Source organism: Tursiops truncatus, chromosome 4, assembly GCF_011762595.2.
Source record: "Tursiops truncatus isolate mTurTru1 chromosome 4, mTurTru1.mat.Y, whole genome shotgun sequence".
Taxonomy (NCBI): Eukaryota; Metazoa; Chordata; class Mammalia; order Artiodactyla; family Delphinidae; genus Tursiops; species Tursiops truncatus.
Genome location: NC_047037.1, coordinates 32,987,136 through 33,131,314, shown reverse-complemented (window position 1 = coordinate 33,131,314; position 144,179 = coordinate 32,987,136). Strand labels below are relative to the sequence as shown.

Below are 144,179 nucleotides of genomic sequence, written 5' to 3'. Positions count from 1 at the left end.
TCCTAGATCATCTTCACTATCATTATTCTGAATTCTTTCTCTGCAAGGTTGCCCATATCCACTTTATTTAGTTTTTTGGGGGGGTTTTATCTCATTCCTTCATCTGGTACAAAGTGCTCTGCCTTTTCATTTTGTCTGTCTTTCTGTCAATGTGGTTTTCCTTCCACAGGCTGCAGAATTGTAGTTCTTCTTGCTTCTGCTGTCTGCCCTCTGGTGGATGAGGCTATCTAAGAGGCTTCTGCAAGCTTCCTGATGGGAGGGACTGGTGGTGGGTAGACTGGGTATTGTTCTGGTGGGCAGAGCTCAGTAAAACTTTAATCTGCTTGCTTGCTGATGGGTGGGGCTGGGTTCTCTCCCTGTTGGTTGTTTGGCCTGAGGTGACCCAGCACTGAAGCCTACCTGGCTCTTTTGTGGGGCTAATGGCGGACTCCGGGAGGACTCATGTCAAGGAGGACTTCCCAGAACCTCTGCTACCAGTGTCCTTGTCCTCATGGTGAGGCACAGCCACCCCCCACCTCTGCAGGAGACTCTCCAACACCAGCAGGTAGGTCTAGTTCAGTCTCCTGTGGGGTTACTGCTCCTTCCCCTGGGTCCCAATGTGCACACTACTCTGTGTGTGCCCTCCAAGAGTACAGTCTCTGTTTCCCCCCGTCCTGTCAAAGTCCTCCAATCAGATCCTGCTAGCCTTCAAAGTCTGATCCTCTAGGAATTCCTCCTCCCATTGCCACACCCCCAGGTTGGGAAGCCTGATGTGGGGCTCAGAACCTTCACTCCAGTGGGTGGACTTCTGTGGTATAAGTGTTCTCCGATTTGTGCATCACCCACCCAGCCATTATGGGATTTGATTTTATTGTGATTGCGCCCCTCCTACCATGTCATTATGGCTTCTCCTTTGTCTTTGGATGTAGGATATCTTTCTGGTGAGTTCCAGTGTCTTCTTGTCGATGATTGTTCAGCAGTTAGTCGTGATTCCATTGTCCTCGCAAGAGAGAGTGAGCGCACGTCCCTCTACTCTGCCATCCTCTTAAATTGTCTTTTTAATTATTTTTTTAATTGTCAGCAAATGTTTAGTTATTGTTTACTATGGGGCTGGCACCCACTCAGCAGGAAATGAAGACCCAGTAATGAGCCGCAGGGTCAGAGAGGACAGATAAAGGAACAGTCACCAAAAACCCCTATGCAACTATAAATCATGTTACATGCCTTAGTAATAACAAGAATACTATTAATAATAATAACTAACAGTAACTGGGATGACTCTGTGTCAGACACTGAGCTGGGTGGGCTTCAATTCCATCCTCTCATTGAGTCCTCACAGCTCCACAAGGCAGGTGTGTTTATCATCCTTAATTTACAGGTGAAAAAACCTGAGATGCAGAGAAGCTAAGTGACTTGCAAGGAAGAGGCAGAGCTGTGATTTGAGTCCAGGTCTGACTTTAGAAAACAGGTGCTTGGGGCTTTCCTGGTGGTGCAGTGGTTGAGAGTCCACCTGCCGATGCAGGGGACATGGTTCGTGCCCCAGTCCAGGAGGATCCCACATGCCGCGGAGCGGCTGGGCCCGTGAGCCATGGCCACTGGGCCTGCACGTCCGGAGCCTGTGCTCCGCAACGGGAGAGGCCACAACAGTGAGAGGCCCGTGTACTGCAAAAAAACAGGTGCTTGATCATGAAGTAAAGAGCAAGGTGCTTGTGAGAATGTAAAGGACTTGCCTTTAGTATGGGAAGCTCTCTCTAGGCTCCCTACACCCTCACCCTTTTCCTGCTTTTTTAGTCCAAGGAGGATGACAGTACTATTGACCTACTGACTTGGTAACCAAGACTGGGCTGGCTCTGATTCAGAAGCAGAAAATGTCAGACAATTTCACATTTACTTGTTGGGTCATGAAATAGGATTAGGACCGGAGTTAAGGTCAGGGATAGGATAATGGTACCTTGCCAACATAATTATATCCTTGCACTCTATGATCAAAACGATTGAGTCAGAAGGTTTTGCATTGTGCCAGAGTCATCTGACTGGCTCCCAAAGAGGCCACCCAGGGTAGTTTTACCTTGATCAATTTACCACAGAGCTGAAACTGTTTCACAGCCAAGTCAGTGTTCTGAGGTTTGTCTGCCTAGAGAAGACTGACTCCCAACAATCCAACGCATAGGAGGCTGAAGTATATAACCAGATGCCCATGTATTCATTAACAGTTGGTGTTAGTCCTCCAGTAACTGGCTGTCTCCTCCCTCAACCAGAGCACCCTTTTCCCAATATAAGCAATCCCTGGGAGCCAAATCAGTCATCAGCAGGCTGGTTGGTGAGTTAAGGGAGGCAGATGTAATAATCCAAGTCAGGGTGGGGTTTGGAGAGTCATCTCCACCTCACAGCAGGGTACCGTGTGAGCTCCAATTTCATGTTGCTCTTTCCTGGACAGTGGTAGGTAATAAGTGCCAACTTCTAGCCTCTTGGCTTTACCCTACTTCTTTTTCCTTCCTCTTTCTATATGCCAGCCTCATTCTTTCTCTTTGTTTCATGCATTCTCCATAGAATACAATTGATTAGATTGCTGATTATTCAACTGCCATCACATTCCAGCCCTTCCACCCTAAGATTACATCAAGGACATCACCTTAATGGGTGGGTTGGTTGTTCCCAAGCTCTTCATTCATTTACATAATTTTTTTGTTTATTCTCAGATATATTAGGTTGAACCATATGGAACTGCTATTTTGGTAGGTTAAAAAACAGAGAGCTGCAATTTCGTGTGGTTCAACAAACAGCAGACCTGATCCACTAGGGGTGGGCTTAATGAGTCCAACTCCCTTTTGCAAGCCTTGGTGGTAGGTTTATATATGGTGGGGGGGGGGTGCAGGGTCATGCATGGCAACCCTTTACCTCTTTCTGGAAACAGGCTCTTCTGGGTAGCCACTGGTGTCTGGGACCTCATTCCTCTTGTTAACCATTTATCCTCCAACTAGAACCTTAATGTCAAGGACGAGCTAACGAGGGACTTGAGGTTGAGGAAGAAGGTCAAATTTTTGGCTACACACGACTGGCTATGTATTCTAAAGCCAACAAGGAAAGATGTTAAGGAACACTTAGATAGTCCATGGTTTGTGCAATCCCCTGTTAATGTGGAAAACTGGGGACTAGTGGAGACATTTTACAAACTTCGGTCAAATGCCTCTGTGACATAGGCTGTATGCCCAACACCATTCTTACCTTCAAGTGTTTTTGTTACTGAACACAAGGCCGTGTGTCCAATGCATAGTGAGGCGAAACAATACCAAAACATCAGAGTTTGGAGCAGAGAAAGGTTTATTGTGGGGCCACGCAAGGAGAGGGGTGGCTCATGCCTTAAAAACCCCAAACTCCCCAAAAGCTTTCAGCAAAGCCCTTTTCTAGGAAAGGTAAGACAGAGGCATGGTTAGTTGCTGCAAACTTCTTGGTGTCAGATCCTTTGTTCTTGAGGTCAGGTCACCATGTTCCTGTAAACCGCCACCAAAACAAATGTTATCCTCTGTTCCACCTAAAAGGGGCAAGGTTCCAAGGCTCAACTTTCGCCCTCCAAGGTCCAGGCCCTGGCTAAGGGGAGGGGGTCCTTGCATAGGCCGGTTACCCTGCCCAGGAGCATTTGTCCGGCACCCAGTCTGGGTCCTCCCTCCAGTGCCCAGGCCGGGCTGAAGAGGCAGATCTCAGCTGGTGGCGCCCTCAGGGCCAGGTCCCCAGACCCGCCCAGCCTTCATCACTGAGGGGGCAAGGTGCACAGGACCCCACAGGCCCTCATGTTCCTCAAGCCACCCAAACGGGGGCCAGGTCCTGCAGAAGACAGCCGCTGCCATTAGATCACAGAAGTGGGGATGAGGGAGAGGTTCTCGGCTGTTTCAAGGCCTGGGCCTGGCCAATGGGTGCCTGTGGCGAGGACTCTGGAGCCCCGCAGGACACAGCCCTGTCCCCAGGCCCCCCAGCTCACCTGCTGGCCCCGAGGCCGGAGGGCCTGGAGGGTCCCAGGGAGAAAGCCGTGATCCCCCTCTCACCGCACTCTCTGCTGCAAGGACCACTGCAAGGATGTTGGTGGAGTGGACCTCTAACCCAGGCTCTAAGGGCTGCGCACCCACCCGGCCCCTATTACATTTTCAATGTGCTATAATTGTATGTATACCTGTGTGCTTCTGGCTACCAGTTTACCATACAGTAAGCTCTGTGAGGGAAGGGCCTATATCTGACTTATACTTAACTCCTAACATCAGACCTGGCATACAGTAGGTACTCATTAAATAAATGTTTTACATAAATGAATGAGTTAATGAGTGGATGAATAGTTAAACAACAAATCATACAAATACCAGGAAAGCATCAAATACCCATGCCAAACAAAAGGTCTCTGGGCCTTTAAAGGTCAGGAACCAGGCTGCCTGTAGAAGTCAGTAGAGGTTTCACCAGAGGAAGTGACCTGAAAGTAGCTGCTCCCCAACTGGAAAAGGTCATCAGTGGAACAGGCCAGGCAGTAGCTCACAGATCTGAGAGAGGAAGCCACAAATGAAAAGTTACTCCTCATTTCCTGGCAAGTCTTTGGCCAGCATGAGCTGCATTCCTTTGAGCTGAGCGTGTGTAGAATTTCCAGCCTAGGTAGCAGAATGGAACTTGGAATGAATAGCTCAGCAAAAAAGAACCCAGGGATAATGGGGCTGGGCCCAGCTGCCCTGTGCCAGCTCTTGAGCTCATGGAATATTGGAGCTCAGTGGGCCTTGTCGAGGGAGATAAATGATGTCCTTTGGATTATACCACTTCAGAGGACTCAGAGAGAAATTTCCACATTCAGACAGCATTAGGATAGTTAGAAGATGTGCTGAAATACCTGGTAATGTTCCGAGTGCTCGCCACTATTCAACTTTCCATCTACTGAGTACAAATGAAGGTCTGTTTTGCTTTAAAGATGGGGAAGGTCCAAATATCGAGAGAGCTGGATGATGCTTCATGATGAGGACGGGGTGAAGATGAGGATTCAGGGCTCTGTGTAACCCATCTGGAGGAGGGTAGCAAGGGAGATTTAAGAGGAAAACCTGGTAGGAATATATGCTGTCAGTTTCAGGTCAGGGGATTCAAAGTGGAGGAGACCAGCTCCATGCGGGAGACTATTAACTACAGATAATGACACAACCACAAAGACCCTTGTCTCTCTACTGGCCTGACCTGAGTTTTCTACATATGATCAAGTTTGGGGAGCATGCCATCAATCACACTGAAAGATGTAGTAGAGAATTTTACTGCATTAACCCTCAACTGCTGTACCTTCTCTGCTTTTTTCCCATCATTACTTCTTTCAAGACACGGATACATTGATGGGGACCTAAGAAAAGGAGGACTGAATTTCAGTTATTCATATCTAGATCTTTTCTTCTAGATTATAACGGAGTTGAAGGCAGGAATGACAAATTACTCTGCCTGGAACAAAGGACATTGCCTTAAATATAGCTAAATAGGTCCTTCACAGATGATGAAAGAAAGAACAAAAGGAAGGAAGGGAACGAGGAAGGAGGAAAGCAAGGGAGGGAGAGAAAGGAAGAAAAAGAAATTGGATCAGAGATGTTAAGGAAGGTGGGGGAAGGGCAATACTGAACTTGGCCTGCATCACAAGAAGATACCTGGTGTCACAGAAGGAAGTTACCTAGAGACCCATCCCAGATGGTTGAGGGCAGTTTATGTTTGCGGAATTATACGTAAGCTTGCTGTTGGCCAAGGCCAGGCCCTTGATTTGCTTCTTTGACATATTCTAGGCTTAGTACGTTAATAGTGTAGGTGGAGGGGGCATGGGGGAGACAAACTTTAACGGAAAAACTGTAAAGGAAAAGACCAAGAAGTAGCTCCATTTATTGGCTGTGCTCTATCTACCCCACAAGGCTACTAACATAAGTCTGAGTCATTTCCTCAGTGGTTGTGACAGTTCTCTGTCTTTAGAAGGAGGAAGTGGAAAGTTTAATACCTTACATTAGAGGCCCTTTTTCATATGCAAGGATTCATTTCATTCTCAAGGCCAAAAAGGTACTTAAATGGCACAACCACGTATAGCATGGGCACATTTGGTCCCCATTACTATGGTATGCCATTCCCCTCCTCTTATCAGGGATAAAAAAAAAGATAGATTACAGTCATCTCGTCAGGGCAGGGGATACTATTTAAATGTAAAATCATTTATCGCATCCAATGTGTATTAAGCACTGCAACTAAGAGGTACTCTTTCCCCAAGTATCTTGCAAGAGCTAACATCTCCATTTTACAGATCAGGAGCTTGAGGGTCAGATTTAGCTTGACCTTGGTAGATAAATCAATATCTAGTAGAGTATAGATAAAACCAATAGATAAAACCAATCTCCTTTTAACTACCTACTGGCTTACTAAGATCTTTTAGTAAATGAGAACTAAACTTCAAGGCCACTGCTCCTCACTTTCATAACAATCATCCCCTATGATGAAAATGAATAGTTGCCAGACCAGAGAGGGTGAAAGTACAGAGGCCAGCAGAGCGGGTGGTACCATCTTTAACATAGCTAGCTTAACACAGGGCCTTTCCGTCTCGCTAAAGTTCAAACGACTAAAAGGCCCCAGCTGGCCCCTGACGAGCAGACACACGTGTATCGTACGCATGCGCCCAGACGGGACCTACCCGCCCCTTCGACCGGACCTCTTTAGCCAAGTCACCAACCAGCCCTCTAAATGCCCGCCCCCAAGGCTAAACCTTCGACCAATCGGGAGGCAAGAGTCATCAGGCACGTCACATTTAGCATATACCCTCTCCCCGCCCCCAAGCCATGGCCCCGCCCCGTCCGAGACAGGGATGGTCGCCAAAGCACTTCGTTCTGGCATATGATTAGCTCCTTTTCCAGCCCCGCCTCCGTCTCCTCCCGCCGCCCTCCCCTCCACTCTCCCACACTGGCGGGTGGAGCTAAGTACGCAGGCGTGGGTGTTGCCTCTCTCTTCTGGGGGCCCGCCCGCCCTCCTCCCCCTCCCCCTCCCTCCCTCCCCAACCCCCTTCCCCTCCTATCTGGGCCTGCGTGCGCGCGTCCTCCCCCTTCACGCGCCGCCGCTAGCCTAGCACTCTCGCTGGAACCTCTGGCCCGAACGTTCCCTTTGCCCTCCGGCTGCGGAGCAGGCGGGATCCTGCACCGCTGTCGCTGCAGCCCGGGCGGGCGGGGCGGCGGCAGCGGCACGCGAGCCCGGAGGAGGGCCGTACCACCATTCGCCAGCACGCGGGGGGAGCCGCTCGCCCCGCCGCAAACGCCTCGGCGACCCCGCGGGGCTGAGGCGTCGCCGCGCCCGGGAGCTTGAGCGCCGAGCCGGCCTCGACCCCGAGCTCGGAGCCCCGCGGGCTGCGCCCGCCGCCGGCCCCACCCATCCGGGCCGAGGAGGCCGCGACCATGGCTGAGATGGAGGAGCGGAGCCTGGACAACTTCTTCGCCAAGAGAGACAAGAAGAAGAAGAAGGAGCGGAGCAACCGGGCGGCAAGCGCCGCGGGTTCGGCGGGCGTCGCCGGCGGGAGCAGCGGAGCCGCGGGCGCGGCGGGCGGTGGGGCGGGCGTGGGGACCCGGCCGGGCGACGGCGGGACCGCGGGCGCGGGGGCCACGGGCCCCGGGGCCGCCACCAAGGTTGTGACAAAGGTGAGGGGCCAGGGAGACTGGGAGTCGGGGCCCGGGCCGCGCGCTTGCGCCCATGTGCCCGCCCCCGCCCGCCTGCCTGCTTGCCTGCCCGGGGAAACGGCCGGGAGGGGCGGCCGGGGCCCGGCTGGCGGGCTGATGGGCGCGGAGGCTGCCACGTGACGCGGGCTTCCCACGGCGGGCCGCCTCGCGCTCCCCGCTGGACCCCCGGCACCCCGCTCCCGACCCGCGTCGCTTGGCTCGGGCGAGGACGCAAGCTGGCGGCGGCACCCTCCCGGGGAATCGGCCCGGGTCGGAAGTGCATCTATCGAATGACGTCTACTCTGAGTAATTTAGCGTTCTGATTTCAGACCAGTAGTCTGAGCTGAATTTTCTAACAATCACATTTGTGGCAGCGCTAACTGGCACGACTTGGTCCCGAAGTCCGTAAAAGAAAAGTCTCATGGCAAGATTGAGCTAGACGTTTAGTTGTGGGCTTCCTGTTGATTTCATCTGGCGTTTCCTGGTTGCTTTTAAAGTAACAGGTCTCATGAAGGAACGCGGTGGAAGTAAAGTTTACTCACGTTTGTCCTCCAGCCTAGTTGGCCTTGGGATTGAGCAAGGGCTTTGGCCAGAAAACGAGTCCACACTTTAGGTTCCAGCCGCTTCATCCCTTTTTCATAGTCTGATAGTTGTCTTAGTTGTGTTTTTACAAGTAGCTTTAATTGACTAAGTGGTACCTGTTTTACAGGATGAAGATGAGTGGAAAGAATTTGAGCAAAAAGAGGTTGATTACAGCGGCCTAAGAGTTCAAGCAATGCAAATAAGGTATGGTCTGGTTACAGACGTGCTTAGATAACTCAAGGGATAGATACTGTATGTTTGGGGGTTTTTAGCCCCAAAACAGCATCACAGTACTCTTGTGCTTTAGATATGCTTATTAGGACTCTAATGGATTGTGCCTATTCCTCTGATGGCGGCCCTTCTATATGCTGATCAAATTAGCTGCCAGCTCTAAAATCCTGTGAGAGCTTGCCTGCTTCAAATCTTGGTTAGGCCTTTTTGAGACAGCTAAAATGGATTTTGTGGTTTCAAAATTTTTACTTTTAATATTGGTGGGTCGAAGTTAGTTTTTCTTTTTGTTTCAAAAAATAACAGGGGTGGTTTTCAGATCCTCTGTGACAGACAAGTTATATATGTATTTGTAATTGAAGCATAGTTAGAGGGAAATAGCAGATTTTACAAACAAGTTATATATGTATTCGTAATTGAAGCATAGTTAGAGGGAAATAACAGATTTTATGTATTCACACAGTGAAACCAACTTGTGTAATTAGCACTGAGGTCAAGAAACTGAACATTACTGGTAGAGGAGAAAGCCCCCTCATAGTCACTGTTTTCACCCCTCAAATGACCACTAACCTAACACTAGATTAATTTTCCTAGAAACTTATAGAAATGGAATCATACTCTAAGTATATTTTTAAAGTTCAAGAAAACAGTAATTTCTGAAAATTGGATTGGTTGGCTTAGAGAATTTGAAATTAACGTATTTTATCAAGTCCAGTCTATGGTAGTCACATGGACTTTAGATTCATGTAAATAAATGTCATGTTTTTGAGGGTCTCATGAAGTAGAAAATCCATTGGTTTAGATTAAAAACCCTTTATTCTCAGTTTCAAGAAATAAGTGATCCCTGGAAATTCCCTGGCAGTCCAGTGGTTAGGACTCAGCACTCTCACTACCAGGGGCCTGGGGTCCATCCCTGGTCAAGGAGCTAAAGTCCCGCACGCCACACAGCACAGCCAAAAAAAGAAGTGAACCCGATGCACTGCCTTCCAGTTTGAAGTCTGTGATTTATATATGCCCGTGACTGCCTGGCACAGTGGAGGAAATACTTTTCCTTAACAAAATACTGTCTTTTGACCTCTCTAGATGGTAACATTTATGGTGTTAAATAACTTATTAAAAAACCAGGGCTAACTTTTATGACATTTGTTGGATACTTACCACAACTAGGCATTTATGTCCTAGGTTCTTTCACGTCGCTGTGTGAGCTTAAGCAAAGTGAAACCTGATTGATAGTGGGAAACTTTTAGGAAATGCAGCTTCCCCACATTTGAAATACCTTCCGTGGTGGTGTGAAGTAGAGGTGATTAGACTGGAGGTTTATTCCCAGCCACTTCCTGGCTTCCTTCGTGTGTTAGATGTTTTTTGTTTTTTCTTTTTTTGGTTGTGTTGGGTCTTTGTTGCTGCGCACGGGCTTTCTCTAGTTGCCGCGAGCGAGGGCTACTCTTCATTGTGGTGTGCGGGCTTCTCATTGCCGTGGCTTCTTTTGTTGCAGGGCATGGGCTCTAGGCACACAGGCTTCAGTAGTTGCGGCACACAGGCTTCAGTAGTTGCAGCACACAGGCTCAGTAGTTGTGGTAAGCGGGCCCTAGAGTGCGTGGGCTTCAGTAGTTGCGGTGCACTGGCTTGGTTGCTCCGTGGCATGTGGGATCTTCCCGGACCAGGGATCAAACCCATGTCCCCTGAATTGGCAGGAGGATTCTTTTTTTTTTTTTTTTTTTTTTTTTTTTGCGGTACGTGGGCCTCTCACTGTTGTGGCCTCTCCCGTTGTGGAGCATAGACTCCGGACACGCAGGCTCAGCGGCCATGGCTCACGGGCCCAGCTGCTCCGTGGCATGTGGCATCTTCCCGGACTGGGGCACGAACCCATGTCCCCTGCATCAGCAGGCGGACTCTCAACCACTGCGCCACCAGGGAAGCCCAGACCAGCTTTTTTGTACTGCTTTTTTCATTATTTAGCATCTAGTCATTGCCCCTCAGTGGCCATCCAGAGATCTTTCTCTTACCTGCTAACATTGAGAAACATACCTTCTTCAGGAAGCTGCTTTTGTGGATTCTCAGTCACTGTGGAGTCTGGGGTCTGTCTCCGTTGCCTTCATAAATCAACAGGGGAATCTAATCAACAGAGGGCTTCCAGGAAAGGTTTGAGAGTGAGAAGCCATCAGAGGGTTAATAATAATGACAAAAACTTTCACTTTATACAGCTGACGCTTGAACAACATGGGTTTGTACTGCATGGGTCCACTTATATGCAGATATTTTTCAATAGTAAATGCTGTATTACACGACCTGCGGTTGGTTGAATCTACCGATACGGAAGAACTGCAGATGAGGCATGTTAACACCCCTGTTGTTCAAGGGTCAACCATGTACTGAATATCTTTATAAACTTTGTATTAAATGTTCTTGACATTGACTCAGTAGGAGTGGGAGTCTACAAGGAAAGACACATTGGTTCAATAGAATGGGAAGTAGGTTACTCACACAAATAGGATATAGTTGATAATGTGGCAAAAACATGGACTTTAGGGAAAGACAGACCTGGGCTTGCATTTTAGCCCTGCTGCATATGTGTGACCTTGGGCGAGTTACTTTACTTGTGAATGTTATCTGCAAAATTGAGATGACTACTCAGGATTTTTGTGAGGATTTTGAACAGGATGTTCATAATATATCCACTTGGTTAATGTTAATCAACCTCTGTTTAGTGGGTAAATTAGAATGTCTTACTCTTGGGAATTTCTCTGCTATTTAACCATGAGGCACCTGCTTTATAATACCAATATTTGAGGAGAAGGGGTAATGGAGGCACATAATATTATCATGACTAAAGTCCTACTCTGGTGAGTCAGTTCACTATGGACTTAATAGGAGAACATGACATGTTCAGGTTGGCATTAGTATAACCATATAAAGAAAAATCCTTCTCAGAGTTGCTGGAGATCTTGAATGATTGTCTTTTATGACTTGGTCTTACCTTTTGTGCAGAAGCCCTCAGAAGGGGAGAGAAATGAGATCTCTCTCTTCTGTGGAATTGGAGGGGGGTGGTTATGCCTTTAGTTTGTTACCTTTTCTATCCATGAGAGAGACAGCCTTGCTATTTCAATATGAAACAAGGGAAAATGACACTTTGAAGTTGACTTAAAAATATCTTGAAATTCTCCATCTATAGTCTTAATTGTTTTTCTCCCAACTTATTGTGTTGAAAAATTACAAACCTCAGAAAAGTTGCAAGAATAGTAGAATAAGTACCCTTATACTCTTGCTGGAGATGTACAAATCATTTTTGCCACACTTACTTTCTCTTTAGTTAGCTGCATACAGTCTTAAAAGTTTTTGACACTAGTCCTCGTAGTAAGTTAGCATGCTGGACGTTTGTTGAAGGTGAGTGTGCAATTGAAAGGGGGAGAGTTTTCAGCAGCAGCAAGCATACTGTATTAACGTCCTAGCTCACATTTACCCATTAGCTCAAGATTTAAGGACCAAGAGTATTATGAGGTCATGTGTCAAGTTTTGTGTCTAGGTTAATCTTATTCAAGATCACATTGTTTACAGACAAGTTCTGAGAGGGAAGCCATTGAGATGGTGATAAAAGAAGGGGCCTAGCGCTTGAGCTTAGATTATTGGTTGATAGTAGGACCTATAGGCCTTTCCCATCTTTAAAATGGATTTGAGGAAGAAAGATTTCATTTACTACTTATTACTAAATGGTGAGCATGTGTCATGTTTCAATAAAAAATTGAGTCCTTGGATCCCAGTGGTTTTCTAGGAATCTTAAGAAATCTAGACTTTTAAACCCATTAGGTAGAGCTGGTTAATTTGTCCTTTGAAGAGAAGAAATTATTCCAGCATCCAAGCTGGATTCGTAGTAGCAAATATTTGTGGCACTGCTTTGTCCTGGATATTGGGCATCAACTGCTGGGTCTTGGAGTTGTAAAAAAAAAACTCATGCTCTACTGAACACTAGTAGATCATTTCAGTGATGTGCAGGGGCCGTGGAGTCCAGGAGAGACGCTTAGGTCTACCATGAACAGGTCAAGAAAGAGTCCTTGGATGAAATACAGTGACATTTTAAGCTGCCAGCCATGGCTCATCAGGCCATTTCTATCCCCCCAGTTTACTGTTGTAACAGTGATTGGATAATAGGGTCAAATCAGTGGTGCTGCCCAGCATTCTGGCAAACGTGCAGTCAAGTCTGGATTTTGTTTTAGCTGCTTTTGGGGAAGGGGGAGTTAGGATACATAAATTCTCCTGTAATGTCCCTTGAGATAAGGAGGTAAGAATGTTCAGTTCTTTATAGATACACCGCTGTAGAATGTGTGATCCTGATCAGTCTTACTAAAAAAAAGTGAATTTCTCAAATCTCAAAATAGGGAAAATTTTTGTTTCATATTTTAGAGCTATAAAGAGAGTGAAATGAAGTAATAGGCAACCTGAAAGAATATGGGCTCTGGAGTCCCACTGACTTGGCTCTGCTACATTGTAGCCCTGGTGAAGGTACTTAAGTATCTGAATATCAGTCTCCTCATATGTACAATGGGTCTTCTCCCCGCCTTAGTGTTCTTTCGATTTTTAACTTTGTAAAACGGGTACAACACTGCCTGGTATAGTAGATGCTCAGTAAATATTCCTTTTTGTAGCATTATCATTCCCAGTACCCCAAAATAGTGCCTTACAGACTAATGCATATTCAAGACAGTATACTTTGGATTGTGATAATGAATTTACAGTAACATTGTAGTTTTTATTTTTATTTTATTTACTTATTTTTTAAGCATTGTAGTTTTTAAAACATCAAATTTAGCTGATGAGACGTTGTATATTATATTTGGATCAGACGCCAAATTTTAGCCTAGTTGTCTTCTGTGGAAATAATTCTCTGCAACATGATTTTTGTTCTTTGGCATTTGGAGGTTTGACATTTTCTGGAATATGTAAATATGAAAGAGTAGTAGGCTATTTAAATTATTTCTATCCTGCCATTGTTACTATAGCACTTGGGCAAGGCTCTTAGCATCTCTGGGCCTTATTTCCCTCTGTTGGGTGAAGTGTCTTGACTAGACAATTTCCAATGTTTAGTTTAGCTGATATTTCAGAATCTTATGAAGCAAAATACTAAGTTGTCTTGTGCCTATTATCAATATACAATCCCTCTAATTAAAACAGATCACTCTTATTTTCTAGTAATAGTTTGTAATCTAGAGGTATTTTAGATTTGTGATTTTTTAAATTCATTTCTTCACTTGTCTCTGAGGGTGAAAAGGTGATGAACACTAGACAGTAAAGGAATCTTCTTTTCTTTGAGACTCTCAGCATTCTATCAGACCAAATTGGAGTTTTTCTTCAAAGTTTATTTTTTTGCAGATTAGGAAAACAATGTTTTTGTTCTTTAGAACATTTGAAGAGTATAACAGCATAAAGAAATATGCAAGAATTATTCATAATCCCTTCTGCTTAGGGATAATCAGTGTTAAAATTTTTTTGATTTTCAGTTTATTGCAAGCTGATAATTCTGGAGTTTAAATATTAAAATAATTTAAGGGAAAAGCTATTTTAATTCAGTGCATTGTTGAAATTAACCATTTCTAAATGTAACTGATCAAATGAAAGCTATCACAGTTTGGGGATATAAGAATGTAAAAGTGCCATGAAGTCACTTAAATCTTTGTGGGGATCTTATCACCCAGTCTGGCATGGATTGGGTTGCTGCGACATTGCTAACTACATAGTCAATTATAGCTAGTCAGTTATACCTGTGCTTTTACTCATGGACCAAGCAAATTACATTTTAGTGTAATTACATAGGTGTGGCTTCAGAGGTGGGTAACTTTTTAAAAAAACTTCTTTTGGGACAATTTTGACATTTGGATACCACTGTTAGACTCCTGGATAAATTATGACTTTCATACTCTTACCTGATCATTCTACTTAAAAGCTTTAGGAAGCAAGATCATACTGCTTAGTGTCCATTTTAAAAGAACATGTTTTCATGTTGCTTTTTTTTTTTAATGAAAACTATGTTTTTTCTTATTATAAAGGTGGTATATGTGGTGCTTATATGAAAACCTAAATATGAAAATGCTGGAGAGGGTGTGGAGAAAAGGGAAACCTCTTGCACTGTTGGTGGGAATTAATACAGCCACTATGGAGAACAGTATGGAGTTTCCTTAAAAAATTAAAAATAGAACTACTGTATGACCCAGCAATCCCACTACTGGGCATATACCCTGAGAAAACCATAATTCAAAAAGAGGCATGTACCACAATGTTCACTGCAGCTCTATTTACAGTAGCCAGGACATGGAAGCAACCTAAGTGTGCATCAACAGGTGAATGGATAAAGAAGATGTGGCACATATATACAATGGAATATTACTCAGCCATAAAAAGAAACGAAATTGAATTATTTGTAGTTAGGTGGATGGCCGTAGAGACTGTCACACAGAGTGAAGTAAGTCAGAAAGAGAAAAATAAATACTGTATGCTAACACATATATATGGAATCTAAAAAAAAAAAAAAAAAAATGGTTCTGAAGACCCTAGGGGCAGGACAAGAATAAAGACACAGATGTAGAGAATGGACTTGAGAACACGGGGAGGGGGAAGGGTAAGCTGGGACGAAGTGAGAGAGTGGCGTGGCCATATATACACTACCAAATGTAAAATAGATAGCTAGTGGGAAGCAGCCGCATAGCACAGGGAGATCAGCTCGGTGCTTTGTGACCACCTAGAGGGGTGGGATAGGGAGGGTGGGAGGGAGACGCAAGAGGGAGGGGGGATATATGTATACATATAGCTGATTCACTTTGTTATAAAGCAGAAACTAACACCATTGTAAAGCAATTATACTCCAATAAAGATGTTAAAAAATAATAAATAAAAAGCATGTAATACCAAATGCTTACGGCACTTACCATGTGCCAAGCACTGTTATCAGTGCTTTGTGTCTGTTAATCTTCATAATGGGGCTGTTACCCCCTTTTTACACGAGAAGACTGAGGCATACAGAAGTTAGATGCCGTACCTAGTCTTCCTGGCTAGTAAATGGCAGAGCCTGGGTGTATTGAACCAGCCAGTTTGGCTTTAAAATCTGCTCATAACTGCTTGCTCCATGAAGAAAATAAAGTCATGCATTCTAGCACCCACTTTTTAACATTTACCCAAGAAATCATTCTAATTGTCTTTCTATCTATATTAGGTGCATAGATTTTTAGTATTGATACGTTGTTGGTTTATGTGACATGATTATTACTTCCATGTTAGTGTAGGCCTAACATTTTAAATGGCTCCATAGGATTCTATTATGTGTTAGCAAAAAGGAAGACTGAAGGCTGGCTTAGCCATACTCCCCACGCTTTTTTCCTCTCAAACTATAGTCTTTAGTAAAATCGGGCTCTAAATGCAGATTGAAGGTAAGTTTGTTCCCTTTCTCGCTTTCTGTTGCCACCCTAGGCCTCTAAATTCTGGAATCATCTCTGGTTGGTGGACAATAAGTGATGATACTATTATCTGAGTGTCTTTAAAGAAGACCATTAGCTATTCAAGAAATTTGTCATATAGCCAGAACTTATTTTAATAGACATGGAAAGAAAGCACCCTTAGATGTCATTTTGCAGAAACCAGGATATACCCTGATGTTCCCAAGGTCACAGTCAAGGTAGGAGTCATATATACGTTGTTATGGCCATTGTCATGGATCAGATATCAAAAGGAGAAAATGTCTGAAAGAGTGGAAGGCCAGGGACAGAGCTTTAGGCAGCAGCATGTAGCATTTTCTTTTTTCTTTTTGTTGCGTTGGGTCTTCACAGCCGCGCACGGGATTTCTCTTTGTTGCGGTGCACAGGCTTCTCATTGCATTGGCTTCTCGTTGAGGAGCATGGGCTCTAGGCACACAGGCTTCAGTAGTTGCAGCATGCAGTCTCAGTAATTGCAGCACATGAGCCCTAGAGCATGGGGGCTTCAGTAGTTGAGGCACATAGGCTCAGTAGTTGCAGTGCGTGGGCTTCAGTAGTTATGGCACACGGGCTCTAGAGCACAGACTCAGTAGTTGTGGCACATGGGCTTAGTTCCTCCGCGGCATGTGGGATCTTCCTGGACCAGGGATCGAACCCATGTCCCCTGCATTGGCAGGCAGATTCTTAACCACTGCTCTGCCAGGGAAGTCCCGCAACCTGTTTTTTTTAATAGAGGAAAGGACAGTTAGATTGATGACAGAGATTGATAAGCTGAAGACCTAGGAAACACCACCACTGTCATGGAAAGTAATCCAGGGAGAAGGTTGGTGGTCTGTGCCAGGTGCATCATCTGCAAGGGCAAAGAGTTGCAAAAAGGAAGTTTGATTTGGCAGTTATCTTTGTGCTGTCAAGCCAGCGGTATAGAGGCAAGATATATGTACTTGATAATTTAGCAAATTCAGGCTTACATAAAATAGTAATAAGTAATCCAACACAAGGAGAAATAAAGATACCTTGCAGAGATCACAGACTTCTGACTCAAGTCGATTCAAGAATAAAAAAATAGGGACTTGCCTGGCAGCCCAGGGGTTAAGAATTCGCCTTCCAGTGCAGGGGATGTGGGTTCAGTCCCTGGTCGGGCAGCTAAGATACCACATGCCTTATGGCCAAAAAACCAAGAAAACATAAAACAGAAGCAATATTGTAATTCAGTAAAGACATTAAAAATGGTCCACATCAAATCTTAAAAAAAAAATTAAAAATAGGCATTAAATAGAACAGTTCAGTCAGTCTTAGAATGGTATGTCACCACTGAGGATATATTTTGCATTTATAATCACTAGTAAGCCAAAGACTCTTCTTTAAATGCGTGACACATCTCTGATGTTAGGGACCAGTTCTATGTATTTCCTATGTCTAGACAGTAGAGACTGACACTAATAAAGTATGAAGCACTGATGTAAATACTGAATGCTAACTTGTTTTCCTCTGTTGGAATGTGAATTAATTTTGAGAGTATTTTTTTACATGTACTAAAGGATTAGCAAATGAAATTATACAACTTTTAAAACCCATACATTTGATCACTAAAAATATGCTTACCGTAAGTGCCTGTTTGTACACTTTGGTCCTGGAAAAAAATCAAGTAATTGTACTTTTAATCTTTCAAGTTGCCCTTTTCTCTACATTTCAGGTTAGATTGACCTCTCTTCCCTCCCTCAGTAGGGGCTGCTATAAATAATCAACACAGATTGTTAAAAGCCTGGCATGTCAGTGCGTTAAATATTTCTAGATATTCTTGAGTGTATGGAGTTTGCAAAAAGGGAAATGGAGACTGTCAGACAGAGAGGTTTTCTCAACCTTTTTCCAGCGATGAATCCTTTTACATGAAGTCCTAATGCATAAAATAGATTAAATCCCCTAATTCTTCCTCTCTTTTTTTTTTTTTAAAAGCAAGTGAGGCATTTGGGCTTGAAGAGGTTAATAAGTACCTTCTCCAGAATCACAGATCATTATTGATAGAATTAAGGATTTGGACTGACAGTTTTCCTGGTGTTTCTGTAATTGAATTCACTTGTTTATTTTCCAATAGTGAAAAGGAAGAAGATGAAAATGAAAAAAGAGAAGATCCAGGTGATAACTGGGAAGAAGGCGGAGGAGGTGGTGGTGGTGTAGAAAAATCTTCAGGTCCCTGGAATAAAACAGCTCCGGTACAAGCACCTCCTGCTCCAGTAGTTGGTAACCTTCATATTTCATTTTCATAAAGATGTCTATTTGTGTATAATTTTATATGCAGTCAGCTTTCAACTAAATGCATGCTTGCACTGGGTGAGTAGGGTCTTCTTTCCATTCCTAGGAGAGAGACTTGTGTCTGATCTAAAGACTTTCATATCCTCAATAAAGAAATTTGGAAGTTAAGGCTGTAGGCTGCTTAAATCTTACTGCAGCCCTATAGCTTGCCAGATTTACATGTTTAAGCATTTTTTTTCAATGTTTGACGGCTGACTAAGGAATATTGGGTACCTGTGTCTTTTTTTTTCCATTCCCTATTTTACTCTCTCTGAAGAATGAATTCTCAGACAGGTGGATTTTATCACTCCCAAGAGGATGAAAAGTGCTTCTTGGCTCGGGGGAGAGTGGGAATGGTAAAGAAATCTTAAAGGGATCTTACAGTGGTTTGTGGCCCATCAGAGGGCCAGAGTATGTAAACATATGTACAGTGTATCTATGGTATTAACATTTTTTGCTTGGGGCGTGGGGACAGTACTGTTTAGAAGAAAGTTGTCTAAAAAGGCTCTTTTAGGAAGGCAATAAAGAAAAAATGTTGAGAAATAATGCTCTGATGTATACCCATTTTATACAGAATAATATAAAGGATAACAAATCACCCCCAAATGTTACTGTCCAAAGATCACAGATTACTACCATGCATAGTTTTTCCTTCTAGCTGCATTACACTTGAGCTAATGAATGATGTAGAGATGTTCATTTGAAAGGAAGCTTTGGATAACTAGAAAACGTGTGTAAAACACTGAATTCATGTTTAGGATGGGGGGCGGTGAATGGTGTGTAAGAAAAGCTGAAAGGCTGTGTCCTCAAAATCTTGGTCATGGTACAAGACTTTGGGCTGCTTAATTTTTTCTCCTGTTTTACTAGAAAATAAAAAATTCATTGATGATGTAAAAGTGGTCATACTTTGAAAGGTAGTCCCTGATGAGACCTGTCTCCCAGGAACAGCAGATGCCTTTCCCACTTCCAATAAGTTGACTTAATAGAACTCACTTACATAGATAATTAAAATTGTACATGGAAGAGAAATTGGAAGACTACTTTTACCCTAGAAAAATAGGCCTTTGCTTTTGGACATTTCCTCAGATAACTTTCCTTCTGTTGTTCAGAGACCCTTAATGTAAGTATTGTTTTTTTCCATACTGTTAAAATGATCAGGAATTCAGGAGTAGCTTATTAAAACGCCAAGCACTTGAATAGTTTCTCTAAACTGTTTTGAAATGTTAGTTACAGAAACCCCAGAACCGACAATGACTAGTGGCGTGTATAGGCCTCCTGGGGCCAGGTTGACCACAACAAGGAAAGCACCCCAAGGACCACCAGAAATCTACAGTGATACACAGTTCCCATCCCTGCAGTCCACTGCCAAGCATGTAGAAAGCCGGAAGTAAGTATTCTCAATATTGTGTTTTGGAGCCCTATCCTTTGGCCAGGGAGTGGGGTTTTTGGGATTTGAAAACCCACCTGGGGTGTTGCAGTAAAGCCCAAGCTGCAGCTGAGAGGCAACTGAGAATTAAGGTGGGACTTATATGCCCAGGACTGGGGGGAGAAGGGGGGAAGGACCCGGGGCGGGGGGGCGAGGGGAAAGAGCACCAAAGACAAACTTCGTCTGCAAGTTTCCCTTATCCCTAGTTTATGTCATTCTGTAGCCATGACAAGTCTCATCTAGTAAGAATTCTTAATAAATATTAAGTACATTATTGCTGCTTCTGTGTTCCTTGTAATATAGAAACTAGAAAAGTCAGCAATACTTCATTATATTCCCAGTTAATATGAGTAGATGACAGATGTTGGCATTTATAAATCTAATATTAAAAATAATCTTATTTCAGCAGGTACTTAAAATGAATGCTACCTGGAGTTAAATGACCACATATGGCACATCCACATCTTATTTAGGGACATGAATTTTTTACAAAGTAAATAAAATGGGAAGAAATGTAAATGACATCAGATGGAAATTTTTCGGGGTGGCTTTTAAATTAAATCCCAGCGTTTTTGCCTCTTTGAGAGCATAGCTGGCTTGAATTTAAGCCTCCACTTGACTTGTTCCTCTGCTCTGTCCTCCACGAGAGGCAGTGATTCACCACACTCATCTTTATCTGACCCACTCCCATAAAGTAGATGCGTGGAGAGTTCTTTGAATAATGAGTAGAACTTTACTTGAATGAGGAAATTGTTGTTCTTACTTTATGCATAAAGAAAGAGATGTGTATTGTCTATTATTTGCTAAGAGTAACAATGAGTCTTAGAAGGAATCACCATGTCATTAGACAGCTTTTTAACTTTCCAGTTGTCTTGAAGTTGGTCCCAAAATAGGTCTTCAGTTAATAGTATTCAGTAGATTTGCTACCACAGAAAATAGGACCCTAGAGCTTCAGTACAGTATTCTATATTTTCTGTTCATTTGAAACCTTAAAAGTGGTTTTGGTAAGGATTTATATACCAGTTTCCCCCTCCTGTCCCTTCCTCAGGATTTTTCTAAGGGGTGGCTTTTTTTTAAATTCAAGGAAGGATATTTTCAAAACAACCTAGTGAAGAAGAAATATTTACTGATTACATTTCTTTTCCCTTAGGGATAAAGAAATGGAGAAGAGCTTTGAAGTAGTAAGACACAAAACTAGAGGTAGGGATGAGGTTTCAAAAAACCAGGCCCTTAAACTTCAGCTAGACAACCAGTATGCTGTGCTTGAGAATCAGAAAAGCAGCCACACACAGTACAATTAAGGAATGGTGTTTGCTAACCCTTCTAAGGTAACTAGACCACAGCTAACCACCACGGACAGCCATCATCATCTGATCTCTGCTGGATCTACAACTGATGCAGACCACTCGGTATACGGGACCGGCCCTATTGCACTATGGAAGTTTAAAGTATCACAACTGCTCTTTATGTGTATTGGATTTAGGGGGATTTTCATTGTTATATAAATGTGTCAACTAGATTCAGCAGTGTTCTTTCAGAGTTACTCTGCAAATACAAAATAATCGAAAACTGCAGCCAGTGGTCATTTCAAAATCTTTTTATGTTCAGATACTGAGCCTTCGTAAGGGTTGACTACCTCAGATTTGCTGCACTCATTGTGGACTTCATGTGGATCACAACTTCTGGATAAGAAGGTTACAGCTTTTAAGTGTCGATGTGAAACTTGAAACCAGCTCTACTGGATTCCTATCAGAAATCCTGCAGAAAGTCAGCCATCTTCTGGGTTCTGATCTGCTGTAAAAGATGAAGATTTAAGTGACCTTAATTAACCTGTCCTGTGCCCCATTCATAAGGAACACTCTGTAGTGGGTATTAGACTTCCTGGAACATGCCGCTCTCTAAAGAACTGATGTGTTCAGATAATCTGTGTAGGGCTGTGATTTATAATTTAAACTTTGAGTTGTATTCTGAGGTAACCACAAATTAAATTCAACCAAACTCGGGTCACCAAGTGGGAAAAGGGGTGTGGGGGGGGGAATAATCTTATTTTTTTAGTAATTTTTTATTTGGGTAGTACTTTTTCTGTGTTCCATATTAAGGCTTTTTTTTTCTTTCTTTCTTTCTTTTTTTTTTTGCTTTGACTTGGAATAGTTCTTTGACAGAGCATATTGCTTGGCTAAGTAACCTGAAATATGCATTGGAATTGTGAAACGTCTCATGAATTTGCCAATCCCTAGAGCAGAACCAGATGGCCTTTGATACAAAGGGCAGTAGATGCAGGGGGCTCTACTTCAGGTGCTGCTAAAGCTTCCTCTAATCAGGTCTAAGTTGTATAGTAAACTTGTGGAAAGAGTATATTTTCTGCTCAGGCCAAGGGAGTCACAGATGTGTCCTTATAAATTCAAAGCAGTGAGAGCAGAACCTCAACCTAAAACCCACTGAAGTTTCATGGATCTTGCATGATCTCTGACAAGAATTCCAGATGCACTTGTGCCCAAACGTTTAAGGTATTAAGACGCAGTGATTGTCTCAGCCTAGCTCTGTCATCAACCTCCTGGTGTGTCTTTTTACGTTGTTCATTTGGAGAGTCAGGGGCGAAAGACAGGTGATGTAGCACTTCTGTTTTTAATGATTACAGCTTAAACTATCCAGTAATTTTTAGTCCTGGAAAAGGACATCAGGACGCTACCCAGGATTACTGAAAAGTCTTTCCATCTAATGAGATAGTCTGGTAATTTCCTAGTTTTGTATCTTCGGTTCAATAGAAATATTTCAAAGTGGCATGTGACCACTTGATGCAGAGTCTGGATTTCTCTGTAATAAAATCCCTTTGCCAAATGTAGGAGTTGCAGACTTGCTACTGGCAAGAGTGAAGCAAATGGGTGAGTAAAACTATCCTGATGTGGGAGCATTTTCCTCTAGGAGTTCAGTCTTGATAAGTGTCAGTGCAGGAATCGCACTCCTAGGAGTGTTACAGAGTCATCTGCTGTCAGATGCGAACCATATCTGGGCAATAATGTTGGCATTATTTGAAGTGGCAGGCAGGATGCCTACGTTCTGGTGTACTTGGGTGAGTAGCTGAGCCAGCCAAGGAGAGGTTGGATGAGTGAGAAACAAAGGTTCTTGGTTAATCTGAAGACTTCATTTGAGAACCAAAAATCTTTTAACAAATAACCTCTTGGACCTTGAGCCACATATTTCCCCTAAAATATGCATTTTTTTCCAGCAAAATTTCGTTGGGGGTTATGTTATTGAGGAATGAACTGAGACGAATATGTGGAAATGTTACTTAATGGCATAGAAATCTGAAGACCTGCAGGAGATTTAAAATTCCAACCCTTCTTATAACTTTTTAAAAGATTGTGAAATTATCAAAATGCACATGAATCAAGTTTTAATATGCTGTATGATGGGTGGATGAGGCTGTCCATTGTACCATTTCTTTCCCATTTCTTTCTTTGAATTCTCAGGCATGGTTTGGCAGTGCAAAAACTCTGTAACATTAACAAATTCAATAAAAAGTAAATATGTAGATTTTGGAGTCTGGTGGTTTTTACTCTTAACTGGTAACTGATTATCTTTGAAAATGGAGAATTGATGACATTCCTCCTTTGCTCTAGGAGGCTGATAATGTCATCTCGAGTGACCTTTCCATTTGAGAAATGTTTGTAGAGTACTCTTAATGTTAAAACCAGACCTGGAATGAAACTGGCTGTGAACCTGTGATGAATATTATTTTCCAAAGATAAACATTGAAATGTATTCTTGTCTTCATTGCTGTATTAAATTGTGTTATCTTAGACCATAGTAGGGAAATCTACAGTCTTTACTATGTAAACTAAAGATTTCAGGGCTTGTCCTCTGAGAAGCTTACAAATTTCTCAAATGAGAGCCATTTTAAATTTCAGGATTTAGTCTGGATTATAGTCCCTAAATTTCTAAACTAGAGGAAGTATATTTTCAGTCATTTTTGGTTGGAGTGTGAAATTTTTGAAATATCAAAAATCAAATACAAGTGCTTTTTTAACTGAACTGTTCATTTTGGAATGTAAGTATATGTATTTTTTTCATACCTACAACTCATTTATTTTGTAACTGGAAGTATGTACCTGTTAATGTTCCTCATCTATTTCACCCATCCCCACACACACCCCTCCCCTCTGGCATGTGTTGTTCTCAGTATCTATGACTGTTTCTTTGTTTTTGTTTTATAAATTCTACATATAAGTGAAATCACTATTTGTCTGAACTATTTCACTAAGCATAATACCCTCCAGGTCCATCCATGTTGCTAATGGCAAATTTTCATTCTCTTTTATGGCTGTTATTTCATTGTATCTATGTAACACATTTTCTTCATTAGGTTGCTTCCATATATTGGCTGTTGTAAATAATGCTGCATTGAACATAGGGATGTACATGTCTTTTCAAAATAATGATTTTACTTTGCTCGGATAAATACCCAGGAGTGGTATTGCTGGGTCGTATGGTAGATCTATTTTTAATTTTTTGAGGAGCCTCCATACTGTTTTCCATAGTGGCTGCACCAATTTACATTCCCACAAATAGTGCATGAGGGTTCCCCTTTCTCCACATGCTTGAGAACTCTTGTTATTTGTTGTCTTTTTGATAATAGCCATTCTGACAGGTGTGAGGTGATAACTGTGGTTTTGGTTTGCATTTCCCTGGTGATAGTGATGTTGAACATCTATCTGCATGACTTTTGTGGGAAAATGTCTTCTCAGGTCCTTCAGGTCCTCTGTCCATTTTTATTTTTATTTTTATTTTTATTTTTATTTTTGGCTATGCCATGTGGCATGCAGGATCTTAGTTCCCTGACCAAGGATCGAACCCATGCCCCCTGCAGTGGAAGCGTGGAGTCTTAACCACTGGACTACCAGTGACGTCCCTGTATGAGTTCTTTTTATATTTGGATATTAACCACTTACCTGATACATCCTTTGCAAATATCTTCTCCCATTTAGTAGTTGGCCTTTTTATTTTGTTGGTAGTTTCCTTCACTGTGCAAAAGCACAAAAGCTTTTTAGGTTTATGTAGTCCCATTTGTTTATTTTTTTTTTTGTTTCTTTTACCTGAGAAGACAGAAGATATATATATATACACACACACACACACACACAAAACTGAGACCAATGGTAAAGAGCATCCTCCCTATGTTTTTTCTTCTAGAAACTTTATGGTTTCAGGTCTTACATTTTGAGTTTATATATGGTGTGAGAAAGTAGTCCAGTTTATTTTGCATGTAGCTGTCCAGTTTCCCAAATCATTTATTGAAGACGCTGTCTTTTCTGTTGTATATCCTTTATCATAAATTAATTGATGATAAAAGTGTGAGTTTGTTTCTGGGCTCTCTATTCTGTTCCATTGATCTGTGTGTGTTTTTATGCCAGTACCATTCTGTTTTGATTACTATACCTTTGTAGTATACTTTGAAATCAGGGATCATGTTACCTCTAGCTTCGTTCTTTCTCAAGATTGTTTTGGCCTTTTGGGGTCTTTGGTGTTTCCATACAAATTTTAGAATTATTCTAGTTCTGTGAAAAACAGCATTGGTATTTTGATAGGGATTGCATTGAATCTATAGATTGCCTTGGGGGGTATGGTCACTTTAACAATATTCTTCAATCCATGAGCACAGTACATCTTCACATTTGTTAGTGTCATCAATTTCTTTCATCAGTGAATACAGGTCTTTTACCTTCCTAGTCAGATTTATTCCTGGTATTCTTTTTGATGCAACTGTAAGTGGAATTTCTCTTTCTGATAGTTGTTAGTGTATAGCAATGCAACAGATTTCTGTATATTAATTTTGTAACCTGCAACTTTACTGAATTCATTGATAAGTTCTAATAGTTTTTTGGTGGCATCTTTAGGATTATCTGTATACAGTATCATGTCATCTGCAGACAGTGAGAGCATTACTTCATCCTTTGAAATTTGAATTCCTCTTATTTTTTTTCTTGTCTGATTGTTGTGGCTAGGACCTACAATACTATGTTGAATAAAAGTGGTGAGAGTGGACATCCTTGTTTTGTTCCTGATCTTAGAGGAAATGCTTTCAGCTTTTTACCTGTAGGCTTGTCACACATGGCTTTTATTATACTGAGGTATGTTCTCTTCTGTACCCACTTTGTCGATAATTTTTTTTAAATATTTTTGTATTTATTTTGGTGTCTCCAGGTCTTAGTTGTGGCATGCATGTGGGATCTAGTTCCCTGACCAAGGATCAAACCCGGGCCCCCTGCATTGGGAGCACAGAGTCTTACCCACTGGACCACAAGGGAAGTCCCTTTGTTGAGAATTTTTATCATAAATGGATTTTGAATTTTGTCAAAAGCTTTTCTGCATCTATTGAGATGATCATGATTTTTATTCAGTTAATATGGTGTATCACATTGATCGATTTGGGGATAAATCATCCTTGCATCCCTGGGTTAAATCCCACTTTTATCATGTTGTATGATCCTTTTAATGTATTGTTGAATTTGATTTGCTAATGTTTTCTTGAGGATTTTTGCATCTGTGTTTATCAATGATATTGGCCTGTAATTTTCTTATTTTCTTAATATCTTTGGTTTGGGTATCAGGGTGATCGTGGCCTTGTAGAATGAATTTGGAAGTGTTTCTTCCTCTGCAATTTTTGGAATTTGAGAAGGGTAGATGTTAACTCAATGTTTCGTAGAATCAGCTGTAAAGCTGTCTGGTATTGGACTTTTGTTGGAAGTTTTTGGGGTTTTTTCTTTGTTTTGTTTTTTTGTTTTTATTACTGATTCAATTTCCATTACTGTTAGTCTGTTCATGTTTTCTCCTTCCTGAATCAGTCTTGGGAGATTGTACATTCCTAGGAATGTATCCATTTCTTCTAAGTTTTCCAGTTTATTGGCATATAAGTGTTCATAGTATTCTCATGATCTTATATTTCTGTGGCATTGGTTGCAACTTCTCTGTTTTCATTGCTGATTTTTACTTACTTGGGCCTTCTCTCTTTTCCTTGATGTATCTGGCTAAAAGTTTATCAATTTTATTTATCTTTTCAAAGAATCAGCTGTTTCATTCCTTTTTTTTCTATTGTATTTTTAGTCTCTGTTTCATTTATTTCTGCTCTGATCTTTATTATTTCTTTCCTTCTACTTAACTTTGGGTTTTGTTTGTTCTTTTTCTACTTCCTTTAGGTATAAGGTTGTTTGGGTATAGGTATAAGATTTTTCTTGTTTTCTGAGGTTTACCTATAGGTATAGGTATACCTATAGGTATAGGTATAAGATTTTTCTTGTTTTCTGAGGTTTGTATTACTATAAACTTTCCTCTTAGAATGGCTTTTGCTGTGTCCCATGGATTTTGGATCATTGTGTTTTCATTTGTCACCAGGTTTCTTTTTATTTCCTCTGATTTTTTTTCAGTGACCTATTGGTTGTTCAGTAGCATATTGTTTAGCCTCCATGTGTTTGTACTTTTTGCAGTTGTTTTTTTTCTTGTAATTAATTTCTAGTCTCATGGCATTATGGTTGGAAAAAATGCATCTGTTAAGTCCATCTGATCTAATGTGTCATTTAAGGCCAGTGTTTGTTGATTTTCTGTCTGGATGATCTGTCCGTTGATGTAAGGAGAGAGGGGTGTTTAATTTAAAGTCCCCTACTATTGTGTTACTGTCAGTTTCTCCCTTTATGTCTGTTAAAATGTGCCATATATATTGAGGTGCTCCTATGTTGGGTGCATGTATACTTACAATTGTTATACATTTACAATTGTTATATCTTCTTGGATTTACAGTTGTTATATTTACAATTATTATACCTTCTTGGATTGATCCCTTGATCATTATGTAATGTCTTTCTTTGATTCTTGTTACAGTCTTTGTTTTAAAGTCTGTTTCGTCTGATATAAGTATTTCTGCCCTGGCTTTCTATTCATTTCCATTTATATGGAATACCTTTTCCCATCCCCTCACTTTCAGACTCTGTGTGTCTTTAGATCTAAAGTGAATCTCTTATAGGCAGCACATAAATTTGGGTCTTGTTTTCTGGTTGTTTTTGTAGTTCTTTTTGGTTCCTTTTTTTGTTCTCTTCCCTTGTGATTTGATTGGCGTGTTATATTTGGCTTTTGTGTTATATTTGGCTTCCTCTCTTGTGTATCTATTATAGATTTTTGGTTTGTGGTTGCCGTGAGGTTTATACATAACTATATATATATATATATATATGATTAAGTTGATTATCTCAAGTTTGAACACATTTTAACAGCCCTGCATTTTCACTCCCCCATGTTTAATGTTTTTGACACCATATTTTACATTTTCTTGTTTTATGTATCCCTTAACTACTTGTGGATATAGGTGATTTTACTACTTTTCCATATAACATTCCTAGTAGCTTCGTAAGTGATTGATCTACTACCTTGACTATATTTGCCTTTACCAATGAGATTTTTCTTTAGTAATTTTCACATTTCTAGTTGTGGTCTTTTCTTTTCCACTTAGAGAAGTACCTTTAACATTTCTTGTAGAACCAGTTTAGTGGTGCTGAACTCTTATCTTCAAATATGTTCCTTGCCTCTTTATTCTCCTGGGACCTCTATCATGAGACCGTTAATACACTTGATGTTGTCCCAGAGGTCTCTTAAACTGTCTTCACTTTTTTTTTTCTTTTTTCTGTTCAGCTTGGGTGATTTCCACTACTCTGACTTCCAGTTTGCTGGTCTGTTCCTTTGTATCATCTCGTCTCCTGTTGATTCCATCTAGTGTATTTTTTTTCAGTTACTGTATTCTTCAGATCTTTTTGAGTCGTCTTTATATTTTCTCTTTGTTAAACTTCTCACTGTGTTCATCCATTCTTCTGAGTTCATTGAGCATCTTTATTATTACTACCTTGAACTCTTTACTGGGTAGATTATCTCCACTTCATTTATCTCTTCCTCTGAGGTTTTATCTTTTTCCTTGTTTGAAACATATTCCTCTATTTCCTCTTTGCCTGATTTGCTGTTTTTATTTCTATGTATTAGGTAGGTCTGTTATGTTTCCCGATCTTGGAGAAGTGACCTTATGTAGGAGATGTCCTGTGTGTCCCAGCAGCACACTGCCCTCCGGTCAGCAGACCTATATTCTCTAGGGGTGCCCGCTCTGTGAACTTCTGGGATTTTCTGTTGTGGTGGAGCAGACTGCCGTGGGCATGCTTGTAGTCATGACTGGCCCCTGGTCCAGTTGGTCACAAGGACCTGCTTAGTGCACAGGCCACCAGCCACTGGTGGGCAGGGCTGATTCATGGGCAGCTGGCTTCAGGAGGCGGGGGGGCGGTTCTAGGCCTGGTGCCAGCTTGCTGGTGAGAAAGCTGAGTCCTGGGATGGTTGCTTGCAGGCCCAGGTGTCCCAGAGCTGGTGTTAGACTGCCAGTGGTTGGGGCCAGGGCCTAGGGCTAGTGCTGGCCCACTGGTATGTGAGGCCAGACCCCAGGCTGCTGGCTGAGGGGCCCAAGGTGTCTCGGAGCTGGTGTCCAACACTGGTGAGTGAGACCAGGTCCAGGGCTAGTGCTGGTCTCACTAAACCCCCACTAAAGGGTGGAGCTGGGTCCTGGGGTCTCTGGTAGGGGCCCAGGGTTCTGGAGCTGGTATCAGCCCACTGGTGGTCAGGGCCAGGTCCTGACATGGCTGGCTTACGGGCTTTGGGGGCCCCACGAGTGGGTGGGGCCAGCTCTTGGGTTCTATGTTATGAGGGGCCAGGTCAGGGACCTTGGGGGCCTCAGGCAGGCCCACATCTGCTCTTGGTCTCCTGATGGGTAAAGCTGTGTCCCCATGCAGATAGCTGCTTGGCTTGGGGGGGCCCAAGGACTGGTGCCGACAAACTGGTGTGTGGGGTGGGGTCCCGGTGCTAATAATCTAGAAGGAGGATTCCAAAATGGCACTTGCCAGCACCAGTGTCCTTGTGATAGAATGAGGTCCCCAGAATGGCTGCTGCCAGCCATTAATGTTAACGATTTACTATTTGGTCATTCTTTGTATTTGATTGAGATTATTCTCAAAGCCCTATTTAAAATAGAACACACACAAAAACACACTTCCTATCACTCTTCCCTCCTCTAAGTTCCTCCATGGATTTTTTAACCAACTTTTTTTTCTGAGATAAAAGTCACCATTTTAAATTGTACAATTAAGTAGTTTTCAATATATTCTCAAAGTTATGGAACTATCACTACTTTTAATTCTGGAATGTTTTCATTATCCCCAAAGAAACCCCATACTCATGAGCAGTCCTTTCCTACTTCCCTTCAAATCCCCAACGCTAGGTACCGACTATTATTTTTTCTCTATAGATTTCTCTATTCTGGACATTTCATATAAACTGGGCTTTATAATATGTGGTCTTTTTTGACTGGCTTCTTTCATTTGGCATGTTTGTTTTTTTGTTTATTTATTTTTGGCTGTGTCGGGTCTTCATTGCAGCACATGTGCGTCTCTCTAGTTGCGGCACACGGGCTTCTCTCCAGTTGTGGCATGCGGGTTTTTTTCTCTCTATATTTGTGGCTTGCGGGCTCCAGGGTGCATAGGCTCTGTAGTTGTGGTGTGTGGGCTCCAGAGTGCATGGGCTCTGTAGTTTGCGGCAGGTGGGCTCTCTCATTGAGACGCGTGAGCTCAGTAGTTGTGGCACAAGGGCTTAGTTGCCCCACAGCATGTGGGATCTTAGTTCCCCATCCAGGGATCGAACCCGCATCCCCTGCATTGGAAGGCAGATTCTTTACCATTGGACCACCAGGGTAGTCCCAGTACTTCATTCCTTTTGATTGCCAGACTTGTGTGGATATACCATATTTCATTTACCCGTTCATCATTTGATGAACATTTGGATTGTTTCCACTTTGTCCTTGTTATGAATAATGCTGCTATGAACTTACAAGTTTTTATGTCAACATGTTTTTCAATTCTCTTGGGTATATATCTAGGAATGAAATTGTTGGGTCACATGGTAACTTTTTTTGAGTAACTACCAAACTCTTTTCCAAAATGTCTGTGCAGTGTCTGAGGATTTTGATTTCCTCATAGCCTCATAATTACTTGTTACCTGACTTTTAATTCTAGTCATCCTAGTTGGCATGAAGTGATATCTCATGGTTTTGATTGCATTTCTGTAATGATTAATGATGTTGAATATCTGCTCATGTGCTTGTTGGCCATTGATATAACTTTGGAAAAATTCGTCTATGCAAATCCTTTGCTAATTTTTAAATTGACTTTTTGGCTTTTTATTATTGTTATAAGAGTTATATATATATATATATATATGTATATTCTGGATACTACTCCCTCATCAGATACATGATTTGCAAACATTTTCTCCCATCTTCACTTTCTTAATAGTGTCTTTTGAAGCACAAAAGTTTTTAATTTTGATGAAGCCCAATTTATCTTTTTTTTTTAATTGCTTATGTTTTGGGTGTATCTAAGAAATTACCTACCAAAATCACAAAGATACTTGTTCTAAGAGTTTTGCAATTTAGCTCTTTCATTTAGAACTTTGATCCATTTTGAGTTACTTTTGAATATGGTGTGAGGTAGGAGTCTAACTTCATTCTTTTACACGTGGATATTCAGTTGTCCAGCACCATTTGTTAAAAAGACTCCTCCATCATTAAGACTCCTCCATTATTTTGCACATTAAACATCTTGTTTATCTCCCTCCACTAGAATGTGAAATTGGAGTAGAAACATATGGGAAGTGATGTCAGGTTCGGAGTGTGGCATAGGATTTGGGGAGAGAGGTCAGGTGGAGGGTGGTAGACATGAAAGGATTGTGATCAGAATCTGTATTACAGGGACTTCCCTGGTGGCACAGTGGTTAAGAATCTGCCTGCAAATGCAGGGGACACGGGTTCAAGCTCTGGTCTGGGAAGATCCCGCAAGCCGTGGAGCAGCTGAGCCCGAGGGCCACAACTACTGAGCCTGTGCTCTAGAGCCCGTGAGCCACAATTACTGAAGCCCACATGCCTAGAGCCTGTGCTCTGCAACAAGAGAAGCCACTGCAATGAGAATCCCACACACCATAACAAAGAATAGTCCCCACTCGCCGCAACTAGAGAAAGCCCGCACAAAGCAATGAAGACCCAACGCAGACCCCCAAAAATGTTTTTAATAAAAAATTTTAAAAATTAAAGAAAAGAATCAGTATTACACAGTGGAGACAGAATTTAATGGGATAATCAGAGCTAGGAAGGAGAATCAAGGAAGTAGAGAATCATATACACAGATGCTCTAATAACCAGTGTCTTGAAACTGCAGGCGTATAATAGTTTTATCACCCAGCTACTTTGACAAGGCATAATGAGGCCTGCAGAAGGCAGGCAAGTTATGAATTGCTTCTTTTGTTTGTTTGTTTTTTGGCCATGCTGTGCAGTTGTGGGGTCTTAGTTCCCCAACCAGGGACTGAACCAAGCCCTGGCACTGAAAGCTCCAAGTCCTAACCATTGGACCACCAGGGAATTCCGATGAATTGTTTCTAGAGCTTGATATAAAGGTAAAGAATATTATGAAGAATAAATTAATCAAAAGACATAGATAACTGATCTAAATAAGTGTTTTTATTATCTAAAAATCAATGAGAAGGGATTATATCCACATCAAGGATTTAGAATATATATATATATATATATATATATATATATAAAATCATTAAGGTATTTTAAGCCTTTTGAAATTATAACCCAAGTGAGAACTAGCATTTTAGACAATAACTGGATATAGTAACAGAAGATGCGTTGAACTTAAGTTGTCAACTATTATTTCACCTGCGAATATCCTCCCCACTGAACACCCTCCTGCAACTGCACTCCACAGGAATCCAGTCAGAGCAGGCAGCAAGAAACTTGTGTGTAAGAATAAGATCCTTTGTCTCCAAATAGATGGAAGATAGTGTGTAAGTATGAAGGAAGTGGCATCCATAGTCTGTCTTAATTGGTAATAGGCCTGAGCAGACAGCTTTAATATCAGGTGAAAACATCTAAGGAGGTGGCCACATTCTCCTTAAAAAGCATAGCAGATTCAACTGAGGGGATGATTTTAAAAATTTATTACAAATATTTAGGGACTTCCCTGGTAGCACAGTGGTTGAGAATCCATCTGCCAACACAGGGGACACAGGTCCGATCCCTGGTCAGGGAGGATCCTGCATGCCATGGGTCAACTAGACCCGTGCACCACAACTACCTCTAGAGCCCACCAGTCACAACTACTGAAGCCCATGCACCTGGAGCCCATTCTCCATAACAGCAGAGGCCATCACAGTGAGAGGTTTGCACACCGCGGGCCCCCGGCAGCAACGAGGACCCAGCGCAGCCAATAATAAATAAATAAAAATAAATAAATTTATTTTTAAAAAATTATTGCAAATATTTAGTATGATGTTCTACATATTTGCAGTGTCATTTTAGGAAACATGGTCTTCTGTTTTTGTTTTTCTTTAAACCTGAGAAGTTTTGACCGAAGCTCTCAGGCTTTAAATCTTAAACCAGGGTATTTACCTTTCCTTACTTTGTTATGACAAAGTGGCAATAACTTTCTATACCATCTCTTAACTCCTGTTGTATAACTTAACCTTTTTTTCCCCGAAAAACTCAAACTTTGATTTTTTTAATCTTTTTTGTGTAAGGAGGCAAAATGTACAAAATAAACTATTGATAATTTTGAATGTGAGCGTATGGAAACACAGAACATTACCTCGGGACAGAGACTGTGTCCTGGATTTTCAACTCCAAAGTTCAGTCAGTGTATCATCCCTAAAAAGACTGCAGCTGAAGTTTTTATCCTGTAGCGACTTTCTTCTTAAGAAGTGAGGCAGCTCTATGGGTTACATCCATGGTTCTCAAACTGCTTCATTTTGGAAAGCCAGGAGATCTTTCTAAAAATACTGATGTCTGTAGGAGGAGGAGTTCAAGCAAAGCAATGTATCAGAGGGCAGACAGCAGAAGCAAGAAGAACTACAATCCTGCACCTGTGAAACAAAAACCACATTCACAGAAAGATAGACAAGATGAAAAGGCAGAGGGCTATGTACCAGATGAAGGAACGAGATAAAACCCCAGAAAAACAACTAAATGAAGTGGAGATAGGCAACCTTCCAGAAAAAGAATTCAGAATAATGATAGTGAAGATGATCTAGGACCTCAGAAAAATAATGGATGCAAAGATTGAGAAGATGCAATGTTTAACGAAGACCTAGAAGAATTAAACAACAAACAAACAGAGATGAACAATACAATAAATGAAATGAAAATTACACTAGGAGGAATCAATAGAATAACTGAGGCAGAAGAACGGATAAGTAACCTGGAAGACAGAATAGTGGAATTCACTGCTGTGGAACAGAATAAAGAAAAAAGAATGAAAAGAAGACAGCCTAAGAGACCTCTGGGACAACATTAAATGAAACAACATTCTCATTATAGGGGTCCCAGAAGGAGAAGAGACAGAGGAAGGACTAGAGAAAATATTTGAAGAGATTATAGTCGAAAACTTCCCTAACATGGGAAAGGAAATAGCCACCCAAGTCCAGGAAGCGCAGAGAGTCCCATACAGGATAAACCCAAAGAGAAACACACTGAGACACATAGTAATCAAATTGGCAAAAATTAAAGACAAAGAAAAATTATTGAAAGCAGCAAGGGAAAAATGACAAATAACATACAAGGGAACTCTCATAAGGTTAACAGCTGATTTCTCAGCAGAACTCTACAAGCCAGAAGGGAGTGGCATAATATACTTAAAGTGATGAAAGGGAAGAACATACAACCAAGATTATTCTAACTGGCAAGGATCTCATCCAGATTCAATGGAGAAATCAAAAGTTTTACAGACAAGCAAAAGTTAAGAGAATTCTGCACCACCAACCAGCTCTACAAGAAATGCCAACAGAACTTCTCTAAGTGGGACACACAAGAGAAGAAAAGGACCTACAAAAACAAACCCAAACAATTAAGAAAATGGTAACAGGAACATACATATCGATAATTACCTTAAATGTGAATGGATTAAATGCTCCAAAGAAAAGACACAGGCTTGCTGAATGGATACAAAAACAAGACCCATATATATGCTGTCTACAGGAGACCCACTTCAGACCTAGGGACACATACAGACTGAAAGTGAGGGGAAGGAAAAAGATATTCCATGAAAATGGAAATCAAAAGAAAGCTGGAATAGCAATACTCATATCAGATAAAATAGACATTAAAATAAAGAATGTTACAAGAGACAAGGAAGGACACTACATATTGATCAAGGGATCAATCCAAGAAGAAGATATAACAATTATAAATATATATGCACACAACATAGGAGCACCTCAATACGTAAGGCAACTGCTAACAGATATAAAAGAGGAAATCGACAGTAACACAATAATACTGGGGGACTTTAACACCTCACTCCAATGGACATCATCCAAAATGAAAATTAATAAGGACACAGAAGCTTTAAATGACACAATAGACCAGATAGATTTAATTGATATTTATAGGACATTCCATCCAAAAACAGCAGATTAGGGCTTCCCTGGTGGCGCAGTGGTTGAGAGTCTGCCTGCCGATGCAGGGGACATGGGTTCGTGCCCCAGTCTTGGGAGGATCCCACATGCCACGGAGTGGCTGGGCCTGTGAGCCATGGCCGCTGAGCCTGCGTGTCCGGAGCCTGTGCTCCGCAACAGGAGAGGCCACAGCTGTGAGAGGCCTGTGTACCACAAAAAACAAAAAACAGAAACAAAAACAAAAACAGCAGATTACACTTCCTTGTCAAGTGCACATGGAACATTCTCCAGGATAGATCACATCTTGGGTCACAAATCAAGCCTCAGTAAATTTAAGAAAATTAAAATCATATCAAAGCATCTTTTCTGACCACAACGCTATGAGATAGAAATGAATTACAGGGGAGAAAACATAAAAAACACAAACACATGGAGGCTAAACAATACATTACTAAATAACCAAGAGATCACTGAAGATATCAAAGAAGACATCAAAAAATACCTAGAGACAAATGACAATGAAAACATGTCGATCCAAAACCTATGGGATGCAGCAAAAGCAGTTCTAAGAGGGAAGTTTATAGCTATACATGCCTACCTCAAAGAACAAGAAAAATCTCAAATAAACAATCTAACCTTACACCTAAAGGAACTAGAGAAAGAAGAACAAAGAAAACCTAAAGTTAGCTGAAGGAAAGAAATCATAAAGATCAGAGCAAAAATAAATGAAATAGAAACAAAGAAAACAATTAGCAAAGATCAATAAAACTAAAAGCTGGTTCTTTGAGAAGATAAACAAGATTGATAAACCATTTGCCAGACTCAACAAGAAAAAGAGGGAGAGAACTCAAATCAGTAAAATTAGAAATGAAAAAGGAGACATTACAACAGACACCGCAGAAATACAAAGCACCCTAAGACTCTACTAGAAGCAACTCTATGTCAATAAAATGGACAACCTGGAAGAAATGGACAAATTCTTAGAAAGGTATAACCTTCCGAGACTGAACCAGGAAGAAACAGAAAATATGAACAGACCAATCACAAGTAATGAAATTGAAGCTGTCATTAAAAATCTTCCAACAAACAAAAGTCCAGGACCAGATGGCTTCACAGGTGAATTCTATCAAACATTTAGAGAACAGCTAACACCCATCCTTCTCAAACTCTTCCAAAAAATTACAGAGGAAGGAACACTTTCAAACTCATTCTATGAGGCCACCATCACCCTGATACCAAAACCAGACAAAGATACCACAAAAAAAGAAAATTACAGACCAATATCACTGATGAATATAGATGCAAAAATCCTCAACACAATACTAGCAAACAGAATCCAACAACACATTAAAAGGATCATACACCATGATCAAGTGGGATTTATCCGAGGTATGCAAGGATTCTTCAATATATGCAAATCAATCAATGTGATACACCATATTAAGAAGTTGAAGAATAAAAACCATATGATCATCTCAATAGTTGCAGAAAAAGCTTATAACAAAATTCAACACCCATTTATGATAACAACTCTCCAGAAAGTGGGCATAGTGAGAACCTACCTCAACATAATAAAGGCCATATGCGACAAACCCACAGCAAACATCATTCTCAACAGTGAAAAACTGAAAGCATTTCCTCTAAGATCAGGAACAAGACAAGGATGTCCACTCTCACCACTATTATTCAACATAGTTTTGGAAGTCCTAGTCATGGCAATCAGAGAAGAAAAAGAAATACAAATTGGAAAAGAAGAAGTAAAACTCTCACTGTTTACAGATGACATGATACTCTACATAGAGAATCCTAAAAATGCCACCAGAAAACTAGTAGAGCTGATCAATGAATTTGGTAAAGTTGCAGGATACAAAATTAATGCACAGAAATCTCTTGCTTTCCTATACACTAATGATGAAAAATCGGAACAAGAAATTAAGGAAACATTCCCATTTACCATTGCAGGAAAAAGAATAAAATACCTAGGAATAAACCTACCTAGGGAGAAAAAAGACCTGTATACAGAAAACTATAAGACACTGATGAAAGAAATTAAAGATGATACCAACAGATGGAGAGACATACCATGTTCTTGGATTGGAAGAATCAGTATTGTGAAAATGACTATACTACCCAAAGCAATCTACAGATTCAATGCAATGCCTATCAAATTACCAATGGCATTTTTTACGGAACTAGAACAAAAAATCTTAAAATTTGTATGGAGACACAAAAGGCCCTGAATAGCCAAAACAGTCTTGAGGGGAAAAAACAGAGCTGGAGGAATCAGAATCCCTGACTTCAGACTATACTACAAAGCTACAGTAATCAAGACAATATGATACTGGCACAAAAACAGAAACATAGATGAATGGAACAAGAAAGAAAGCTCAGAGATAAACCCACGCACCTATGGTCAACTAATCTATGACAAAGAAGGCAAGGATATACAATGGAGAAAAGATCGTCTCTTCAATAAGTGGTGCTGGGAAAACTGGACAGCTACATGCAAAAGAATGAAATTAGAACACTCCCTAACACTAAACAGAAAAGTAAACTCAAAATGGATTTAAGACCTAAATGTAAGACCGGACACTATAAAACTCTTAGAGGAAAACATAGGAAAAACACTCTTTGACATAAATCACATAAATCACAGCAGAATCTTTTACCTCCTAAAGTAATGGAAATAAAAACAAAAATAAACAAATGGAACCTAATGAAACTTAAAAGCTTTTGCACAGCAAAGGAAACCATAAACAATATGGAAAGACAACGCTCAGAATGGGAGAAAATATTTGCAAACGAATCAATGGACAAAGGATTAATCTCCAAAATATATAAACAGCTCATGCAGCTCAATATTAAAAAAACAAACAACCCAATCCAAAAATGGGCAGAAGTCCTAAATAGACATTTCTCCAAAGAAGACATACAGATGGCCAAGAAGCAAATGAAAAACTGCTTAATATCACTAATTATTAGAGAAATGCAAATCAAAACTACAATGAGGTATCACCTCACACCAGTTAGAATGGGCATCACCAGAAAATCTACAAACAACAAATGCTGGAGAGGGTGTGGAGAAAAGGGAACCTTCTTGCACTGTTGGTGGGAATGTAAATTGGTACAGCCACTATGGAGAACAGTATGGAGGTTCCCTAAAAAACTAAAAATAGAATTACCATATGATCCAGCAATTTGACCACTGGGCATATACCCAGAGAAAACCATAATTCAAAAAGACGAATGCACCCCAATGTTCATTGCAGCACTATTTACAATAGCCAGATCATGGAAGCAACCTAAATGCCCATTGACAGATGAATGGATAAAGAAGATGTAGTACATATATACAATGGAATATTACTCATCCATAAGAAGGAACGAAATTGGGTCACATGTTGAGACGTGGTTGGATCTAGAGACTCATACAGAGTGAAGTAAGTCAGAAAGAGAAAAACAAATATCGTATATTAATGCATGTATGTGGAACCTAGAAAAATGGTACAGATGAACCGTTTGCAGGGCAGAAGTTGAGACACAGATGTAGAGAACAAACATATGGACACCAAGGGGGGAAAGCTGTGGCAGGGTGTGGATGGTGGTATGATGAATTAGGTAATTGGGATTGACATGTATACACTGATGTGTATAAAATTGATGACTAATTAGAATGTGTTGTATAAAAAAATAAATTAAAAAAATTTAAAAAACAAAACAAAAAAGTACTGATGTCTGACTCCCACTCCCAGGCATTCTGATTTAATTGGTTTGGGGTGTGACCTGCACACAGGGATATTTTTTCTCTTCAGTTAATTCTAATGTGTGGCAAATTATGGGAACCACTGGGCTATGTCAAAGTGAGAGACAAATGGTCTCTCTGTGACTGAGTGGGAAAACATTCACAGAGCTCATTAGACTATGTAGGAAATTCTTTCTACTGTATTCTTAGCCCAGAAAAGATTATCATATTTCTAAATGCATTATTGGAGACTGTGAAATGGGAGGAAATGGATACTGAAATGGGAAGGGGGAAGACCTGTAAGCTGAAATACTAAGTTTTTTTGATTTTTCCATACACCTTTTTATAGTTCAGTAATTATCAGCATAAAGGCTATGTTAAATATTTCCCAGAAAACTGCCTCACCATCAATATAATTACCGTAGCTACTTTGTTTTCCTTCTCATACAGTAATTTGTTTGACTTGTGTCTTGACAATAAGTCTGACCATTCCAGAAGTTACTCACTGTACATGTTAATCTGCCTTACACTGACTACTTTTAATTTGTCCTTCCATTATGTTGCCCAGTGACACCACCTCTAGGTTTTAAGGGTTTCTTTGTAATTCTGAGTTCTCCCTGGTGACTATGAAATGAACATGATTAAATTTACCAGAGACAGGCTTTAGCAACTGCACTATCCTACGGCTTACCTACTCAGCCCTGGAACCTCAGACGCTTTACTGCCCACACTCCTGGCCGGTGGTTTACTTCAGTCACCTTCTAGGGGTTTTTGGGTTGCACTGAAGCATCCTTTTGAATGGCGTGTGGGCACAGAGAGGAATCCTCTTAGGCTTGTCTTTGGCTTTAGATGGCTGGAACTAATACAGTTGTCTTCCTGGGTTTCTCTGATTTTAGAGTTCAGATGTATGCCTTTAATTAGGACCTGAATTAAACTTGCATGTCAGGGACTCCCAACCTCAGTTAACACCACGTTAGTGTAATGGGGATGAAAGCAGGTTGCAGCTTCTGTTATGTTCCTGTGTCCTTTTCTGACACTCCCTTCTTCCTTCTCTTTTTTTAACCTTAGCTCTAGTCTGGCAAGGGTGTTAAATAGCAAATCATTTGTTAGAATTTTTTTTTAGAGAATTATTTTTTTTAATTAATTAATTTATTTAGGCTGCACCAGGTCTTAGTTGCAGCACATGGAATCTTCGTTGTGGCATGTGGGATTTTTAGTTGCAGCATGTGGACTTCTTAGTTGTGGCATGCATGTGGGATCTACTTCCCTGACCAGGGATCGAACCCGGGCCCCCTACATTGGGAGCATGGAGTCTTACTGGACCACCAGGGAAGTCCCCATTTGTTAGAATTTTTAAAAATTACTCATATAGTATTTAACCTTGGGCCAGGCACTCTTCAAAACAGGTAACAAATGTTACTCATTTAATTCCTGGCAGTCCCTTAAAGATGGGAAAATAGGTTCTGAAAAATTAGGTAAACTTGCCTGAATCACAGAGCAGGTGATAAAGGAGCCAGGATTCCACCCCAGGTGTTTTGGCCCTGGCGTGTTCTTAACCATGAGGCTTTACTTCCACTCCACTTGCTAGATTTAAGGCTAGAGAAGGAAAGTGGGAAACTAATGTTTCTTCGAATTTGGCTTGAAAATGCCTTTTGCCATATTCCCATCCCAAGGTCGGTATGAATGTCCTAGAGGCTGGTTTCCTTACAGTCTCCCTCTCAAAGTAGCAGAAGATAGAGTTCCTGATACTGAGGTGAGGTGTACTACCTTTAATTTTTTTTCTGGGTGTGGGATTTTATTTTTTAGGATGTTTCATGATTCAAATACACTAGTACAGAGAATAGTATAATAGATGTCCTCAAACCCATAGCCCAGCTTCAACAATTACCAATCTGTGGGCCACTCTTATTTCACCTGCAAACACCCTCCCCATTTCCCGGATTAATTTAAACTAATCCCAGACTTAGTTCATCTATAAATGTTTCACCTAGGGATAAAGATCCCTAACCATAACACTATTATCACACATAAACAACTAACATTTTCTTTCTTTTTTAAAAATTAATTTTATTTTATTTATTTTTGGCTGCATTGGGTTTTCTTTGCTGCACGTGGGTTTTCTCTAGATGTGGCAAGTGGGGTCTACTGTTCATGGCGGTACGTAGGCTTCTCATTGCAGTGGCTTCTCTTGTTGTGGAGCACGGGCTCTAGGCACACAGGCTTCAGTAGTTGTGGTGCGTGGGCTCAGTAGTTGTGGCTCGTGGGCTCTAGAGCACAGGCTCAGTAGTTGTGGCGCACAGGCTTGACAACTAACATTTTCTTAATATCAAATATCCTATTGGTGTTAAAATTACTCTGATTTCTCCTGGTGCTTTACAGTTGGTTTGTATGAAACAATCCAGACAAGGATGACCCATTGCATTTAGTCTTTAAGGCTCCTATAATTTTCCCACTGTATTCTTACCACAATTCTGGTCATTTGGCTTGTAGAATTGTCCACATTCTGAACTTAGCAGGTTACTTTCCTATGTCTCCTATAAATGAGTCGTGTGCCCGTTATTAATTGATAGCCTTATTTTGTGGTTCAAGAACTCTGGACCCTGTACACATCTGTGCTTTGCCAACAGAGGGCGCCAGAGGAACACTGCAGAGTTAGCAAGAGGACCGTGTCTTTCTTCAGGTCCTCTGGGAGGATTGGCATGTGGAGCCTGGGATGTTCACCTCAGCAGCCCTCGCGGTTCAGCCACCCTCCAGAAGTTACTTCAGCCCATATTCCCCAGCAAGTTTCTCTGCCACTGGCAGGTTGGCTGTTGCAGTGGCAGCCATGCTCTCCCCTCACAGGTTTGAACCTCAGCCTTGGGAGGGACCCTTGCCTTTAAGTTTCTAAGTTCCTTTCTTGTTCACTCTTCCTCAGCTCTAGGACTAGTGGCTGCTTTCTGTAGTTGCTACTGCTGTACCCTTAAGCACACTCTTTTACCCTTTTTAATTGTTAACCACTTTAACTAGTTAATAATTCTTTATATTTTTCCTGTCTAAATTACTGGTTTAATTTGTTTCCTGACTGAATGCTGGCTGATGAAATGGTACCAGGAATGGTCTCAGGAGACAAATCTTCAAAGATTGGATTTGGGGATTGGTTTGGTGGTACCTTTGGACTCAAGCAAAATGATGAGCTCCTTGCCAGTGGGAAATGGGATACTCATAATCCACGACATGCATTACAGTTCAGCTACCACCTCTGTTTGTGATGAAGTGTCTGCTGAAGCAAGTGCTTTGGGAGCCCCTGGGACTTGGGCTGCACTTGAGTTTTATGGCAGTAATGATGCCTGCAAGGGCTAGTGTGGGGCTGGTTCTCCATGCACTGGAGTGCTTACAAGAAGAAATGACAAGCTCAGGTCCTGAAACTCTCAGCTCAAGTCACCGTCCAAGGACCAGAGAGCATCCATGGCAGCCCTAAGAGAATCATTTCACGGAGCCAGGGAGCTGATGTTGCTGAAAATCAAACAAGACTTAATTGTGCAGGTTGTAGAATTATGACATCAGTTGAATTCACAACCTCATTAAGTTGCTCATGTGAAATTTAGGATATTGACTGGGAGAGATGGAGGAACTTGGAATGGCAAATTCTGGTTGGACTCAGGCTAAACTGAGAGTGTTAAAAAGTCAAGTCTCTCTGAGCCTTCCTTGTCAGTGGACATAGTTTGCCCTCCTGTGTTAGCTGAGGAGGCGAACATTTTCTTGAAAATCCTGAGATTCTTCACTTGGGTCAGAGTGCCTTGCAAAGACATGCTCATTCTCAAGAACTTCTTTGATGCCAGTAATTGTGTCTGACAGGCTCTAGAGTGCAGGCTCAGTAGTTGTGGCGCATGGGTTTAGTTGCTCCGTGGCATGTGGAATCTTCCCGGACCAGGGATCAAACCCGTGTCCCCTGCACTGGCAGGTGGATTCTTAACCACTGTGCCACAAGGGGAGTCCCTTCTGCCCATTTTTTAATCAGATTAGTTTTTTGCTATTGAGTTGCATGGATTCTTATACAATTTGGATATTAACCTTTTATCAGTTATATGGTTTACAAATATTTTCTCCCATTCAGTAGGTTGCCTTTTCATTTTGTGGATGGTTTTCTTTGCTGTGCAGAAGTATTTAGTTCCACTTGTTTATTTTTGCTTTTGGTGTCAAATCCAAAGTATCATCACCAAGACCTATGTCAAGGAGATCACTGCTATGTTTTCTTCCAGGAGTTTTATGGTTTTAGGTCTTACGTTCAGGACTTTAATCCATTTTGAGTATATTTTTGTGTATGGAATAAGATAGTGGTCCAGTTTCATTGTTTTGCATGTGGTTGCTCAGTTTTCCCATCACTATTTATTTATTTATTTACTTATTTATTTATTTATTTTGCGGTACGCGGGCCTCTCACTGTTGTGGCCTCTCCCGTTGCGGAGCACAGGCTCCGGACGCACAGGCTCAGTGACCATGGATCACGGGCCTAGCCGCTCCGCGGCACCTGGGATCTTCCCGGACCGGGGCACGAACCCATGTCCCCTGCATCGGCAGGCGGACTCTCAACAACTGCGCCACCAGGGAAGCCCCTTCCTATCACCATTTATTGAAGAGATTATCTTTCCCCCATTGTATATCCTTAGCACCTTTTTTGTAAGTTAATTGACTATGTATGTGTGGGCTTATTCTGTTCCATTGATCTATGTGTCTGTTTTTAATGTCCGCACCATACTATTTTTTAAAATAAATTTATTTATTTTTGGCTGTGTTGGGTCTTCGTTGCTGTGCGCGGGCTTTCTCTAGTTGTGGCAAGCGGGGGCTACTCTTCATTGAGGTACTCAGGCTTCTTATTGTGGTGGCTTCTTTTACTGTGGAGCACAGGCTCTAGTCACATGGGTTTCAGTAGTTGTGGTGTGCGGGCTCAGTAGCTGTGGCCCACGGGCTCAGCTGCTCCACCGCATGTGGGATCTTCCCAGACCAGGGCTTGAACCCGTGTTCCCTGCATTGACAGGCAGATTCTTAACCACTGAGCCACCAGGGAAGCCCCGCACCATACTATTTTGATGAATATATCTTTGTAATATAGTTTGAAATCAGGAACCATGATGCTTCCAGCTGTGTTATTCTTTCTCAAGTTGCTTTGGCTATTCAGGTCTTTTGTGATTCCATACAAATTTTATGACTACTATATATATGTATAAAATATATTTTATATATATAATATATATTATTCTTTAATCATCAAATTATATATATAATTACATATATATTTTATTGAAATATAGTTGATTTACAATGTTGTGTTAGTTTAAGGGTAGAGCACAGTGATTCAGTCATATAGCTATATATATAGATATATGACAATATATTCTTTTTCAGATTATTTTCCCTTATAAGTTATTACAGCATATTGAGTATATTTTTCTGTGCTATATAGTAGGTCCTTGTTGGTCATCTATTTTATATATAGTAGTGTGTATATATTAATCCCAACTTCCTAATTTATCCCTCCACCACCCCTTTTCCCTTTGGAAATAAGTTTGTTTTCTATGTTTGTGGGTCTATTTCTATTTTGTAAATAAGTTCATTTGTATCTTTTTTAAAAAAAGATTCCACATATAAGCAATATCATATGATATTTGTCTTTGTCTGGCTTACTTCACTTAGTATGACAATCTCTAGGTCCATCCACATTGCTGCAAATGGCATTATTTTACTCTTTTTTATGGCTGAGTAATATTCCATTGTATACATATAACACACACACACACACACACACACACACACACACACACATCTTCTTTACCCATTCATCTGTTCACGGATATTTGTGTGGTTTCCGTATCTTGGCTATTGTAAATAGTGCTGCTATGATAAGTGGGGTGCATGTATCTTTTTGAATTAGAGTTTTTGTCTTTTCTGGATATATGCCTAGGAGTGGGATTGCTGGATCATATGGTAACTCTATTTTTAGTTATTTAAGGAGCCACCATACTGTTTCTCATAGTGGTTGCATCAATTTACATTCCCACCAACAGTGTAAGAGGGTTCCTATTTCTCCACACCCTCTCCAGCATTTATTACTTGTAGACTTCTTCTTTTTTTTTCTTTTTTTGGTCATGTTGCGCAGCATGTGGGATCTTAGTTCCCTTACCAGGGATCAAACCCGCACCCCCTGCATTAGAAGCATGGAGTCTTAACCATTGGACCACCAGGGAATTCTATTTGTAGATTTTTGATGATAGGCATTCTGACTGATGTGAGGTGATAGCTCACTGTGGTTTTGATTTGCATTTCTCCAATAATTAGCGATGTTGGGCATCTTTTCATGTGCTTGTTGGCCATCTGTATGTCTTCTTTGGAGAAATGTCTATTTAGGTCTTCTGCCCTTTTTTGATTGAGTTGTTTGGCTTTTTTTTTTATATGAAGTTGTATGAGCTGTTTATATATTTTGGAAATTAACCCCTTGGCATTATATCATTTGCAAATATTTTCTCCCATTCTGTAAGTTGTCTTTTCATTTTGTTTATGGTTTCTTTTGTTGTGCAAAAGCTTGTAAGTTTGATTAGGTCCCATTAGTTTATTTTTGCTTTTATTTTTTTGCCTGGGGAGACTGATCTAAGAATATATTTCTATGATTTATGTCGGGGGATGTTTTGCCTATGTTTTCTAGGAGTTTTATGGTGTCATGTCTTTTTTTTTAAATAAATTTATTTATTTTTGGCTGCGTTGGGTCTTTGTTGCTACATGCGGGCTTTCTCTAGTTTCGGCAAGGAGGGGCTACTCTTCGTTGTGGTGCACAGGCTTCTCATTGTGGTGTCTTCTCTTGTTGCAGAGCACGGGCTATGGGCATGTGGGCTTCAGCAGTTGTGGCACTCAGGCTCAGTAGTTGTGGCACGCAGGCTCAGTAGTTGTGGTGCGTGGGCTTAGTTGCTCCGAGGCGTGTGGGATCTTCCTGGACCAGAGCTCGAACCCATGTCCCCTGCATTGGCAGGCAGATTCTTAACCACTGCGCCACCAGGGAAGTCCAGTGTCATGTCTTATATTTAAGTCTTTAAACCTTCTTGAGTTTATTTTTGTATATGGTATGAAGGAATGTTCTTTTTTAAAAAAAAATAAATTTATTTATTTATTTTTGGCTCCATTAGGTCTTCATTGCTGCACGTGGGCTTTCTGTAGTTGCGGTGAGCGGGGGCTACTCTTCATTGTGATGCGTGAGCTTCTCATTGCAGTGGCTTCTCTTTGTTGTAGAGCATGGATTCTAGGCACACAGGCTTCGGTAGTTGTAGCACATGGGCTCCGTAATTGTGGTTGGTGGGCTCTAGAGCGCAGGCTCAGTAGTTGTGGCGCATGAGCTTAATTGCTCCATGGCATGTGGAATCTTCCTGGACCAGGGATTGAACCTGTGTCCCAAATAATTTTAGGATTATTTGTTCTAGCTTTGTGAAAAATGTCATGGGTAATTTGATAGGAATTACATTAAATCTGTAGATTGCTTTGGATAGTAGGACCATTATAACAATATTAATTTTTCCAATCCAAGAGCATGGGATCTCTTTCCATTTCTTTGAATCATCTTCAATTTCCTTTATCAATGTTTTATGATTATCAGCGTATAGGTCTAGGATTGTTTTCTTAATTTCACTTTCTGATAGTTCATTATTAGTGTACAGAAATGCAATTTATTTTTGCATATTGATTTTATGTCCTGCTTCATTACTGAATTCATTATTTAATTCTAACAGTTTTTTGGTGGAGTCTTTAGGGTTTTCTTGCTATAATACCATGTCATCTGCAAACAGTAACAGTTTCACTTCTTCCTTTTCAATTTAGATGCCTTTTATTTCTTTTTCTTGCCTCATTGCTCTGGCTAAGGCTTCCAATACTATGATGAATAAAAGTGGCAAGAGTGGGCCTTTGTCTTGTTCCTGATCTTAGAGGAAAAGCTTTCAGCTATTCACTGTTGAGTATGATGTTGGCTGTTGGCTGGTCATGCATGGCTTTTATTATGTTGGGGTGCATTCTCTCTATAACCACTGTTCTGAGAGTTTCTAAAATGGATGTTGAATTTTGTGAAAAGCTTTTTCAGCATCTATTGAGATGATCATAGGATTTTTATTCTTCATTTTAATATGGTGTATCACATTGACTGATTGTGGATATCGAACCACCCCTATCCCTTGCATCCCTGGAATAAATCCCATTTAATCATGGTTTCTGATCCTTTTAATGTATTGTTGAATTCAGTTTGCAAATATTCTGTTGAGGATTTTTTGCATCTATGTTCATTGTTGGCCTGTAATTTTCTTTTCTTCTAGTGTCTTTGGTTTTGGTATCAGGGTAATGCTGGCCTCATAAAATTGGTTTGGAAGTGTTCCCTCCTCTTTTGTTTTTTTGAAAGAGTTTGAGAAGGATTGGTATTCTTTAAATGTTTGCTAGAACTTACCAGTAGAATCATCTGGTCCTGGACTTTTGTTTGTTAAGAAGTTTTGGATTACTGATTCAATCTCCTTACTAGTAATCACTGTAATCAAATTTTTTATTTCCTAGATACACCAGAAATACATCTACACGTGGAACAACTCATACAGAGCGCCTACTGAACGCTGGCAGAAGACCTCAGACCTCCCAAAAGGCAAGAAACCCCCCACGTACCTGGTTAGGGCAAAAGAAAAAAATAAACAGAGACAAAAGGATAGGGACGGGTCCTGCACCAGCGGGAGGGAGCTGTGAAGGAGGAAAAGTGTCCACACACTAGCAAGCCCCTTCGCGGGCGGAGACTGTGGGTGGTGGAGGTAGGGGAGCTTCGGAGACGCGGAGGAGAGCACAGCAACAGGGTGCGGAGGGCAAAGCGGTGAGATTCCAGCGCGGAGGATCAGGGCCGACCGGCACTCACCAGCCGAGAGGCTTGTCTGCTCACCCGCCGGGGCGGGAGGGACTGGGAGCTGAGGCTCCGGCTTCAGTCGGAGCGCCGGGAGAGGACTGGGTTTGGCGGCGTGAACACAGCCTGCAGGGCGTTAGTGCACCGCGGCTAGCCGGGAGGGAGTCCGGGGAAAAGTCTGGACCTGCCAAAATGGCAAGAGACTTTTTCTTCCCTCTTTATTTCCTGGTGCGCGAGGAGAGGGGATTAAGAACGCTGCTTAAAGGAGCTCCAGAGACGGGCGCGAGCCGCGGCTAAAAGTGCGGACCCCAGAGCAGACATGAGATGCTAAGGCCGCTGCTGCCGCCACCAAGAAGCCTGTGTGCAAACACAGGTCACTATCCACACACCCACTTCCGGGGAGCCTGTGCAGCCCGCCACTGCCAGGGTCCCGGGATCCAGGGACAACTCCCCCGGGAGACCGCACGGCGCACCTCAGGCTGGCAACGTCACGCCGGCCTCTGCCGCCGCAGGCCCGCCCTGCACTCTGTGACCCTCCCTACCCCCTGGCCTGAGTGAGCCAGAGCCTCTGAATCAGCGGCTCCTTTAACTCCGTCCTGTCTGAGCGAAGAACAGACGCCCTCCGGCGACCTACACTCAGAAGCGGGGCCAAATCCAAAGCTGAGCCCCTGGGAGCTGTGAGAACAAAGAAGAGAAAGGGAAATCTCTCCCAGCAGCCTCAGAAGCAGCGGATTAAAGCTCCACAATCAACTTGATGTACCCTGCATCTGTGGAATACCTGAATAGACAATGAATCATCCCAAATTAAGGAGCCGTGTGGATGAAAGGCTCTTGGTGCTGCAGCCAGGAGTTAGTGCTGTGCCTCTGAGGTGGGAGAGCCAACTTCAGGACACAGGTCCACAAGAGGCCTCCCAGCTGCACATAATATCAAATGGCGAATATCTCCCACAGATCTCCATCTCAACGCCAGCACCCAGCTTCACTCAATGACCAGCAAGCTACAGTGCTGGACATCCTATGCCAAACAACTAGCAAGACAGGAACACAACCCCACCCATTAGCAGAGAGGCTGCCCAAAATCATAATAAGTCTACAGACACCCCAAAACACACCACCAGACGTGGACCTGCCCACCAGAAAGACAAGATCCAGCCTCATCCACCAGAACACAGGCACTAGTCCCCTCCACCAGGAAGTCTACACAACCCACTGAACCAAACTTAGCCACTGGGGACAGACACTAAAAACAACAGGAACTACGAACCTTCAGCCTGCAAAAAGGAGACCCCAAACACAGTAAGATAAGCAAAATGAAAAGACAGAAAAACATACAGTAGATGAAGGAGCAAGATAAAAACCCACCAGACCTAACAAATGAAGAGGAAATAGGCAGTCTACCTGAAAAAGAATTCAGAATAATGATAGTAAAGATGATCCAAAATCTTGGAAATAGAATAGACAAAATGCAAGAAACAGTTAACAAGGACCTAGAAGAACTAAAGATGAAGCAAACAATGATGAACAACACAATAAATGAAATGAAAAATACTCTAGATGGGATCAATAGCAGAATAACTGAGGCAGAAGAATGGATAAGTGACCTGGAAGATAAAATAGTGGAAATAACTAATGCAGAGCAGAATAAAGAAAAAAGAATGAAAAGAACTGAGGACAGTCGCAGAGACCTCTGGGACAACATTAAACGCACCAACGTTCGAATTATAGGGGTTCCAGAAGAAGAGAAAAAGAAAGGGACTGAGAAAATATTTGAAGAGATTATAGTTGAAAACTTCCCTAATATGGGAAAGGAAATAGTTAATCAAGTCCACCAAGCACAAAGAGTCCCATACAGGATTAATCCAAGGAGAAATACGCCAAGACACATATTAATCAAACTGTCAAAAATTAAATACAAAGAAAGCATATTAAAAGCAGCAAGGGAAAAACAACAAATAACACACAAGGAAATCCCCATAAGGTTAACAGCTGATCTTTCAGCAGAAACTCTGCAAGCCAGAAGGGAGTGGCAGGACATATTGAAAGTGTTGAAGGAGAAAAACCTGCAACCAAGATTACTCTACCCAGCAAGGATCTCATTCAGATTTGATGGAGAAATTAAAACCTTTACAGACAAGCAAAAGCTGAGAGAGTTCAGCACCGCAAAACCAGCTCTACAACAACTGCTAAAGGAACTTCTCTAGGCAAGAAACACAAAAGAAGGAAAAGACCTACAATAACGAAACCAAAATAATTAAGAAAATGGGAATGGGAACATACATATCGATAATTACCTTAAATGTAAATGGACTAAATGCTCCCACCAAAAGACACAGATTGGCTGAATGGATACAAAAACAAGACCCATATATTTGCTGACTACAAGAGACCCACTTCAGACCTAGAGACACATACAGACTGAAAGTAAGGGGATGGAAAAAGGTATTTCATGCAAATGGAAACCAAAAGAAAGCTGGAGTAGCAATTTTCATATCAGACAAAATAGACTTTAAAATAAAGACTATTAGAAGAGACAAAGAAGGACACTACATAATGATCAAGGGAATCAATCCAAGAAGAAGATATAACAATTGTAAATATTTATGCACCCAACATAGGAGCACTTCAATACATAAGGCAAATACTAACAGCCATAAAAGGGGAAATCGACAGTAACACATTCATAGTAGGGGACTTTAACACCCCACTTTCACCAACGGACAGATCATCCAAAAAGAAAATAAATAAGGAAACACAAGCTTTAGATCCATTAAACAAGATGGACTTAATTGATATTTATAGGACATTCCATCCAAAAACAACAGAATACACATTTTTCTCAAGTGCTCATGGAACATTCTCCAGGATAGATCATATCTTGGGTCACAAAAAAGCCTTGGTAAATTTAAGAAAATTGAAATTGTATCAAGTATCTTTTCCGACCACAACACTATGAGACTAGATATCAATTACAGGAGAAGATCTGTAAAAAATACAGACACATGGAGGCTAAACAGTACACTACTTAATAACGAAGTGATCACTGAAGAAATCAAAGAGGAAACCAAAAAATACCTAGAAACAAATGACAATGGAGACACGACGACTCAAAATCTATGGGATGCAGCAAAAGCAGTTCTAAGAGGGAAGTTTATAGCAATACAATCGTACCTTAAGAAACAGGAAACATCTCGAATAAACAACCTAACCTTGCACCTAAAGCAATTAGAGAAAGAAGAACAAATAAACCCCAAAGTTAGCAGAAGGAAAGAAATCATAAAAATCAGATCAGAAATAAATGAAGGAAACTATAGCAAAGATCAATAAAACTAAAAGCTGGTTCTTTGAAAGGATAAACAAAATTGATAAACCATTATCCAGACTCAACAAGAAAAAAAGGGAGAAGACTGAAATCAATAGAATTAGAAATGAAAAAGGAGAAGTAACGACTGACACTGCAGAAATACAAAAGATCTTGAGAGATTACTACAAGCAACTCTATGCCAATCAAATGGACAACCTGGAAGAAATGGACAAATTCTTAGAAAGGCACAACCTGACAAGACTGAATCAGGAAGGAATAGAAAATATGAACAGACCAATGACAAGCACTGAAATTGAAACTGTGATTAAATATCTTCCAACAAGCAAAAGCCCAGGACCAGATGGCTTCACAGGCGAATTCTATCAAACATTTAGAGAAGAGCTATCCCTTACCCTTCTAAAACTCTTCCAGAATACAGCAGAGGGAGGAACACTCCCAAACTCATTCTACGAGGCCATCATCACCCTGATACCAAAACCAGACAAGGATGTCACAAAGAAAGAAAACTACAGGCCAATATCACTGATGAACATAGATGCAAAAATCCTCAACAAAATACTAGCAAACAGAATCCAACAGCACATTAAGAGGATCGTACACCATGATCAAGTGGGGTTCATTCCAGGAATGCAAGGATTCTTCAATATACGTAAATCAATCAACGTGATAAACCATATTAACAAATTGAAGGAGAAAAACCATATGATCATCTCAATAGATGCAGAGAAAGCATTTTAAAAAATTCAACACCCATTTATGATAAAAACCCTGCAGAAAGTAGGCATAGAGGGAACTTTCCTCAACATAATAAAGGCCATATATGACAAACCCACAGCCAACATCGTCCTCAATGGTGAAAAACTGAAAGCATTTCCACTAAGATCAGGAACAAGAGAAGGTTGCCCACTCTCACTACTTTTATTCAACATAGTTTTGGAAGTTTTAGCCACAGCAATCAGAGAAGAAAAGGAAATAAAAGGAATCCAAATCGGAAAAGAAGAAGTCACTGTTTGCAGATGACATGATACTATACATAGAGAATCCTAAAGATGCTACCAGAAAACTACTAGAGCTAATCAATGAATTTGGTAAAGTAGCAGGATACAAAATTAATGCACAGAAATCTCTGGCATTCCTATACACTAAGGATGAAAAATCTGAAAGTGAAATCAAGAAAACACTCCCATTTACCATTGCAACCAAAAGAATAAAATATCTAGGAATAAACCTACCTAAGGAGACAAAAGACCTGTATGCAGAAAATTATAAGACACTCGTGAAAGAAATTAAAAATGATACAAATAGATGGAGAGATATAGCATGTTCTTGGATTGGAAGAATCAACATTGTGAAAATGACTCTACTACCCAAAGCAATCTACAGATTCATTGCAATCCCTATCAAACTACCATTGGCATTTTTCACAAAACTAGAACAAAATATTTCACAATTTGTATGGAAACACAAAAGACCCCGAATAGCCAAAGCAATCTTGAGAACGAAAAATGGAGCTGGAGGAATCAGGCTTCCTGACTTCAGACTATACTACAAAGCTACAGTAATCAAGACAGTATGGTACTGGCACAAAAACAGAAATATAGATCAATGGAACAGGACAGAAAGCCCAGAGATAAACCCATGCACATATGGTCACCTTATCTTTGATAAAGGAGGCAGGAATGTACAGTGGAGAAAGGACAGCCTATTCAATAAGTGGTGCTGGGAAAACTGGACAGGTACATGTAAAAATATGATATTAGATCACTCCCTAACACCATACACAAAAATAGCTCAAAATGGATTAAAGACCTAAATGTAAGGCCAGAAACTATCAAACTCTTAGAGGAAAACATAGGCAGAACACTCTATGACATAAATCACAGAAAGGTCCTTTTTGACCCACCTCCTAGAGAAATGGAAATAAAAACAAAAATAAACAAATGGGACCTAGTGAAACTTAAAAGCTTTTGCGCAGCAAAGGAAACCATAAACAAGACCAAAAGACAACCCTCAGAATGGGAGAAAATATTTGCAAATGAAGCAACTGACAAAGGATTAATCTCCAAAATTTACAAGCAGCTCATGCAGCTTAATAACAAAAAAACAAACAACCCAATCCAAAAATGGGCAGAAGACCTAAATAGACATTTCTCCAAAGAAGATATGCCGACTGCGAACAAACACATGAAAGAATGCTCAACATCACTAATCATTAGAGAAATGCAAATCAAAACTACAATGAGATATCATCTCACACCAGTCAGAATGGTCATCATCAAAAAATCTAGAAATAATAATTGCTGGAGAGGGTGTGGAGGAAAGGGAACCCTCTTACACTGTTGGTGGGAATGTAAATTGATACAGCCACTGTGGAGAACAGTATGGAGGTTCCTTAAAAAACTACAAATAGAACTACCATATGACCCAGCAATCCCACTACTGGGCATATATCCTGAGAAAACCATAATTCAAAAAGAGTCATGTACCAAAATGTTTATTGCAGCTCTATTTACAATAGCCCAGAGATGGAAACAACCTAACTGTCCATCATCGGATGAATGGATAAAGAAGATGTGGCACATATATACAATGGAATATTACTCAGCCATAAAAAGAAACGAAATTGAGCTATTTGTAATGAGGTGGATAGACCTAGAGTCTGTCATACAGAGTGAAGTTAGTCAGAAAGAGAGAGACAAATACCGTATGCTAACACATATATATGGAACTTAAGAAAAAAAATGTCATGAAAAACCTAGGGGTGAAACAGGAATAATGACACAGACTTACTAGAGAATGCACTTGAGGATATGGGGAGGGGGAAGGGTGAGCTGTGACAAAGCGAGAGAGAGGCATGGCCATATATACACTACCAAACGTAAGGTAGATAGCTAGTGGGAAGCAGCCGCATAGCACAGGGAGATCAGCTCGGTGCTTTGTGACCGCCTGGAGGGGTGGGATAGGGAGGGTGGGAGGGAGGGAGACGCAAACGGGAAGAGATATGGGAATATATGTATATATATAACTGATGCATTTTGTTGTGAAGCTGAAACTAACATATCATTGTAAAGCAATTATACTCCAATAAAGATGTTAAAAATTTTTTTTATTTCCTCATGACTTAGTCTTTGTAGTCTGTATGTTTCTAGAAATTTATCCATTTTTTTATAGGTTGTCCAATTTGTTGGTGTATAATTATTCATAGTAGACATCGTAATGTCTCTGCTTTCATTTCTGACTTTGAGTCCTCTTTTGAGTCTAGCTAAGGTTTGTTTCTTTAGTTTATATTTGATATTTCATTTTTCAAAAACAGCTCTTAGTTTCATTGATCTTTTCTATTGTCTTTTAGTCTCTACTTCATTTCTGCTCTGATCTTTGTTATTTCCTTCCTTCTAAATTTATAAATTTAGACTTAATTTTTTCTTCTTTTTGTAGTTTCTTGAAGTCTAAAGTTAGGTTGTTTGAGATCTTTCTTGTTTCTTAATAAGGCTTTTATCACTATTAACTTCCCTCTTAGAACTGCTTTTGCTGCATCACATAAGTGTTGGTATGTTGTATTTCCATTTTCATTTGTTTCAAAGTATTTTTTTATTTCTCTTTTGATGTCTTCTTTGACCCATTTGTTGTTCAGTAGCATGTTGTTTAATCTCCACATATTTGTTGATTTTTCCAGTTTTCTTCTTGTAATTGATTTCTAGTTTCATATCGTTGTGGTCAGAAAAGATGCTTGGTATGATTTCAGTCTTCTTAAATTTATTGACTTGTTTTGTGGCCTAACATATTATCTATGCTGGAGAATGTTTTATGTGCACCTGAGAAGAATGTGTATTCTGTTGCTCTTGGATGGAATGTTCTATATATGTCTGTTAAGTCCATTTGATCTAATGTGTCATTTAAGGCCAGTGATTCTGTATTGATTTTCATTGTGGATGATCTATTCATGAATTAAAGTAGAATATTAAAATCCCTTACAACTATATTGCTGTCTATTTCTTCCTTTATGTGTGTTAATTTTTGCGTTATATATTTAGGTGATTTTATGTTGGGTGCATAAATATTTACAAATATTGTATTCTCTTGTAGGGTTGACCCTTTTATCATTTGTATAATGACTGTCTTTGTCTCTTTGACTTAAAATCTATTTTGTCCATTATAAGTATAGCTAGTCCAGCTTTCTCTGGGTTCCGTTTCAAGGAATGTCTTTTTATATCCCTTCACGTTCAGTCTTTTTGTGTCCTTACATCTGAAGTGAGCCTCTGCTGAGGCCCATATAGATGTTTTTTGTTGTTGATGTATTGTTTTGTTTTTTTATCCATTCAGCTACTCTATGTCTTTTGTTTGGAGAATTTACTCCATTTACATTTATAATAATTATTGATAGGTACATAGTTATTGCCATTTTGTTAATTGTTTTCTGGCTGTTTTGTAGTTCCTCTGTTCCCTTGTTCATCTCTTGCTCTCTTACTTTTTGATTTGATGGTTTTCTGTAGTGGTATGCTTTGATTCCTTTCTCTTTGTCTTTTATGTATCTACTGTGGGTTGTGCTTTGTGGTTACCATGAGCTTACATAAAACAACTTATATTTTTATTTATAACAGTTTATTTTAAGTTGATAACAACTTAAGTTTGATCTCATTCTAAAGCTCTACATTTTTACTCCCCACACCACGTTTTATATTGATGTCACAATTTACATCTTTTAATCTTGTGTATCCATTAACAAATTGTTATTGTTATTAATATTATTAATATTGTTATTATTGTTAAAAAATTGTAGTTTTACTACTCTTGTCTTAACCTTCCTAGTACCTTTATAAGTGATTAACTCACCAATTTTACATTAGATTTTTCTGAATTTTACTATATATTTATCTCTAACAGTGAGATTTATACTTCCATGTTTCTCATTACTAATTAGTGCCTCCAACCCTCTTTCAGCTTAAAGAAGTTCCTTTAACATTTCTTGTAAGTCTGGTCTAGTATTGATGAACTTCTCTAGCTTTTCCTTGTCTGGAAAACCCTCTATCTCTCCTCCAATTCTGAAGGACAAGTTTGCCAGCACAGTATTTTTTTCTTTCAGCACTTTAAATATATCATGCCACTCCCTTCTGGCCTGATGTCTTCAGAAAGTGAGAGTGACCCCAGGGCATGGGGTTTTTGGGTTTTATGGGCTTATTTCATAGGCTAATGAGTGGGAGGAATATTCTTGCTATTTCAGTGAAACGTGGGTATTTCCCAGGTATTCAGCCACTGCCCACTTTTTTGGTCCACGTAAGGGGGAGTGATTTTTAGTATTACAACAGGGGTCCCCAACGCCCAGGCCACACAGCAGGAGGTGAGCGGCGGGTGAGCCAGCAAAGCTTCATCTGCCGCTCCCCTTTGTTCCCATTACCGCCTGAACCATCCCCCACCCCACCACCCCCCATCCGTGGAAAAATTGTCTTCCTCGAAACTGGTCCCTGGTGGCAAAAGGATTGGGGACCACTGTATTACAATATAGGTATAATGAGCTAAAGGTCAATGACCAGACTATTCTTGAAGGCTCCTTGGTTTCAGCCAGTTCCAGCTCCTTTTTATTGAATCCCAACAGCTGTGCCCCTCCTTCATTTTCTAGCTGTTCTGTCCTTCCCTTTCCTTCCTGTCTTTTAACAGGTTTGGACTAGAGCAGTGGTTTGTCTTTTTTGGGTGGGAAGCCACGGATGTGAACTCTAAAACTCTGAGCTCTACCCTACGAAAGTGTGCTTATGCCATTCCTGAGCATTATGGCGCAGTTTGTGAACCTCTGCATGGTAATATTGTTATTAGTCTGCTGGGGCTGCCAAAAGAGAATACCACAGAGTGGGTGGCTTGAACAACAAACTTCTCACAATTCTGGAGGCTAAAATTCTAAGGCTGAGGTGCTGCCATGGGTGGCTTCTGGTAAGGCATCTCTTCCTAATTTGCAGACAGCTGCCTCTGTGTCCCCACATGGTCTTGTCTTTCCTCTCTTTCCTCTGTGCCCATGAACTCCTGGTCTCTCCTCATAAGGCCACCAGTCCTACCAAAGTAGGGCCCCATTCATAGGACCTCATTTAGCCTTAATTACCCCCTCAATGGCCCAATTTCCAAGTACAGTTATGTATGGGGTTAAGTTTCAATTTACGAAATTTTCTTTTGGGGGTTGAGGAAGAAAGACACGATTCAGCCCATAATATAAATACTGAGTATAACTGAGTGCTGTGTCTGCATTGAGGGCCCTGCTTCTGTAAGCTGTCTCAGAGAGCACGTGCTCTAAGTGGTTTGCTCCTGAAGCCCACGCACTACCTTACAGCTAAGGTGTCTTATTTGTTGAATTAATGGTGATGAGATCAGACCAATGAACATGAAAAATTCATGGAGGAATATAAGATGCTAATTTAAGCGGCACAGATTAAAATACTGTAGTAATACTAAGGAGAAAATAAGAATAATCAAGGAAAGATTTTTGTTTTTTTTTCCTTTTTAAATGAGATACCTACCTATGCTTGGAATTATTTGCATGCTAAGAAGAACTTGCTGGCATTAGGACATTTACAGTGTAAGAGCCAAAGCCTGAGTTGAAATGATTTATGCAGGGTGTAGACCGATCTGGAGCCTTAAAATTGTAAACTGTGTGTTGAAGGCCTGAACTGAAAAAATAGTTCATAATCTTGGCAGAAAAGAAAATGGTACATTAGTTAATTTTTCCTGGGATAGAGAAATGGAATAACATTTGTTGTTTTGTCAACAGTGTGCTCATCAAGATTTGTAGAGTAACTATTTCAAAGAATTTTTAAGTAGTGAAATTCAGGGAGAAACTTACTGCAAACTGCCAATGAAAGGACCCAACTAACACAAACTGGCTCTAATAAAACCAGGCCCATGTGTTTTTTTGCTTGGGGGAGGGACAGGAGTACAGTTTATATAACAGTGCTACCTGTTTGAAGTGTGTAGGAATTCGTATTGTGAAGGGCAAGGATAACCCCTACTCCATTTAGAGGAAAACCTGATGAAAACTTCAGGGGTTTGATGTCCAGGTTGAGGACTTTAATCCATCACCATTTGAATTTGGCTTTAAAAGAATTATTAGGAATTGAACAGTTTACATCAAAATTACAAACAAAATGAGGTAGCTTTATAATTAGAGAATTGTGGTCATGCATGTAGTACCTGGTGTTTAGGTTTAGATTATTTAATAGAGGCTACTGCAATTTTGTAGTTCCTTTTTTTTCAACCCACTAGACCAATATTCTATATAAGCAACATCAGAAACATGACTAGATTCACTTTTTAATGTGTTTTACAAATCTTTTATTGCTTCAACAAGAAAATGGATACCAGAAAGCTTTTCTTTTTAAAAACTTATTTGAACTACTTTGAGTCACTACTTTTATTCTTTATTGTCCTTATTTTCGAAGTTTTGGCGTCCAAACTTGGAAAACCTCATGGAGATTTGTATAAACATGCATATACATATATACACACACATTAAGTTTAAAGCCTCAGTTCCTCATTAAACCTTGCGCTCAGGCTCCTGTTAAAAAGAGGTAAAATGGTGAGAAGCTAAAAATCATGGAAAACAAGAATAAATCCCAATTGATAATTTCCTTGTTGTTATGAATTAAAAGACATTTTAAGGCAAAATCTATCACCTTGCTAAAACTTCTACTAAGCTACAGACTCAGATATTTACAAGAAAATAAATAAACAAAAAGCCCTTTACACATGTCAATATGGTTTAATGACAAGCTAGCTGAGGAGTTGCACTTTGTTATTTTAGGTAACTTTCCATTCAGGAACAGTTAATATTTCAATGATTAAAATTTCAGGTGTTAAAAACTAACTTCAAGCAGGGTCATTGTTACACTGAAGCTGAATTCTTCAAGTTCTTGTCTTTAAATTACTATACAAATCCATCACAGTTACATTCAAGCTATTAATTTAAAACACATTTAATGTTTGGTAACTGAGTAAATACAATTACTGTACTCTAGGTCGTTTGATTTTATTTTTCTCTGTAGGAGCTTTCCTCTTTTGTGAGAATCCAGGCCCAGGTTCCTTATTATTCTGAAGAAATGAAATAGCTTCTGGTAGACAGTAATTTTCTACTTGAGGAGGAGATTCCTATAAAAGGGGGTAAAAAACCCAACATTGTTCATTTTTTTCAGATTTCAAACTGTTAATTAGGTAATAGATTCCTTTACTCTGCTTTATGACCAAAAAACCTAAACATTCGTCTTTCAAGGTAGCTATTTAGCACCTGTCACCATTAGTGACAGATCCTGTGTAACAAAATTTCACCTTTATCAGAAAAATGAGTTTATAGCTCAGGCAGAGTGGGGCTAGCTCAGATCTTAATGGTTTCATCTGTAAAATATGGATTAAGTACAGAATATGGAAAATATGGTAAAATACAGTTAATAGCTATCATTTAACTGTGAGATATTATGTTTAGTGTAAATTTTTGAAAATCTTTGAATGGAATGGGATGAATTCCCCTTTTCATTTTTTATGGCTTTTAGTCTGAGGAGAAGCCCCTGTCTGTGTCATGTTGACTGGCTAAAACTTTAACAGAAAACTTTGAAGAACCAGAGGACAGAATGGCAACCACAGCACTAGAAAATGAGGTGGGAAATTCCAGAAAGTTTGGGAGGAGCTCCAAACTCTGTGTTATAAACACTGACCAAATCCTTGCTTGACCCCTAAATCATGTATGTGCAGAGACTCAAGGTAAGGCTCAAAGAACCCAACTAAGATTTGAGCTGCCACTCACTGCGGAGGGTCAGCCAAGTAAACTGCCTGCTAAACAAATAAAATGGTCCTCTTCAGAAGAACATGACAGGATCTAGTCTCTACAACTGATTTGTAATTTCTAGGATACATCCATAATTACTATACATGTGAAGAAGCAGAACATGAACTATTCTCAAGAAAAACAAATCACCCCCCAAAATGGAAATACTTAAGCATCAACTTAAGAAAAAAATATACATATACTGAAAATTACAAAATGCCCATGAAAGAAATCAGACAATCTAAATAATTAGAGATAAGCTGTCCTCAGTGACTAAAAGGCTTAACATAGTAAAGATGTCAAACACTCAAACTGATCTGTAGGTTTAATGTAATTCCTATCAAAATCATAGAAAGGTATTTTTATAGACAAACAGACTTATTTAAAAATTTACATATAAAGACACAGTCAAAAAGAAGTACAGGCCCTAGAATAGCAACAACAATTTTGAAAAAGAGGAATAAAGAGGAAGGAATCACGACCTAATATTAGGACTTATTATGTATACAGTAATTAAGAGTCTTGCAGAGGGAAAGACACATAGATTGATGGAACAGAACAGAGAATGCAGAAATAGACCCACACAAAATGCACATCTGAATACTGACCAAGGTGCAAGTGCAACTAAATGGAGTATAGTTCTTTTAACAAATGGTGCTGGAGCAACTGGACATGCTGAGGCAGAAAACCCCTCAACCAACCTCCTAACAATTTTGACCTAAACCTTACACCTCTACGTATTATCAGACATAAAAAGTAAAAACTATAAAACCTTTTTTAAAACTTGTTTTGCAAAAATTCCTGTTAAGAGGATAAAGGTAGGGGATCCCTGGTGGTCCAGTGGTTAGGACTCAGTGCTTCCACTACCGGGGGCACGGGTTCAATCCCTGGTTGAGGAACTAAGATCCTGCTAGCTGTGTGGCTAAGCCAAAAAAAAAGAGGATAAAGGTAAATGGATGAATACATAAGCCACAGACTGGAAGAAAATATGTGCAAATACATATCCAACAAAAGACTAGTATCTATTATAAACAACTCTCAAGCGTAAAAAAAAACAATTCAATTACAAAGTGGACAAAAGACATGAAGAGACATTTCAAGGAAGAGGATATGAACATGGCAAATAAGCACACAAAAAGATGGTCACTTTGATTAGCCATTAGGAAAATGCAAGTTAAAATCACAAGAGAGATCATACACCAAATGAAATGGCTAAATAAAAAATGACAACTAAATGCAGATGAGGATACAAAGAAACTGGATCACTCATACATTGATGGTGAGAATGTAAAATATGCCCACTTTGTAAACACACTCTTGAGAATTTATCCCAGTGCAATGAAATCTTATTTTCACATATGAAACTGTACATAAACGGAAACAACCCAGATGTCCTTCCATAGGTTAATGATTAACTGTGGTACATCTGTACTACTCAGCAATAAAAGGTAATAAAAGTATTCATTGTTGCATAAGAATGCAACAATCTGGATGAAACTCAAAGGAATTTTACTGAGTGAAAAAAGCCAATTGCCAAAGTTTACACACTATTATTAATTCCATTTATTTAAGTTTTAAAAAATGAGGGATTCTTGGGCTTCCCTGGTGGCGTAGTGGTTAAGAGTCCACCTGCTGATGCGGGGGACATGGATTTGTGCCCCGGTCTGGGAAGATCCCACATGCCGCAGAGTGGCTGGGCCCGTGAGCCATGGCCACTGAGCCTGCGCATCTGGAGCCTGTGCTCCGCAACGGGAGAGGCCACAACAGTGAGAGGCCTGCGTGCTGCAAAAAAAAAAAAAAAAGAGGGATTCTTGTAGTGATAGAACTGTTCTGTATCTTGACTGTGGTGACAGATACATGAACTTACACATGGTAAAACTGCAGAAGTCTAAATACACAAATATACATGAATAGAAGTAAAACTGGGGAAATCTGAATAAGCTTGGATTGTATAAAGCCAATATCCTGGTTGTAAGGATATCCTTGTTTTTGCAAGATGCTACCCACTAGTGTAACCTGGAGAAAGTGTATATGGAATCTCTCTGTATTATTTCTTACTACTGCATGTAAATCTACAATTATTTCCAAATAAAAAGTTTAATTAAAAAAAAAGTAACAGAACATCTTGCTCATGACCCAGATGTTGGAAATAGTAGACAATTGCAACATAGCTATTATAACTGTTCTTAATGATATAAAGGAAAATATGCTTGAAATGAGTGAACAGACGAAATCTCAGCACAAAAACAGAAACCACAGAAAAGAACCAAAGCGATTTTAGATATAAACAAGTAATACTTAAAAAAAAAATTTTATTTATTTTTGGCTGTGTTGGGTCTTCACTGCTGCACGCAGGCTTTCTCTAGTTATGGCAAATGGGAGCTACTCTTCGTTTTGGTGCGTGGGCTTCTCATTGCAGTGGCTTTCTTGTTGTGGAGCATGGGCTCCAGGCACGCAGGCTTCAGTAGTTGCATCATGTGGGCTCAGTAGTTGTGGCATACAGGCCCTAGAGCACACGGGCTTCAGTAGTTGTGGCGCACAGGCTCAGCAGTTGTGGCGTGCGGGCTCTAGAGCACAGGCTCAGTAGTTGTGGTGCACAGGCTCAGTTGCTCCGTGGCATGTGGGATCTTCCCAGACCAGGAATTGAACCCACGTTCCCTGCATTCGCAGGCAGATTCTTAACCACAGAGCCACCAGGGAAGTCCAAAAATATAAGACTTAAATCAAAGTCTCACTGGATAGGATTAAGAGCAGATGAAAATAACAGGAAAAAATCAGTGAAGTTGGAGATAGATACACAGGAATTGGGCAATCAGAAGAGCACAGAGAAAAATAATTGCAAATAAGTGAATACAGGCTTAGGGGCCTGTGGGACAATATCAAAAGAGTAACATGAGTAACTGAATTCCCAGACAGAAAAGAATGAAGCAGAAAAATAGCAGAATGAAGAAATAATGCCCCAAATTTCCCAAACTTGGTGAGAGACATAAGTTTAAAGAAGCTTTGTGAATACCAATCAGGATTCATACAAAGAAACCATACCTGGAAATATAAATGGTTGAAAATCAAAGATGAAGAGAAAATCCTGAGAACAGCCAGGAGAAAAATGACACATTGCATAAAGGAGAACAATTCAAATTACCATTAACTTCTTATCAGAAACAATGGAGGCCTTAGGACTTCCTCAGTGGTCCAGTGGTAAAGAGACCACCTTCTAATTCAGGGGACACAGTTTCGATCTCTGGTCAGGGAACTAAGATCCCACATGCCCTGGGGCAACTAAGCCTGTGCGCCTCAACGAGAGAGCCCGCATTCCACAAAACTACAGAGCCCAGGCGCTCTGGAGCCCACGTGACCCAACTAGAGAGAGAAAAAAACCCACACACTACAACAAAAGAGAAGCCTGTGTGCCACAATGAAGAGCCCATGCCACAAAGATCCTGCATGCCTCAACGAAGATCCCAAGTGCTGCAATTAAGACCCAACACAGCCAAAAAACATTATTTATTTTAAAAAATAAATATTTTGTTAAAAAGTAAAAAGAAAAAGAAACAATGGAGGCCAGGAGAGAATGAAGTCTTTATTGAAGTACCAGAAGAAGAAAAAAAACTCAACCCCAAATTCTATATCCTGCCAAGAATCTTCAAGAATAAAGGTAAAATAGACATTTTCAAAAAAAAGAGAAAAAAAGAAAACTAGCATTGGTCCCCATCATATTTGTACTACAAACTAAAGAAGGTTCTTCAGGCTGAAGGAAAATGATACCAGATGGAAACTTAGATATTCAGAAAAAAATAACACTCAAAATGGTATACATTAGGGTAAATATAAAAGACTTTTTTCCCTTTTGATTTCCTTAAAATACATTGGATTGTTTAAAGCAAAACTTACTTAAAGTATAACACTGTACTTGTGGGGCTAAAACAGAGAGATGGGCCAGACATTAAATATTTTAGTAGTTGCAAATTTCTGTTGCGACTACTCAACTCTGCAGTTGTAGTGCAAAAGCAGCCAAAGAGAATATGCAAATGTAAGAACGTGGCTGGGTTTCAATAAAACTTTATTAATAAAACAGGCAGTGGGCTGGATTTGGCCTGTGGGCTATAGTTTACTGGCCCTTGGTTTGAAGAACAGGGGAAGCAAAGGAATCTATATGGTTCAAGATTTCTGCATTTTATGCAGTGGCACAATATTAACTCTAGGAAGATTATGAAAAATTAAGGAAGTATATTGTAATCTGTAGAGCAAAACACCCCCGCCCCTCTAAAAAAAAGCAGAGAAGTTTTTGCTTTAAAAAGACAATGGAGGGTCTTCCCTGGTGGCGCAGTGGCTGAAAATCTGCCTGCCAATGCAGGGGACATGGGTTTGAGCCCTGGGCAGGGAAGATCCCACGTGCTGTGGAGCAACTAAGCCCATGCGCCACAACTACTGAGCCTGTCCTCTAGAGCCTGTGAGCCACAACTACTGAGCCCGCGTGCTGCAACTACTGAAGCCTGTGCACCTCGAGCCCATGCTCCGCAGCAAGAGAAGCCACAGCAATGAGAAGGCCACGCACTGCGATGAAGAGTAGCTCTTGCTCTCCACAACTAGAGAAAGCCCACGTGCAGCAACGAAGACCCAACACAGCCGAAAAAAATAAAAATAAAAATAAAAAGAGACAATGGAGGGGATTTCCCTGGTGGTCCAGTGGTTAAGACTCCACATTCCCAATGCAGGGGGCCTGGGTTTGATCCCTGGTTAGGGAACTAGATCCCATGTGCAGCAACTAAAGATCCTGCAAGCTGCAACAAAGATCCCACACATGGCAACAAAGATCCCCCATGCCACAACACAGCCAAATAAATAATAAATAAATATTAAAAAAAAAGACAATGGATGAAATGGAATTCTAAAAAATATTAAATACCAAAAAAAGCAAGAAAAGAAGAACTGACGAACAAAGAACTGAAGAGACAAACCAAAAACAAATGGCAAAAAAAAAAAACCAAACAGTATCAGTAATTACGGACTAAACATTCCAGATAATAAAAAGCAAGGCCCAACTATGTCCTGTTTACAAAAAAGCCGTTTTAAATATAAAGACACAAATAATTTAAAAATTAAAAAAAGATAAATTAAATACCTGGGAAAAAAATTAACCAAGGAGGTAAAGCATCTGTAAACTGAAAACTGTAAGACACTGATGAAAGAAACTGAAAAAGATACAAATAAATGAAAAGATAAGCTGTGCTCATGGACTGGAAGAATATTGTTAAAATATCCTTACTACCCAAAGCAGTCTGCAGATTCAATGCAATCCCTATCAAAATTCCAATGGCATTTTTCAGAGAAACAGAACAAACAAACCTAAAATTTGTATGGAACCACAAAATATCTCAAATACCAAAAGCAATGTTAAGAACAACAAAGTTGGAAGCATCATGCTCCCTGATTTCAAACTATATTACAAAGCTACAGTAATCAAAATAATACGGTATTGGCACAAAAACAGATCAATGGAACAGACTAGAGAGCCCAGAAGTAAACATATGCATACATGATCAATTAATTTACGACAAAGGTGCCAAGAATATACAATAGGGAAAAGACAGTCTTTTCGATAAATAGTGTTGGGAAAACGGAACCCCCACATGCAGAAGAATGAAACTCGACCACTATCTTATATCATACACAAAAATAAACCCAAAATGGATTAAAGACTTGAACATAAGACCTGAAACCATAAAACTCCTAGAAAAAAACAGGCAGCAAGCTCCTTGACACTGGTTTTGGTGATGATTTTTTGGATTTGACGCCAAAAGCAAAGTAACAAAAGCAAAAATTAACAAGTGAAACTATATCAAACCAAAAAACTTCTGCACAGTGAAGGAAACCATCAACAAAATGAAAAGCCAACTTATCAAATAGGAGAAAGTATTTGCAAATTATATATCTGATAAGGGTTAATATCCAAAATATATACAGAACTCATACAACTCAACAGCAAAAAAAAAAAAAAAAAAAAAAAAAAACTGATTAAAAAATGGGCAGAGGATCTGAATAGACATTTTCCCAAAGAAGACATACAGATGGCCAACAGGTACATGAAATGGTGCTCAACACCACTAATCAACAGAGAAATGCAAATCAAAACAACAATGAGATACCACCTCACACCCATTAGGATAATTAACATAAAAAAGACAAGAGATAACACATGTTGGCAATAACATAAAAAAGACAAGAGATAACACATGTTGGCAAGGATGCAGAGAAAATGGAAACTTTGTACACCATTGGTGGGAATATAAATGGTGCAGCCACTCTGGAAAACAGTATGGAGGTTCCACAAAAAATTAAATACAGAACTACTATATGGTCCAACAGTTCCACTTCTGGGTATTTATCTAAAGGAAACAAAAACATTAACTCGAAGATATCTAACAGCCAAGACATGACTGTCCAGCAATGAATGAATGGATAAAGAAAACTGGTATGTACACGTATACACACACACACACACACACACACACAAAATGGAATATGATTCAGCCATTAAAGAGGAAATCCTGCCAATTGTGGCAAAATGGATGGACCTTGAGGGCATTATGCTAAGCAAAAAAAGTCAGAAAGAGAAATACAAATACTGTATGATCTCTTGTTAAGTGGAATCTAAAAAAAACAAAATCCTCAAAACTCAATAGATACAACAGAGAACAGACTGGTGGTTGCTTGACAGAGGCAGGGGGGTGAGGGGTGGGCAAAATGGATAAAGGTGGTCAAGAGGTACAAATTTGTTATAAAATAAATAAGCTGTGGGAATATAATACACAGCATAATGGTTATAGTTAATAAAAAAAAAAAAAAAGGTGGCCAGACTCATCATTTAGGCAGATCAGAAGACTCCTCTTTGGACAAAAATGAAACAATTCAAGAAGCACATAAAGTTATGAATCTAGGAGAGGTGTCCAATAACTAGTTCATCCACACCATCTCACCCAGCTCAAAATGGACAAGACCCAACTATGCTCAGTACTTCTAAGCAGCTTTTTACCCCCTGTTTTTTTTTTAAGTGATATTTAAAAAAATTAATTATTTATTTTTACGTTTGGCTGTGTTGGGTCTTCATTGCTGTGTGCAGGCTTTCTCTAGTTGCGGCAAGTGGGGGCTACTCTTCATTGCGGTGCGCGGGCTTCTCATTGCAGTGGCTTCTCTTGTTGAGGAGCATGGGTTCTAGGCTCGCAGGCTTCAGTAGTTGTGGCACACTGGCTTAGTTGTTCTGCAGCATGTGGGATCTTCCTGGACCAGGGCTCGAACCTGTGTCCCCTGCACTGGCAGGCTGGTTCTTGACCACTGTGCCACCAGGGAAGTCCCTACCCCCCACTCTTAATCATGGACAGAAAACCAAGAATTACTAGATATCTGATAAATTCCTCTAACATGGAAGATAAAAACCCAGATAAAGGGAAAAACACAGCTTGGTGGAAGTAGAAACTATGCAGAGATAAGAAAACTTAAAAAAAATACATCAATAAATCCTCTGAGAGCTCACAGAAGGTATTAATCAATGAAACAAGAAAACATTAAAACAATAAAATATAAATTCAAAAAATGAAAACAGGTCTAAAACATGATAGCAAAATGAAGTTGATAGAATATTGAACTGCAAGAATCTCTCAAAAAGATAAAAATAAGTGAAAAATAATAAAATCTAATATACAAATAGCAGAAGTACAGAAGGAGAGAACAGAAAGTGGGAAAAAAACCCCTCATCACTGAAATAATTCAAGATTTCCCAGAACTCAAAGATAGAAGTTACCAGACCAGAAAGGGCCCAAGTGCCCAGCATAATATAAACAGATCCTCATGAGAGTGTATCATTTTGAAATTTCATGAAACTGGGGCAAAAAGAACTTCCTAAGTAGATTACAGTTACATATAAAGGATTAAGAATCAGATGGCTTTAGACTGCTCAATGGCAATACTAGAAGCAAGGAGACAAACAATCAAAAGTCTAAGAGAAAGCAGTTTCCAACCTAGAATTTGATGCCCAGCCAAACTATCAGTCTAGTAGGAATGAGAATAGAAAAAAGAATTTCCACACATAGAAAGTCTCAATTTACCTTCCATGTGTTCCCTCTCAAGAAGTTACGAGAAGAGACCTCCATCACAATGAGACAGCAGATCAGGATGACATGCAATTCAGAAAGAGGAGATTCAACAGAAAAGAGACAAATGGTGGTGAATGGAGCTCCTGGGACGATGGCAGTGTACAGAAGTAGACAGAGGGTGACAAAGATCCCTGCAGTCACCACACCTAGTTTCTAAGCTGAAGTCAGAACACTGGGGTGAGCCTATCTCAGAGTCCTATCTGTGCTTGGCTTATCTTGGCCATGAACTTGACATGAAGCTGCTGCTCTCCCCTCCTTAGCCTGCTGCTTCACACTATAGAAGTGTTCTGTTTTGACTTACTCCAGAGAGCTAGAGATAGGCAATAATAAGCTCAGATGCAGAAATACAGAGCAGCTCACTCCCCCAATGTGTTTCTCCAGACATCTAGTATTTGACACACATTACAACCCTGAGAAAGGCAGGAACAACCGGGAAGGAGCAACAGGGAGTTCCTATGGGACTAGCAATCTTCTATTTCTTATCCTCGGCACCTGAATGACATTTTGCTATTCTTTAACCAGAACATATTTTCTATACACTCTTTTTTATGTAAAAAGAAAAAAATACCCCCAAATTATAGCACATGTACAAGTTTAACACAGCACAAGTTTAAGCAATTAATCTATGTTGGGTCCCATCTTAGATGGCAGCTGTATCCCTGAAACGATCAGAAATTTCTGGAGGGATGAGGTATGGGAAGTTCTCTACATTCCCCCAATCCCTGCCCTTTTCCCAGTGGGTAATATTTTAAAACCTCATGTCTCAACAAATAGAGATTTTTAAAAAGTTATTTAGATGTTCAAGGAGAGCTAGTACTGGTTTACTAAGTCCTAATCAATACACCCCACTGCTTTATGACAGAGGCTTTGCATGCATGTTTCAGGCACTCCTATTAAAAGCTGACCAACTTCCAAAAACAAGCAGCAACAACCACAAAGCAGGTTAGTTTTGGCTTCCCCCTACTTCTACACTAATCTGTTTGAAATCCTTTGTTGTAAGACATTTACAATCATGTGTCATACCTTGCTGATTCCTGATGGCATTTTAGGCACTCCAGTGTCAAGATTTTTCTTTGCCCATTCAAACCACCCAACATAGGCCAATTCTGAACAGGAGTATAGTGAGCCCTCCATGTAGTGTTTCATTTCCCTTACTGTCTAACACAGGTATTTACAGTGTATCGAAACAAAAGGTCAAGAAAATTTAAAAAGGACCCTTGGGTAAATGTTTCTCCTTGGACTCGCGCAATCAATTTCTGCTTTCTTTATATTCCAACATTTTAGAGGGCACTTTTAGAGGTACCCAGATTTTTATACCCATTTCATATTTAACTTCTAGGCTAAATGTTTACATAGGTTTTCATTATTTTAAAAAATAGACTGAAACTGAAAGGGGTTGAATGGGGGAGACTAACAAGAGATTAACAGTCTATGAATAACAAGCCGAGGGTTTTGTTGTGCAGTTATGTCTCTATGCATATAAGCACATTTCTGGTGGTGAGGAGGTCAAGGACAGGATCTTACAAACCTGCATAAGAAAATCAGCAATGTATTCCGTTTTCAAGCAGTACACATTCTGGGCAGCAGCTTCTGCTATATTAACTCCCAAGTCATCTGGTTTTAGTTTATTAAAGTCAGAAAAGAGATGTGTAGCTTCTTTAAATAAAGATACAGAATGACCAGGTAGCACCTAAGGAAAAAACAAAAAGCAACACAATCTATCAGTGTTTCAAAGTAGTTCAACTGTATAATCTACACATAAAGGATTACCATTTCACAAAGCACAGAAAATCAAGAATTGATCACAGCAACCTTGTCAATACAAACCTTTGCTCCTCCTGACTGAAGAAGGCGTTTGAATCCTGCTTCTCGGGACTGATCGACATGTAAAATAACCTTCCACCCACTAAATGCCCCCTACAAATAAAAAAATAATCAGTGTTGAAATTATTTGGAAAAATAAATGACAAAATAATATAAAAAATACATTATTTTCTCTGTCAATGAATAACCTTATAATCTTTACTTCTGATGAACACACTGATAACTATCTTGGTCAGAATACTCTGAAACACATAGCCACGGTGTCTGGCACACAGCAGCCCATCAATAAATACTTGAAGAATGAAGGAAAATGTTTTAATGATTTGGTAACATTAAAACAAAGCAACGTGACATTTGTTTAGTCTTTTCTACTATTTTTTTCTTAAAACTAATCAAAGGTAGAGCCTAAAGCACAGCTTCTTAGATGAGATGAAGCCTCCAGTTAATATTTCTCTTGAAAATATTTACAAATTTGAAACATAAAATATTTAAGTACAGAATTAGCAATTAACAGAAGCCTGTGGAATTACTTTAAAAGAAAGGGAATCAAGGCTAACAGGGACTTGGAGACAGCAGAGAACTCAGAATATAACACAAAAGATGATATAACTCAGGTTCTTAACCTTTTTGTGAGCCATGGACCCATTTGGAAGTCTAGTAAAACCTATGGATCTGTTCTCTAAATAACTTAAAAAAAATAACAGCTTATATTGAGATGTAATTTCCATACCATATGAATGTTTTTTAAATGTCCAAAATAAAATACAAAGTATTACAAAAGAAACCATTTTATTGAAAAGTATCAAAATGTTTCAAAATCTGTGACAAAATAATAGACGTGCTTCTATATTAAACCCATCATAGGGTTGAAAATACGGTTCAGTCAAAAATGCATTAAGGGACTTCCCTGGTGATCCAGTGGTAAAGAGTCTGTCTTCAAATGAAGGGGATGCACATTCGATCCCTGGTCAGGTCCCAGGGATCCCACATGCCGTGGGGCAACTAAGCCTGTGTGCCACAACTACTGAGCTTGCATGCCTCAACGAGAGAGCCTGCGTGCTGCAAACTACAGAGTCAACATGCTCTGGAACTCACGCGCCACAACTAGGAGCCCATGCACCCTGCGTGCCACAAATAGAGAGAAGCCCGCACGCCAATGAAGAGCCCATGCACTGCAATGAAAGATCCCATGTGCCTCAATGAAGATCTCATGTGCCACAACTAAGATCCAACACAGCCAAAAAAAAAAAAAAAGCATTTAAATACACCTAACCTACTGAAGATCATAGCTTACCAGCCCAGCCTATCTTAAATATGCTCATAACACTTATATTAGTCTGTGGTTGGGCAAAATCATCTAACACAAAGCCAATTTTATAATAAAGTGGTTGAACATCTCATGTAATTTATTGAATGCTATACTGAAAGTGAAAAACAGAATGGTTTTAAGTATATCGGTTGTTTACCCCCATGATCACGTGGCTCACTGGGAGCTGTGGCTGCTGCCTCTGCCCAGTATCACCAGAGAATACTGTACTGCATAATGCTAGCCTGAGAAAAGACCAACATTCAAAATTCAAACTATGGTTTTTACTGAATGTGTATCACTTTTGTACCATCATAAAGTCGAACCATCGCAAGTTGGGGAGGTCTGTATGTACTATTTTAAAGTTGTGACAAACATAAACAGTATTTCAAGTTGCAATCATAATACAAGCAAAAATATCTGATTCCTGCGGGGCAAAATCATAGTACTGTTCATAGTGTTGCGATTTGTTGCCTAGACTTACAATGAAGGAAATGTTAACTTTCAATTAGAGGTTAGTAAAAATAAGGATGTATTTCTTCCCCCATCCAAAGTGTATAGCCTTCCTGGATCCCAATGTTCATTGTAGCACTATTTACAATAGCCAGGACATGGAAGCAAGCTAAATGTCCACCAACAGAGGAATGAATAAAGAAGATGTGGTACATATATATGATGGAATATTACTCAGCCATATAAAGGAACAAAATTGGGTCATTTGTAGAGACGTGGATGGACCTAGAGGCTGTCACAGAGTGAAATAAGTCAGAAAGAGAAAAACAAATACTGTATATTAACGCATATATGTGGAATCTAGAAAAATGGTATAGATGAACTTATTTGCAAAGCAGAGAGACACAGATGTGGAGAATAAACGTATGGATACCAGTGGGGGGAAGGGAGGGGGTGGGATGGATTGGGAGACTGGGATTGACATATATACAGTACTATGTATAAAATAGATAACTAATGAGAACAGAATGTATAGCACAGGGACCTCTTAGTGCTCTGTGGTGACCTAAATGGGAAGGAAATACAAGGAAGAGGGGATATATGTATACATGTGGCTGATTCACTTTGCTGTACAGCAGAAACTAACACAACATTGTAAAGTAACTATACTCCAATAAAAGACAAAACAAAACAAAACAAAAACAAAGTGTATATAGCCTTCCTGAATTTGATCTATAAAACTCCTTTGGGAGAGTCTGTGGACCCCAAGTTGAGAAGCCCTGAAGCTGGATGCTAGAAAGACTCTTTGGAAGAAATACAGTATGGGTCACATTTTACACATATAAATGATTTTTAAGAGAGCTATCAACATTATATATATCTTACTGCTGATCATAATTAGAAGAATTAGGAATCAACACTAAGCTCAATTTAGAATGTCCAAATTAAGTATATCAATCAAGTGATAAAAGACAAATAGAATTATTCTTATTTTGTCAAGCACATTCTCTGAAAAAAAAAATCTGGACTAGTCATGACATCGAATGCCATTTATACTACCTACATAATTATATACGTTAATACCTCAATAATGCCTGATTCTTGTCTTTGCTGGATTTTCTTCCTCCATCTCATCGCTGCAAGTGCTAGTTTTCGTTGCTGTACACTGATTCCAGTCAAAACATCAAGTATGGAACTACTTCCCCATTCATAGTCTTCTTCCTAGAGAATTAGTCCAACAAACTTTTGAGTTCATAGAATATGTCCTCAAAGAATCCACAATCTAATAAGAGTTACAAGCTATACATTCCATTCCTCTAAATACAGAGGATACTAAGTAAGCATCAGTTTATGAGCATGGAGGAAATGTAGATTAATTTGGCTTCGTATGAAAGTCAAGTATATCTGGCTTTTAATTAGAAATCAGAAGAATATTGCATACATTTCTAAGAAACTATATCTTAGCAATTGGTAATAGATTATTGGGCTTCACCTACTGTAAGATGAACTTCACAGAAGGACATGGTCTCAAAAGAGGTATGTATTAACAGCTTGATTACCTGTCTACACAGGCGAGATCCCTGAATGATCTTGATTGAAAACGTCAAAAAGTACACGATAGATATTACTGCAATGGTCAGTTAGGAACCAAAATATTTCAAATAATTAGCTTAATATTTTATGTGCTGGAATCAGTTATTAAGACCTTTACTTTTAAAGAAAAACAACCCTTCACATGAATTTGCATACACACCAGCATGAAGCGCCCAGCAGTCCTGCAAGCTTCAAGGTAGGAGCGATGGAGCACCCACTTCCCAGCTGCCACTGAAGCTAAATACTTCTCGTTTCGAAGTGGATGTCCCACAACAATGTGTGTACAGTTGGGATCAAAGCACTGCTTCTCAATCACTAATCCACCTTGATTAGAAAAAATATAGGTACTTTATTGATTCTTAAATTTTCCTGAGGGAAAATGTACCTCAACTATGCAGAGGAATTATTTATAAACAAAATGTACCAATAAACAAACCCCCTAACATACTTTACATATATTTTTTAATAAAATAATGTTTATTATGAAAATTTAAACTCCAACAGTAGATAAAACAGTAAAATGAACCCCCATACACTGGCTACCATACACTGGCTAAGATTATCAAAATTTCACCATCCTTACTTCAAACTACCCCGTTTTTTGCTTAACCATTTTAAAGCAAATACCAGATATCATTTTAATTTATCCCTATGTATTCAGTATGCATCTCTAAAATACATGGAAATTTTCTCATACAGCTACAATGCCACTATTAGATCTAATATAATTAACAAAAATTCTTTGCTCTCTCAATACTAAATCCTTGTTCAAAGGGGGAAACTATTTCTTCTGCTTTTAGTGGAAATAAGGTCAGTAGACCCACACAGAAGCTTGGGAGGAAAACACTAGGTAAATAGAGATGAAGAAGGTGGGAGCTGAACCCTTTTTCAGATATGTATTATGAAGTCTGACTTTGAGGACAGAAGAAGGCATAAGTAAATGTAAGCTTATGTAAAGCATGGCTTTTGATTACACTTTAGAGGTTAGGCAGAGTATCAAGAACTTTCTAAGATTTCAACAAAACAATGGAACTCCACTCATGCTTTACAGATGACTCTAATAATAGCAACAAGACTTTCTGAGCACTTACTATATACATGCCAGGGACTGTTGAAAGTTGAAAGTATTAACTCATTTAATCCTCACAACTCTATGAACGCACTATTGTTATGTGCAATTTGCACATGAGGACACAGGTACAGAGTAACTCACCCAGAATCACAGTGACAAAAGAATAGGTAAAAATTCCATTCCTAATATCAATATCTAACTCTACATAACAAATTTATTCTGTGACCAACAGAATAAATAGTTCTCCACATCCTTAAAAGGATAGCACTAAATGACATTTAATCTTTTCTTGATGATTCAGGGCCACTATTAAAAACAACCATTATTTCTTAATGTTTTCTCTAGGTCAAGTTGTCATATTAAGTTCTTCCCAGTAATGTTCTTAACTCTATAGGGCTGCTTTGTTCAATACAGTAGCCACTAGCCACATGTGGCTACTGAACACCTGAAGCACAGCCAGTCCAAGTTGAGATGTGCTGTACGTGTAAAATATATCCCAGATTTCAAAGACTTAGTAAGAAAAAAAGGTAAATTATCTCACTGATATATTATACTAATTACACATTGAATATAATATTTTGCATATACTAGGTTAAATAAAATATATATTTAAAATTAATTTCACCTCTTTCTTTCCACTCTTTAAAATGTAGCTCCTAGAAAGTTTACCTTCCTAGTATGCTGCTTTCAGAATGGTGTCAGATGGAGAGCCTGACAACTAGTGGTATAAGAATGTCACATGAGGAGGAGCTCCTGTCTGGATGTCACTGTACCTTCAACTTCATAAAAATGTAGTTTTAATCATATTTTAAGTCTATAATTCCATTGATTTTGTCCAAGGTTTCAACAATGAACAAATGCTCAAAGCAGCATAAGATTCTTAAACCTTAATGGTTGGTTTCAATTTAAATCTTTAAATCCTATGACCCAGTGACTTTAGATTTAGATTAGAGCTTTATAAAATCAAAGTTCTACTGGTGACTCAGTGTATGGCCTGAGGCAAGTTACCCATCTTTTTAATCTCAATTTCCACAGCTTACAAATGATATCAATAATTAGCTACATTTGACTTCCAAATAAGGTTACTATATGGGACATTTTTGACCTAAGTAAAATACTTGTACCTAGTTTTTCAATCAGATGACAATAATCAATACGTTCTTGAGGATTCAGGGATGACAACTGAAATATGTACTGTTTTTTTAAGTCTTCATGAGTCTCCTCTGTCGTTATAATCTGGAATGGAAGAGTTTATTTTAGAAAAAATTAACATTAAAAAGTTATCAGGCCTATGTTCTTTTATAGTGACATTTTACTTAGTCTTCTGAGTTATCAAATATAGAAATAATAATAGAGTGCAAAGAAATGCAGTTTTCAACATTCGATGAACCCTTGATATTGGTATCAATAAATTCTGAATGCAGCATAAGAGCAATATCCAAAAGCCTTATCACCAAACTAAGGATAAACGAACCTTTTCTCTAGGGTGTGGAGCCACAGGTGGGTTGGCTAGGGGGAAGGCAATACTGGGGGCTTGAGGCGTAGGGATCAGGTGGCTGTCTTTTATTGGAGTTTCCAGTTCTTCAGAGATCGGGTGTTTTGGGGCTTCAGTCACACATATGTTCTCAGGATCACAGACAGCTGAGGGCAATAAAATGCTGCAGTGTGATGTTATCCAAATACGACTAAGAACAAAGTCTAGGAAATATTCTCATCTGTCTTAGCCAAGATGAAATTAAACACAAATTCTGGAATGTAAAGAGTACATGCAAAAAAAGTAACCTATTTCTAGAGCTTATAATTAAATGCAATTAGTTAGCTTTAAAAGGGCAAATGGCTTCTCTGTGGGTTTGCCTAACCCTTTCTTTAAGTACCATGCTCTCACCAGTAAAATGTAAACAAAATTTTAAAAGTGAGAGCAATTCTACACCTGAAGAAAATCAGAAGCAGAGATAAATCTATATATCTAGTATAGAGATATAATCATGTGAAAGAGAAAGGGGGGGAAAATGACCAATGATGAGAGATGGGAAGTATTTTGTTTTCAAGGTAAAGTCCAAGGAAGTTGGATAGGGAATCCAGAAAGAAACACATACAACTCCAAATGTAGGTATGTGCTGGGTGGAATTCAGAAGAAGACTTAAATGTAACTAAGATGACTGGAAGAAAAACCAAGCATTAACTACACAACGCAAAAAGGACTGGAAAAATGTACAGGGAAAAAAATGCCTAACCCTAAATTTCCAAATTTAAGAATCAAAATATATTTTTCAATTTACCCAAATCTAAGGTTTGGGTTTAAACTTAAAACATCTAGTGAGTTTTTCATTTGCATGTACAATTCAGAGAACCACAGTAACCACAGGTGCTTATCTGTTTATTGTCAAGAGGTCAACATGTACCTAATACAAACAACTAAATAGATTTCTTTCTCATTACCCTGTTCAGCAATTTCTGAATCATGTAAAGGCTCCTGGAAAGGAGAATCCTCCAATTTTTTAACATCAGCCTGAAGCTCAGAGTATTGTGTGGGACAACTAGGCCACTGCAAATTGCTGGCAAGTCTTGCTCTCTCTTCCCTGGCTGTAGGGTCATCCCAAATGATCTGTTCATTTTGGGAGGGCTCTGTGTTGACATCAGGTACTGTTTGACGAGACTGCCTAAGGAATAAAAGTCACAATTTTAGTAACGGATAGCCATAACAAAATCCCACTCATAAATTCTGTAAGTCTTGTAAATTGGTGGTTCACCTTTATATGTCCACCATCTAGCACATAGTAAGCACTTGAAAATACTTATTGAATAAGTGAACTTCGGGAAATTTTTAATTTTTAAAATGTTTCTTCCAGAAACTTATCTGTTTTACCTAGAAAATGAAACACATATTTTGACTGAATGTCCATATATTTAAAACTTCAAAGGGGGAGTTTACTGTCAAGAAATTTTAAAAAATTCTAAATGATTACTGCTTTTAAAAAGGGATTTCTCTTAATTATATAGGCTTAGGGTAACATGGTAATGTTTAGAAACCTGGTTACTTTGCTGACCAGTCAATAGTTGTATTTTTATCACTGGAAATAGTAAGAACTATAATTACACAGGAAGTGTACTATCTACAGGCTGCCTTAAAAGCAGGTCCTTTTGGCTACTGGTAACCAAACCTCCCAGAGTCTAGGTAGAACAGCCTTACAGTGAACTACGGTGAAACATGTTTTTATGGTATAACTGTAACAATTCCACTGGAAAGTAAATAGAATTCCAATATCTTCCTTCACTGTGTATACTGAATATTTCAATTCCATATATATATGGAATCTTAGTAAAAATAATTTGCCAAAGCTGATGGTACTCCCAAAGTGTTCATTTGCCTCAAATACAAGGAAGATGGCCTTTTATTCTCAGAGCTTATTTATTTACTCTGACTTTGACACAAGATTTAGGCCCTCTAAAATGATAAAACATGATCTGGTCTATTAAACAAAAAACCATTTTTGCTCAGTACTCAGATAAAAGAAATAGCCTCATGAAATATACAGTTAATGTAGATAAATGCACAGTTAAATTAATTCAAGATATAAGTACCATAATTCATCAATCAGAGATTTTTCTATCAAGGAAAAGATGAAGTTATTCTACTGAACTTAAGTCACATCACACTAAGATCTGTAATCACCTTCCCTAGAAGACAGATTTATAAAGAAAATACAAAACAAATGTAGTTCCAATAAGAAGTAACTGCTTAAATATATATATACACATATATATATGCACTTACTGTTTAATACCAATATTATTTAATTCTAATATTAAGAACTGAGGGGACTATCCATTGAATCCATTTCAAACAAGGCAAACTGGATCTTAAAATCATTTCCTTCTCAGGGGAGGTAATAAAATGTATTACTCATGCCTCACAGGAAGCAGTTGCTTCGTATGGAATTAACCTCTGCTTCCTGTCCCCAAGTAAGAATTCTAGAACTGCCTGGAACAAGAGAAGGAAGAAGGAAAAGTTAGGAAGGAAGGGAGGAAGGAAAAGCTATTCTGCCACCAGCGACAGGTACGGACCTCAGTGCCTCTAGGACTCTACTTCGTCCGCTGCGGGCAGAGCGAGCGCTGTCAGGGGTTGAAGAGGCACTGTTACAACCACTTCTTGAAAGGGAAGTCCTCTGCCCTTGGGGTTTCACTAGTGAAGTTGCAGACATTATCTCCTGCAGCTGCTTTTGAAAGTTCTCTCTCATCTCCAAGGTCTGTGTCAGAGCTTGAAACAAACACAAATACACCAATCAAGGGAAGTTTCTCCTTTCTATCACACCCTATTCACATTAACTATTTTGTCTAGATTTGGTTGAACATAAATTTATTAACTTGACATTTATCAGATACTTACTATAGGCTATAGTAATGTACTAAGACTATGAATCCTGCAGAACATAAAGGCAACCCTTACTACGAGGACTGTAGAGGAAATAATCAGGAAGCCCTTTGCAGACACTGTGCTAAGACCCACAGTCGTCATCCTTTTGTAGAGCTCCCTGCCTGCTTCTGACCCTCTCATGTTCTGTACTACACCAAGGTACATTACAGTCATTTATGATTTTCCCCTATGGTCCTCAAAAACACAGACCACAACATACTTATCTTTGGTTTCCTTGTAGACTAAACATTGAAGTAGGTACTAAATAAAGATTTTTGGAATGAACAGAGTGGGACTAACTAAACAGGTAAATCATAGACAGGGAAAGCTATGGTAGGGTGAGAAAAATAGAAAATATTAATCCATTAAAAAGAGGACACCTATAGATATAAGGTTATTCAATGCTGTACTCTTTATAACAGCAAGAAATTAGAAATAAACTACATTCCCATCAACAAAGAACTGGCTAAATAAAGTGGGCCATTCATACTGTGAATACTATACAGTTGCCAAAAAAAGGGAAAATGACTGAAAAAGATCCTATGTACTAATAAAGACACTCCACAGGTAGAACTGCTAAATAAAAAGATCAGGATCAAAGTATAAAACAGAATATACAATAGTCAGTATTTACGCATTTTTTTAAAAGTGGGGAAGGAGAAAACTTATTTATTTATTTTTGGCTGTGTTGGGCCTTTGTTGCCGCGCACGGGCTTTCTCTAGTTGTGGCGAGCGGGGGCTACTCTTTGTTGCGGTGCACGGGGTTCTCATTGCGGTGCCTTCTCTTGTTGCGGAGCACGGGCTCTAGGTGTGCAGGCTTCAGTAGCTGTGGCACACAGGCTTAGCTGCTCTGCGGCATGTGGGATCTTCCCGGACCAGGGCTCGAACCCATGTCCCCTGCATTAGCAGGTGGATTCTTAACCACTGCACCACCAGGGAAGTCCCAGAAAACATGTTTGATTGTACGCATGAAACAGCTCTAGAAGGCTCCATAAGAAAATAACATCAGAAGGGTGGGAGAAACTTTTCACACCTCCTTCTGCACCTTTAAAACCATGTGAATTTATGTTAAAATATATTGTGCACATAATAAAACTTTTTGAAAGTCACTGAAAGGAACTGAACCAAAGGACAAATGTTTAAAAAATTACCAACTCCACCTACCTTTAATAGAATAGGGCTGTGTCACACTAACTCTGTAAAATACCTAGTTCCACACATTTCACAGGTTTCACACTAAAATCACTTAAAGCTTTGTTAACTATTACTTAATGATTGGCATGGAACCTCAATTCAGTCCTCAAATATATGCTTTACTTGTATTCAGCAACATAGAAAAAAACTTTTATTTGTCCATCTGATGCAAAGGAAGCATTCCATATTAAAGATACATATTTATAAATTTTTTTTGTTTGTAATTTGAAATATTTTACCTCCTTTAGAGTCATTCCTGCCATTTCCATTTGATGTTGCTGGTTCTTTATTACTGGTAGTCATACTGTCTATATCATTTTCTTCTACAGGCAAATGATCTGGCTATTGAAGGAGAAAAATTACCATTTCTCAAACCAAGCCCAGTATAAGGTTTCATAGCAGTATATGATTGTACATTCAGCTTAAAGAGGGGGTAAATGTATCATCAATATCATCTACCTCATCATCCTTCGTTGTCAAATCAGCTGAGAGTAGTCGGTTATTACAAAGTCTGCCATCTTGCACTGCACTGATATCCAAGCTCATTTTGGGATTATAAGTATGTGGATAAAGAGATTCAGGAAGATGTTTATACTCTTGGGCACACTGCAATACAATGGTGTGCTTTAAAACAGGACTGAAAAAAAATCTTAGCAAATAAGTGATGTTAAGTAGAATAAAGACAGCCAATACATTATGTTTTAAGATGGCAAGAGTCCACAAAATTAAAGTTTTGAAAAGTAGTTGACACTTAAAAATTCCATCAAATGACAAACTGTCCTCACTTTTTAAATGTCATGTCCACTAAAGTATAAAATCTAATTCTATTTCTATGCTTTTGCCAAGGTATCTATCACATTCCAGGCAATACCCAGAAAGAAAAGGAAAGGGAAGAAGAGGAAAGAAAAGAAGCTGTATTGGCATGCTAAATTAATTCTCCTCAAATTATTATAAAATTTTCTTTCATACCATTTTTAATTAGCAAAAAGAATCAGAGACTCTGAAAGAGTACCCATTAAAGACTCGTTAAGCATTTAAGGATTAAAGATCTTAATTTTTTGATGCCAAAGATATGAAATGTGTAATTAACTAAGGTTATCGAACTTGTTTACATACAAAGTAATGGGTTTGTGCCTTGAAATACTGTTTACATGCATTTTCATTTAACAGGGAGGGGAGGGAAAAAAGTATGGCTTACTTCTAAAAGCCAGTGCTCTGAAACAATGTGTATTCCTCTCTCTTTTACAGATTTATACTCCCGATTAGTGTCATTTGGTCTCCCTTGATAAATGAAATGAGTCACTGTCTCATCAAAACTCCACCTGAAACAAGCAAACACACACAAAAATGAATACCTGAGAGAAATAACTACATTAGTTTAAGATGATCATTACTGTCTATAAACAGAATACTCTGACCTTCTCAAAACTTTCAAGAACCAGAGGAAGCAAAAAACATTAAATGACAGGCTCCACTTTCATTGTCAAATTTTATACATATATCTCTAGGTATATAAATGCAGAGACATATTTAGAAGGATATTCTTGAAAATATTACTTTCCTTTGTATACTTTTCTAAATTTTCAATTTTCTTTTATAATATCATTTTATAAAGGTGATATAACAATAAAAGTATTTTCAAGTTAATGAAATGGCAAAGCATCCAATCTGTCTTCCAGTTGTTGGCAGTCACTATTCACTGTACATTTGCTCTGTGCCCCATAACACACTGTACTTTACATAGCATTATTTCATCCATTCCTCACAACAATCCTAAAACAATGTATTATTTTACTCATTTAACAGATAAGAAAACTGAAGGGCATGGTTAAAGTAACCTGTTCAAGGATATTCAGTGAATAAGAGGTAGAGCCAGTTTTGACTTCAAAACTCACACTCTTAGCTATTACATTATGCTCCTGATTTCTTTCCATTTAATATTTTCTTGATTATTTTAGGAAAATAATCTAAAAAAGTAAAATATGTCATCCTTCAAAAGATCAAGTAAAAACCAAGGAGGAAATAAAAAGTGTAATTCTAAATGTAATCACCAAAATAAAGGGAGGTTTCTCTTTATGGATACCTAACATACTTCCCATTTCCTAATTAAGAAATATCTCTGAACGTGTTTTTTTTTTTTTTTTTTTTGCCACGTCGCTCGGCTTGCGGGATCTCAGTTCCCCGACTAGGGACTGAATCCTGGCCACAGCAGTGAACGCCCAGAATCCTAACCACTAGACCACCAGGGAACTCCTATTTCTGAACTTTTTAAATAGCCAAGTTAAACAAATTAAGAAGGAATATTCCCTCCTAAATTATATTATAAACATTCTATTTCTCACTGTCCATGTGTCCTTAGAAATAATAGTGAAAAACCCCCTGCTAATTGAATTGCCAGTCTTTCTAATAATTGTTTCTATTTCTGCTGTGAGGTAAAACAGTAAAATGTAAATAAATTATCAAGATAATTCAAAAAAAAAGGAATATCTTTTGCCTGAATCATCTTGGTTTACTACTATCTGACTCCACTGTGATAATACAAAAACTGTGCCTTTTAGTCCTTCAAGAACAGACCATCAATGGTTATAGACAGTAGATGGAGATAGATCAGGAGTTGGCAAATTTTTTCTTTCTTTCTTTCCTTTTTTTTTGGCTGCACTGCATAGCATGCAGGATCCTAGTTCCCCGACCAGGGATGGAACCTGTACCCCCAGTAGTGGAAGTGCAGTCTTAACCACTAGACCACCAGGGAATTCCCAGGACTGGCATTTTAAATCTTATAGAAACACAAGTCATATATGTTCCTTTTAAATCTTACATCAAGTCCACATCCAAATGGAATACTGAAGGAAGCATTCAATTTTGACAAATATGAATACTCTCATAGGGCTACTGTGAGAATGAAATGAGATAATACTTGCCTCATACTAAGCCCTCAGCAACTAGTAATATAAATATAATAGTAATTACATAACATTAGACAATTACATAATAATTATTATAGAATAATATGTCTATAAAATAGACAATACAAATAATAGTTATAATAAGTAAGAAACCTTTACCCTTCGACAATAGATGAATTAAACACTAAGATGCTTATAACTATCACAGACCCATTTTATTTTTACATTCTCCTGATCTAATTTCTTTATCAAAAAGAAAGATAACTGAAATGACTTACCAAAGGGAAAGATAAAGCTAATCATGTTCCTCAAACTGTTTGTTACTTGTAAAACCAATCATTGTGCTATCTATGAATGGCTGAAAACAGGTGATCAAGAAAGCAAGCTCCACAGACAATGGAGGAATACAATCAATTCAGGATTGGCCGGAATAGGCAAGGGTCTCTCATTCCCTGATACTGATGCCATTTATGCTAGAGACCTGTCTCTAGTCTGGCTGTCAGGTTGAGAGTGGATCTGATAAACTATGCCTCCAGAGTAGTAAAAATGATAGAAATTCAAACATGCTCAAAAAGACACTTTTAATTCAGGAGTGCTGCAGTACTTAGTACTACTTACAGAAAGGTTCTAATTTGAAAATCACTAAGAAACATGCTTAATGTCAGACCTAAATGTATTACTAGACTATAAACTCCTTGAAGACAAGGATTTTTTTCTAGATTATACTCATTCATGGATCCCAAGTTTTTAGAATAGTGAGTGGCACAAAATAAGTTCTCATATATTTGTTAAACATGCCCTAAAAGCATACTTGTAAGAGTGAATTGATATGGGAGAGAATATTTTAAAAGGATGTGCTAAATTAAAAATCAATTGGAGAGATTTTGTAGATAATATGACAAACTAAAAGTCAAAATAATGTTTTTTGTAGATGCTCACAAAAGTTTTAGGTTTCCCTATAAATTTAGGCCGTACCACCAAACAGAAAGATGAACCAACTACCTGTAGTCTGCACCTAGAGAGGCTGCAATCCCATTTAGTTCACTCTGCTTCTTACTGAGTTTTTTACTAACACATACCACTACCTTGTGAAGTGGCTTTGGAGCTTCTTCCTGCCCATGGAAAATAAAAGAAACAGATCAACGATTATTGTTTTAAGTGTTTTTTATCTAAAACTTCCTTATAATGAGAGATTTAATTCTACCTTTTCTGACTGGGCATCTTTCAGTTGAGGGCTGGCAGAAAGAGCGACAGTATTTCGAGAGCTATTTGCCAAAGCAAGTTTCAAGTTTCTGACAATGACTTCTGAGAGTGGTGTACTCAGTTTCCTTTTCTGCTGGCTGGGACCTCCTGGAGTTTCCAAGGCTGCAAGTGCATCCTGTATGTATGGAGGGGGAGAGGGAGAAAGGAAGAGAGGAAAAGGAGAAGAAAAGGAGAGAGAAAGGAAGAAGAGGGGAGAGAAGGGAAGAGAGAGAGGTAAACAGAAAAAGGAAAAAGGGAGAAAAAAGAGGTAAAGAGAGAAAGGGAATAATCCTCAATATTAATTGGATTATAGTTTTAACCTCCTCCAGTTTTCCTCTAAACAACAATAAAAAGACTGAACTAGTATCTATTATGAAGAAATTTCATACTGTCCAGCAAATTAGTTCAAAGAGACTGACAAGTTTACATTTTCAGCAGCACTTACCACATTTGTCTGATCTTAGAGTTGAAGTTGGTTAAAATTAATGATACCAAAAAACAAAATAAATGAACAAGTAAACAAACAAAACACACAGACGGAAACAAGTAAGCAAGGATGGATATAAATAAGACATGAACTATAAAGAAGGTTAAAAAGTTAGATTGAGCTGAGAATTGTGAAAAATCTTCAAAGGTACAAAATGTATTCCTGTTCCCAAGCCACCCACAATTCCCTCGTGAGCAGAGGCCACTGCTGTCCAGGGCTTGTGCTCATTCTCTTTCCCATCTACATAGTATTCCATGTATACAGCAGTAAGTATTTAACCAGTGCTCAACTGATGAATATTTAGATTAACAATCTTTTGCCGGTATAACAATGTAGTGAATAACCTTGTACACACACATTTTGTACACACAAGAGTAAAGGGAACCATTTAAGCAAAATGTGCGCACCAACACTGACATTCTCATGAGCAAAGCATTAGTGTTTCCCAACATGCTTGACTTCACAGTGGGTAATCAGATTTTTCTTTTTTGCCAATCTGATAGGTTAAAAAATATATCTGCATGCTTTAATTTTCCATCCTCTTATAGTGAATGAGATTAAACATCTTCATGCATGTATAGTTTTCCATCCTCTTATACTGAATGAGATTAAACACCTTCATGCATGTATAATATTTCTATTCAATTTTTTGTGACAGATATCTCTTCCTATCCTTCGCTTATTTTCCCATTAGGTTATTAGTCTTTTTAAAATATCCACTTGCCTAAATATATCTGTATATATTTTTATGTACATATATACCCACTATGATATACACATATTTGTTCCCAATTTGTCATTTGTCAAATTTTTGCCATGGAGAATTTTTTTTAAAACAAATACTTTTATTGCATATTTATAAAATCTGCATAGTTGAATGTAGAGAATTTTTTAATGCTGTCAAATTCATATGAATCTTTTATTTCTTTTGGTATTATGTTATAGTTAGAAAGGCCTTCCTCACAATGGAATTATTTAAAAACAAACTCACTATCTCATGGCCTGTTCTAGTATTTTTATGCCTTCCTTTCTTGTACTTAAGTATCGGACCCTCTGAAATTCATTCTGATGTAAGGTTTGAGGTTTTATCCTAACTGTTTTCTCAGATGGCTACCCAGTTGTCTGATTTGAATGTCCCCTTAGTCATATAATGCATTCTTCTATCTATGGGGTGTAATCTTCTGCATTGATTTGATTATTCATGTAACAATAACACACTGCTTCAATTACTGAAGCTCTATAAGATGTTTTAATAATTAGTAGGGCTAGTGCCTTCCCTTAATTATTCTTTTCAGAATTTTTATACTATTTCTGCTTACATTTTTAATAGGATCTATATTATCTTTTTAGATCTTTAGGATGTTTAATCTTTTTTTTGAGAATATGGTAAGGCTTTCTATTTGCAAAAGTTTTTTTTTGGTTTTTTTTTTTTTAAATTTCTCTGCAGCATTTAAAAGAATTCTTCATATACAAAAGAAATCAGAGCTCCCACACCATGTCTACCCGCCTTCTGAACCTATGCCATGAGCACTGCTTTCCTTCTGGTACTTTCCCCCCCTTAAACATTAGATCCCAACTCCTCTCACTAATTCTCCCCTCTCATCTGCACCATCAACTGGATCTCTACTGATCCATCACATTGGCATAGTTATTTCTTCCATTATAAAAACAAAACAACCTTCTTTTGATCATACTTTGCCCTACAGCTAGCACCCCATTTCTTGATTCCCCTTTACAGTAAGACTCCTCAAACGCATAGTTTATAGTCAATGTCCCGAACTCTTCCCACATTCCTGTAGGAACCCACTTGCTTCCACCTCCACAATGTCACAATAACCCTTATTGTTAAGATCACCAGCGTCCACAATGCCAAATCCCGTGGTCAACTTTCTATTCTCACCTTTGTTGATCTTTCAGCAGCATCTGACATAGTGAACTACTCCTTCCTCAATACTTTCTTACTTGGTCTCTAAGACAATCTCTAGGCTTTCTCTTCCCTCACTGGTGGCTCCTCTCAGTCTCCTTTGCTGTTTCCTTCTCTAAATGTGAGCCCCTATGGGTGTTCCTTAGACCTTTTCTCTTTTCTTCTTCTGCTCTCTTGGCATCTCTTCTTATATGGCTTTAAATATTACCTACAAACTCGGATCTCCAAATTTCTTTCTCTAGCCCAGACCACTCACCATTCCTCAAACTCCAGGCTTTATGTGTAACTGCCTATCTGACAAAGTACTTGGATGTCTAACAGGCATCTCAAACTTTATGTGTCCAAAACACGAGCTCTTGATCTTTAGGCTCCAATCCCAAAGCATTCTATTCAACTCAGTTGACTGGCAGCTCCATTTTTCTAATCTCAGACCAAAATTCAGAGAAGCCAAATTCTAAACATTTAAAAACTCACCATGTATTAGGGAAAATTGATTGAGAATGATCAATATCTACACATATCCTTGTAAAACTATTAGACTTTAAAAATAAAAGAAAAATCCACATGGCTTTCAGGCAAAAGGAAATAATTTACAAAGACAACATAATTAGATTGGCATTACAATTTTCAAAAACAACATACATAAAAGCAAGGTAGGGCTTCCCTGGTGGCGCAGTGGTTGAGAGTCCGCCTGCCGACGCAGGGGACATGGGTTTGTGTCCCGGTCTGGGAAGATTCCACATGCTGCGGAGCGGCTGGGCCCGTGAGCCATGGCTGCTGAGCCTGTGCGTCCGGAGCCTGTGCTACACAACGGGAGAGGCCACAACAGTGAGAGGTCCGCATACCGCAAAAAAAAAAAAAAAAAAAAAAAAAAAGCAAGGTAGCAGTGGACCAGCATTTTCAGGAAACTCAAGGGAAAAAAAAAAAAAGCAAACCAAGAATAGTACATCTGAACAATTTGTTGAAGAATCAAGGCCTTAGTAAAAGTTTTAAAGGTGCAGAACTTCATTCCTACCAAAAGAGGACAGGGAAGCTTCACAAAGGACAGACAGTGAGCATTTCATATATTTAAATGCAGAGTTAAGATTAAAACAAGGGTGAGGGCCATGGGTTGAAGAATATATAAACATTTTATTTTCTGACAAAGTAGACAAATGTAACTAAAAATAGTGGAAGAGAGAAAAGGTGGAAACAGGATAAGATCATTGACTGCAATAGAAGCAGTAAGCAGGGGATCTAGACATAATTTAAAACTGTCATATAAAAGGTTAAGAAGGGGGATTAAGAACACTATAAGAAACCATGAGGCTAAAACAAACACTTTCCTAAATACCAAAAGGAAAAAAAAAACACAAAGAGGACACAATAAGTGAAGAAACATATAATAAAAATATATAAAACATAATCACAAAGCAATTACAATATAATATATGACAGAAATGAGACCAAATACAATATAAGTCATATTAAATGTGAATGTGCTTAACCTGCCTAACTGAAACATTTTCAAAATGGCTCAAAAAGCAAACCCAACTCTATGCTGTATACAGGAGACCTACTTAAAACACAGCAATCCAAAAAGGCTAAAAATGAAGGAATGCACAGATTTATAAGGGAAATGAAAACAGTAAGAGAGAAGCGATTGAAATCCTGATACCAAAGTACACTTCAAGCCAAAAGCATTAAATGAGACAAAGGACACATTCCTACTTACATAACAGTTATGAATATCTATGCACTAAGTAATACTGCAATTATCTATTCAAAACAAAAACCACATCAGATGCAGGGAGAAATTAAAAACACACCAATATTAGGAAACTTGAAAATACCACTTAGTATAAGAAGAGTTAAATGAACAAAAAATAGTAAAGGATATAAAAGATCTAAACAATATAATCAATATGTCAGACTTTTATCTATAGAGAGAAAACCCTGATAAAGAATATATCTTATCAAAGAATGTTTTCAAAAATCAAAGAATGTTCTCAAAAACTGCTCATATATCAGGGTACAAAGAAAAGATCAGTAAGTTCTGTGAAGTAGAAATATTACAAACAAAAGTCTGATCACAATGCAATAAAACTAGAAATTAAAAATGAAACAAACAAAATCCTTCCATCTGGAAATTAATGAAAACTCTACATATCTGAGTAAAAGGTTATATGAGTATTCCTTATACTATTTTTATTTTGCAACTTCTTGTAAGTTAGGAATTATTTCCAAGTATAATATTAAAAAAAAAAACTTATAATACTTCTTTGGCAAGGATGGGGAAACTGGGTGCTCAATACACTATTGGTGGAAGTATAAACTGGTACAACCATTTGGACAGCCTGTCAGTCTCTACTGAAGGTGAAAGATGACCCAGCGATTTCACTTCTAGGTATATACCAAAAAGCAAAGCATGTATACATATTCCAAGAGACATGCACAAGAATGTTCATAGTAGTCCTATTTGTAAGAGCAAAAAACTAGTAACCACCTAAATGCCCATCAACAGTAGACTGAATATGTAAATTGTGATATATCCATATACTGGATTATTACACAGTAATAAAATCAATGAATTATAGAGATAGCAACATGGACAAATCTTCTAAATGAAGGTTGAACAAAAATAGACAGACTCATAATACATGTTATGATTCCACCTATTTAAAAGTGAAAAACAAGCATAACAAAGCTAGTGGTAGAAGTCAGGAGTATTACCTTTGGGGAGGAAGGAGGAAGAAGTGATGGGAAGGGGGGACTTGAGGAAGATTCTATAGAATTGGCAATGATCTCTTTCTGAATATGTATTGTGTCTTCCCAACTGTTAACACTAATGTTTCATTTATCAGCACATTTGTTGTACTTTTCTGGATGTGTGTCAATTAAAAATTAAGTTAAATAAGGGGCGCTTTTTATTGTGAGGGCTAATGTATGTTCAATTTTGTGACCCATATGGAATCATGGGCCCTTCTGTTTTCAGAGAAAAAATTCAAAATACCATATTACATCAATTTGAAGAACCACTGATTATAAGATGAAGAACTATTTTATATATCACAAAAGACAGAGAGAGAGAGACACTGCTAAATACACTATGACTAAACAATGAAACCTTTAAATGTGTTTTGTACCTTCACTGAGACTATTTCTATTTCAGAACCATCAGCTTTTCACTGCAAGGTAGAAGAATGGTCTCAATGACTAGAAATATTTCTACTATCTTCTTGTCTCCTAATATTATTTCATTTACTATTCAAAGAGTCTATGAGCTTTGAGACCTTGGAAATCATCTAGATATGCTCCATGATTTTACAGACGGGGATAATGAAACCCAAAGAGGTTGACTCGCCTTAAAAGGCTGCAAGAGGAAAAGCAGAGGCCTGACTCTAGATCTTGCAGTTCCCAAACCAGTGGTTTTCCTCTACTTCTTAAGGCACAAGGAACAGTGTTAATCACAGCACAAAATGTTACTTCAGAAGAAATTTGATCAAAGATTTAGCTTGGAGAAAACTGTCCCGGGTATCAATTTATATTTATTTTCTAAAGATGAACAATCTGTAAACTTTAAGTCTGCTCCAAAACATACTAGTAAAAACTATTAAACTCTATGAGTAAAACCTCAATAGATAAACCGTACAATAATTTTGCAAAGTCATGGATAAAAAAAAACATGGTTTGAATAGCCATTTGAAAGGCCAAAAACTACTAAAGGAATAGTGAAGAAATTATCTTTGGGGAATGAAAGGAAACCATTTGAGAAGCTTGAATTAGCCCTTGATTTGTGAATGAATTTTTCAGAAGGGGAGCCATACTCCAGTGCTCAGAAGATCAAAGAAAGATGCACACTTAACTCATCTTTTTAAGGGAAATGATTGAAAAGTAAAGTGATAACAGACATTTTCAGAAAGAGCACCGGGTGTACACCTAGAATCAAAACGTAAGTAGCAATGTGTTTATGTTATTTTACAGTTTATGAAACTATTTCATCACACAATTACACTTAATCCTTATGATAAACCTGTAAGTTTTCAGAGTAAGTGATACTATGCTCTTTGTACAAAAGGAACTAATGCTCAGATACATTAAATGATCTGTGAGTCATACCGTTCATGGCAGATATAGGACTTGAATCCAGATGTCCTGATTTCACACCGTATATATCTCTAGCTGTTACCTCAAACCTGGATATATGTAGGGATTCAATACTATGCATCTATTTGCCAACACTTCTGGAAGTTACTACTACAAACTTCAGAGGTGATGGAGAACTTGGTGCTTTACTTTATAAGCTATGAAACTGTTATCTCCAGCACCACTTTCTATAAGCCTTACCTTCACATCAAAGGAAGGCTTGAAGAGTTTGTCCTTGGACAGAAACTTTGATGGTGTATCCAGGCATAATGAGGGCTCCTTCTGAAGTGGCTGTCCTGCTGCAGGGGAGACTGAAGCCTGTCCGGAGTGCTGTGAGATCACTGCATGGAAAGCTTTACTCTGAAAGCGGTTCATATCTAAAGGTGTAACGGCTGTTTTTCTGTGAGTTTCCAGGTCTGTGACAGGATGCTCTGGAGTATCTGGATTTAGATTCACCCCGTTTGTTGTCTCAGTTTCCAGACTTTGTTCTAGAGATTTAAAATGAAAAGAAACAAATGTGAGCCACTAATGTCTTTTGTGTCTAAAGAGGCACACAAGAAGTGATGTTTTTACATCTTATTGTGAGTTTTCATGTGAATTCTCAAGTATACTTCAAACCACAAAGTTATATACCTACTTTCAAAGAAACAAACCAGACAATATACTAAAATGTGTTGAGTTAGACAAGTACATCAACTGAAAGAAATAATTAATGAAATTAGATTTCCTGTTTCATCTTGTTGTAACTTGAAATATTCTCAATAAACCTCATAATTTGCCCAAAATTATATAAATAATGTCATCTTAGTCAATGGCAGAGTAAAAAAGAAAATCCCAATTACATGCACTCAGAGTTAACAACTACGGTCAGGTTTTTGGAAAGTGCTTAATGAAGTTTTAATATTACTTTGCCTGCCTTGTAAAATTTCCAGGTTGTCTAAATAAAGTAGTAAGTATGGGCTTCCCTGGTGGCGCAGTGGTTGAGAGCCCGCCTGCCGATGCGGGGGACACGGGTTCGTGCCTTGGTCCGGGAAGATCCCACATGCCGCGGAGCGGCTGGGCCCGTGAGCCATGGCCGCTGAGCCTGCGCATCCAGAGCCTGTGCTCCACAATGGGAGAGGCCACAATAGTGAGAGGCCCGCGTACCGCAAAAAAAAAAAAAAAAAAGTAGTAAGTAATAGCTTGGAGAAGCTTCCCTGGTTTGCCCAGGGATGCCATCATCTTACAAGAGAGGCTACTGTGTCCTCCCACCCTGCCTCCTACCTTTTTTTCAACATTTAACAAATACACTTATTAGACGGCTGCTCTGTGCCAGGCCCAATCTAGACAATGAAAATATATAATGCACATGTACTCCTTGCCTTTTCAGAGCTTATGGTTGAGCGGGGAAACATGAAAGTAAACTACAACGGTAACACTGGGATGAGAGCTACAAAAGGCCAGGGTGTTATGGCAAGACAAAGGCCATACTTGGTGAGTCAAGGAAGGCTTTCCAGGGAAAGTGATATCCAAGTCGAGAACTGAAAGATAAGGAGAAACAGGCTAGCATGAAGCAGGCAAGAGATAACATGCAAAAGCCCAAAGATGAGGAATAGAGAGCACTTTACTCACAAGATGTGTCAGTATGAGCCACTGAAGGAACAGTAAATGGGATCTAAGCTCATTAGACTTCAAACACTGAGACCCTAGAATGCTCCTATATTGTTCTGTACCCTGTGGCTTTCAGATAGTGCCTACACTTGATAGTACAGATACAAATTAAACATTTGTGCTATGAACGCATATTTATTTGGCCTCACACCCCCAATAATGAGTGCCCAAGAGTGGCTCACATGAAAGGGAGAAATTTTAATGACCTGTCCTAAAAATAAGTTTTAGCACATTCATATCCCAGAAACCATCAAATTGTAAAAATATATACATAAAAGGACAAAACAGAAGTATGAACCTTCTTTAGGTGAATTTTTGATCAGAAAATGGCTTTCATTTGCTCTCTTTCCCAATCTAGCAGTCTCCAACAGCCAAGCTATAGTGACCGCTGGTAAATTCCACTTCTTGGCAGCTTCATATTTAGAACCACCTGGTTCTTTCAATACAAGATGTGTACTGGCAAACATGCCTTTCTTTGCATTGGATTTGCGAACGAAGAATTCTTGAACACTGAAAGTTACATTTAAAGAAAAGCAAATGTCATATGCACTATTAGCCAGCAAAGTAAGAATGAAGTTTCTAATACAATGGTTTTGTTAGAGTTCTGAATATATGAAAATACTCACAGATTAAAAGTTGGCTCTATTTCTTAAATTAAGCTAATCCCCTTACAAGTGCTTACTCTAGAATGAAATTAAACTTTTTATAAAAACATAAGCAAATTAAACTAGACTTACAAGAAATAACCAGAAAAACCATCTATTTAATTAGTCATCACCCATCCACCTTGTCTTTCCTCCCAAAAGAAGGCAGCATGGAACAACTACGGGAGCAAAGGAAGAGTATGAATAACACATTATATCTTTTAGCCCACTACAACTTCTCCAAGTATTTTCACATATTTCATTCGATCCTCTCAATATTTGTGAAATACCAATATTTTACAAATTATTGTAAAAATACGACCTGAGAAAAGATGCAGAGAAATTAAACGCCTTCTCATGATCACAGAATATTAAAGGAAATATGGGGGCAAAAACAGAATATGAGATATAAACAGAATTGTCTTTTCTTTTAGGACTTCTGGGTTTTAAGTCTAGATCCCCACTTTTAAGATGTTTTTAATATTCCACATTTTTCCTAGTACTTTCACGGATTCATTTTTCACATTTAACCCACTGATCAATTAATTTGGTACTTATTTTGGGATGAGATGTTGCTCCAACTTTACTGAATCATATTTATTAAATAAACCATCTCTTCCTCAATAAGTTGAAATATCACTTTTATCATATACCAAATTCCTGTTTGTGTTTAGGTCTATTTCTAGACTTTCTGCCTGTTCACTGAACTTTCTGCTACTTACAGACACACTATTTTATCTAGTGAGGTTTACAAAATATATTTAAATAACTATTCTATTTCAGAATTTTTATGACTTTCCTGCTTGCTAATATTTTCTTTGAATTTAAGAATTAGTTTGCTTATTGCCCTCTCTAAAAAATTTCTTTAAAACGTTTAGTCTTCCTGTCCAAGAACAGATACATCTTTCATACTGTTTAAGTCTTATTTATTTCCCTCAATAGCATTTTACAAGTTTCTGTAGCTCTTCCAAGTTTCCCTTTAAAATTTTTTTAAAAATCGAAGTATAGTTGACATACAATATTGTATTAGTTTCAGGTGTACTACGTAGTGACTCGACATTTAAATGCATTACAAATGATCAACACCAAAAGTATAGAAGCCATCTGTCAACATACAAAGCTAGTACAGTATTACTTTTTTCCTTATGCTGAATATTACATCCCCATGACGTTTTAACTTTATAACTGGAATTCTGTACCTGTTAATCCCTCTTCACCTTCCCCTCTGGTGACTACTAATTTGTTCTCTATATCTAATTTGTTCTCTATGAGTCTATTTTGGTTTTATTTTGTTTGTTCCTTTGTTTTGTCCTTTTAGATTCCACATCATGTTGCTAGGTGTTTTATCTCTTATTCCAGATTTAGTAAGAGACCTTTGTTTTCATTAGCTCTTCTAACTGGTTGTACATATGAAGGTCAGTGACTTCTGTATATTAATATTCTACATAACCACTTTGCTGAATTTTTCTGTGAGCACCACTTTAGTCTGTTGCCATATTTTGTTATTGTTATTTGTTACAATTTCAGTTTTTTCCAAAAGCTTACTGTTTGGTATAATCCAAGTACACAACACAGCAAAAAAGGAAATATACAATTTAATGAATTATCATAAGATGAAAACCCTTATATCAACCACCCACGTCAGAAGACAGAATCTTACCAGTCACTCCAGAACCTCTCCAACGTGCCTCTTCTCAGTTACTAACCCCCTTCCCTCCCTTGCTAACAGTAGCCACTATTTGGATATTTATGATCATCACTTCCTTACTTTTCTTTTGTTTTATCACATAGTGCATCTTTAAACACTACATTTAATTTTTTATGTCTTTTAGCTTGCAGGTTCCCTCTTCTTTCCTTGCCCCCTTGTTGAAGACACTATAATGTAGAGTTACTTCAGAGTCTGGATTTTGCTGATTGTATTGCTGTGCTGTAGTAGAACATGTTATTCTCCTGTATTTCCTATAATTCAGTAGTTGAATCTAGGTTTTATTAGATTGAGGTTTCATTATTTTGCTAAGACTACTTCAAGGTGGTGATGTATTCTTCACAAGGAAGCATATGTCTGGTTTTCTCTTTAGTATGTGATTAACTGTTGGTTTTCAATACCTAGAATCTTTCATTTATTAGGAGTCACAATCTTATCATTCCTTTTTCACTTATTTGTTGGAATACTTCTATAAAGGGAAATTGTCTTATCCATTATTATGGTACTCTGATACAGACTGTATAGGAAAGGCAGGATAAATACTTTGATCCTTTCTCTTTATTTACCAGCTTTCAAAATAATGAGTTGGTTTCCTAGCATCCTTCAAACATGACCAATTAGCTTAGTTTGTTTGGTGCCATTATGAAGTTATGATTTAAACATTATTTGATGTGTCTGGATCCACTGCTATTATTATCTCTAGTGACAACTTTTCCTGTCTTTAGCCAGTGGAGGTCCTTTTGACACAACCCTTCCTACTAGTCTTCAATAATATATCAATACTTGCTCTCTGTTCTGACAAAATGTTCCAGACTCACTGGTATCTTTTCTGCCCCAGACCTAGAACTGATCATTTCTTTAAGCTTTAGTTTCTTTTAGTGGGAAGTGGTATTTTAAGGTCACAATGTGGGCACTGGTGTTGCTTGTTACTATCAGGTTGATAATGATTTCTAGGCTTAAAAGTGGTTTTGAATTCCTCTTTGAACCAAGAGTTACTAAAAAGTTCTAAAATGCTGAGTTGATAAAGTCTTTTCATCTTCTATTTCTCCTACTCATTTCTAATTTTGGGTTTTTTTTTTTTGTACTGTGATTACAGAATATGGTCTCCACTCTTTCTACTTCAGGGAACTTACTGAGGTTTTCTTTGTGGCCAATTTCTATACAGGCAACGTTTATGAGTGTTCCACAGGTGCTTGAAATGGTATGGTCACTGTTTTAGAGTGGATAGCTAACTATGCTGTTTAAATCTGTATCCTTTCTTGTTTTCCATTTGACCTGTCATGAGGTAAAAGGTGGGAATTAAAGTCTCTTACAATTAATGTTTCTGCTGATTCCTCACTGAATTTCCTGCTGTTTTTGTTCTATGAATGGTAGTCATGCTCTATTTGGTATATACATATTTTTTACCTTCAGTGTAAACAGCACTCTTTATTTACAGTGCTCTTCTTTTTCCTGTTTAATGCCTTTTGATTTGAATCCAAACTTGTCTGACGTTAAAACTGCAACACTCTCTTTTCTTTTGATATATCTTTGCCCATCTTTTTTTTTCCCCAAATGTTCTGAATCATTTAGGTTTAGATGTGTCTCTTGTTTAAAAGCATTTTAAGCGCTGCTTAATGATATAATCTAAAAGAACTTTTCCTTTAATGTAAAGTTTAGTTCATTTATATTTATTTATATAATGAGTTTTCTACTTCCTTTTTAAACAGCCACCATTAAAGTTCACTTACAGGTTGGGCTAATCTGGATTTTGGAACTTTAAAATTCATTTTCTTTCTCCCAAAGTATTCATTATTTCTGCTTAACATTTGCACTGCAGAAAAACAATTAATGTACACTGAAAAAGAATAAATCATCCAGATGGCATATGGAAGGGAATAAATAATGCTTAGATAAGCAACACTCAATAACGACCCACATATCAGCTTTAAATATTCCCTTTCCTGGTAGGTAAGCATTAACACCTGGAGCCTTAACATTTGCCAGGCATCCGTCTAACAGCATTCTCCCTCTCCCACTTTGAGCCATCACATAGATATGCAACACACTCCTCATAAATATTATAAAGACACCCAGTGAAATCCTAATTTGAATGCTCTTCTATAAGTCAAAACAAATAAAAGGTACACCAAGACAGCAGGTACACTAAAAATACTACATACCTTGCTCCAAGGCGATTTGCTAAGAATGTCAACGAATCTTTTTCAGCTCCTGCACACTGACTGAATGAAAGAACACAATCCTCTAACGGAGTCATTCCTGCCATTACTGGGACTGGTGTGAAGAGAGGATTTGACTTTGGATCAGTTAAAGTCTGATAGTCTATACAAGTTACCTTTCAAAAACAAGAGAAACAATAACATCAACCTGAAATAAGCGACTAGTGGTTAACACTGGTTCAGTTACAGTAACAGTAATTTTAGTTTAGATGAAAACCAATTTTACTTTCATATAAATGTGTATATATGCTCATTCTCAACACATTTAAAATTATAACATTAAAGAAATACATACACACCAATCCGTTATATAGGATGTTAAAATCAGTCAGATTTGTCATCGAATTTATTGAATTTTGCTTAAAATTTAATTTCTTCCAATGTATTATCACTTTTTCTCTTTGAAAGTTGAAAAATAAATCAATGATGAAATTATTAGTGATAAGCCAACAAGATGGAATAATACAAAAGTGTATGTCATGTTTTGGTAGTAAGAAAACTAGGAAAATTGAAATAATATGAGATGACCTGGAGTAACTTCCTAAGAAGGAACACTGCTGGTGTGGCCCCTCTATTCTACCAGGATTAGGACCAAGAAGCTTGCATAGTTTATTATTTACACTTTCCATTGTTAAAAGCAAAATCCAGACAGTGCTCAAACCCAAATACCAATTTACTGAAACTGAACTGCCTAAGAAATAAATGTGTACTCCTAGTTTCAGACATCCTTCAATACTATATTTCAACTGCTACAGTGTTTTCTTACCAGCCATGTATTTGTAACAACTTCTCCCACAGTTGCCTGTACTTCACACCCCAGCAGAGGAACCACAGCATAATCAGCAACAACTCTGCTCTGAAGTGACACAATTTTTCCAGCATTTTCTCTTATGATAGTTGCAATATTAAATTCATTTTCATTACTAAAACCTAAAATAAGAAAACTCTTTTGGCTAAATAAACCTTCGTCAGTAATTGTAGAAGCATCAGGGAGGCAATGACTGACGGAAGACTGGTTTTCTTCTTGCAGAGAAATATGAGTAGAATCAATAAGGGGCTCCACATGAGCAGAATCATTAAAGGGTCCAACTTCAGACCGCGCAACTTCAACTGGAACAGAAAAAGAAATGTTTTCTAACAGGTATTTTATTTTATAAAGTTTATTTCCTAGTAAGGATATTAAGGTAACATGGAACCTGAGAACTGTGACCACACATATAAAACTAAGGCTTTATAAGTATACAATGAAGAAAGAATATGAACCATCCCATCCTCTGGGTTCCCAGGAGTGTTATCAGTATTACTATCCTAGGACAACAGCAATCATGTTACTATTCTAAGTATTACTAGTGTACTAGAAAACTCTAATTAGTTGAAAATTATGAAGCTCCAATAACTCCATGGGCCTGTTTGAGTTCCGAAACTGGTTCAGATAATTCACAACAGAATTAAAAAAATATCATTAAGGAAAAAATGGAAGCAACAGGCCTAAGTGGTCAAGCCCATCACATGGAAATAACTGAATAAATGCAATAATAAGAGAATTATGGTTATTTCCCTTTCAAAAATTTCTATAAAGTTTTATAATGAAATTGGAGCTATTTAGCTTCTATACCGATTCTTAAGAAAACAACTGATCAAGGACCCAACAGTCTCAACAATTTCATTTCAGGATAAAGTTGGCTTATAAATGGGTAGTAGAAGAAAAAAAAACATAAATATTTTAAAATATAAATGTCAATAATGAAAATGCAGCTGCTGCCAGTGTCCTAGTCCTCACGGTGAGACACAGCTACCCCCTGCCTCTGCAGGAGACCTTCCAACACTAGCAGGGTGTTAGACACTGGAAAAGTCCTGGTTTAAAAATAAAGGGATTAGGAGAGGGCAGACAGCAGAAGCAAGAAGAACTACAGTCCTGCAGCCTGTGGAACTAAAACCACATTCACAGAAAGACAGACAAGACAAAAAGGCAGAGGGGGCTTCCCTGGTGGCGCAGTGGTTGAGAGTCCGCCTGCCGATGCAGGGGACACGGGTCCGTTCCCCGGTCCGGGAAGATCCCACATGCCGTGGAGCAGCTGGGCCCATGAGCCGTGGCCGCTGAGCCTGTGCGTCCGGAGCCTGTGCTCCGCAACGGGAGAGGCCACAACAGTGAGAGGCCGACATACCGCAAAACAAAAACAAACAAACAAACAAACACACAAAAAAGGCAGAGGGCAATGTACCAGATGAAGGAACAAGATAAAACCCCAGAAAAACAACTAAATGAAGTAGAGATAGGCAACCTTCCAGAAAAACAATTTAGAATAATGATAGTGAAGATGACCCAGGACCTTGGAAAAAGGATGGAGGCAAAGATTGAAAAGATGCAAGAAATGTTTAACAAAGACCTAGGAGAATTAAAGAACAAACAAACAGAGATGAACAATACAATAACTGAAATGAAAAATACACTGGAAGGAATCAATAGCAGAATAACTGAGGTAGAAGAATGGATAAGTGACCTGGAAGACAGAATGGTGGAATTCAGTGCTGTGGAACAGAATAAAGAAAAAAGAATGAAAAGAAATGAAGACAGACTAAGAGACCTCTGGGACAACATTAAACGCAACATTCGCATTATAGGGGTCCCAGAAGGAGAAGAGAGAGAAAAAGGACCCGAGAAAATATTTGAAGAGATTAAAGTCAAAAACTTCCCTAACATGGGAAAGGAAATAGCCACGCAAGTCCAGGAAGCACAGAGACTCCCATACAGGATAAACCCAAGGAGAAACACGCCGAGACACACAGTAAGCAAATTGGCAAAAATTAAAGACAAAGAAAAATTATAGAAAGCGACAAGGGAAAAACGACAACATACAAGGGAACTCAAATAAGGTTAAAAGTTGATTTCTCAGCAGAAACTCTAAAAGCCAGAAGGGAGTGGCATGACATATTTAAAGTGATGAAAGGGAAGAACTTAAAACCAAGATTACTCTACCCGGCAAGGATCTCATTCAGATTCCATGGAGAAATCAAAAGCTTTACAGACAAGCAAAAGCAAAGAGAATTCAGCTCCACCAAATCAGCTCTACAACAAATGCTAAAGGAACTTCTCTAAGTGGGAAACACAAGAGAAAAAAGGACCTACAAAAACAAACCCAAAACAACTAAGAAAATGGTAACAGGAACATACATATAGATAATTCCCTTAAACGTGAATGGATTAAATGCTCCAACCAAAAGACACAGGCTCGCTGAATGGATACAAAAACAAGACCCATATATATGCTGTCTACAGGAGACCCACTTCAGACCTAGGGACACATACAGACTGGAAGTGAAGGGATGGAAAATGATATTCCATGCAAATGGAAATCAAAAGAAAGCTGGAGTAGCAATACTCATATCTGATAAAATAGACTTTAAAACAAAAAATGTTACAAGAGACAAGGAAGGACACTACATAATGATCAAGGAATCAATCCAAAAAGAAGATATAACAATTATAAATATATATGCACCCAACATAGGAGCACCTCAATACGTAAGGCAACTGCTAACAGCTATAAAAGAGGAAATCGACAGTAACACAATAATAGTGGGGGGACTTCCCTAGTGGTGCAGTGGTTAAGAATCCGCCTGCCAATGCAGGGAACATGGGTTTGAGCTCTGGTCCAGGAAGATCCCACATGCCGCGGAGTAAGTAAGCCAGTGTGTCACAACTACTGAGCCTGCTATCTAGAGCCCGTGAGCCACAACTACTGAGCCCATGTGCCACAAGTACCGAAGCCTGTGCACCTAGAGCCCATGCTCTGCAACAAAAGAAGCCACTGCAATGAGAAGCCTGTGCACCGCAATGAAGAGTAGCCCGCTCCCCGCAACTAGAGAAAGCCCACGCACAGCAACGAAGACCCAATGTGCCAAAAATAAATTAATTAATTAATAAAAATAATAACAGTGGGGGACTTTAACACCTCACTTACACCAATGGACTGATCATCCAAACAGAAAATTAATAAGGAAAAACAAGCTTTAAATGACACAATACACCAGATATATCTATAGGACACTCCATCCAAAACCAGCAGATTACAGTTTCTTCTCAAGTGCGCACAGAAGATTCTCCATGATAGATCACATCTTGGGTCACAAACCAAGCCTCAGTAAAGTTAAGAAAACTGAAATAGTATCAAGCACCTTTTCCAACCACAACACTATGAGATTAGAAATCAATTACAGAGAAAAAAAACGTAAAAACCACAAACACATGGAGGCTAAACAATACGTTACTAAATGACCAAAAGATCACTGAAGAAATCAAAGAGGACATTAAAAAATACCTAGAGACAAATGACAATAAAAACATGACAATCCAAATCCTATGGGATGTAGCAAAAGCAGTTCTAAGAGGGAACTTTATAGCAATAGAGTTGTACCTCAAAAAGAACCAAACATCTCAAATAAACAATCTAACCTTACACCTAAAACAACTAGAGAAAGAAGAACAAACAAAACCCAGTGTTAGCAGAAGGAAAGAAATCATAAAGATCAGAGCAGAAATAAATGAAACAGAAACAAAGAAAACAATAGCAAAGATCAATAAAACTAAAATCTGCTTCTTTGAGAAGATAAACATAATTGATAAACCATTAGCCAGACTCATCAAGAAAAGTGGGAGAGGACTCAAATCAATAAAATTAGAAATGAAAAAGGAGACGTTACAACAGACACTGCAGAAATACAAAGCACCCTAAGAGACTACTACAAGCAACTCTATGCCAATAAAATGGACAACCTGGAAGAAACGGACATATTCTTAGAAAGGTATGACCTTCCAAGACTGAATCAGGAAGAAACCGAAAATATGAACAGACCAATCACAAGTAATGAAATTGAAACTGTGATTAAAAATCTTCCAACAACAATAACAACAACAAAAATCTTCCAACAAACAAAAGTCCAGGACCAGATGGCTTCACAGGTGAATTCTATCAAACATTTAGAGAACAGCTAACACCCATCCTTCTCAAACTCTTCCAAAAAATTGCAGAGGAAGGAACACTTCCAAACTCATTCTATGAAGCCACCATCATCCTGATACCAAAACAGACAAAGATACTACAAAAAAAGAAAGTTACAGACCAATATTACTGATGAATATAGATGTAAAAGTCCTCAACAAAATACTAGCAAACAATCCAACTACACATTAAAAGGATCATACACCATGATCAACTGGGATTTATCCCAGGGATGCAAGGATTCTTCAATATATGTAAATCAATCAATTTGATACACCACATTAACAAACTGAAGAAGAAAAACCATATGATCATCTCAATAGATGCAGAAAAAGCTTTTGACAAAATTCAACACCCATTTATGATAAAAACTCTCTAGAAAGTGGGCATAGAGGAAATGTACCTCAGCATAATAAAGGCCATATATGACAAACCCACAGCAAACATCATTCTCAATGGTGAAAAACTGAAAGCATTTCCTCTAAGATCAGGAATAAGACAAGGATATCCACTCTCACCACTATTATTCAACATAGTTTTGGAAGTCCTAGCCACGGCAGTCAGTGAAGAAAAAGAAATAAAAGAAACACAAATTGGAAAAGAAGTAAAACTGTCACTGTTTGCAGATGACATGATACTATACATAGAGAATCCTAAAGATGCCACCAGAAAACTACTAGAGCTAATCAATGAATTTGGTAATGTTGCACGTTACAAAATTAATGCACATAAATCTCTTGCATTCCTATACACTAATGATGAAAAATGTGAAAGAGAAAATAAGGAAACACTCCCATTTACCACTGCAACAAGAAGAATAAAATACCTAGGAATAAGCCTACCTAGGGAGACAAAAGACCTGTATGCAGAAAAGTATAAGACACTGATGAAAGAAATTAAAGATGAAACAAACAGATGGAGACATATACCACGTTCTTGGATTGGAAGAATCAATATTGTGAAAATGACTATACTACCCAAAGCAATCTACAGATTCAATGCAACCCCTATCAAATTACCAATGGCATTTTTTATAGAACTAGAACAAATAAATCTTAAAATTTGTATGGAGACACAAAAGACCCTGAATAGCCAAAGCAGTCTTGAGGGAAAAAAACGGAGCTGGATGAATCAGGCTCCCTGACTTCAGACTACACTACAAAGCTACGGTAATTAAGACAATATGGTAGTGGCACAAAAACAGAAACATAGATCAATGGAACGGGATAGAAAGCACAGATGTAAACCCACACACCTATGGTCAACTAATCTATGACAAAGGAGGCAAGGATATACAATGGAGACAGTCTCTTCAGTAAGTGGTGCTCGGAGAACTGGACAGCTACATGTAAAAGAATGAAATTAGAACACTCCCTAACACCATACACAAAAATAAACTCAAAATAGATTCGAGACCTAAATGTAAGACCAGACACTATAAAATTCTTGGAGGAAAACATAGGAAGAACATTCTTTGACATAAATCACAGCAAGGCCTTTTTTGATCCACCTCCTAGAGTAATGGAAATAAAAACAAAAATAAACAAATGGGACCTAATGAAACTTAAGTTTTTGCACCGCAAAGGAAACTACAAACAAGATGAAAAGACAACCCTCAGAATGGGAGAAAATATTTGCAAACGAATCAATGGACAAAGGATTAATCTACAAAATATATAAACAGCTCATGCAGCTCAATATTAAAAAAAAAACAACCCAATCTAAAAATGGGCAGAAGACCTAAATAGACATTTCTCCAAAGAGGACATATAGATGGTCAAGAAGCACATGAAAAGCTGCTCAACATCACTAATTATTAGAGAAATGCAAATCAAAACTAGTGAGGTATCACACCTCACACCAGTTAGAATGGGCATCATCAGAAAATCTACAAACAACAAATGCTGGAGAGGGTGTGGAGAAAAGGGAACCCTCTTGCACTATTGGAGGGAATGTAAATTTATGCAGTCACTATGGAGAACAGTATGGAGGGTCCTTAAAAAACTAAGAATAGCATTACCATATGACCCAGCAGTCCCACTACTGGGCATACACCCAGAGAAACCATAATTCAAAAAGACGCATGCACCCCAGTGTTCATTGCAGCACTATTTACAATAGCCAGGTCATGGAAGCAACCTAAATGCCCATCGACAGACAAATGGATAAAGAAGATGTGGCACATATATACAATGGAATATTACTCAGCCATAAGAAGGAACGAAACTGGGTCATTTGTAGAGATGTGGATGGATCTAGAGACTGTCATATGGAGTGAAGTAAGTCAGAAACAGAAAAACAAATATCGTATATTAACACATATATGTGGAATCTAGAAAAATGGTACTGATGAACCGGTTTGCAGGGCAGAAAATGAGACACAGATACAGTGAACAAACGTATGGACACCAAGGGGGGAAAGTGGTGGGGAGGGGGTGGAGGTGGGGTGGTGTGATGAATTGGGAGATTGGGATTGACATGTATACACCAATATGTATAAAATGGATAACTAATAAGAGCCTGCTGTATGATAAAATAAATTAAATTAAAAAAAATAAAGAGATTAGGAGCAGTTGCTCTACTGACTTGCTGTATAAAAAGAAAAAGAAAATGCATACCCTAATATGCAATAAATATTATGAAATCAATGCTAAAAGTTTAAGAGGTAAAAACTTAGTATGTTCTTGAAAACTCTAGTGGTGCTGTGTTGAAGGGTAATGGCTTACAGCAGAGATAGGCAAACTACAGCCTAGGGGCCAAAGTGGGCCCATGGCCTGTGTATTATCATTTTTACATTTTTAAATGGTTGCAAAAACAAAACAAAACAAAATAGAATGTGTGACAGAGGCAGAATGTGTCTGGTAAAGCCCAAAATATTTACTGTCTGGCCTTTTACAAAAACAGTTTGCCAAGCCCTGCTTCATGGGATTCCAACAAGCCTGGAAGGTATTCAAGGATTCTTAACATTTATTTATATAGGCACTGTGCCTAAGTGCTTTACATGCATGTAATTAATGGTCATGATACTATTAGGCTCATTCTATTGCTGTATCTATACCCTTTCTTCAAGAAGAATACCAGGCTTAAAGAGGTTATGTAACTTACCTAAAGTCATACAGTTATTAGGTGGCAGAAATGAGATATAAACCGAAGTCTGTCTGACTCCAGGGTCCATAACATTATGTTATAGTGCCATATTCTTATTTCTATCTTCATCTCCAATAGACACGACCGTTTTCACTTTTAAACTAATTACTGTTTATATATACTTTAATTCCTACTTAATACAAGTATTTAAATTGCTCTTACTGACACTCTGAAGAAGCAGTTTTGTCTAGAGCATTACTGATCAGTAGGTCAGGAGACTCTATGACCCTCAGTTTCATATTATAAGGAATAAGGGATAACAGTATATTTATAATTTATAGAGATGTATGAGGATGAATAAGCTTAGATGGAAATAAAGGTGACATGATACTATAAAACATTTTGGAAAGTAGTTTTAAAAATAGATATTTCTAATATAAAATGTAAAAACAAAATATTTTGCCATTAAAATTGTTCACAATCACATCTAGGAGGAAAAAAACAACTTTGTTTGATGTCTATATATAGGTGGTGAGATAGGAAGAAGGAAGAAGCCCAGGGGAATTTTAGACTACTATAAAAACAAACTAGAAATACTAAGTTTTATAAATGATAAGTAAAACCCTGAAGTTATTAAAGACTCAGAATAAATTAACATGTTCTACAGTAGTTCTTCCCATTTATTTTAGAAATAAAACCCTTTCTCAAATAGATGTCATTCAGTTGCCCAATAGACTACCAAATAATAGGCTTTTTGACAAGACTATTATTGAAAAAGCTCTCTCAAATCAAAAGTAATTTTGTTTTAAGAGGTAACTGAAAATACTTGATTACATTCTTCTAAATTTGATGCTTGGGGATTCACTGAGATTTACTGTCACTAAATCCTTTCAAAGTCAGTAGACTACTAGCTGCTTTAGAAAGGAAGGTTTGAGAAACCAACTGCCTGCCTCCAGCAAGTACCCTAGTTGAAGGATAATGCATAAAACTACTTCCAGTCAATCTGCGGCTTCTTTATACTAGAACATCCTAAAAAATTAGGATGATCTGATATGATACACTACTAAAGCATAAGCAAGTGGTCTGACAAAAGTCAATTCTGCAGTACTCCATGAAGAGAAACAGTGTGGATAAAAAAATATGAATACTGAAAGTTCCTTTCTAGAAATATGGTAGGCTAGATATTCAAAACCTACTCACTAAAAACACCTAAAATACAGGATGAAATATTAAAGGTATCCTTATAAATACATAGCTGAGTTTGCAAGAAAGCAAGAGAAATTCTCAAGGGCTAAAAAGGAAGTAGTAGCATGAATTCAGATCATTAAGTGATTACTAAAGCTAACGATTAACATCTATTTTGGCAGTGACCTATACCCTTAGAATTTAAGGATATCACATAGAGGGATAGGAGTCAAGCCTTTGATCTCACACAAATTAGACGTGGGGCAGAGTATTCCTTACCACTCAGAAACACTAAAGGGAAATGCCTTCAGTGAAAATGTTGACCAAAACCCAATCAACCACCACCACCACCAAGTCCACCCTGCAAAAGGAGATGACAAGTACACTTTATTTTTCTGAGGCACAGAAGAACATTTATGAAAATCACTTCCTAAACACCTCATAGACCAAAGATATGATAAAATTAGAAAATATTTAGACTTGAACAATTACAAAAATGGTACATAGAAGATCTTTTGAAATATAACTGAGTTACTACTTGCAGAGAAATCTACTGACATAAACACTTAGATAAAAAGACTCAAAAAAACAAATTGTGCAACTTAAGAAATGAGAAGAAAAAAGAGAAGAAAAAAAAGAGTAAGACAATAAATTAATGAAACAAAAATCAAACTTGGTTTGTTAAAAAGACTAATGAAACTGGTATTTAAATCTCCTAGAAAATATAGCTTACCAAAACTTATTCAGGAAAAAATAGAACAATGAAATAGTTTCATATCCATTAAATAAATCCGTACTATAAAATCAGGCCAGGCCATTAGACCAGGCCATTAGACAGATGAGTTTCATCACACATTCAAGTATAAGGGAACTCGAATCGTACATAAACTGAGATTAAAGAAAAAAAAAGTAACTCACCAATCCATTTTATCAATAATAACAAAACCCAACAAGGACAACAGGAAAAGGAAAATTATAGGCCAATATCACACCGAATAGATAAAATCCTAAATAAAATATTAAACTGAACACAGTAAAAAAAAAGATGAATATATCATATCCAGAAGAATTTAAACTTGATTTAACAATGTAAAATCTACTAATGCAATTTACCACACCAAGGAGAAAAAACCATATAATTCTAATGAGCAGAGGAAAAGTACATAATACCCAGATCACAGCCCTAAAGAATAAAAACTACAAAACTTTTAGAAGAAAACATACAAGAAAAGCATCATTACATTAGATTTGGCAATGATTTCTTAATTATGACACCAAAAACACAGGCAATGAGAAAACAATAAATTGGACTTCATCACAATTAAAACTTTTGTCCATCAAAGAACACAGGGTGAAAAGGCTACCCAAAGAATGGGTGAAAATATATGCAAATCATATATCTGGTAAGGGATCAATATTCAAAATACATAAAGAACTCCTACTACTCAGGAACAAAAAAATCAACCCAATTGAATAAACATTTCTCCAAAGAAGATTTATAGATGGCTAATAAAAACATGAAATGATGCTCAGTGTCACTAATCATCAGGGAAATGCAAATCAAAACCACCAGTGAGATACCACTTCATACCCATTAGGATGATGTTTATTAAAAAAAAAGCAGAAAATACAATATGTTGGTAAGGATGTGGAGGAACTGGAACCCCTGTGCATTGCTGGTGAGAATGTAAAGTGGTACACCACTGTGGAAAACAGCAAGGTGGTTTCCCAAAAAATTAAACATAGAATTACCATATGACTTATCAATTCCACTTCTGGGACTGTATCTAAAAGAAATGAAAGCAGGGACTTGAACAGATACCTGTACAGCGACGTTCACAGCACCATTATTTACAAAAGCCAACCACAGAGAAAACTCAAGTGTCCATCAACAGAAAGGAAGAGACAATTCCAACATACAATGAACTATTATTCAACTTAAATAAGGAATGAAATTCTGACACATGCTAAAACATGGATGAAACTTGAGGACATTATGGTAAGTGAAATAAGACACAAAAGGACAGATACTGTATGAGTCCATTTATATGAGCTACCTAGAATGGTCAAATTCAGATACAGAAAATAGAATGGTGGTTGCCAGGGACTGGGCAGAGGGAGGAAGACAGAGTTACTATTTAATGGCTATAATGTTTCAGTTTGGGAAGATAAAAAAGTTCTGGCATGAACGGTAATGATGGTGGCACAAGAGTGTGAATATAGTACCACTAAATTGTACAACTAAAAATAGTTAAAATGGTAAATTTTATGTTAGGCATATTTTACCACAATTTTTAAAAACTCAATACCCAGAGAGAGGAGGAAGATGGCGGAAGAGTAAGACATGGAGTTCACCTTCCTCCCCACAGATACATCAGAAATACATCTACACGTGGAACAACTCCTACAGAACACCTACTGAACGCTGGCAGAAGACCTCAGACCTCCCAAAACGCAGGAAACTCCCCACGTAGGGCAAAAAAAAAAAGAATAAACACAGACAAAAGAATAGGGACGGGACCTGCACCAGTGGGAGGGAGCCGTGAAGGAGGAAAGGTTTCCACACACTAGAAGCCCCTTCGCGGGCGGAGTCTGCGGCTGGCGGGGTGGGGGGAGCTTCAGAGCCGCGGAGGCGAGAGCAGCCACAGGGGTCCGGAGGGCAAAGCGGAGAGATTACCACACAGAGAATCGGTGCCGACCAGCGCTCATCACCCCGAGAGGCTTGTCTGCTCACCCGCTGGGGCAGGCAGGGCTGGGAGCTGAGGTTCGGGCTTCGGTCGGAGCGCAGGGAGAGGACTGGAGGCGTGCACACAGCCTGACGGGGTTCGTGCACCACGGCTAGCCGGGAGGGAGTCTGGGAAAAAGTCTGGACCTGCCAAAGAGGCAAGAGACTTTTTCTTCCCTCTTTGTTTCCTGGTGCGGGAGGAGAGGGGATTAAGAGCACTGCTTAAGGAGCTCCAGAGATCGGTGCGAGCAGCGGCTAACAGTGCAGACCCCAGAGATGGGCATGAGACGCTAACGCTGCTGCTGCCACCACCAAGAAGCCTGTGTGCGAGAACAGGTCACTCTCCACACCTCTCTTCCAGGGAGCCTGTGCAGGCCGCCACTGCCAGGGTCCTGGGACCCAGGGACAACTTCCCCGGGGGAATGCACGGCGCGCCTCAGGCTGGTGCAACATCACACCGGCCACTGCTGCCACAGGCGCACCACGCACTCCGTGCCCCTCCCTCCCCCCGGCCTGAGTGAGCCAGAGCCCCCGAATCAGCAGCTCCTTTAACCCCGTCCTGTCTGAGCGAAGAACAGATGCCCTCCGGCGACCTACACGCAGAGGCAGGGCCAAATCCAAACCTGAACCCCAGGAGCTGTGCAAACAAAGAAGAGAAAGGGAAATCTCTCCCAGCAGCCTCAGGAGCAGTGGATAAAATCTCCACAATCAACATGATGTACCCTGCATCTGTGGAATACCTGAAGAGACAACGAATCATCCCAAATTGAGGAGGTGGACTTTAGGAGCAAGATTTATTATTTTTTCCCCTTTTCCGCTTTTTGTGAGTATGTGTACACTTCTGTGTGAGATTTTGTCTGTATAGCTTTGCTTTCACCATTTGTCCTAGGGTTCTATCCAACCGTTTTTTTTTTTTTTTACTTAAAAAAAATTTTTTTTTCTTAATAATTTTTTTATTTTATTATACCTTATTTTATTTTATTTTCCTCTATCCTTTCCTTCCTCCCTCCCTCCCTCCCTTTCTTTCTTTCTACTTTTTCTCCCTTTTATTCTGAGCAGTGTCGATGAAAGACTCTTGGTGCTGAAGCCAGCAGTCAGTGATGTGACTCTGAGGTGGGAGAGCCAACTTCAGGACACTGGTCCACAAGAGACCTCCCAGCTCCACGTAATATCAAATGGCGAAAATCTCCCAGAGATCTCCATCTCAACACCAAAACCCAGCTTCACTCAACGACCAGCAAGCTACAGTGCTGGACAACCTATGCCAAACAACTAGCAAGACAGGAACACAACCCCATCCATTAGCAGAGAGGCTGCCTAAAATCATAAGTCCACAGACACCCCAAAACACACCACCAGACGTGGACCTGCCCACCAGAAAAAAAAGATCCAGCTCCATTCACCAGAACACAGGCATGAGTCCCCTCCACCAGGAAGCCTACACAACCCACTGAACCAACTTTAGCCACAGGGGACAGACACCAAAAACAACGGAAACTACGAACCTGCAGCCTGCAAAAAGGAGACCCCAAACACAGTAAGTTAAGCAAAATGAGAAGACAGAAAAACACACAGCAGATGAAGGAGCAAGATAAAAACCCACCAGACCTAACAAATGAAGAGGAAATAGGCAGTCTACCTGAAAAAGAATTCAGAATAATGGTAGTAAAGATGATCCAAAATCTTGGAAATAGAATAGACAAAATGCAAGAAACATTTAACAAGGACCTAGAAGAACTAAAGATGAAACAAGCAACAATGAACAACACAATAAATGAAATTAAAAATACTCTAGAAGGGATCAATAGCAGAATAACTGAGGCAGAAGAACAGAAAGGGACCTGGAAGATAGAATACTGGAAATGACTACTGTAGAGCAGAATAAAAAAAAAAGAATGAAAAGGACTGAGGACAATCTCAGAGACCTCTGGGACAACATTAAACGCACCAACATTCGAATTATAGGGGTCCCAGAAGAAGAAGAGAAAATGAAAGGGACTAAAAAAATATTTGAAGAAATTATAGTTGAGAACTTCCCTAATATGAGAAAGGAAATAGTTAATCAAGTCCGCCAAGCACAGAGAGTCCCATACAGGATAAATCCAAGGAGAAACACGTTAAGACACATATTAATCAAACTGTCAAAAGTTAAATACAAAGAAAACATATTAAAAGCAGCAAAGGAAAAACAACAAATAGCACACAAGGGAATCCCCGTAAGGTTAACAGCTGATCTTTCAGCAGAAACTCTGCAAGCCAGAAGGGACTGGCAGGATATATTTAAAGTGATGAAGGAGAAAAACCTGCAACCAAGATTACTCTACCCAGCAAGGATCTCATTCAGATTTGATGGAGAACTTAAAGCCTTTGCAGACAAGCAAAAGCTGAGAGAGTTCAGCACCACCAAACTAGCTCTACAACAAATGCTAAAGGATCTTCTCTAGGCAAGAAACAGAAGAGAAGGAAAAGACCTATAATAACAAACCCCAAACAATTAGGAAAATGGGAATAGGAACATACGTATCGATAATTACCTTAAATGTAAATGGATTAAATGCTCCCACCAAAAGACACAGACTGGCTGAATGGAAAAACCAAGACCCAGACATATGCTGTCTACAAGAGACCCACTTCAGACCTAGAGACACATACAGACTGCAAGTGAGGGGATGGAAAAACATATTCCATGCAAATGGAAATCAAAAGAAAGCTGGAGTAGCAATTCTCATATCAGACAAAATAGACTTTAAAATAAGGACTATTAGAAGAGACAAAGGACACTACACAATGATCAAGGGATCGATCCAAGAAGAAGATATAACAATTTTAAGTATCTATGCACCTAACATAGGAGCACCTCAATACATAAGGCAAATACTAACAGCCGTAGAAGGGGAAGTCGACAGTAACACATTCATAGTAGGGGACTTTAACACCCCACTTTCACCAATGGACAGATCATCCAAAATGAAAATAAATAAGGAAACACAGGTTTAAAGGATACATTAAACAAGATGGACTTAATTGATATTTATAGGACATTCCATCCAAAATCAACAGAATACACTTTTTTCTCAAGTGCTCATGGAACATTCTCCAGGACAGATCATATATTGGGTCACAAATCAAGCCTTGGTAAATTTAAGAAAACTGAAATTGTATCAAGTTTCTTCTCCGACCACAATGCTATGAGACTAGATATCAATTACAGGAAAAGATCTGTAAAAAATACAAACACATGGAGGCTAAACAATACACTACTTAATAACGAAGTGATCAATGAAGAAATCAAAGAGGAAACCAAAAAATACCTAGAAACAAATGACAATGGAGACACGACGACCCACAACCTATGCGATGCAACAAAAGCAGTTCTAAGAGGGAGGTTTATAGCAATACAATCCTACCTTAAGAAACAGGAAACATCTCGAATAAACAACCTAACCTTGCACCTAAAGCAATTAGAGAAAGAAGAACAAAAAAACCCCAAAGTTAGCAGAAGGAAAGAAATCATAAAGATCAGATCAGAAATAAATGAAAAAGAAATGAAGGAAACGATAGCAAAGATCAATAAAACTGAAAGTTGGTACTTTGAGAAGATAAACAAAATTAATAAACCATTAGCCAGACCCATCAAGAAAAAAAGGGAGAAGACTCAACTCAAAAGAATTAGAAATGAAAAAGGAGAAGTAACAACTGACACTGCAGAAATACAAAAGATCACGAGAGATTACTACACGCAACTCTATGCCAATAAAATGGACAAACTGGAAGAAATGGGCAAATTCTTAGAAATGCACAACGTGCCAAGACTGAATCAGGAAGAAATGGAAAATATGAACAGACCAATCACAAGCACTGAAATTGAAACTGTGATTAAAAATCTTCCAACAAACAAAAGCCCAGGACCAGATGGCTTCACAGGCGAATTCTATCAAACATTTAGAGAAGAGCTAACACCTATCTTTCTCAAGCTCTTCCAAAATACAGCAGAGGGAGGAACACTCCCAAACTCATTGTACAAGGCCACCATCACCCTGATACCAAAACCAGACAAGGATGTCACAAAGAAAGAAAACTACAGGCCAATATCACTGATGAACATAGATGCAAAAATCCTCAATAAAATACTAGCAAACAGAATCTAACAGCACATTAAAAGGATCATACACCATGGATCAAGTGGCATTTATTCCAGGAATGCAAGGATTCTTCAATATATGCAAATCAATCAATGTGATACACCATATTAACAAACTGAAGGAGAAAAACCATATGGTCATCTCAACAGATGCAGAGAAAGCTTTCGACAAAATTCAACACCCATTTATGATAAAAACCCTGCAGAAAGTAGGCATAGAGGGAACTTTCCTCAACATAATAAAGGCCATATATGACAAACCCACAGCCAACATCATCCTCAATGGTGAAAAACTGAAAGCATTTCCACTAAGATCAGGAACAAGACAAGGTTGCCCACTCTCACCACTCTTATTCAACAGAGTTTTGGAAGTTTTAGCCACAGCAATCAGAGAAGAAAAAGAAATAAAAGGAATCAAAATCAGAAAAGAAGTAAAGCTGTCACTGTTTGCAGAGGACATAGAGAATCCTAAAGATGCTACCAGGAAACTACTAGAGCTAATCAATGAATTTGGTAAAGTAGCAGGATACAACATTAATGCACAGAAATCTCTTGCATTCCTATACACTAATGATGAAAAATCTGAAAGTGAAATCAAGAAAACACTCCCATTTACCATTGCACAAAAAGAATAAAATATCTAGGAATAAACCTACCTAAGGAGACAGAAGACCTGTATGCAGAAAATTATAAGACACTGATGAAAGAAATTAAAGATGATACAAACAGATGGAGAGATATACCATGTTCTTGGGTTGGAAGAATCAACATTGTGAAAATGACTGTACTACCCAAAGCAATCTACAGATTCAATGCAATCCTTAGCAAACTACCACTGGCATTTTTCACAGAGGTAGAACAAAAAATTTCACAATATGTAGGAAACACAGAAGACCCCGAATAGCAAAGCAATCTTGAGAACGAAAAACGGAGCTGGAGGAATCAGGCTCCCTGACTTCAGACTATACTACAAAGCTACAGTATCAAGAGAGTATGGTACTGGCACAAAAACAGAAATATAGATCAACAGAACAGGATAGAAAGACCCAGAGATAAACCCACGCACATATGGCCACCTTATCTTTGATAAAGGAGGCAGGAATGTACAGTGGAGAAAGGACAGCTCAGGAAGTGGTGCGAGGAAAACTGGACAGGTACATGTAAGAGTATGAGATTAGATCACTCCCTAACACCATACACAAAAATAAGCTCAAAATGGATTAAAGACCTAAATGTAAGGCCAGAAACTATCAGACTGTTAGAGGAAAACAGGCAAAACACTCTTATGTCATAAATCACAGCAAGATCCTTTTTGACCCACCTCCTAGAGAAATGGAAATAAAAACAAAAATAAACAAATGGGACCTAATGAAACTTCAAAGCTTTTGCACAGCAAAGGAAACCATAAACAAGACCAAAAGACAAGCCTCAGAATGGGAGAAAATATTTGCAAATGAAGAAACTGACAAAGGATTAATCTCCAAAATTTACAAGCAGCTCATGCAGCTCAATAACAAAAAAACAAACAACCCAATCCAAAAATGGGCAGAAGACCTAAATAGACATTTCTCCAAAGAAGATATATAGACTGCGAACAAACACATGAAAGAATGCTCAACATCACTAATCATTAGAGAAATGCAAATCAAAACTACAATGAGGTACACCTCACACCAGTCAGAATGGCCATCATCAAAAAATCTACAAACAATAAATGCTGGAGACAGTGTGGAGAAAAGGGAACACTCTTGCACTGCTGGTGGGAATGTGAATTGGTACAGCCAGTATGGAGAACAGTATGGAGGTTCCTTAAAAAACTACCAATAGAACTACCATATGACCCAGCAATCCCACTATTGGGCATATACCCTGAGAAAACCATAATTCAAAAAGAGGCATGTACCAAAATTTTCATTTCAGCTGTATTGCCCGGAGATGGAAACAACGTAAGTGCCCATCATCGGATGAATGGATAAAGAAGATGTGGCACATATATACAATGGAATATTACTCAGCCATAAAAAGAAACGAAATTGAGCTATGTGTAATGAGGTGGATAGACCTAGAGTCTGTCATAGAGAGTGAAGTAAGTCAGAAAGAGAAAGACAAATACCATGTGCTAACACATATATATGGAATTTAAGACAAAAAAATGTCATGAAGAACGTAGGGGTAAGACAGGAATAAAGACACAGACCTACTAGAGAAGGGACTTGAGGATATGGGGAGGGGGAAGGGTGAGCTGTGACAAAGCGAGAGAGAGGCATGGACATATGTACACTACCAAACGTAAGGTGGATAGCTAGTGGGAAGCAGCCGCATAGCACAGGGAGATCAGCTCGGTGCTTTGTGACCGCCTAGAGGGGTGAGATAGGGAGGGTGGGAGGGAGGGAGATGCAAACGGGAAGAGATATGGGAATATATGTATATATATAACTGATTCACTTTGTTATAAAGCAGAAACTAACACACCATTGTAAAGCCATTATACCCCAATAAAGATGCTAAAAAAAAAAAAAACATGTACCAAAATGTTCATTACAGCTCTATTTACAATAGCCAGGAGATGGAAAGAACCTAAGTTTCCATCATTGGATGAATGCATAAAGAAGATGTGGCACATATATACAATGGAATATTACTCAGCCATAAAGAGAAATGAAATTGAGCTATTTGTAATGAGGTGAATGGACCTAGAGTCTGTCATACAGAGTGAAGTAAATCAGGAGGAGAAAAACAAATACTGTATGCTAACACATATATATGGAATTTAAGAAAAAAATGTCATGAAGAACGTAGGGGTAAGACAGGAAGAAAGACACAGACCTACTAGAGAAGGGACTTGAGGATATGGGGAGGGGGAAGGGTAAGCTGTGACAAAGTGAGAGAGTGGCATGGACATATATACACTACCAAACATAAGGTAGATAGCTAGTGGGAAGCACAGGGAGATCAGCTTGGTGCTTTGTGACCACCTAGAGGGGTGGGATTGGGAGGGAGGGAGACGCAAGAAGGAAGAGATATGGGAACATCTGTATATGTATAACTGATTCACTTTGTTATAAAGCAGAAACTAACACACCATTGTAAAGCAATTTTACTCTGATAAAGGTGTTAAAATTTTTATTATGAAGTATTTAATACATCTAAAAACATATAAAGAATAATGAGTAACCATATACTACTAATCTAGCTATTAGAAAAAATAAAATATTTTACTTGGCCAAAATTCTCCTGTGAATCCCTTCCCATTTTCTTTGTGGTTTACAACATATATATAACTGTAAGTAATATATACACTACTTCATTTTGCGTGTATTTTGACTTACATAAGTGATACATGGTATGTACTCTTTTGCTATCCTAACCTCAGCATGAGAGATATTCATCTCATCCAAGTAACTGTTTATGAATGTACCACACTGGTATACGAACATACCACAATTTATTTTTCCACCTAAGGATATTTTTATTGTGTTTTTTTTTGGTTTTGCTTTGTTGTTTTGCCAATACAGTACAAACCGTACTGCTGAGATTGTTCTTATGCACGTCTCTGTGCACATGAGCAAGAATTTTTCTAGGGTTGGCTTGGCTGATTCCTGGGATATGTACATATTCCACTTTCTTACATAATGCATATTGCTTTCTGAAGTGTTTGTTCTAGTTTACCACTTTATACTAGAACAATAGTAAGGATTCCTATTGCACATCCTTTCAACATTTAGAATTTCCCATAAGGCTTGAAATTCTTATTAATTTGATGGATGTAAAGTGGGATCTCATTGTGGTTTTAATCTTATAACTGACTGCTAATAAGGTAGAGCATCTTTTTGAGTGTTATTTGACGAATACTTTAAAGTAGTTGGATTTTTCAATCTTATTTTGTGGTCTGTGGTTTTCTATTTTATACAAGTTTTCCTATCTGAGGGTCATAAAGTTACTTTTATGTATATGTTTTAGAGGTCTTAAAGTTTTGCCTTCCCACGTTACGTCTTCAATCCACATGGAGTTGATTTTTGTATTTGATAAGAAGTGTTCAGATTATCCATGTGGATAATCACTTGTTTTCAAACTTTTTATTGAACAGGTCATCCTTTTTCTACTAATTTGCACTGCTGCCCCTGTCATTTATTAAGGGTCTGTTAAATGGGGATCTGTGTTTAAGCTTTTTATTCTGTTCCATTGAGATACTGCAGTGATAAACCATCTTATTATAATAACTTTGTGTAAAATGTTTTGATATCTGAAATAAAAGGACTCTCCAATTTTCTTTACAAAAGTGTCTTACCCTTTTTTGGACCTTTGCTTCTAATTTTTTAAATTAGTTTGTCAGTTTGCATAAATCAGTATGGGAATTTGGTTGGGATTCTATTAAATTTATAATTTGGAGCAGAATTGACAACTTTACAATGAAAAATTCTTCCTTTCCATGAATATAGAATATCAGCATACAGTTTTATCTTTTTTTAATGTTTTTCAATAAAGTATAACTACACTCATAAGATCCTGCACATGCTGTGTTATAAGTATTCCTAATTTTTTGTTTTCTATTTATATTATGTTCATTTGTTCTTTTTGATAATTTTTGTCTTAAAATTACATTTTTGAACTGTTTGCTGGTACATAAGAATGAAATATTTTTAATATCAGATATCATATTAAAAGTTTTCTATAGAACATTCTGTGTATTGAGTTTTTTTTTTGTTTTTTTTAACATCTTTATTGGAGTATAATTGCTTTACAATGGTGTGTTAGTTTCTGCTTTATAACAGTGAATCAGTTATACATATACACATGTTCCCATAACTCTTCATTCTTGCGTCTCCCTCCCACCTTCCCTATCCCAACCCTCTAGGTGGACCCGCTAGGCAGATGTTTCCCACTAGCTATCTATTTTACATTTGGTAGTGTAAATAAGTCAATGTTACTCTTTCACTTCATCCCAGCTTACCCTGCCCCCTCCCTGTGTCCTCAAGTCCATTCTCTACGTCTGCGTCTTTATTCCTGTCCTGCTCCTAGGTTCATAAGAACCTTTTTTTTTTTTAGATTCCATATATGTGTTACCATATGGTATTTTTCACTTTCTGACTTACTTCACTCTGTAAGACAGACTCTAGGTGCACCAACCTCACTACAAATAACTCAATTTTGTTTCTTTTTATGGTTGAGTAGTATTCCATTGTATACATTGCCACATCTTCTTTACCCATTCATCTGTCCATGGATACTTAGGTTGCTTCCATGTCCTGGCTATTGTAAATAGTGCTGCAATAAACATTGTGGTACATTAACTCTTTTTGAATTATGGTTTTCTCAGGGTACATGCCCAGTAGTGGGATTGCTGGGTCATAAAGTAGTTCTGTTTTTAGTGTTTTAAGGAACCTCCATACTGTTCTCCATAGTGGCTGCACCAATTTACATTCTCACCAACAGTGCAAGTGGGTTCCCTTTTCTCCACACCCTCTCCAGCATTTATTGTTTGTAAATTTTTTGATGATGGCCATTCTGACAAGTGTGAGGTGATACCTCATTGTAACTTTGATTTGCATTTCTCTAATGATTAATGAGGCTGAGTATCCTTGCATGTGCTTGTTGGCAATCTGTATATCTTCTGTGGAGAAACGTCTATTTAGGTCTTCTGCCCATTTTTGGATTGGGTTTTTTTTTTTTTATATTGAGCTGCATAAGCTGCTTGTATATTTTGGAGATTAATCCTTTGTCAGTTACTTCATTTGCAAATATCTTCTCCCATTCTGAGGGTTCTCTTTTCATCTTGTTTATGGTTTCCATTGCTGTGCAAAAGGCTTTACGTTTCATTAGGTTCCATTTGTTTACTTGTTTTTATTTCCATTTCTCTAGGAGGTGGGTCAAAAAGGATCTTGCTGTGATTTATGTCATAGAGTGTTCTATGTTTTCCTCTAAGGGTTTTATAGTGTCTGGCCTTATATTTAGGTCTTTAATCCATTTTGAGTTTATTTTTGTATATGGTGTTAGGGAATGTTCTAATTTCATTCATTTACATGTAGCTGTCCAGTTTTCCCAGCACCACTTATTGAAGAGGCTGTCTTTTCTCCATTGTATATTCTTGCCTCCTTTATGGAAGATAAGGTGACCATTATAGGCAGGGGTTTATCTCTGGGCTTTCTATCCTGTTCCATTGATCTCTATTTCTGTGTTTGTGCCAGCACCATACTGTCTTGATTACTGTAGCTTTGTAGTATAGTCTGAAGACCGGGAGCCTGATTCCTCCAGTTCTGGCTTTCTTTCTCAAGATTGCGTTGGGTATTTGGGTTCTTTTGTGTTTCCATACAAATTGTGAATTTTTTTGTTCTAGTTCTGTGAAAAATGCCATTGGTAGTTTGATAGGGATTGCATTGAATCTGTAGATTGCTTTGGGTACTATAGTCATTTTCACAATATTGATTCTTCCAAAGCAAGAATATGGTGTATCTCTGTGTTTGTATCATCTTTAATTTCTTTCATCAGTGTCTCATAGTTTTCTGCATACAGGTCTTTTATCTCCTTAGGTAGGTTTATTCCTAGGTATTTTATTCTTTTTGTTGGAATGGTAAATGGGAGTGTTTCCTTAATTTCTCTCAGATTTTCTGTCGTCAGTATATAGGAATGCAAGAGATTTCTGTGCATTAATTTTGTATCCTGCTACTCTACAAATTCATCAATTAGCTCCAATAGTTTTCTGGTAGCATCTTTAGGATTTTCTATGTATAGTATCATGTCATCTGCAAACAGTGCCAGTTTTACTTCTTCTTTTCCGATTTGGATTCCTCTTATTTCTTTTTCTTCTCTGACTGCTGTGGGTAAAACTTCCAAAACTATGTTGAATACTGCTGAGAGTGGGCACCCTTGACTTGTTCCTGATCTTAGAGAAAATGGTTTCAGTTTTTCACCTTTGAGAAGGATATTGACTGTCAGTTTATCATGTATGTCCTTTATTAAGTTGAGGTAGGTTCCCTCTGTGCCCACTTTCTCGTGAGTTTTTGTCATAAGTGGGTGATGAATTTTGTCGAAAGCTTTTTCTGCATCTACTGAGATTACCATATGGTTTTTATCCTTCAATTTGTTAATATTGTGTATCACATTGATTGATTTGTGTATACTGAAGAATCCTTGCATTCCTTAGATAAACCCCACTTGATCATGGTGTATGACCCTTTTAGTGTGCGGTTGGATTCTGTCTGCTAGTATTTTGTTGCGGATTTTTGCATCTATGTTCATCAGAGATATTGGCCTGTAGTTTTCTTTTTTTGTGACATCTTTGTCTGGCTTTGGTATCAAGGTGATGGTGGCCTTGTAGAATGAGTTTGGGAGTGTTCTTCCCTCTGCTATATCTTGGAAGCGTTTGAGAAGGATAGGTGTTAACTCTTCTCTAAATGTTTGATAGAATTCGCCTGCGAAGCCATCTGGTCCTGGGCTTTTGTTTGTTGGAAGATTTTTAATCACAGTTTCAATTTCAGTGCTTGTGATTGGTCTGTTTATATTTTCTATTTCTTCCTGGTTCAGTCTTGGAAGGTTGTGCTTTTCTAAGAATTTGCCCATTTCTTCCAGGTTGTCCATTTTATTGGCATAGAGTTGCTTGTAGTAATCTCTCATGATCCTTTGTATTTCTACAGTGTCAGTTGTTACTTCTCCTTTTTCATTTCTAATTCTGTTGATTTGTCTTCTCCCTTTTTTTCTTGATGAGTCTGGCTAATGGTTTATCAATTTTATCTTCTCAAAGAACTAGCTTTTAGCTTTATTGACCTTTGCTATCGTTTCCTTCATTTCTATTTCATTGATATCTGATCTGACCTTTATGATTTCTTTCCTTCTACTAACTTCGGGTTTTTTTTTGTCCTTCTTTCTCTAATTCCTTTAGGTGTAAGGTTAGGTTGTTTGAGATATTTCTTTTTCCTTCAGGTAGGATTGTATTGCTATAAACTTCTCTCTTAGAACTGCTTTTGCTGCATCCCAGAGGTTTTGTGTCATGGTGTTTCTATTGTCATTTGTTTCTAGGTATTTTTTGATTTCTTCTTTGATTTCTTCAGTGATCTCTCGGTTATTTAGTAGTGTATTGTTTAGCCTCCATGTGTTTGTATTTTTTACAGATTGCTTTCCTGTAACTGATATCTAGTTTCAAAGCGTTGTGGTTGGAAAAGATACTTGATACAATTTCAATTTTCTTAAATTTACTAAGGCTTGATTTGTGACCTATGATATGGTCTATCCTGGAGAATATTCCATGAGCACTTGAGAAGAAAGTGTATTCTTCTGCTTTTGGATGTAATGTCCTATAAATACCAATTAAGTCCATCTTGTTTAATGTCATTTAAAGCTTGTGTTTCCTTATTTATTTTCATTTTTCATCTCTTCCATCTTGTTTAATGTCATTTAAAGCTTGTGTTTCCTTATTTATTTTCATTTTTCATCTCTTCATTAGTGAAAGTGAGGTGTTAATACCCCTACTATGATTGTGTTACTGTCGATTTCCCTTTTATGGCTGTTAGCATTTGCCCTATGTATTGAGGTGCTCCTATGTTGGGTGCATAAATACTTACAATTGTTAGATCTTCTTCGAGTGATCCCTTGATCATTATGTAGTGTCTTTTTGGTCTCTTGTAATAGTGTCTATTTTAAAGTCTATTTTGTCTGATATGAGAATTGCTACTCCAGCTTTCTTTTGATTTCCATTTGCATGGAGTATCTTTTTCCATCCCCTCAGTTTCAGTCTGTATATGTCCCTAGATCTGAAGTGCGTCTCTTGTAGACAGCATATATATGGGTCTTGTTTTTGTATCCATTCAGCCAGTCTATGTCTTTTGTTTGGAGCATTTAATCCATTTACATTTAAGGTAATTATCGATATGTATGTTCCTATTCCCATTTTCTTAATTGTTTTGGGTTACTGTAGGTCTTTTCCATCTCTTGTGTTTCCTGCCTAGAGAAGTTCCTTTAGCATTTGTTGTAAAGCTGGTTTTGTGGTGATGAATTCTCTTAGTTTTTGCTTGTCTGTAAAGGTTTTAATTTCTCTGTTGAATCTGAATGAGATCCTTGTGGGTAGAGGAATCTTGGTTGTAGGTCTTTCCCTTTCATCACTTTAAACATGTCCTGCCACTCCCTTCTGTCTTGCTGAGTTTCTACTGGAAGATCAGCTGTTAACCTTATGGGGATTCCCTTGTATGTTATTTGTTGCTTTTCCGTTGCTGCTTTTAATATTTGTTCTTTGCATTTAATTTTTGATAGTTTGATAAATATGTGTCTTGGCGTGTTTCTCCTTGGATTGATCCTGTATGGGACTCTCTGCGCTTCCTGGACTTGACTATGTCCTTTCCCATGTTAGGGACATTTTCAACTATAATCTCTTCCAATATTTTCTCAGTCCCTTTCTTTTCCTCTTCTTCTTCTGGGACCCCTATAATTCGAATGTTGGTGCGTTTAATGTCCCAGAGATCTCTGAGACTGTCCTCAATTCTTTTCATTCTTCTTTTTGTTTATTCTGCTCCCTGGCAGTTACTTGCACCATTTTATCTTCCAGCTCACTTCTTCTGCCTCAATTATTCTGCTATTGATTCCTTGAGTATTTTTAATTTCAGTAATTGTGTTGCTCATCACTGTTCGTTTGCTCCTTAGTTCTTCTAGATCCTTGATAAATGTTTCTTGTATTTTCTCCATTCTGTTTTTGAGATTTTTAATCATTTTTACCATCATTATTCTGCATTCTTTTTCAGGTAGGTTGCCTATTTTGTCGTCATTTATTTATCTTGCAGGTTTTTACCTTGCTCCATCGTCTGCAACATAGTTTTTTGTTGTTGTGTTTTTTTTTTTTTTGATTGGTGGTGCTGTATTCCTGTCTTACTGGTTGTTTGGCCTGAGATGTCCAGCACTGGAGTCTGCAGGCAGTTGGATAGAGCCAAGTCTTGGTGCTGAGATGAGGACCTCCAGGAGGTGTCACTCCAATTAATATTCTCTGGGGTCTGATGTTCTCTGTTAGTCCAGAGATTTGAACTCAGATCTCCCACCACAGGAGCTCAGGCCTGACCTCCGGCCTGGGAACCAAGATTCCGTAAGCCTCATGGGGGAGGGGAGGGGAGGGGAGGGACAGATCAGTACAATATCAAAGAATAGAAAACAAAATACAATTAGAAAGATATGAAATATATTAGAAAAAATAAACCTATAATTGAAACAACTGTAACAAAATGAAACCACAACAGAAAAAAAAAAAAGGGTGGAGGGCGGGAACAAGGCAAAACGAGAGAAGAATAACAAAGTATAAAGAGTAAAAAAATAAGAAATGCTGCCCACAACTCTTTACTGGCAATTTTGCTTACCACACTGAGACTACATCCTGAGATGGTAGTCTACAGTGCAGCATTATACCCATCAAAGAGCACAATTACCAAGTAAGAGGCATTTGTTACAAGGTTAAAATAAAAGTTCAGGGCTTTACAAACTCACACAAACCAAGTAATGCCTGTGTATAAAACAGATCTAAGAGGAACAAGTGAGTTGAAGAGAGAAGAGGGAGTCAGAAGGTCCAGAATCCCTTAGCCTTGCCTGCTTAAAAAAAAGAAGTGACACACACAAAACTTCAAGGGAAGAAAAACGTTAGTTAACTAAATTCTAGAGAACCTGGCAGAAATCACATATGTATATATTCTGCTACCAAAATATTTAATGACTGTAAACACTAATCACTCTTTCTTACCTATGGTTGGGTTATTAGTCGCATATTGAGAGAGCAGATCTTCATCAGTTTCCTCATGCTTTTCATTTGGAGCAAAGTCTTTCTTAGAGAAGCTGCTCTTCTTCCTTTTTAAAAGGGTTGTTTTACTTTCAGGTTGGTCTGAAACTGGAATTTCCACGGGCTGGTAGTTAGCATGGATATATGGCTCTTCAGGAAGCATATTACCTTTACTAAAACACTCTAGCAACCATTTTGCTCCCACTACATGAGGCCTACAAAAATAGTACATAGTTATATATTAGTTTAAACTATAAGGACCACAATCCCACTTGCCATGCAGTTTACATAATTGCCAGGACATGCAATTTAAAAAAAATTATCACAGAGTAGAAATTGCTTTGAATTAAAAACTGACAAAACCTGTGGGCTGATTTATCCCAAAACTGCTTCAATTCATCATCATAATCTCCCACAATAACATGAGTTACATCTTCATTGAGCTGATTAAAGCGAACTCCACCTCCACTGTTAATAAGTCTTCTCAGTTTATCTAGCTTTCTGCCACTAAAACCGCAAAGATAGATCTGCAAAGAAAGAAAACATTTACTTTAGATTAATGTATTTAAAATGGCTTATTTCTCTCAATAGAAACCTATTTATTAAAAGCATATATCTAAATCCATTGTGCGTAAATAAGACAACTCTTGTTTACACTTTAAGATACATTAAGAAGTGACGTATATTCTGAAGGTTTGAATTTTAAAATATTCTTAAAATTTTATCATTTCTTCACAATCCCATAGCATTATTACCCTTTACAGTAGACACTACTTGATAAGTATTCTGAGGCTTTAAATAAAATAGAAGCCAGAATAATTCAATTATCTTCTGAACATTAGTGCATAGCAATTTCTAAAATCAGGTAGCTTCTTAAATTGTTCTTACCACTTTTAAATTTTAAAGTAATTACAGAAATAAACTGGCATTAAACACTTGAATTCAGAAAAGCTAGGTTTAAATTTTGGTTCAGCTGCCAATGATTAACCACATGACCAGCTCAAGATACTCAGACTCTTTAAACCAATTTTCTTACTTATATATTGAGATATCTTTTTCACAGAGTTGATTAAACAAGAAAATTTAAGTCAAAGAGCTAAGCAGAATGCTTAGGATGATATGTAAGCAGTAACTTATTTTTAACTATCAATATGTATATATATACTTTTGGAGGCACGGATGGGGTTATGTATGTATTTAAACCAATTTAATCAATCTTCTTCTTCTTCAACTCTATTTTACATAACGTGTCTTTAAAAAACTTCTTAATGACCAATCTATTCCTAACTGCATTTATATCCCAAACTAAATAACCTCCATCACTAGAATACACTTTAACAAAAATGAGGAATCATATGTTTTTCTATACGAATAATTAAGTCATATTCAGAATTAGTATAGTCTAGATAAAAGATTACACAACACACTTCCTGTTCTGCTAGTAAACTGCTAAGTTTTAAAAGTATAGAAAGGAAGGTAATTTGCCCAATTTCCTTAACAATAAAATAAGGTTAAATCTTTGCTACTCTAGAATTAATGCTTAGCCTATTGATTCTACAAACAAGAATATATTAAGTATTCAGTTCTAGGAGATATATATATGATGATCCCATCAAAGGCACTTATAAGATAGTTACTCAGACACTAAAAAATAAAATAGCCCAAGAGATATTAAACAAAGCAGTACACCTAATGGTTAGGAATATAGGCTTTGGAGTAGATGTCTGGCTACTTAATGTCTGTGAGATTCTGAACAGGAACTTTAATCCTCTAAGTATCAGTCTCAATATTATCTGTTTTAGAGTTATTTGTGGGAATTAAATGGGATTATATATAAAACGTATCAACAATGTATATGAAATAATTAGCACACTGTCTAGTATGTTATAAGCACTTAATAAATGATAGCTATAAATAAAAATTCATTAAGTGGTTCAGAAACTAAATGCTCTCAAAACACAGTAGATGGAAAGATTAAGGTAGTTATTAGGAAGGTTCAGAGAAGAGTTGAAAAAAACGATATGAACTTTTAATGGATGAGAGATGAAGGTACACCCCAGGCATAGAGCCCCTAAGCTAAAAGATAGACATGGCCTAATGAGTGCATCTGCTTAGCTAGAGTGGAGGGCTTATGTAAATGAGGAACAAGCCCAACTCTAAAGGGTCTTCAAAGTGAAGCTACAAGTACTAAAGTATATTATCACTTACTGCATTTATTACATGATAAAGACATACCCGACAACCATCTAATAAATCTTCAGGTGCCTGAAATGCACTGACATCCAGATTTTCAAGTGTAGGCTCCACTTTGCTATTAAGAACTGAACTATATATTGATTCATTTATGCAACTTGCACTGATGTTGGAAATATGGCTGACATCTGAAAGAGCATAACCTACATATTGAAAACAAAGATGTAATTTATGGAGATAAAATAATTATGATTACATATTTTCCTACACATGAACTTTTCTTATACAAAAAGAGCCATGAACAATTTCTAAAGTAAGATTCAAATGCTTTTACTGAAATCTTGGTGGCAAAGTATGAAAAGGGAAAATGAAACTAATTAAGGCTCATATCTTATTTAAATGAAAATATATTTAATACATTCTCTTAATAGTAACTTGCTTCCAATAAAAATCTGAAGTTGCTGGCTTTAAGGTCCAGGAAAGTTACATTTGAAAAAAAATTTATAACATTTGTTAAATTGCCAACATTAATACCTCCAAAACAGAAATGGTTTTAAATTTTATATGAATACAGATGATCTATAACAATTGCAGCAAACTAATAAAGAAAATGTACTAATACCTGCCAGTCAAGTTTTAAAAAATTAATTCTCTTAAGTCTTTATTAACATTCTTAATTTCTTTAATAATCTTGTGCATTACATGAGGGTATGAAAGTACGCACTCATTATAAAAAGAAATATCAGGAGTTCTGGACTAATTTTTTAATACAATTCGGTTATTTTATTATACAATTATACCTGGAAGCATAGCAAGAAAAGATGGAATTTCCTACTGTACCTCCCTGATCCTATTAACAAATCAATTCTTACACAGAAAACTGACTGTCTTAAAACTGATTGTTTACTTTAATCCGAAAGAGACTTACTATTAGTTGTGTTGATCTGGCCAGTAGGAGTTGAAGTATCAGGCATAGTCTTTGCTTCTGGTCTAGGCTCTGTCTTATATATGGATTCATCCTGACAAAAACCTTTCTCAACACTGTCAAAAAACCACTGCACAGTCACACAGTGTACATTCCATCTCCTGGCACATTCATATTTTTGACCTATTATGTTCATTAAGAAAGAGAAACAGAGAGAGAGAGAAATGCAAACCATTAAAATCTTTGTAGAAATATTTAAATGACAGGTTATAAAAAAAATCTACCTGGGACAAAATTAAAGTTACCAGCAATTACTCTTACTTTTAACAGTATGCTATAGTGTATTAAAAGGTAATATATTAGGTTATTGCTCAATTATATTTTCTATGTGTTGTTAAATACACATGCTATGATGCTATGCGAGGGGGTTTATCTTTTACAAAACTGCACAGAGACAGAGGCAACTGTGGGGTAACTCAATATTTTCGAGTACAGCCTCCATCATTTAAATTCTTTAAACCATTTTCTTAATCTGTAACATGGGGATAACTCACAGAATTATGTGGTTTAATAAACTGTATAAAATAACCGTGAAAATTATAAATGTCTGCAATATAAAAAACAGCAACTTTCAAGAGACTATTCCTATGTCAACAGGATTCTATTTGAAGTCCAGGATAGAGAGGCAAATAGTTAAATAAGTCATATTAAAAATACGTATCTTTTATTGCCTTAAAAAAACTTTTTAACACAATGTATTTTGAAACGGTATAGAGAAACTGAGGACAATATATAGTAAACAAGAAAGGTTTCTTTGACGTTCATGAGAGCTGAGAGATGTACTGTCTTTAGATTCAGAAAACCAATAGCAGTTATCAACTTTACTCACAATCATAATATCATAATTGGCCATACCCAAAGTTCTCACTTAAAGACAATTATTAATTTTAATTTTTTCCCTAATTTTACTTATTTAGGGAGCTTAATAAAACACAGTACAGATATAAAAAGATATAATAAAAATATTAATATAACTCTGCTCTTATCAATTTTTATATATTTTAAGAGTACTGGTAAAAAATATTCTCCAGAATAAAGGTTATAGAACACCAAAATTAACTGCAATTTTAAGGAATTCTTCTTCTTGGTAATATATTTTTCTTCTTTTAGTAGTCTCATGTTCTGCAAGGTGCATCTTCAAGTTAAAACTTGTAGTTCATTGAGTAAGGTTGATTCATTCAACTAAAAACTAAGCCAAGCCTTTAAAATTTATAATTAGAAAGAAATGTAATTTAGCGACATCCATTAGCTTTCTTGTTATTCATTCAAATCTCTCATCTCTTAAGTACTGGGTAACCGTGTGGGGACTTAAAAAACAAACAAAAAAAGATCTGAAAATAAATTTAGATAAAACCCCACTGGAAATTTTTGTTTTTTAATATTTATTCAATGACCTGATAAAGACTTGGGAAGTCATGTAAGTTTTCTAAAGATTATAAACCAAACTATGTTTGCAAGAAAAAAAACCATAGCAGATTTATGACATGTCAGAAGTAAAAGGTATTCTATAATGATCTTAAAATGTTAAATAGTAGAAAATGTTGCATTTGTTCATTTGGGAAACAGTTTTACCTTTTGGTTCTTGCACAATGAGGTGTGTACACTCATTCATTTTCAACTGTCCCATATATTGACCTCCATGCTTAACTGTGAGTTGCTGAACTGCTTTCCTGTCTAAGCCACGTAAGCCAGTGACACAGATTATGCAACCAAGAAAAATAGGACACTTGAAGTCTTCCATGTCTATATCGGTATATCTAACTATTTTTCTGGGGTAAACAAACAATAAAAAAGAAAAAAACATTAACATATTAAATATACCAGATAGTTTAAATTTACCAGAAGAATAATGACAAACAACAGAAATATCACTAATGCTTTTTCATTTTTTAGGATTTTAATCATTATTAAGAAAAGGGAAACTGATAAACACACTTCAAATGATACTAATTGCTCATGTAGCTCAAACCATGTCTCTAATAAAAACTAATGTTTCAGAGTCTCTCAAGTAAAACTGTTTTACGGGAAAATATATATTTCATTAACTGTAAATCCATGCTGGTGAAACTGGTGCATTTTCCAAAATTATAAGTCTAAATTTCTACCTAAAAACCCAAAGGTTCCTTGGTTGCCTACTAGAAAAACAGACTTTTAATTCCTCCATTATACTATACAAATAATAAGGAATGCTTTTTGGCAGAATGCCAACAAAAATATCATTATCATTCTGTTGCCGTGCTAGGCAGATGTGCTGACAAAACAGGCTAGGACGAAACACAACGTGGAGACGTGTTTAGGATGTGCTAGATGGTGTTGAAAGGAAGACTGGAAAATGCCTGTTTAATTCAAACAGTGGTACCTGGACTTATTGGTTGTTAATCTAATTCTAATGGAAACTCAATTCTATCCTTTGAAATAGGCTCTAAGCTCCATGAGGGCAGGGATGCTGTCCTGTTCTGCTCTCCACTTATATCTAATGCCTAACTCAGGCCAGGTACATAAAATGGGCTCAGTTAATGTTTACTGAATGATCACATCTCAGTTAATGGCTTATATGTGTTTATATTCAACCTTAAATATGTCTTTTTTGGGAGGGAATACGAATGCCAAAGTGGCTAAAATTTACTCTCCATCTTAACATGTTAGCACAGTATTGAAGGATAAACGCAACATAAAAGCTACAGTTGCCACACTGATTTTCTCAACTATTTTATAAATGTTTACTTCTGAAAACCATTTTATTATCAAAGCATTGCTTACCTTGTAGCTAATGCTAAAGCCCATAGCCCATTCCACCTATCAACTTATACCTTGATAATAAGAGCTTGTAGATTACCTTTTGCTTTCATTGGAGAGAAGAGTAATGATCCTATTTTTGTCCCCTAATAACAAATCCAAAGAGGATACCATAAAACCTCCCCTATGAAAACCCACAATGTGCCAAAGTGATTGAATGTATCATTTATTCAAATCTAGAAAATATCTGAAAACTTTCTTACTTCTCTTGTGACTTCTCCCAAAGTGTTTTTACCCAAGAAGGAAGTAAAATAGGTTTCTTCAGGTTTGCAGCAACTAAATACTTTTTGCTACCAACTTCTCCTGCAATAAGGTGAGTTACTGATATGTTAAGGTCTCTGTATATGCGTCCACCCATCATTTGTACATATTTATGAACTTCTTCCTATAGCCCCAAAAGAAAATATACTGTTAATACTGAAACAAACAATATCTCTTCCATTTTTTTATACAATATCCCATAAACATCTTTTGTTGTTAGCTTGAATGCACAAATGTTTCTCACCACTATAAAGTTAAATAATTAATGAAACTACTTTTTGGAAGATAAAGTTTAAATTTTAGAATAATTACCTTTATATACATTATTTTCCTACATTTCTCTCTTGCAACTCCATGAATTTAATTATGTTGGTTCTACAGTAAACACTATATATTTTAATATACTACATACACATTGATACTTAAAAATATACAAATTTTCAATGCAATCCCTATCAAACTACCACTGGCATTTTTCACAGAACTAGAACAAAAAATTTTGCAATTTGTATGGAAACACAAAAGACCCCGAATAGCCAAAGCAATCTTGAGAACGAAAGAAGGAACTGGAGGAATCAGGCTCCCAGACTTCAGACTATACTACAAAGCTACAGTTATCAAGATGGTATGGTACTGGCACAAAAACAGAAAGATAGATCAATGGAACAGGACAGAAAGCCCAGAGATAAACCCACGCACATATGGTCACCTTATCTTTGACAAAGGAGGCAGAAATGTACAGTGGAGAAAGGACAGCCTATTCAATAAGTGGTGCTGGGAAAACTGGACAGCTACATGTAAAAGTATGAAATTAGATCACTCCCTAACACCATACACAAAAATAAGCTCAAAATGGATTAAAGACCTAAATGTAAGGCCAGAAACTATCAAACTCTTAGAGGAAAACATAGGCAGAACACTCTATGACATAAATCACAGCAAGGTCCTTTTTGACCCACCTCCTAGAGAAATGGAAATAAAAACAAGAGTAAACAAATGGGACCTAATGAAACTTAAAAGTTTTTGCGCAGCAAAGGAAACCATAAAGAAGACCAAAAGACAACCCTCAGAATGGGAGAAAATATTTGCAAATGAAGCAACTGACAAAGGATTGATCTCCAAAATTTATAAGCAGCTCATGCAGCTTAATAACAAAAAAACAAACAACCCAATCCAAAAATGGGCAGAAGACCTACATAGACATTTCTCCAAAGAAGATATACAGAGTGCCAACAAACACATGAAAGAATGCTCAACATCACTAATCATGAGAGAAATGCAAATCAAAACTACAATGAGATATCATCTCACACCAGTCAGAATGGCCATCATCAAAAAATCTAGAAACAATAAATGCTGGAGAGGGTGTGGAGAAAAGGGAACCCTCTTACACTGTTGGTGGGAATGTAAATTGATACAGCCACTGTGGAGAACAGTATGGAGGTTCCTTAAAAAGCTACAAATAGAACTACCATATGACCCAGCAATCCCACTACTGGGCATATACCCTGAGAAAACCATAATTCAAAAAGAGTCATGTACCAAAATGTTCATTGCAGCTCTATTTACAATAGCCCAGAGATGGAAACAACCTAAGTGTCCATCATCGGATGAATGGATAAAGAAGATGTGGCACATATATACAATGGAATATTACTCAGCCATAAAAGGAGACGAAATTGAGCTATTTGTAATGAGGTGGATAGACCTAGAGTCTGTCATACAGAGTGAAGTAAGTCAGAAAGAGAGAGACAAATACCGTATGCTAACACATATATATGGAATCTAAGAAAAAAAAAATGTCATGAAAAACCTAGGGGTGAAACAGGAATAAAGACACAGACTTACTAGAGAATGGACTTGAGGCTATGGGGAGGGGGAAGGGTAAACGGTGACAAAGCGATAAAGAGGCATGGACATATATACACTACCAAACGTAAGGTAGATAGCTAGTGGGAAGCAGCCGCATAGCACAGGGAGATCAGCTCGGTGCTTTGTGACCGCCTGGAGGGGTGGGATAGGGAGGGTGGGAGGGAGGGAGACGCAAGCGGGAAGAGATATGGGAACATATGTATATATATAACTGATTCATTTTGTTGTGAAGCTGAAACTAACATACCATTGTAAAGCAATTATACTCCAATAAAGATGTTTAAAAAAAATAAAAAATAAAAAAATAAAATAAAATAAAAAGTGAAAAAAAATATACAAATTATATATAGAATATATAAAAACATATATGTAAATCTCAATCCTTTTTTAAAAGATTAAGCAACTACGGTGGAAAAATGTGACTCAAAAACAAACAGGGAGGGGCTTCCCTGGTGGCGCAGTGGTTGAGAGTCCGCCTGCCAATGTAGGGGACACGGGTTCGTGCCCCGGTCTGGGAAGATCCCACATGCCGCGGAGCGGCTGGGCCCGTGAGTCGTGGCTGCTGAGCCTGCGCGTCCGGAGCCTGTGCTCCGCAACGGGAGAGGCCACAACAGTGAGAGGCCCGCGTACCACAAAAAAAAAAAAAAAAAAAAAAAAAGGGAAAATTACACAGGGAAAAAAGTGAGTTTCCTTTTTAAATCAAAACAAAAAACTTCAACTAGCCAGTTTGCAATAAAAGATTCCACTGTATTCAATTTATTAAAAAATAAAAAAAGATATACACTGTCATCTTGACTTAGTTATCAGTCATAAACACCAAGTCAAGGTCTTTCAAAATATACCCTACACAGTGAAAAGTTAAGTGTGGAAATACATACATATTGACCATGATATTCCACTCAATACTGCAACACCTACCCTTTTATCATTTTCCAGGCTTGTACAAGATATGGTTACATCAGACATAACCATGTTATAAACTGGATGTTCAGCTCTTGGGACACATCGTTGATGGTGCATACAAAATATGACTACTTGAGGACCAACAATTCTGCAGCCAAGCTACAAAAACAGAGAAAGTTTACTAAGTAGAAAAAGACCTCCAGTCTTATAAAATTACATTTTGTAATACTGTATTTACCAATTCTTTACAGAAGTTGATGACCACTGCAGAAAAACCACCAAATTTTTACAAGAAAAAAAAATAACCATTATATAACTTCTCAGACACATCACACGTTAACATACACACACAAGCAAATCAAACAATGCAGGCTATCAAAAGAAATAAGCTCCAAAAGCCACACTCACTCAAAATTGCCATTAAAATTTTAATTTCTGAAACAAACACAATAGGAGATATGAGTAACAGTCTTATGCCATAATAATTAGGAAATATCTCCATTTACTTTTCAAATGAAGCAGCCAGCCAATGAAGCGGTTAAAAAGTGCTGAGAGCCCAACTAACCCCCCTGTAAAAAACCTATTCTGCTACAAAAAATGTATAATCCTAGGCAGTTCCTACATTTGTTTTTTAAATACTTTGTTCGCAACTCAATGTCTTTCCAAGGAAGACCTACAAAGACTTCTCCTAAGGTATCACTTTCATTGATAACTGAGAAACGTGACAATCTTGCTCAACATCAGCACATCCAACCCAGGCTAAAAAGCCTACAGCTGCCAAAGTCACCAAAGCATGACCGATATAAATATCTACAGGGTAAATGATTATTGCTATCTTTTCCATCAGTCATAAGAAAACTGAGTTTTCGATGCTATTGATTCTATCTTACAAGCGGTGTTATTTCCAAAAGGAGGGTACGACCAACAATGCTTTTGGCAAAGGTGGGCACAGACCTTCCATATACTGTACAGATAGTACTGCATCTACCTACTCTTCTATGCTTTCTTCTCCTTCAAACAAGAATCACTTCTTTGTAATCTGGATGTAATTACAGCCAGTTTACTTTTATTTCAATGCTTCTCTCTTGTCCAGACACCAAAAAAGTAATGAGTCAGTAGACTCTAGAATCAACAAAAAGAAATAAGATGGCTCAATGGTATATTAGCAATGCTCGGCCCCCAAATGCTTCCTTTAGCATATAATTTTTCAGACCCTATACAAAGTACAGGTACTAAAATTCAAGAGCACACAGGAAAGACAGTAAGTAACCCAGGATTATGTTGAAGTCTTTTCCTACTCTACTATTTTTCCCTAATATATCTTGCAATCAAACTGAGTTTAAGTACAGTAGAACTTCATCAATAAAATGCTTCATTACTACAGGGTTAAATTATTCTAAGTGAAGTTAAATTCCCTGAAATATAAAAATTACATACTAACCAAAGCCTACTGTAATATGATTTACCTTGAAAAATACTATTCTGGTCTTCCAAAACCAAAGGATTCCTCTCAATTCATAATTTGCAAAATACTTCATGATCAGTAAAGAACTTACGTCCACTGAAGCAAAAACAAACCAAAAAACAGACTACCTGAAAGAACACACTAAAAGTTAGCAAACCTTTTTGAGATGATCAAAGACTTTGCCACTAAAAGGGTCACAGATATAAAGTGATCTATCATTCTCCTTCATTTTCAATGCCTCTTCTTCTGTAATAATCTGAAGATATTCTTCTGATTGGAACTCTTTCATTGACTGAAAGAAAAAGTAAGAATGCATATGAAATAATTCACCTGTATTTATGTCCTATGAACTCTATCTTTAAAATCCATCTCAAAACCAGCCTTTCTCCTATTGAAAGGAACCGTCATCTCTCACTAGACCTGTGCAGAAGTCTCCAAAGTGGTTCCTTCTCCCTCCCTTCCCCTAAATGTGTTCTCTACCCAGCACCTGGTAATCTTTTTAACAATACAAAAAAGGTCATGTCACCCTGTTAAAAACCTCCAGTGGGGCTTCCCTGGTGGTGCAGTGGTTGAGAGTCCGCCTGCCGATGCAGGGCACACGAGTTCGTGCCCCAGTCCGGGAAGATCCCATATGCCGCAGAGCGACTGGGCCCGGGAGCCATGGCCACTGAGCCTGCGCGTCTGGAGCCTGTGCTCCGCAACGGGAGAGGCCACAACAGTGAGGGGCCCACGTGCCGCAAAACAAACAAACAAACAAAAAACCTCCAGCAGCTTCCCACCACACTCAGAATAACATCCACGTTTCTTATAATTGCCTACAAGACCGTAGAGTCTGGCCCCTGCCTATCTCCCCACACTTACCTTCTTCCTCTAATCCCTTTTGCTCCCTCTTCCCTAGCCACTCCTGCTTTCTTTTGCAACCTAGAACAAACTAAGCATGACCTCATTTAGAGGTTTTACTCTTTTTCCCGCTGCCTGGAATACTCTTCCCCCCAGGACTTCACCTGACTTACCTTACTTCAACCACATCTGCTCACATGTCACTTCCTCGGAGATGCCTTTCCTTATCACCCTTTTCTAAAATATTCTTTCCCTATCCCTCTAGTGTATTTTATGAAGAAAAATAACATAGATGGTATATATATATATATATATATATATACACACACACACACACACACACACACACACACACACACACACGTATACACATACTGTTTTTGTCTCTCTCCCTTCTAAGAATGAAAATTTCATGATCTATCTTGTTTGCCAAAATATCCTGGCTCCCAGTAAACACTCGAATATTTTTTGAACAAATTTTGAAGTCCTTACATTAAATACTTAGGGTGATCCTTTCAAAACGATTAAGTCAGATCATGTTACTCTTCCGATTAAAAGCCCCCAGTGGCTCTCCATCTCACTGGAAGAAAAAGCCAAAGTCTTTACCATGGCCCACAAGGCCCTTCATGACCTCCTTACTCTTACTCTCTAAAGCACACCTTAGCATTCTTTCCACCTCCCTTCTTCACTACACTACAGCCACACTAAAGCAGGACAGACACCGCAAGCACTTTCCCAGGGTTTGTGTATGATTATTTCCTCTGCCTGAAACCTTCCTCTGCAGATATCCACATGGCTCATTTTCTCACCTCCTTCAAGTATACTCAAGTATCATCTTCTCCATAAAGTCTACCCTGATCACACTCCATTTAAAATAAATTGTAACTTTCCCTTCTCCCCCAACAAACAACCTCCAGAACACCTTAACTGCTTTGTTTTTCTCTTCCCATAGCACTTGGCACCTTTAACATTACAGTTTACTCATTTATATGTCTGATTAATGTCTATTTCCTCCAGCTAGAATAGAATGTAAGCTCTGAGAAAGTATGGATATTTGCCTGATCTCATCACTGATATATCCCAAGTACTAGAACAGTGCTTCTTAGATGATGGACATTCAATAATTGTTTGCTCAATGAATGAACTTTAAAGAAAAACCTGCTACAACAGTGTTCCTTAAACTTTAACGTACACAGCATCTTGTTAAAAAGCAGATTCCAACTGGTAAGTCTGAGTTGGGGTCCAACTCTCAGGCCATGGTGATGCTACTGTGGTCTGTGAGTAGCAAGGCTCTACACTATCTAGATAATATAATACTGTACATAATGAGACATAGTTAACAATTAACAACAACAGAAATGAAGTGTAACCAATATAGGACTGACTCAAATTTTTTCAACACACAAAGGTCTATGGTTAGTAGACAAAAGAAAACAATTTCCAAGAATAGTAGGTCCATCACTGTCAATAGAAATGTCATTAAAGATTTCAAGCCCCCCAAAATACAGTGATATACTAATATCAATTCAAAACTGTGTAACAATGAGACACTTATGAATGTAGACTACAGTAAAACTATCATGAAAATAAAATAACTATGACTAAGACAAAAAAGCCTAATAAATCAAAAACACTAAAAACAAGAAAATGAATTCACAGCATCAAACAAGACATTTTCAAGTAGTCTTACCTCAAGAGCTTTAAAAAAACATTCAGAATTGTCTGAAGACTTTAAAAACTTCACAAAAAGCGGTTCTTTGTCATTGTGGGACATTTCTGAACTGTCAAAATAAAGGAACCATGAACAAGAACAAAAACACATTACATATTAAGTTAAATGTTTTAAAGCACCTATTCTTCTGCGAAGACAAGAATGCCACAGCACAAACATTCCGGCTTTGCCCATGAATTCGTCCATTACGATTTGTAACAAACACTGGAATGTGGGTACAATCAAGGAAAAAGATGACAACACCAATCCTTGCAAATCAGAGAACGAAATTAATGTACGCTAAACTGAATATATCTAGGACCTTTGCTCTGGGGCTAAGTCTCCTAAGCCAATAGTCATTCAATTGCATTATGCTTAAGGATGCTCAGAACGAATCGGTCCCTGTGGGTATCCGCGGCCCTCGAGGTAGGTTCAGCCCTCAGTAAACGGACTTCAAATATAAACATGAAAGCCAGCCAGCAAAGTCAGGCGCCTAAAAGGCCGGACGCTCTAGCTCCCCAGGTCCCAGGGAAAGGCCCGGCTCTCGGTCCAGCCGCAGTTACTCCCTCTCCGGCGTCTAAGTCCTATCCGCCGGCCCAGGGGCCGGTTACAAGGTCCGGAAACCAGGGCTCGGAAGGCCAGAAGCAGCATCGCGACCCCCCAGCGGGGCGGCGGGAGGGAGCTGGGTCCTTACTCCGAGCCTCACTCACCTCGGTGGAGCCTGGGAGTCTCCAGGCGGCGAGTGGGGGGCTCCGCGGCCCGTGGGACGGCGGCTGGGGTCGGGCGCCAGCCCGGCGCACAACCGCCGCCCCCTGCGGCGCCCCCGGCCCTAGCAAGCGCAGACCCGGAAATTGCCGAACCGCGACCCAACTTTCGCGCCAGCCGCGCGGACGCGCCCGCCCCTTCCGGCGGAAGTGACGCCACCGCAGTTGCGGGAGGAGGGCGGAGACGTAAGGCTGCGGAGGTGGGTGGGGCGCGTGGCGCGCTGGGCCGGGGGCAAGGGGTACCCGGAGCGTTGAGGTCGGAGTCTCGAGGTGGGAGCCTCGCGATCAGGGCTTGCAAGCGCGGGCCTGTGCTCCGCTGGGAGCTGGCCAAGCGCCCACGGCTAGCGGGTGGGGCCGCAGGCCAGAAGTTCCTTAGAGGAGGCCCTAGCACATCAAAAAATATAGGCAGGAAAAAGGTTTCTTTAATAAATATTTTATACTGAGAAACCATATATTATCATCCAAAACAACTCTGTGAGGCAAATAGTGGTATCTCCACTTTACAGATGTAAAAACTGAGGCTTAGGGAAGGTATATGACGGGTTCAAGGTCACAGTAAGTGGTAGAATTAAGACTGCATCCAAGTCTTTTTGATTCCATGGACTGGCGGACTGGATTCTTTTTCCTCCAGTATAGTCCGAATGTACTCACCAGCTACCACAGCCAAGAGGTCTAAAGGGAAGAAAGATGTCAGGATGACGTGAATTACACACCTGGTGCAAAGAGGTCTTTGCCAACTTCTTCAGGAGTGCCACACCACCCCCTTCAGTGAGCATCTCATTTTCTTTCTCTGTAATTCCCCGAGTGTTGGGCAGATTCTGGGATGGAACCTAATGTTCAAATAGCACAGGTCAGGGGAGAGGAGGTGAAATAGGACTGCAGGATCTCCGCTTGTTGACGGCCAATGACAAACTGCTTAGTTAGCGTTTTTCCTCATTTTATTCTTGACTACTGAGATTGAGAAAATCAGGACTTGAGTAATGTGACAGTTTCATGACCTGTACTTCAATTGTTTTTAGTGTCTCAAGATGGCAAAGATCAGCAGTGTGTGAACACACCTGTGGAACGTGAGTCAGAATCAGTAACACTGAGGCTCAAAGGTAAAGGCCTGTTGTCAGGAAGGGAGTGAGGAAAGCCTTACAAATAAACCAAAGTTAGTAGAGTTGTTAAACAAAAAGAGAGAGAGAGAGATGACACTGCCACAGTCCATCGTGAAGGAGCAGGTCTGTCGTGGGGCATGTCACAGTGGACAGAGGGCTCCTGCTTGGACTGCTTCTGCTCACTCTGCTCGGCAGTCCTCTAGAACATGCACATTGCTGGCCACATCACGTAGATGGGCAAGTGAGGCTCAGGGACGGTGTGACTTGCCCAGGGCCACACAGCCAGGAAGTGGCTGCACCTGGGTTTGGGCAGAGCCCCCCTGCCCTTCCTGACCCACCGCAGTGCTCCCTGTCACATACTGCCACCCATGTCTGCACCGGGGCAGGAGCCCGTTCCTGACATTTCTGGGGCCCAGTGGATGCCTCAGAGAGGGAGGAGGGGAGTCATAGATGCTGCTACTGAAGAGGAGGAGGATGAAGATGAAATCAGCCCTTTAGCTTTTAGTGGCTGGCTTTGAATAGCTGGGGAGTGACCTCCTCTTCAGAATAGGAGACCAGGTGATGAGTTTTCCCATCCATGTCTCCACATGGGCAGAGAGGTTCTGTGTCTGTCCCTGAGGTACCTAGTCTTGGGCATTGGCTAGAGCAGTGGTTCTCTAGGTAGTGTGGTGTCTGGACCAGCGGCATCAGCGTCGCCTGAGAACTTGTTAGATGTGAGCATTCTTGAGTCTGACCACAGGTCTGCTGGGGTCCAGGATGGGGCCGCTGCTCTGTGTTTTAACAAGCCCTCAGGATGATTCTGATGCATATTAACGTTTGCTTGAATAGCAGTCCCTTAGGGAAAGGTGAAAATGGTTATATGGGTTGTGGTCCATGAAGATATTGGTGACTGCCGGGACTAGTTGTGATGTGTCCTCAGGCAGCTGCCTGTGAAGTTGGGGTCTGGGCATTAACTTCCCCCTTCCTTCCCTGTTTCCTTGGCACTTCTGTCACCTAGAGCGGAGCCAGTCACTCCAGACCCTGCTTGGAGTAGAATTAAAGGGAACTTTATGTGTTTGTAAAATGAAAAAATACAGGAAACAAATATGACAAAATAGTTACTTCTAAAATATGGGTGGTGGGAATATGAGTATTTCTTGTTATGTTTTGCTACGTAAGATTTCTGAAAACTAGAACATAAACTAAAAGTAGATTTTTTTTCAGGGATAGGGTTTTAGATTTGTTTCCAGTGCTGTAAATGAATAAATATGTACAAATAAGGGGATGTATAATTTAAAAATGAGATTAGTAAACCATCTTTCTTGCTGCAGAAATAGTCTTTGCAGTGGCAAAATACTTATTTAAACTGTTGTCTTCAGTACGTGGAAGGTAGAACACAGGCCTACTGAGTCTGCTGAAGTGTTGGGAAGAGGAGGTAAAATAGAATGTTAGTGGCACGTGTTGTTTGCTATTGGCTGCATTTAATTAGGCATTATAAGAAAGTGGTAAACTCAGGGAAGAACTGGCTTGTTTGCAAGCAAAAAATAAAAGGAATTAAAAAGTCCAAAACTGGCGATTTGCAGGGTTGGAAAAGCTGACTGCATCTAGGCTCTAAAAGTGAGAGAGAAACCCAAGAGAGGTTTTCCAGAACAAACGTACATTACAACCCATCCACGTGGAAAAGACCTAGTTAAGAGTGTGGTCCTCCCACCCAAGCTGAGTAGGCACCATTAATTGAGAGAGAAAGGTTTGGGGCCAAGGATAGCAATCAGTCATGAAAATTAGTCCAGGAGAGAACTGTGGTGTGGCAGCTACTGTAGGGGAGCAGCTCTGCCATGGCTTCCTGGCAGACGTGCACACATCCATGCAGGCTAAGGTTGGGATTGCAGCATATGTGAGCCAAAACACTCTGTGATCCTGCAGGAACATGAGAGGATGGAGGCCACCTCCCACTTGTCTTCCTGCCTCCCCTGGAAGGCTGTCATCAGATAGTTTCTCATCACCTCCCAGATTCTGATGAAGTGTGGGGCTTTCTGCACCACTCCCCTCAGAACAGAGCTACAGAATAGAAAACGACTTAGCTACCATCTAGATTTGGCTCCCCAGTGATGGGGTTTCCCACAACTCAAGTTGCAGCCACCAGCCCCTTCAGTGTCGTCCTTTTTGGTGTGTGGGTAAGGACCCAGGGAGCTGGCACCTTTGACTTCTTCCTTTTTGCTATCTATGGAATAATAAACGTGTCTCATGTATCTTCACCAGCCTCATCAGTCAGGCCTTGCCCTTGACCTTGTCTTGTATGTGTGAAACTGACTGGGAGCAAATAGATCTGAAGGTTACTAAGGTTCTGAAGGTTCATTGTTTTGTGAAGAAAACCAGAAATCCGGAGTATTCAAACTTTATGCAACCTTCAAGCTTGCATAGTCGGAAGTGGGTGAAAAGTCATACAGCCCCCACGGAGCACAAGCTCCTCAGTACCCCGTCCAGACCTGGCTAGAGAGGATAATATTGATAGAAAAGGAAGACCATCCCAGAGGGAGGGGCCAGGGACCTTGGAGAGCAATGAGCAAAGGAACTGCTTTCAGAGAGCAGAACCTGGATCTAATCAGGCAGAGGAACCACCCAATGCCTGACCAGTAGGACTTCAAAGTTAATGCGGATCAGCAACAGCTAGGAGTCTCCCCTCCTTCCCTTTCTGAAAAGGAATTTTATTGTAATTATTCTGTCCCTGCCCCACCATTGTATATCAGGTATGCGACTGGGTCGGGGTGAGGGGTGGGCAACAACTGGTCTTGTTAGTCCACATGTCACTGGACCATCCCGTGGACTCTGGCTGAGACTGTGTAGCAGATCCTTAGTATCCCATACATATCCCCTCAGCCTTACCACTCACAGACATATTGGGAAACTTCCAATTGCCAGCACCTGCATTCCCTTGCATGAAGCCATTCTCTGACACCAGGAGTCTGCTTAGCCGCCTGCACAGTATTCCAGAAGGCAAGGGGATTTATGACCCATGGGAAAAAACCCTCAAACAATGACTGACAGAAGTTCGAGTATAAAGACTCTTGTTTGCAAGCCTCTTAATGGGATATTCTACCCTGGCTCCCAGAGTTTCCCCAGTGGAATTAAGCCCCAGTCTCCACAGTGATAACTGACCTGTCAGTACATCCTTTGGATGCCTTCTTATCCCTGTCTCCCTTCCCCATTCTCTAACCTTTGTTTCTTCACTTACCAAATAAAACATTTAGAAAGGCTTGTCTAAAAGTGTGCTTTCTGGGGAAACTCAAACTGAGACAAAAGACCCAAGGTATGCGGTCCTCTTTGATAGTGTGTGTTGTTGCTGGGACAAAGTTGCCCAAACCAGGGATTCCAGTTCCCATCCTATTTGCATCTCCGTGGGATCGTGTGACTGAGTTATAGCCAATAGAATATAGGTAGAAGTGATGTTTAGCACTTCCAGGCCTGGCTCATGGAAACTTCTTGTACCGCCTTACACAATTCCTTATTCTAGATGTCAATACACAAGGCAATCTTGGAAACCACATGTTGAAAATGGCAGAGCATCTCTTAGCCTGGATCTCTGAATGACTGACCAGAGCTATGAAGGTGAACTCCCCATCCCTGCCTCTCCAACCAAACAAGACCACTGCTGCCATCTGGGTTTTATATTAGCAAGAAGCCAACTTCCATTATGTTAAACCATTGAGATCGGGAGTTTCATCTGTTATGTCAACTAGTACCAACCTAATCAATTCTGAAGTTGCCAGGGTTTAAACAAATGTGCTGCCACTTCAAAAACTGTTTTTATTACCACAAAGGGCCTTGGAAAGAGGAAAGTGAAACTGCTTCAGAGACAAATGCCAGAGGCCACATGGGGAGAGCTTGGACTTGGAAGCAGGCTGCCTAGTTTGATTGCTGGCTCTGACATGTACTGGCTGTCTGACCTTCGGCAAGTAACTTAACCTCTCTGTACTTCGCTTTCTTCCTGTATGAAATGAGGATGACAATAGCACCTACCTTATGGAGTTGCTATAAATTAATATCTGAAAAGCACTTAGCTCAGTGCCTCGCACACAGTTAATGATAAATTCACAAATTCCTAATTTTCCAAAGGCCATAATGAAGTCTTTAACTTGTTTCCTACAATACAATCTCCTAACCTCCTGCTCTGCTGTTAGAGAGATTGTGCCAAAACAACAGAGATGGCTTTAGGACTATGGATGTCCTTCCTTTGCAATATGACTTTGTTCCGGTACACAGGAATTTCCCAGAGTTTGCTCCACTCAGAGGTCAGAGGGCATCTTGGTCTATTGGATTTAGGCTGTGTTAGCTTTAGGTAGATCATTAACCTTAGGAGCAATGCTCACCTCTTGACCCTATTTGATTTTTGTCCACAGGCCTATAGAGAAGATTGTTCAACCTCCTTTTGAGTCAATCCTTTACATGCATTTATTCATAATAATTATCATATATTTGATCTTTTTTTTTTGAGTCTTATACCAGGCACTGTTTTCCAACCTAGGGTTAGCATGCTGAACAAGAAGAATGTGGTCTCTGCCCTCATAGACCCTATTTCCTTTCAAAGGTATGAATAAATGAGGAGTTAGAGCAGTTGTGAGCACAGTAACTTGTAAAATTCATTCATTCAGTAACAATATACTAGAATCTTCAAAAATAAAGATTAAAAATTAGTAGTTAATGTCCTCATTTGTGCTTCTGTAATGGTGAAGTAGCTTGTTCAAGAACTGTGCTCTTGTTGAGCACATCTAGATGTGGATAAAGCACCAGAAAACCTATTTAAGAGCATTAGACATTAGAGGTGCCAAATTTCTGGAAAAGGGAAGGGGTAAACCAGGGAGGTGAGATGACATTCTGCAACCACATTTCCTTGGGGGAATTTGCCACTTCCTGGTACAAGGTAAGAGGTATCTGGTTTTGCCTGAGCAGAGGGCTACTGCTAGCAGAGCTTTGGCAGTCTCACGGCTGGAAAAACACAAGTGGAGACAAGATCCCAATGAGAAGGGAGGTGCAGAGAACTAAGCCTGATAAATGACCAGTTCTCCCCTTAAGATATTTGGCACAATTTGAAGTTCTGTGGAAAGGGAGGCAAAAAATATAATTCTACACCTTAGAGAGGTCCCAAAGAATATACCAGGTGTATCAGTTTCCTATTGCTGCTATAACAATCACCACAAATTAAGTGGCTTAAAACAACAGATTTATTATATTACAGTTTTGTAGGACTAAAGTCTGAAATGGGTCTCACTGGGCTAAACTCAAGTTGTCAGCAGGGCTGCTCTCCTTTCTGAAGGCTCCATAGGAGAACCCATTTTCTGGCTTTTCCTGCTTTAGAGCTGCTCACGTTTCTTGGCTCATGACTGCAGCCCATTCCATCTTCAAAGCCAGCAACTGCAGGCTTTCTTTGCCTTATTCAAACACTAACCCTTCTGCTTCCCTCTTCCACATTTAAAGGACCCTTGTGATTACATTGACCCTCACAGATAATTTAGGATAATCTCTTCATTCCCAAATTGCCTTGCTAGCAACTTTAGTTCCATCTGCAACGTTAATCCTCCCCTGCCATGTAGCATAACATATTCACAGTTTGTGGGATTAGGACATGGATGTCTTTGG

The 144,179-nt window shown here is 38.7% G+C and overlaps 2 protein-coding genes and 2 long non-coding RNA genes across 23 annotated transcripts; 2 read left to right on the top strand and 2 right to left on the bottom strand.

Moving 5' to 3' along the window:
* Positions 1-3,263: 3,263 nt before the first annotated feature.
* LOC141278546 (uncharacterized) lies at positions 3,264-8,340 on the bottom strand. 10 transcript variants are annotated; one of them, XR_012331341.1, is made up of 4 exons: positions 7,722-8,340; positions 5,275-5,332; positions 4,841-5,008; positions 3,265-4,502 (listed from the first exon to the last, which is right to left on the bottom strand). It is a non-coding gene; the product is annotated as an uncharacterized lncRNA (long non-coding RNA). The 10 variants fall into 10 exon arrangements; XR_012331340.1 differs by lacking the exon at positions 7,722-8,340 and adding an exon at positions 6,475-6,925; XR_012331342.1 differs by lacking the exon at positions 7,722-8,340 and adding an exon at positions 6,647-6,925.
* On the top strand, positions 7,012-23,165 carry CDV3 (CDV3 homolog). 7 transcript variants are annotated; one of them, XM_073803806.1, is made up of 6 exons: positions 7,020-7,637; positions 8,365-8,441; positions 18,009-18,154; positions 19,433-19,592; positions 20,782-20,831; positions 21,240-23,165. In XM_073803806.1, exons 1-6 carry the CDS (start codon positions 7,398-7,400, stop codon positions 21,254-21,256), a joined length of 690 nt encoding a protein of 229 aa, XP_073659907.1. In that variant the 5' UTR covers positions 7,020-7,397; the 3' UTR covers positions 21,257-23,165. The 7 variants fall into 7 exon arrangements, with proteins under 7 accessions (XP_019789744.1, XP_073659907.1, XP_073659908.1 ...); XM_073803807.1 differs by having other exon boundaries at positions 20,960-23,165; XM_019934185.3 differs by having other exon boundaries at positions 7,012-7,637; positions 19,439-19,592; positions 20,782-23,165.
* Positions 23,166-58,377: 35,212 nt separating this feature from the next.
* On the bottom strand, positions 58,378-137,571 carry TOPBP1 (DNA topoisomerase II binding protein 1). Of its 5 annotated transcripts, none has more exons than XM_033855374.2 (28): positions 137,413-137,570; positions 136,682-136,772; positions 134,309-134,443; positions 132,702-132,845; positions 129,854-130,035; positions 128,427-128,623; positions 126,798-126,977; positions 125,885-126,072; positions 124,040-124,203; positions 123,641-123,891; positions 97,564-97,907; positions 96,741-96,913; positions 92,528-92,739; positions 90,781-91,067; positions 84,006-84,179; positions 83,804-83,913; positions 81,094-81,217; positions 80,355-80,501; positions 80,135-80,237; positions 78,353-78,545; positions 76,727-76,947; positions 75,762-75,928; positions 75,412-75,523; positions 73,376-73,539; positions 72,706-72,843; positions 69,867-69,956; positions 69,568-69,729; positions 58,378-59,219 (listed from the first exon to the last, which is right to left on the bottom strand). In XM_033855374.2, the coding sequence occupies exons 2-28, from the start codon at positions 136,763-136,765 to the stop codon at positions 59,076-59,078; spliced, it is 4,590 nt and encodes a 1,529-aa protein (XP_033711265.1). In that variant the 5' UTR covers positions 136,766-136,772; positions 137,413-137,570; the 3' UTR covers positions 58,378-59,075. The 5 variants fall into 5 exon arrangements, with proteins under 5 accessions (XP_033711265.1, XP_033711267.1, XP_033711266.1 ...); XM_033855376.2 differs by having other exon boundaries at positions 125,912-126,072; XM_033855375.2 differs by having other exon boundaries at positions 136,682-136,767; positions 137,413-137,568.
* On the top strand, positions 68,134-69,255 carry LOC141278545 (uncharacterized). Its single transcript, XR_012331335.1, has 3 exons — positions 68,134-68,216; positions 68,684-68,730; positions 68,902-69,255. It is a non-coding gene; the product is annotated as an uncharacterized lncRNA (long non-coding RNA).
* Positions 137,572-144,179: the final 6,608 nt, after the last annotated feature.

What these genes read in the sequence shown, in the direction of transcription:
- CDV3 (XM_019934184.3), top strand. Translation starts at nt 7,398, where the DNA reads ATGGCTGAGATGGAGGAGCGGAGCCTGGACAACTTCTTCGCCAAGAGA. An exon ending in CCACCAAGGTTGTGACAAAG is followed by an intron (nt 7,638 to 8,364) that starts GTGAGGGGCCAG and finishes CCTGTTTTACAG; the next exon opens with GATGAAGATGAGTGGAAAGA. An exon ending in AAGCATGTAGAAAGCCGGAA is followed by an intron (nt 19,593 to 20,781) that starts GTAAGTATTCTC and finishes CTTTTCCCTTAG; the next exon opens with GGATAAAGAAATGGAGAAGA.
- TOPBP1 (XM_033855374.2), bottom strand. Translation starts at nt 136,765, where the DNA reads ATGTCCCACAATGACAAAGAACCGCTTTTTGTGAAGTTTTTAAAGTCT. An exon ending in CAGGAATGACTCTAAAGGAG is followed by an intron (nt 78,546 to 80,134) that starts GTAAAATATTTC and finishes GTTTGTTTCAAG; the next exon opens with CTCTGACACAGACCTTGGAG. An exon ending in CTCCACACCCTAGAGAAAAG is followed by an intron (nt 75,524 to 75,761) that starts GTTCGTTTATCC and finishes CTTCCATTCCAG; the next exon opens with ATTATAACGACAGAGGAGAC.